This window comes from Cervus elaphus, chromosome 13 (assembly GCF_910594005.1).
Source record: "Cervus elaphus chromosome 13, mCerEla1.1, whole genome shotgun sequence".
Lineage (NCBI taxonomy): Eukaryota > Metazoa > Chordata > Mammalia > Artiodactyla > Cervidae > Cervus > Cervus elaphus.
In genome coordinates, this window is record NC_057827.1 from 44,683,787 (window position 1) to 44,825,386 (window position 141,600).

General features: G+C 37.5%; 1 protein-coding gene across 10 annotated transcripts; it reads right to left on the reverse strand.

The window, feature by feature from the left end:
* Window positions 1-21,724: 21,724 nt before the first annotated feature.
* On the reverse strand, window positions 21,725-117,983 carry HEATR5A (HEAT repeat containing 5A). 10 transcript variants are annotated; one of them, XM_043921425.1, is made up of 38 exons: window positions 117,918-117,983; window positions 114,695-114,761; window positions 102,582-102,767; window positions 101,082-101,293; window positions 100,064-100,172; window positions 96,605-96,754; window positions 95,736-95,910; window positions 91,320-91,480; window positions 89,446-89,701; window positions 88,664-88,819; window positions 87,015-87,265; window positions 85,938-86,049; window positions 82,326-82,478; window positions 81,258-81,357; window positions 72,913-73,022; window positions 70,316-70,479; window positions 69,928-70,103; window positions 64,299-64,404; window positions 63,509-63,699; window positions 61,514-61,670; window positions 59,136-59,325; window positions 58,151-58,320; window positions 55,482-55,508; window positions 53,101-53,239; window positions 48,808-48,987; window positions 47,002-47,241; window positions 44,306-44,487; window positions 42,946-43,014; window positions 41,213-41,392; window positions 39,267-39,492; window positions 36,684-36,932; window positions 35,496-35,623; window positions 33,668-33,815; window positions 32,550-32,822; window positions 30,649-30,873; window positions 25,957-26,111; window positions 24,671-24,884; window positions 22,874-24,385 (listed from the first exon to the last, which is right to left on the reverse strand). In XM_043921425.1, exons 3-38 carry the CDS (start codon window positions 102,705-102,707, stop codon window positions 24,078-24,080), a joined length of 6,168 nt encoding a protein of 2,055 aa, XP_043777360.1. In that variant the 5' UTR covers window positions 102,708-102,767; window positions 114,695-114,761; window positions 117,918-117,983; the 3' UTR covers window positions 22,874-24,077. The 10 variants fall into 10 exon arrangements, with proteins under 10 accessions (XP_043777367.1, XP_043777360.1, XP_043777365.1 ...); XM_043921430.1 differs by lacking the exon at window positions 117,918-117,983 and adding an exon at window positions 117,790-117,858 and having other exon boundaries at window positions 91,320-91,477; XM_043921429.1 differs by lacking the exon at window positions 117,918-117,983 and adding an exon at window positions 117,790-117,858 and having other exon boundaries at window positions 25,957-26,108.
* Window positions 117,984-141,600: the final 23,617 nt, after the last annotated feature.

Below are 141,600 nucleotides of genomic sequence, written 5' to 3' on the forward strand. Positions count from 1 at the left end.
GCATTTTCTCCATTTTGTTTTCAAGGTTTTTGATCATCTTTACAATCATTATTCTGAATTCTTTCTCATGTAGTTTGCCTATTTCCTCTTCATTTATTTGGACTTATGTGTTTCTAGTTTGTTCCTTCATTTGGTTAGTATTTCTTTGCCTTTTCATTATTTTTTTTCTAAACTTATTGTGTTTAAAGTCTCCTTTTCCCTGGCTTCAAAGAAAGTTAAATTCTTTTTTCCTTTTGTTTTCTGTCCTCCTAAGGTTGGTCCAGTGGTTTGTGTAAGTTTCCTACAGGGTGAGATTTGGGTTGAGTTTTTGTTTGTTTGTTTTACCTCTGATGGACAAGGCTGAGTGAGGTGGTAATCCTGTCTGCTGATGACTAGACTAGATTTGTATTTTTGTTTTGTTTGTTGTTTAGATGAAGCTTCCTGCACAGGGTTCTACTGGTGGTTGGGTGATGCTGGGTCTGTATTCAAGTGGTTTCGTTTGTGCGAGTTCTCACTTTTTGATACTCCCTAGGGTGAGTTCTCTGGTATTCTAGGGACTTAGAGTCAGTGCTTCCACGGCAAATGCTCAGGGCTTGATCTCTGGTCAGGTACGAAGATTCCACAAGTGGTTTGTATGGCATTAAGTGAGATTAAAACAAATATCCAAAAATGAGAAACCAAAGGTGAACCCTGGATAAATAGTAGTTACAAAATCAGGCAAATAATAATTAAAATGATGGAATATACACATATACATATACACCCATGAGCAAAGTCGAAACAGTCCAACAAAAATAAAGTACAATAGACTGATCCTGTGAACAAAGGAAATAAAAAATTATATTTACCATTTAAGAACAAAACTAACTAAAGCACAAACTGGAAAACAAAACTAAAGCAAAGTGCCAAATGGGGAATAAAGTGATGAAAACAAAACTAGCAAATATGTTGAGAGGAAAAGAAGGAAAAGAAAGAACAGATACGTGAAGTTAAATAGAGGTAGATGAAGAAGATTTATATACATTTAAGATTAACTGTGAGGAGAAAAGAACAGTAGGAAAGGCAAACAAAGGAATAAGTGTAGAAAAAATATAATAGGTTTAAAAAAGTTAAAAGTTAAAATTATTAAAAAGAGTAAAGAAAAGAAACAGAAGAAGAAAGGAAAAAGGGGGAAAAAAGGAAAACTCACAGAACCGCAAAAGCCCAATGTACAGGCAGAGGATTATAACAACAATAAAAAGTGTGACTGAATATATACATATACATATACACCCATAAGCAAAATCAAAACAGTCCAACAAAAATAAAGTACAATAGATTGACATGGCCAACAAAGGAAACCAAAAATGTATCTACTGGAGAAAAACTAACTAAAGCACAAACTGGAAAACAAAACAAAAGCAAGGTGCCAATTGGGGAATAAACCAATGAAGAGAAAACTAACAAATATGTTGAGTGGAAAGGAAAGAAAGCAAGGATATGCAAAGTTAAATAGAGATAGATAAAGAAGATTTATATATATTAAAGTTTAACTGCAAGGGGGAAAGGACAGTAGGAAAAGCAAGCAAAGGAATAAATGTAGAAAAATAATAATAGGTTTAAAAAATTAAAATTTAAAAAGGTTAAGAAAAAAGGAAAACTCCACAGAATTGTAAAAGCCCAATGTAGAGGCAGAGGTTTATAACAACAATAAAAAATGTGACTGAGGGAACAAAAAAAAGCTCAAAACCTTAATTGGATTTGATAGTGCCAAGAAAATTGACAGCTACAACAGAGAGGGGGATAAAATGAAGAAAAAAAAAATCCAAAAGCATCTACAGAACAAGTCAAAAAATGAGAATAATAAATGTTTTTCTTGAGTCACTGCTGTCAGAGTCCTTTCCCTCTCTGGGAGTCACAGTCCACCTCACCTCCCTAGGATGCCCTCCAACACCGTGCTGATCTCTGGGTCTGTTGTGGGGGCAGCTCAGATTCTAATCTGCTCGTACTCCTGTGTGTTCTTGCCTCCAATGTCCACAGCTACTAGAACTAGTGCGTTTTCTTTTGTGGGAGCTCTCAGTGACCTTTTATATATTCCATGGACACAGAGTCTGCCTAGTTGATCGTGTAGTTTTAATCTGCAGCTTGTACAGCTGGTGGGAAGGTTTTGGGTCTTCTTCCTTAGCCACACAGGCCCTGGGTTTCAGTTGTGGTTTTATTTCCACCTCTACGTGTGGATCATTCCTTGGGGTTTGCTCCTGAGGCTGCCCTGGAGGACTTGGGCTTGCCCCTGTGAGGGCCAGGTGTGGAGGTGGTGCAGCTGCCTGGGTCACAGGGGTTCTGGCAGCACCAGGTACTCAGGGGGGTTGGTGGCTAGGGCAGCGGGAAATACAATGCTCTAGAAGGGGATGGCAGTGAGTATTGGCCAGTATTCTTGCCTGGAGAACCCTCTTCCCTGACAGAGAAGCCTGGCAGGCACAGTCTACAGGGTCGCAAAGAGTTGGACACGACCAAAGCGACCCTGCATGCATAGGCGCAAGACTCTTTTTGCCTGTGGCAGCTCTGCCCCAGGGAGAGTTGAGCGTGAAGGTGGCGCAGCTGCTTGGCTTGTGGGGACCCTGGCGGCGCCAAGTGCGCCTCCGCCGTAGGAGTCATGGCCCTATCAGTCTTTTCTTGAGCCTCTTGCAGCGGGCGATCAGAAGGCCTCTCTGACCAGTCTTTCTCTGTAACTCCACTCGTTCAGGCACTTAGCGGGTTCCCTTGCCGGGGTCCTTCTCTGTTGTTTGGCGTGTCAGGTGCATGGAGGGGCACCCTGACTGGGGTCCTACTCTGTCGTTCGTGGCATCAGTCACTTAAAGGAGCACCCTGGGTGGGGTCCTACTGTGCAGTTCAGCGTGTCAGGGGTTTGATGGGCCAGCCTCTCTACTGTTCAGTCAACAGCAGCCCTCGCTGTGGGATTGCTCCACAGTCCCTAAACTCCAGCTTCCAACTGCTGCGCCTTCCAGAGGACCAGTGTTTCTGTCCGGGGTATGTATGGCTGTGGCAAGCATGTCTGATTCTCATTCCATTTAGGCTGCCACAGATCAGCTGTTTCGCGCTCAGCCTTAAATATTTCTCCGCTGTGTCAGACAGTTGCCCCAGTGTGGGGCTCAGACCCCTGCTTCAGTTCCCCTACCCACAGAGGGCAAGTCCAGTCCTACTAACACTCCTGTTTTTCCCCCTAGTTCCTTGATCTTACCGAGTTTTGCATGGTTTTGTATATTCTTTTCTGCTGGTCAGGTACTCCTGGCAACTCTCAGCTCCTGTTCTGCATGCACTTCTGTGTCTGAAGGTGAATTCCTGATGGATGTGTGGAGAGAGATGTGCTCCATGTTCCCCTACTCCTCCATCCTCTTGTTCGCCTTCCTCAGAGCCTTCTTTGAGCCTGGAGCTCATCACCGTGGCGCAGGGAGCTCCGCAGATAGCTGTGTGATTCTGTCTCTTCCTCTAGTGGGGCTTTGCCCGCCACCCTCCAGGATTCAGAGCAGGGCACGAGCTAGCTGCCTCTGCAGGCAGCTCTCCTTCCTTATGCCAGCCGCCCTGCCCGAGCTCTGAGTGTGTGACTTCCTCACCCTGGGCTGTCAGTCACTCCTCTCTCCGGTAGCCTGGCAGCTACTGGATCTGAGCCTGTGTTCATTGGCAATTGGAGGACAGGGCACAAACGTCTTCCCTGGATGGTAGCACTTAAATCAACAGAGTTCCCCGGGACCAGTAAACACACTTAAATAACACAAATAAATGTCACTGTAAAAGTAACCAATGATAAAACATCGTGATGGGATCGAAGAAGCTGATGCCTTGGAAATGAGAAGATATGGTTACAATGACTCAACAAAACAGAGAAACCTCCCCAGTAGTCCCCAGTCCTTTGATCTCTCAGTCTCTTAGTGGCTAGCTAGAAAGTGGATGGAGTAATTAGAAGATGCTAGAGTCACCTTGGGACCTACCTGCCGTCCTTCCTCTAAGGAATAGAAGCCCAGAAGGATCTCACTTGGTTACCCCATGGGAAGGGTGTTGAAAACAGCTAAACATCTAAACTGAAGAGCGTGTAAGGCAGTGTGTGTATGGTGATTTATAACAGCTTCATGGGCACATTCTCATTTCTAGACATGAGGGTTACACCAATTTACTGACACACAGAAGTTCTTGGAAGGTCTTAACGCACTAATGTTTCTTGTTGGACTGTTTAGTAGCCAGAATTACTAATGGGGCTCAGAAGCTGCCTGCAAAAGGCAGAATTTTGTTCAACACAGAACCAATTCTGAGATTCTTGATTTTTAGCATTAAGGAAGGCTAATTATGTTTCCAGAGTTGTGCCTAAGGTAGCATCCTAAATGTACTAATATTTTTTTATTCGTCAGTATTTTAAATGATAAACTGTGTTCGTGTAAATAGTGGTATAACGTGATTTCCTGGTACTTGTCCTTAATCACCATTAATAGTTTCTTATATATCCTTCTAGAAATTTTCCATGCTAATAAAAGCACACAAACATACACATACATGCTTCAACAAAGAACTTGTATATAAACACACATATATGATCTACTAATAGAACCATAAATAAGAGCATAATATACATTCTGCTCTGCAGCTTTTTTTTTTTAACAATTGTCTGTTGGACATTTTCACACACCAGTACAACTGATTTGCTCCATGAAAAAAATTAGTTTCATATTACTCCAATATTTATTTATTTATATTATGCTTTAATCAGAGTCTTACCAATGGACATTTATGTTACTAATATGTATTTTTAAAAATAGAAAAAAAAAATAAGTATTACTTTAAAAAAAATAGATATTAGAAACTTCCTGGAGGTCAAGTGGTTAGCACTTCGCACTTTCTCTGCTCAGGGTGTGGGTTCAGTTCCTGGTCAGGGAACTAAGATCCTGCAAGCTGTGTGGTGTGGCAAAAAAAAAAAAAAGAGTAAAAAAGTAGATATTACATAATTGGCCTCTAATATGTTGTACTAGTTTACTCTTCTACCAATGACCTATGTGTGTGCCTATTTCTCTGCATGTCTGTTGCTGAGGATCATCAAAACTTTTCTAAATAGATTTAAATTTTTCTCTCGGTCTTTTGCAGTAGAAACGTATATACAGTGGAAATACATGAAGTCAGCACATTTACCAGAGTAAACAAGTTGTAGAGTCCTAGGTCAGTGTAAGAGTAAGGTAGTGGGGATTTGCTGATTTGTTTCTCTGGTTTATTTAAGATCTGGGGCTTTGAAAGCATTTTCTCATACGGTGCTACAAATGGTGAGTGGCTTCACAGGTGAGACAGGGATGTTACACTATAGGCAGTACTAGGCCTCTAATTCAAGCTTCCAGGGTACTTATAGTGACGTCTTCAAAATATAAAGCTGTACTGGTAATTGGAGACTCTGAATCACTGTTTAACCGTGTTTTGCTTTGTTTAAAATACGCCTAGACATTCACTTTGGGCAGACAGAAACACCTTCCCCTCTGCTGTAGTGATGTAGGGCACACCCGTCTCACCTCTCTTACTTTCTCACACTGGGAGACAAGTCTTCCCCAGAGTTTTGAGTTTCGATACTCCCCTTGACTGAAGGTACAGCAGGCCGAGAAACACAGACTGTTCAATGGGAGAAGGGCAAGAGGAGTGGAGGAGGTAGGTACAAATGCCCCTTGGCTATGGAGAAAAGGCAAAGGGTTTCAGTTCCTCTGTTGGAGGCAAAGGTGGCACAGAGCCCCAGGAACAGGCTTAAAATAGTGATCCTGGCAGAGCACACCAGACTTCTGAGATTGATCAGAATGACTTCCAGCTTGTGAGGTCGCCAGTATGTTTTTTTTTCAGTCAGGAACTGGAATAGCAAGGAAAGGAAAGGCATTTTTCCAGTTTCTTGATATACTTCTTATGAACCAGTGTTTCTTCAGACTGCTTGGGTAGGAAGCAGAATTCTCTCCTATGTTAAGGGGAAGGAACCTTTTTCCTGGAAATACCTCTGCCATATTTCACCAGAAATAACCTCTGCCGTATTTCACCAGAAATACCTCATAGCCTCATTGGTTATATTTCATAAGGCTCTGATGTAGTTCTGTGTTCTCAGAAGGAAGGGAGAAGGAAACACAAGTCCACTCAGTGTTCTGGATTCCTGGGTGCAGAAAACAAAGTATGTATACTCTCATCTCAATACACCCCACAGTATTTATTTCTGGCACTGAGAAGCAGCATTCAGTGAGCCCAGAAGCACGTGGATTTTATACAGTTTTTAAAGAATCCTTATCTTAAACTGTCTATGAACTTTTAAAATGTTTTATCTTTTTATTTATTTTTGGCTGCACTGGGTCTTGGTTGCTGCATGCGGACTTTGTTTAGTTGCAGCAAGTGGAAGCCTTTCTCTAGTTGTAGTCCATGGGCATCTGATTGTCGTGGTTTCCCTTGTTGCACAGCACGGGCTCTAAAAAGATCTGAATTATTATAAACAATTCTTCAAATAAATTATTTGTATGTTTTTACCAATTGTTTTTAATATTTACTTAGAAAAAATTCCTAAGGGTAGGATTGTACCCAAAGGTAAGGAGTCCTAATATTAGGCTTGTGACCAATTAGTGGCAAAAATGCCTGGGTTCAAAGAATGGAAAAAAGGCATTGCTCATTATAATCATCAAAAAACATTTAGTGAGCAGCAGATATATGACCATATTGGTCATTAAGACATGACTGTTGGCCTTATAACGAGGTCAAAACTTTTCTCTTCATGTGATTTTCAAATAAAATGTACCAAGATATAATCTACCAAGAATTCAGCGTGAAGATGCTGTGATGAAAGACATAGAATGTTAATTCAAGAAGGGACTATAGTAATTTTATGGTATAAATAAATGAAAATAGGCAATATAATTCAAAAGCTTTTCTAGGTTTGTAATCATAGAAGTTTGAACAAATAGATAAATGAACCTGGTGCTGCAGCTACTAAGTCACTTCAGTCGTGTCTGACTCTTTGCGACCTGATGGACTGTGGCCCACCAGTCTCCTCTGCCCATGGGATTCTCCAGGCAAGAATACTGCAGTAGTTGTCATTTCCTTCTCCAAAATAAACCTAAGTACTTAAAAAAATTTTTTTTGTCTTCTGCAAAAACAGAAAAACAGATTTATACAACACAAAACAGTCCCTCCAGCCTAAGTTGGCTGATCAAGTTGATGACCACATCTGCCTCTAAACTGGAATTTGGTTGCCGACCCAGTAGTCCATCTAGAGGTGTCTCTGTGGGCTTCTTTCTGGTGAGTCTTGCTGGTTGGTTGTTCTCAGGACATTTTGGCTAGCCTGCCAGTCTCAGGATAGCTGTGGTGCTGGGAGGCACATGTGATCTCAAAGGTTAATCATGGTAATCATGGCGATATTGGCTACACTGTTGGTAAGGTACACATTGAAGTGTCTCTGGGCCAACTGTCCCTTCCTTGAGTAGTCTTGCAACTTGAGAGACTGCATGCCTCTCATGACATTATCAGAGAGAAGAAATTTTCCTCTACCCTTCTAGTTTTTTCTGGCTGTCTAAAAATTGACATGAGATGGATTAATGGAAGAAAACCAAACAAAAGTTTAATCACGTGTATACCTGGAGGGGATCCAGGTAACTGAGTAACTTGCTGTGCGTGTGTCTGTTCAATTGTGTCCCACTCTTTGCATCCCCATGGACTGTATAGCCCACCAGGCTGCCCAGTCCAGGGAATTTTCATGACCCAAGGATCAAACCTGCATCTCTTGCGTCTTCTGCTTTGGCAGGCAAATTCATTACCACTGCGCCACCTGGGAAGCCCTGAGTAACTTGCTAAAATGGCTGAAACCTTTACCTTAAATATCATCTTTAGCTAAAGATAAAAGAGGATATTTGGAGTAGTGGTTTGGGACTTTCAAAGGGTAAGAAGGCAAAGCACATGGAGATGGAAGAGCAAATGTTTGGTAGATAAATGTTTGCTGGGCCATGCAGAGACAGTGGGACACAGAGAGGACTTAACAGACTTTGTTAGGCTTCTCCCTGTCTAACCACACCTAATTTATACTATCATTATCTATGATAACAGCCCCTGTTAGAAGAGATCCTCTGCCTACATTCTTTTAGTCAGTTGGGGGAAGGTCAAAGTTTCTGAGTGTTTTGGGCCTTGATTGTTTTCGGCTCAGAATAATGTGCCTGCCAGAAGGACATTTTCAGGTGGCAAATTTTACTCCATTACAACATGAAAGTTGGGCTTCTTGTTTGCCACCTAGAGTTCTTTGACCTGTTGACATCCTTCTTGGCCATCATCTTTCTTGGCAATCCAGTTTTTCTTGGGCGTCAACATCATCTGGACCTAGGACTGGAAAGTCAGGATAAGCTATTAAATATACTGCTTTATAATAAAAATTCAGACTGTCTGCATCTTAGGACCAGAAGAAACTACTGAGGGACAATCTATTCCCTTTGTGTTCTGCGTATGTGGCTATTCTGAGGGACACTTACATGGACATTTAATTTCTCAGAAAGGTTGAGTTGCTTGGGAGGGAGAAGTCCTTTCTCCTTTATAGCACTAAAGAAGAATGCTGAGATCCTGCAAAACTCAGTGTGACCAAAGTAATAATAATGATAACAATAATGTATTTTAAAGCTTTATTTCATATATACTTATCCCTAAAAAGGGCTTCCCTGGTGGCTCAGATGATAAAGAATCTGCCTGCAATGCTGGAGACCAAGGTTTGATCCCTGGGTTGGGAAGGTCCCTGGAGAAGGGAATGGCAACCCACTCCAGGATTCTTGCCTGGAGAATCCCATGGACAGAGGAGCCTGGTGGGCTATAGTCCATGGGGCTGTGAAGAGTTGGACATGACTGAGCAACTAACACTTTGACTTTATCCCTAAAAATGAAAAGGGCAGAAAGTGCAGATTCTCACTAATTGCTGCAACTTCCAAAGGTGGTGGTGGGATTTTTTAGTCTGCCAGATAAATCAGAACTTTATAGCAAGGCTTTCAGACAAACAGTCTAGATCACTAACCTGTTTAAAAAAAAAAAAGCACAAAATGCTTAATTTTCCTGGAAACTTTGGAAACATGATGAAGAATGTGACTCCATTTGAAAGGCAAAATATAGATCCACCTCAATGCATTTTATGTTCTTTGGGACTAGAACCTGGAGTTCTAAGTTTCTTGGTTGCAACAGGAATATCACATCCTGTAGTCTCGAATATTTGGGCCCAGAACATGTGGTCTAATGCCGTTTCTCTAGTCAGGATAGACCTCCACCCCACCCCTAGTCAGTACTTCACATCCATGTGCGCGGGTGTCGCTAAGTTACTTCAGTCGGGTCTGACTCTGTATGTCGCTATGGACTGTAGCCCACCAGGCTCCTCTGTCCGTGGGATTCTCCAGGAAAGAATGCTGGAGTGGGTTGCCATGCCCTCCTCCAGGGGATCTTCCCGACCCAGGGATAGAACCTGCATCTCTTATGTCTCTTGAATTGGCAGGTGGATTCTTTACCACTAGCATCACCTGGGAAGCCCCCCTTCTTGTCCACATTAGGCTACGTCATGCCCAGACCACCATTATACTGTATTCTGTTTAGGAGAGCTGCATGTAGCCAAGAATCTAGCTTTTTATTCTTTACAGAATGGTGCCTTAGATCTGTATGAGATTTGGAGGGAAATAAAATAGCAAATGACTTTCATTCTTAACCCCAAATGAGTGACTTACGGAAAAAACATTCCTGCTTTCAGAGGACCAAGATGAGGTGGCAAACAGAACCCTAGATGATCAAGTTTTAGAGATCAGTTTAATATATATAACTTTACTATTAAAAATACCATAAAGTCACTGATATAAACAGAATTTTCTCCTGAACTCTCCACACCTCCAACTCCTCATCTTATAGGAAAAAGCCATCAGGAAGAATTTATGCACCTTCTAAGCTGAGTGTCCCCAGCACACAGTGGGCACCCAGGGGATGTCTGCTAGGAGTCAGTCCAACACTGACATCTGGTTCGATGAGTTTGATAATTCTGATACATGCTTAGGCTGAATCAGGCTGTGATTCAATCTATTTGTTGTCATCTGATCTTCTGTCAGAAATTCCTTCCCAGGTAGGATTTACAGAAGTTACAACCCCTCCTCTTGATCTCTCTCAGCTCCATAGGTGAGAGATTAACAAACTCAGGAGGAAGTAGACAGGACAGGTGGCCCAGTCTTGCTAATTAAGGGAACTTTGGTCACCTGCCAGGGTGGACAAAGCAAACCAGCACACATTTTTCCATTTCTTCACAGTCTATTAGGTAACATATAATAAATATGCCTCAAGTGAAAGAATTTAAAGTCTCAAGCCTAGGGAATTCCCTGGTGGTCCAGTGGTTAAAACTCTGTGCTTTCACTGCCGAGGGCACAGGTTTTCTGTCTCTGGTTGGGGAACTAAGATCCACAGGCCACATGGCCTGGCTAAAATAAAATAAAGTCACATGCCTGGAGTCGTCTTATTTAGCCATTCTCTCCCATGTTGACCTTATGTCACCAAAAATGTCTTCTATGGATATCCATTTCATTAGATCCCTTTACTGCTGTCTCAGTTATGTGTAAACACATATTTTCATTTGCATCATAGTCAGTCTCCAGACAGTTAACTCTTGAAATTATGGCTAAAAGTTTTCTTTGTTAATTGCTTTTAATTATACTACAATAGAGCTAACAGGGGAGAGAAGCAAATTTGCTTAGGGGAAATACTATAATACTATTTGGCACACACTTATTAAACCAGTTTAACTTGATTTTGCTGTATGTTTTTAAAGATTTTTTTATTTATTTTAAAAAACATTTATTTATTATTTATTTTTGGCTGCATCTGGTCTTTGTTGCTGCTCACGAGCTTTCTCTAATTGCAGGCTTCTTACTGCGGTGGCTTCTCTTGTTACGGAGCGCAGGCTCCAAAGGGCTGGCTCAGTAGTTGTGGCACATGGGCTTAGTTGCTCCGAGGCATATGGGATCTTCCCAGACCAGAGATCTGTGTCACCTCCATGGGTAGCGGTTTCTTAACCACTGGGCCTCTAGAGAAGTCCGTAACTTTACCGTATTTTTGATTGGCCAAGGGTGGGTAAGAGACTTTACATAACTGCTCTCTTCATTTCTTGAATTAGAGAAAGTCCTTGATTTTTTTCTTAGCTCCTTAAATAGCCTGTGTTAATCTAGCTCTTTTGACTTTCTCCATGTACATTCATTCTGTCTCCACTCAATAATTATTTGGGGCTTGTGTTTTGGATCCAGGTATTTAAGAAGAATGACTGAGAAGGAAATTAGGCCAGATTTATCCCACAAGGTGAGGTTGAAATAGGAGTTGATCTTAAGCATAAAGCCAAAATGAAATCAAGCACATAAAAATATGCAAGGTGATTCTGAAGTTTGCTTCTAAATTAAATATAAATCTGTAGCAAGCTACATCATTTTTCCGAGTGAGCTCAGGGCCAGCTGGCAACCTCTATAGTTGTTTGCAATGTAGTAAATCTACTTAAGGCCTTGAGTTCATCTGTCTTCCTAGTCAAGTTAGCCTGGCATCCCCCACCCCATCCTGAGTGCCACACAGCATGTGGAATGTGGGGTCTTCATTTCCTGACCAAGGATGGTAGAACTTGTGCCCCCTGCATTGAAAGCGTGGAGTCTTGCCCACTGGACTACCAGGGAAGTCCTGAGGATCCTTTTCTTGAAACTCATGAAAATAGGACAACAGATTCTGTTATCAGCCTCAGCAGTGGCAGTCATTCACTCTGTTTTTTTTGTTTTTGCATTAAAAATTTTTTTAAACCTTTATTAGGAAGTTGATTTCATATTCTCTCCTGCTGGAGTAAGCTTGTATATCTAAGGATGCTAAAAGCCTTACTGCCAAGCCAGTCTTGAATATAGTCTAAACTGGGAAAGGAGCCTTCTTTGGGGTGGTGGCCAAGAAGCTCGTCAGTTGTAGATGTAGCTTAAAAGGCCATTGGCTCACTTACAAGAATGCTGGCAGCCTCAACATTTACTGCAAATTCTTCTCACTAGTTCATTGTTTTTGAATTTCTTTCCCACTGGGAAACCCAAGAATGTCTCTTGCCTTAGTGTACCATTCTCAGCTGATCTCTTCCCCTGAGATGTTAGGAATGGTGCACTGCAACATCCCTGGGTGAGTCACAACCCAAGAGGCAGGAAGCCATGCAGGTTCTTCTCAATGTAGCCACTACCCTGTCTCTGTGTGACTCAGTCTGCACTCATAAAAGGTCATAAACAACATGCCTTGAGAAGCATCTGATGCTTAGAAGTATCAGAACCGGAAAGGATCTCAAATAGCCTGTGCAAGAGGGGAACTAACTGTCCTGGCTCACTCAGTACTGACAAGTTTCCTGGGACACAGCTTTCAGTGCTGGCCCTGGGAATCCTAGACCAACTGGGATTGTTGGTCACACTATGCTGAGTTACTTAGCAGAGAAGGAACTGAAGCCAGGAGGCTGACTTGCCCACACTAACAAAATTAGTCATAGGCAGATCTGGAATTAGAATCCATATCTATTGGTGCTTGAGTTCAGTACTCTTTCTGCCCTGGTCCTTCCTTATATTTCCACAGGGCCTTGCACACTATAGGTGCTTAAGTGTCTGTTGTGATTGGTTTTTGAGTTCAAGGGAACTGCTTTTCACAGATATGATCATTCCTAATTAGCCGTGATCTCACTCAAGGTCATCATGAATCAGTAGTCTCTACTTCTTGAGTCTGAACAGAATAGACTGAGTGAAGGGGAGGGAAGTTTAGTGAACAGTGACAGAAGTGGTTAAGAAAATAGAAGGATTGTGCAAAGACGGAAAGACCTGTGTGTACAGGTTGGCTGAGCAACACTGTAGCAGGGGACACATAGAAATACAATATGGGTGTAAACACCGATGAGAAGGGTGCATTATTTCCCTGTCCTCAGAATGTGGCAATAACCATGTGATGAAAATAGTATCACCTGCTGTTCATGTTATATGTTTTCCAAGGAATTCAAAAGGAACCAACTCCAGCAGTATTTGTCCTTCTAGGTCTGAGATCTACCCTATTTTTCTTACCAGTTTTCTCCCCTGGATACTTAATATTCAGATGTTAATAATTAGCATGAATTACGAGGGATCCTTAAGTCTGTTTTACCCAGATCTTAGTGATCTCTCATCTAAACACCGCCGTGTATGCCATTCTGTGCTCTAGTCTTTTCAGCTGCAAAAGGCGCTGGTGTTATCTGTAGGAGGGAACAGAAAAAGCATTAGGAATGTGCCTAGCTGATGACTCAGACTAGAGAAATGACTGCTAGAAACAGGGGTCCAGGAACATTGTTTATTGTGGCTCTTCAGGCATTCATTCTGTAGGGTAGTGCTTGGCACTTGATTTCTTTTATCTGGAATGGAGCCCAAGGAAATAATACATGAAAAGGGAGCAGCATAAACAAAATGGAAGTGACTAAGGTGTTTTGAGACTTATTAAGGTGGGTGTTACTCTCAAAATGGAAGCCAGGTACCTACTTTTCTATTTCACCACACCATTTTCCTGTTGGTGGCCAGAGACAGAGTTACCTGTTCTGACTAATCCCTAAAAGCACAGGTAAACAGAGGCAGAGCTGACCTACTTTGTTAATACCTGTATAGTGTTAATCATAAATTTCTTGTAGGCAGAGGTCAAGCAGCCTCACAGTCATTCTGCTTTAGGCTGAAAACCACACTGGGAGCGGGCCTTAGATAGGGTAGTGCTTCTCAGAAAATGAGAAGCATGAAAAAGCAAGAAGAAAGATGAAAAACAAGTGTTGGGATTATTGGACCATACCTTGGACATTCTGAATCAGATTTTCTGTTTTCATTTTAAATAAACTTGAAAATTTAGAACAATTTTAAAGTTTATAGAAAAGTTGGGAAGATAGTAAAGAGTTGCCATATATCACACATCCAGTTTTGCCTGCCATTAATATGTTATTATATATTAGTATGGTACATTTCAGCTAGTGAACCAAACTGATGCTTTATTATTAACTAAAGTTCATACTGCATTCAGATTTCCTTCGTTTTTTAAAAAAAATTTAATTAATTTTTGGCTGTGCTGGGTCTTTGTTGCTGTGTGCAGGGTCTTCATTGCTGTGTGCAGACTCTCTCTAGGAATAGTGCACGGGCTGCTTTTATTGCAAAGCATGGGCTTTAAGCTTGGAACCTTCAGTAAGTGCAGCACATGGGCTTAATAGTTGCGGCTTGCGGGCTCTAGATCTCGGGCTCAGTTACCCCACAGCATGTGGAATCTTCTAGGGCCAGGGATCGATCCTGTGTCTCCTGCATTGGCAAGTGGACTTCCAACCACTGGATGACCAGGGAAGTCCAGATTTCCTTAGTTTTTAACTAATGTCCCATTTCTGTTCTAGGATCCCATCCAGAATTTGTTACATTTTTGTCATCATCCTTAGGCTCTTTCTGGTTCTGATAGTTTTTCAGACTTTCCTTGTTTTGGAAAACTCTGATGGCTTTGGAAAGTACTGGCCAGGTGTTTCATAGAATACTCTTCCATATGGTTTTGTCTGATGTTTTTCTCATAATTAGACTGGGGTTATGGGTTTTTAGAAAGAAGACCACAAAGGTAAAGTGCCATTCTCGTCACATAATGTCAGGAGTGTGTGTGCTTAGTCGCTCAGTCCTGTCTGACTCTTTGCAATCCCGTGGACTGCAGCCCGCCAGACTCCTCTGTCCCTCGGATTCTCCAGACAAGAATACTGAAGTGGGTTGCCATGCCCTCCTCCAGGGGATCTTCCCAACCCAAGGATTGACCCCAGGTCTGCAGCATTTCAGGTGGAATCTTAACTGTCTGAGCCACCAGGGAAGCCCAAGGATACTGAAGTGGGGAGCCTGTCCCTTCTCTAGGGGATCTTCCTGACCCAGGAATCAAACCAGGGTCTCCTGCATTGCAGGCGGATTCTTTACCAGCTGAGCTACCAGGGAAGCCCAGTGTCAAGGGTACTTATTATCAACATGACTTTTCATTGTTGATGTTAATTTTGATCACCTGACTGAGGTAATATTTTAAGGCTTCTCCAGTGTAAAATTTATTCTTTTTTCCTTCCCCTCTTTTTTAAAGGAAATTACTACCTGCAGCCCACACTTAAGGGGTAAGGAGTTAGGCTTCACATAAATTATTTGGAATTCTTTTGCATGAAAGATTTGTCTATTTTCCACCATTCATTTATTCATTCAATAATCTATATTATCATAGACTCATGGACATTTATTTTATATTATTACATGTCCCCATTGTGTTTTGATCATTTGCTTTTAGCATGTTATTACTTTCTGACATGTGGGGGTAGGGGCACTCATTTTTTTCAATATGCTTTCCTTATGTTTCCAGGCACACTATGTGTAAGCAGATATTGACAGGGAAGAATTTCTTTCTTATGTTTGTGAGATCTTTTGAGTCACATGGGGCCTAGCTAAAAAAAAGAGTCTTGGGCCCTTTCTCTGAAGATTCTGATTTAGTGGTTCTAGGGTGAGCTCCAAATAACTGGATTTTATAAGTTTTCCTCCAATGATTTATAGGATCAAGCATGTTTGGTAAGCATAGCCTTAAGGAAATTTTAATTAAGACTTTTGAATAAGGCTTAATTTACATAACAGCTACAATCATGGCATTGAAAGAATAAATGCTTTACAGTTGGGAGTTTCAAGTGTTTTCAGATGCACGCTGTCATTTGTTTCTCATTGAAATATGAAGGAAGAAGAACATTTTGTAAATGAGAGTGAAAGCCCAGATGGTAAGGTGGCTTTCCTAAGATGACATAGTTGCATACACCATACATACACCATACCATAGTCAGTAGGCAGAAAAGAAAAGCAACAATAGAATGTGTTGTATTTTGAGAACTGAAATAACATTACTAAGTAAAATAACTAAAAACATAGTTATTAGCCTTTTGGTTTTTTGAATAGTAAAGATTTGTTTGTAGTGTCTTTTCCTTCCATCACAGTAAACTGTGTTCACTTTGTATACTGAGCAACTACTCTCTGCTGAGATAGCCTGGTCTCTCAACTTCTCTGTAACTAACTCCTTCTTTGAAACTTTGAGATATAAATCTGTTATTTTTCTAGGGCTGCCATCTCAAAGTACCAGATTCTTATTTTAAACAGAAACTTACGCTCTCAAAATTCTGAAAGCTAAAAGCCAAAATCAAGGTGTTGACTGGTCATTTTCCCTCCAAAGCCCCTGGGGAAGGAGGATGTTGCTTCTCTAGCTTCCGGCAGGGCCAGGCATTTCTCCGTGGTGGCAGTGTAGCTCCAGTCTCTGCCTCCACCTTCACATGTGCATCTTCCCTCTGTGTCTGTGTGTCTTCCAGTGGCATTCTCCTCTTCTTACAAGGACACTAGTCAGATTGGATTAAGGTCCCACCCTATTGCAATATGACCTCATTGTAACTATTTACATTTGCAATGACCCTGTTTTTCAATAAGGTCACATTCTGAGGTAATAGGGCTTAAGACTACATCTATTTGGGAGACATAATTCAGTCCATAACAAATTCACATACCACAGAATTCATCCTTTTAAAGTGTACCGTGGTTTTTACTATATTCATTTGGTTGTACAACCAACACCACTGTCTAATTCCAGAACCTTTTCCACATTCCAAAAAGAAACCCCATACCCGTTAGCAGTTACCTTCCCCTCTAGCCTCCCTTCACTGACAGCCAGTTATCTACTATCTGTTTTTATGGATTTGCCTATTCGTAACAGTTCATGTCAATGGACATTTCATAAAATGGAATCATATGGCAAGAGGCCTTTTATGTCTAGCTTTTCTTGCTTAGCATACTGTCTTTAAGTTTCATCCATTTTGTAGCATGTATCAGTACTTCATTCCTTTTATGGCTGAATAATTTTCTATTGAATGGATATCCCACTTTTGTTTATATATTCATCAGTTGGTGGACACCTGGGTTGTTCCCACTTTTTGGTTACTGTCATTAATTGTGCTGTGAATATTCGTGTACAGGGTTTTTTTTTTTTTAGTATTTATTTGGCCATACTGGGTCTTTGTTGTAGCATGCATACTCTTAGTTGCAGCATGTGGGATCTAGTTCCCTAAAAGGGATTGATACCCAGGGCCCATGCATTGGGAGGGTGGAGTCTTAGCCACTGGACCACCAGGAAGTCCCCATGTACAAGTTTTTGCATGAATGGACTTGCTGGGTCATATCATTAATTATGTTTAACATTTTGAGAAACTACCAGTTTTCCAAAGCAGCTGCACTAATTCTCACAAGCAATGTAAGAAGGTTCCGATTTCTACACATCCTCCCCAGCACTTGTTATTGTCTTTTTGATCACACTCATCCTAGTGGAAATGAGGTGGTATCTTATCGTGGTTTTGCATCTCTCTCTCTCTCTCTCTCTCTCTCTCCACACACACACACACACAAACACACACACAATATAAATTTAGATATGATTTGCGAAATTTTTCCTCCCACTCTGTGGGTTGTCTTTTCGTTTTCTTGATGGTGTCCTTTGAAACATAAAAGTTCGTAATTTTTATGAAGTCCCACTTACCTGCCTTTTCCTTTGTCAGTTTGCTTTAGGTGTAATATATAAGAAACAGCTGAAAAGGAGGTACTTTAAAATGGTTAGAGAAAAGATGATTTTGAAACTCACATCATGAAACGTGCTAGACGGGTTTTCAAGGACAAGCATGGAAACCCCAACCATTTAAACTAGAATGAACTGTTTTAAATGGTTTACTTGTATTTGCCCAGTGAAAGTGAAAGTGAAATTGCTCAGTCGTGTCTGACTCTTTGTGACCCCATGGACTATAGCCTACCAGACTCCTCTGTCTACGGGATTCTCCAGGCAAGAATACTGAAGTGGGTTGCCATTTCTTTCTCCAGGGGTCATCCCGACCCAGGGTTTAAACCGAGGTCTCCCGCCTTGCAGGCAGACGCTTACCCTCTGAGCCACCAGGAAAGCCCCGCATATTTGCCCAGAGACAGACCTTTTAGGTGATTTCTAGAAGTTCCAGTACTATGTTAAGAACATAAATAACCAAAGAAACACTTTAATATTGTAGAAAGTTCTACAAAAATTTTTATACAACATTGAGAAATCAGAATGGTCACCTTATTACTGAAAAGAGAATGCATTTGCGATGAAAACCTATAGCAAATGGCAGAGTCACAATACAGCTGACTGGGGAAAAGGAAGTACATGTTCTAACCACATCTCATCTGATATTGACTCATGATAGTCTGTTGACCACTGAAATAAAAGTATTTCCATAATTTAGCAAATCTATTTTTACGAAGCCTTTGTGTTTAAATGAAGGCCTAGATGATGTGTTTCTAGTATCTGACACTATTAGGGAGGAAGGGGTAGGAGACAAGTTACTCTGGCAACTCAGGAAGCAGCAGGTACTCCTCCGGCATTTGATTATAAACTACAAGGCCCAGAGCTGGGTTTAAGATCAGAAACAAGTAACCAGCAGAGAAATACCAGGGCTTCCACCTCATTGTTCAACGGAGAACCTGTTTTAGTTGTAGATGCACTTTTCTTTTTCCCCCTTGAGGACATTTGTACTAACTTCAATAACAACACTAACAAAACTGCTTTTGCTGTGTCACTAGCATGCTTTAAATTACTTTAAAAAATAACTCACTTGTTTTGTTCTTTCTTGGAATATTTTATTTTATAAAGCAGTCCACTCTTGCTGATACGTGTTTATATGCATATATACATATATACACACACATACATATATTTGCTTATAAAGTTTTTTCCATCTAGATTGTTTTTCAGAGAAGTGATTAAATTTTGATCCTAATATTTAAGCAAAACAGTGTCAACATTAGTTTTTCATTGGTAGCAATGACCTCTTATTTTAACAATAGTTAAGACTCCTTTAAAAAAAAATAAGTATTTTCTGAAATACTTTGTCAAAGGGTATTATGTGGACATGTACTGAGAATGGTTATCACCTAATCAAGAATTTTCTCCAAGTACCCAGTGGAATCATCATTTTATAATGCCCCAAGTAGACCAGTGCTGGAGTCCTAACCAAACAGGCAGTTAAAGCAAGCTAGCTTCTTTGAATTTATAGACCCTGCAGTTGTATTTGTGGTCTGTACTGGATATATTCCATCTCTGTATCATAATGCAGAATTCCGTTTCCTCAAAGCTAAAAGCCCAGGCATCAGTTTATCAGACTGATAAACAGAAAAGTCAACATAGGCGCAATTCATGAACCAGCGGATGAATGTTGGTTAACCAGCAGTTAAATAACCGTATTTCTGATAAATTGAGGTCTTGCAAGGGCTAACAAGTTATTTGTAAAGAGCAAAGTACATTCAGTTGATGGAGAAAATGCAATACATGTAATTATCTTGACTCTACAATTATGTTAACTCAATGGGACTCTTGAAAGATACATATGGGCAGACTGAAGCTTCAAGATTGTTAGCATGATGCAGCCATTAAATGCCCAGAAATGATTCAACATTTTAACTTGATAGTGTTTGGGTAGTATCGACTTTATTTCATAGGTTGTCAGTTTTTTATTAACATCATAGTTTATTAGCTTGAGGGTTTAATTTCTTCCCTCAACATGCAAACTAATATTGTAATAAAAAGGGAATTTTTCTCTTCAATATTAATGTTACAGAGTTCTCATAGCACTATGCTAATATCTCTTTTATAGCACTTATTTGTATGTTTTAAAGTGCCTTAATGATCCCTTTAGGTTGTTGGTGGAGTTTTCTTTTATAGAAGTAGAAATTTTGCTTTAGGTGCTCCATTAATAAAAATATGGTATCTCCAAGGTTTCTTTTTAAGAATTTCCATGATAAGCTTATAAACATTGGATTAAATAGAATGAGACTATTTGTTTTTCAGTTGCTAAGTCATGTCTGACTCTTTGTAACCCTACGGATTGCAACATGCCAGGTTCTTCAGCCCTCCACTATCCCCTGGAGTTTGCTCAAATTCATGTCCATTAAGTTGGTGATGATATCTAAGCATCTGATCCTCTGCTGCCCCTATCTCCTCCTGCCATCAATCTGGGTCCTGCCAGCATCAGGATCTCTTCCACTGAGTCAGCTATTCCCATCGGGTGGCCAAAGTATTGCAGTTTCAGCTTCAGCATCAATCCTTCCACTGAATATTTAGGGTTGATTTCCTTTAGGATTGACTGGCTTGATCTCCTTACAGTCAAAGGGACTCCCAAGAGTCTTCTCCAGGACAATTCAAAAGTATCAGTTCTTTAGCGCTCAGCCTTCTCTGTGGTCCAACTCTCCTATCCATACATGACTACTGGAAAAACCATAGCTTTGACTAAACGGACCTTTGTTGGCCAAGTGATGTCTGTGCTTTTTAACATGCTGTCTGAGTTTGTCGTAGTTTTTCTTCCAAGTAGCATCTTTTAATTTCATGGCTGCAGTCACCATCTGCAGTGATGCTGAGGCCAAGAAAATAAAATCTGTCACTGCTTCCGTTTTTTTCCCTTCTATTCCTGATGCACGATCTCAAGTTTTTTAATGCTGAATTTCAAGCTAGCTTTAAAGAGGAGACTCTTTGACCTTCATCAAGAGGCTCTTTATCTTCCTCTTCACTTTCTGCCCTTAGATTAGTATCATCTGTATATCTGAGGTTGTTGACATTTCTCCTGGCAATCTTGATTCCCGCTTGTGATTCATCCAGCCCTGCATTTCACGTGATGTACTCTGCATAAAAGTTAAATAAGCAGGGTGACAATATACAGTCTTATTGTACTCCTTTCCTAATTTTGAACCAGTCAGTCTTTCCATGTTGGGTTCTAACTGTTGCTTCTTGAAACAAAAGTTTCAAAAAAAAAAAAAAAGAAACAAAAGTTTCAAACCCACATACAGGCTTCTCCGGAGACAAGTAAGGTAGTCTGGTACTTCCATCTCTTTAAGAATTTTCCAGTTTGTTGTGATTCACAAAGTCAAAGGCTTTAGTGAAGAAGTCAGTGTTCTTCTGGAACTCCCCTTCTCCATGATCCAATGAATGTTGGCAGTTTGGATCTCTGGTTCCTCTGCCTCTTCAAAACCTAGTCTATACATCTGGAAGTTCTCAGTTCACATGTGCTGAAGTCTAGCTTTAAGGATTTTGAGCATAACCTTGCTAGCGTGTGAAATGAGCACAGTTGTATGGTAGTTTGAACATTCTTTGGCATTGCCCTTCTTTGGGATTGGAATTAAAAGTGACCTTTTCCAGTCCTGTGGCCACTGTTGAGTTTTCCATATTTGCTGACATATTGCGTGCAGCACTTTAACAGCATCGTATTTTAGGATTTGAAGTGGCTCAACTGGAATTCTGTCGCCTCCACTAGCTTTGTTCATAGTAATATTTCCTAAGGTCCATTTGACTTCACACTTCAGGATGTCTGGCTCTAGGTGAGTGACCACACCATCATGGTTATCCAGGTTGTTAAGACCTTTTATGCATAGTTCTTTCTGCCCTTAGAAAAACATAAAGCTCAAGGCAAATATATCACTTCGTTTCAATCCAAGTCAGTTATCAATAGATTTAATTTGTAAAGAATTATTAAGGGGCAACTGCTTTATCACAGTTGGAGACTTATTAAAATAAAACAGATGTAAAGAATTTTTTATGTGTTTCTCAATTTTAAGTATTCACCTTTGAACAAGTCAGAACTTATATCAGTATCTAATTGTATAATCATTATTCCCATGGAAATTGTAGAGGTCACAAACTTCTCCCAATTTTTCCTGTTGTTTTAGCCATTAAACTTTTGGTGGAAATTTGGAGAAATATTCAATGAAAATATCTTCAACAAAGAGTGAAGAAAACTCTGGAGGGAATGTGGAACACTGAAAGGTGGGTTCAAACCTCAGCCATTAAGCCTCTTACCTTCTTTATCAGTAAAGATATCTGTAACTAATTCAGCATTGTATTAAAGAGGGAATTCCCTGCAGTCCAGTGGCTAGGATTGCTTCCACTGCTGGGGGCCTAGGTTCAATCCATGGTCAGGGAACCAAGATCCTACAAGCTGCAGGGTAAGGCAAAAAAAACAACCCCCTAAACAACCCAATATTGTATTAAACAAGATGATAGATTACAAAGAAAAAGGTTATAGAATAGTGCCCAACTCAAAGTTCTTAATTCTATGGCATTGGACATGATATTTTTTCCTAACTACTGATACTCATATAGCACCTTTAATCCAGATAATTCAGGATGCCAGGTCACTAAATGATGAGCAGAAACCTTAATGTTTACCAACATACTAAATGAAACAAAAGAATATAAAACAAACAAACAAAATTTTATCCTGAGAATATCCCATTCTAGCATTTGCCTTGCAAAGGGATACATTTCTGAGTTCAAATTCATCCTACATCAGTGCAGTTCAACATTTTTTAAGTGTCTAGTTGATGTCACACAGGCAGTTATAGAAGACAAAATTTCTCACTTTCAGGAGGCACAGTCTAAAAGGGAAATATTAAAATGTAATGTGATGTTCGGTGCATGGAAAAATATATAATATCTGTAGGAACACAGATGAAGGAGTTACAGTTGCTTGGTCTGAGGGGAGGGTAAGAAGCCTTAAGGAGTTATCTAGGGAAAGTGACATTTAAACCAGATCTAAAAGGAGTGGAAGTCAGCCAGATAGAACAGGCGGAGAAGGGCATTCACATGAAGGGAACAGCAAGTATACAAATTCAAAGAGACAATTAGGAAGACAAAGAATGCAAACCACTGCAAAGAATGTGCGCAAAACAGGACTCTTCAAAGAAAATAGGCTAAGTTTTAGAGAAAATATTATTTGCTCCACAGAAATGATTTTCTGGGCTCTTTAAGACTAACCAGCCATCTTTTGTGGGTAAAATAATTTCACATACAAGAATGATAAAGAAAATTAGCTTTATTTATGTAAATTAGAAAAATTGATAGTAGTGTTAGAATTTGTCAAATGTTTTCATTCTGAACAATTTACAAGTGTATTTATATACAAACATAATAAAATAGAGTACATCACATTGTTTTTGCTTGACTCCACGTGTCTCTCTATTCTGAACATGCCCCTCTCACTTTGGGTTTTAATTTTTAATGGGGAAGTGCTTTGTTTTGACACAGTGTTTAATTCACACAGTATAACACTGAAGTGGAAGGAGAGTCAATGATCATCAACAATTAAAAAATACTTTTCAACCAAAATGACTTTATCATCAGATTTTTCTGTATTAAAATATGTTTCATGTTAAAAAAACATACTTTTATTCATTGATGATCTAAATTTGTACTAAATTTAACATTTATAGAAACCCATAGTTAATTAAAATATAGATATGAATTATATTAAACTCATTGGTATGAATGTTTGCCACAAATGAAAATGAAGAAAATTGTTAGGAACAGAGGTAAAAGAAAATCCATGGGAGAAATAGAAATGCCCTGGTTATATTTTAAATGATTAAAATGTCAATTTTCCAAACTCAATACAAATAAAACCAGTAGATCATAAAATGTCATGATATTTATAGATACCAAATCTTAAGTTACACTGTAGGACTGTAATTAATTTGTACTATTATATATATATTAGATACTTCTAAACCAAGTTTCCTAAATAGCTTTCCAGTCACTTACATTGTTTGAGAACTCCAAGAAAGTTTAATACAATTATTGAATAAGGCAGGATTTTAAATTAGCAATTGATACAATGTAAATGCAGATAATTTATTTAGAGTCAAATCTATATCTGTCAATGTATTAAGTATATCATATGTATATGGACTGTTAGAAGAAATAAATTTTGTTTTTAAAGCAGTGGTTGGTTTTCTGGGTTTAATTCTTTAGCATTTTACTGATATTCCTGGCAAGAATTCTGACTGAGCTCTGTGGTTTTATTACATGAAAGAAAAAAAAACAAAACACACACACCACAAAAAGTAAGTTGGCTGTGACTTTCCAAAGTAAGCTATTTAAATTAAAATAAATAGCCAGACCTCAAGTGCACTTGTGTCTAAAATGTCACTTTTGCCCCCAAAGTGAAGGAAATGATCAAGTATTGTGTTAAGGTGCTTACTAGTTTAAAAAAAAGAAAAGAAAAATCACAGGAAGTTGGTCTTTAACTGGATGCTTGAACTCTTCCCAGAGTTATTAGTATGTTTAGATGTTGGTGTCTTGACTTTGACAGTTTCTTGATTGCCCTTTATAGCAGCTTCAAGGCGGGCTTTCAAGGCTGGAGAAGAAGCCATTACACTTTTAAAGACGGATGAGTACTGAGGGCCAATCTGCATGAGATTTTGCAAAGCAAAGTCATGGAGATTTCTCATTATGGAAGTTGCTGATCCCAGGGCATTCTCATCCAAAAGGAAGGAAATGAGGATGGGCAGAAGACAGGCCACAAGCTGAGAGCCTGGAAAGTAAACAAACTATGTAAGCCCTGGTTTCAGGGGTGTAAATGTTCCATACACACTTGATAGGAACCTATTTCGCCAACCTGAAGGGAAGCAGTTCTTCCGATCTCTTCTCCCAAATTGATACTAAGTAATATCAATACTTGGGGTTAACATCAACATCTGCCTTTCCGCAAGTGTGAAAATACAATATTAAGTGACTAATGGGATGTTTTATACTTTAAAGAACATTCAAGTTCTGACTTTGGACTAACTGTTGGTATGCATTCAGTGCTAGCACTTACGGTGCTGTTCCTCAGCAACGGCCACCAGTGCTTCCAGGACCTTTATGCCTTCTTGAAAGATCTGAAGCTCAGTAGTTTCTTCAGGTTTTCTCCTATCTATTTCCTGCAACTTTTCCACAATAGAGGATACTAAAGAGTAAATGTATGGATAGGAAACAGCTGGATTTGGATACTGAAAAATGGAAAGGAGGAGCTGATAGGTCTTGATTTGTACCTAGTCAGATAAAAGACAAAAAAAAGTATAAACCATAAATACAAATTTACATTAAAATGTAAGTTTTAATTAAAGTTTTAAAAGTTTAAAAATGTAAAGGAAAAAATTTTCCCACCGACCCCCCGTGCCCAAACTTAAAACTTATTTCTATTTTATCTTCAATTCTGGAAGTCCAAACACTAAATTCAAGCGTGCCTGCTAACAGTGGCTGTGACAGCTTGGAGTGGGAATAAAGTGGTTAATTTTTCTTTTTTTGACAGGTTTCTATTTTCCCCCTTTATGTGTCTTTCTGTAATACATATATATAAAAGAAAAGAACTTTGAAAAATATCTTGGAGATTTTGGAAAACGTTTTAGATGAAGAATCACATATATTTGATTCAATGAAGGTGTCAGGGAACTGTGTCTAGACTGTATTAATGATGTGTCACCACATATCACAGGCACGACTTTGAAACTGCTACATAAAGCTACTGTTAGGACAGAAGAATAAAAGATGACTACATCAGATATACAAATAATCATTGTGATGATATTTGAATAATTGTTTTTTTTCTGAGAGAAAACCTGGTTCCTGAATTTTAGAGTTTATCTATTTGTGATCATGTGCTACAAACTTATTCTGTAGCACCTAAAAACTTAGGAAATTAATCAAGCAAATAAAAGTATCAGAAAGGAATGGGATTAATTTGTATGTGCTGTTTTTGAAATCGGTCTCATTATTTTAGTCATATACTGAAGGCATGTGTTACAGTCTTCCTTTCCTTTCCCTTCTGAAAGGAAACCCACTGAAGTTCTAGGAATGTATCAATTTTAAGATGCCCCTATTTCAAATTTAGTTGGTGGTATTTTTAATATTTTCTTTATCTTTCTCTAACTAACTACATTCTATCCTCAGGGCCAAAAAACAAGACCATTATTATTTGACTTTAACCTAAGAATACAAATTAATCCAAACCCAAAAATAAAAGCTTTAGTCTGGTACTTTTTGTTGGAACCAACAAAATCACAAAAGTTTTTAGAAGCCTAAACGTATTCCTATTATAAACATCTGTCTTCTAAAGACACTTACCATAGGATCTTTTATCTCAAGAGTGGCCTTAAATTTCTCAATACAGCGCTTCTGAAGGCATGGGATCGTAGTTACTTCTGGACTTGTAGACAAAATAAATACTGTGATAGCGGTAAGCAGACTGACTTCATCAAGTTCTTGGTGTGTTCCATCTACTAAGGAGAAGTAATCAATGAAAAACAGATCCTGACACTGTCATATTTACTGTCTTATATATCTGTGAAACTTTCTCCAGTTTGGTAGTAACAATTTTGGGGGGCACCAAAGGGTTACAGACAATAAATAGTGACTTACTAAGAATCCTGGCAAATGATATAGCTTCAAAATGCACATTTTAAGTAATTCTAGAGTCAAAAATTACCAAAGTAATTATAATCTTCCCAAGTAAAGAGATCAGTAAATACATATATATATATATTTATTAGATATATGCATTTATTAGTTGTGTGACCTTGGATATTTAACCCGTCTTCAGTTTTCTCATCTGGAAAATGAGAGTAATAGTACTTAAGTTTGTAAGTTAAATGAGTTAATCCTCATATAGCATTCAGAATAGCATGTTGTACATAAATGCTCAAAATAAATTAACTATTATTTTCATCAGAGAGAAATACAGAGGTGCTTGGAAATGGTCTTTTCTTTGCTAAGTTTAAACTATTCATATTTTGATAATACATGTGTCAAGTGAAAATAACTTAGCATTTTGTTACATATACTATTTCGTAAGAGTACAGAAAAATGTGAAAATCTGTGTATGTCACAATCATTTAAAGGAATTTTCTACTAGATGTAATTTACCTTCATTTTCCAAAGTCATACTCTCATTAAATAATTTTAATAAACCTGCTGTGGAAAATCAATGTTATTTGAAAAGGCATGGAAAATGCAATTCATTAAATTGTGTAAGAATGGATTGCTACTTAGGAAGAAATTACATATACATATTCTTTGGTAACATTCACTCATCAAATATTGAAGAAACTTTTTATGTGCCAGCACTCTTTCTGGCCCTAGGAATGCAGTTTACAGAGAAGATGTACTACGTGCCAGGAAGTAAATAAAGAATTTAATTTCAACTAGTCACAAGGTCTATGGCAACCAGGAGTTGCTACATTGGGCAGTCAGAAGAAGGTTGGAGGAGATTAATACTTGAGTTGACACTTGCAACACGGTACTAATGAAGGCAAAATATTATAGATGAGAAGGAGATATATTTATAAGAATAATTTGGATAATTTTAAGGTAAAATAGGTGCAAGGCCAACATTTAAAATTATGAAAGCATTATTATAAGCACTTTATATTTAATCCTCACAGTAACATCATGAGGAAGGTATTCCTCATTTCCCCCATTTTATGGACAAGAAACTGAGGAATAGAAATTCAGTAATTTGCCAAAATCACACAGTTATTATTAAGGTGTTGAGTTTGATTCCAGAGAATATACTGTTACTTATAATGCCATAGTGTTTCCCATACAGCCAACTTATTTAGTCATTTACAGTGACTTGAAACTACAAGAGCTAGTCTATGTTGTATAAAAATGTCTTTTTATTCTCCGTAAATAATGCTCTCCTGGGTTCCTCTTCCCATTTCTTCTAAAATTTCCTTATTCTGCCACTCATGCCCCAATTCCCTTATGTGCTTAGTCTCTAGGTCATGTCCGACTCTTTGTGACCCCATGGAGGGTAGCCCGCCAGGCTCTTCTGTCCATGGGGATTCTCCAGGCAAGAATACTGGAGTGGGTTTCCACGCCCTTCTCCAGGGGGTCTTCCCAATTCAAGGATTGAACCCAGGTCTTCTGCATTGCAGGCAGATTCTTTTATCATCTGAGCCACCAGGGAAGCCCAAGAATACTGGAGTGGGTAGCCTATCCCTTCTCCAGGGGATCTTCCCAACGTAGGAATAGAAGTGGGGTCTCATGCATTGCAGGCAGATTCTTAGCAGCTGAGCTACCAGGAAAGCCCAATGTTCCTCTTAATTCTCTTTTACCTACAATAAGATGCAAGTTTCCCTTAACATTAGCTCTATGTGATAAGGAATTGAGGCCTCCTGCTAACAGCCAGTGAGAGACTGAGGCCTCTTACCAACAGCCACAAGCCAGAAATGGGTTCTTTAGCTGTGACCCTGGCCATCATCTTAACAGTAACTTCATGAGACACCCTGAGACAGAACCACCCAGCTACACAGCTCCTCAGTTCCTAACCCTCCAACACTGTCAGATAACAAATGTTTGTTCTTTGAAGCACTAAGTTTTGGAGCAATCTGTTATGTTGTAAATGTTTTCCCTAGCACGATCAGCCCCTTCCTTATTTCTTCTCACTAACGAGTCCAAATCCTCCATGTCCTAACCTCATTCCCTGACAGACGACAGAAAACCATCTGTGTGCCTGTGCGTGAGATGAAAGAGGCAAGCTCAACCTAACAACCTACTCTTATTACTTTCCATCCTTACCTCCTGGTCTTCATATTGGCAGAGATTCATCCTTCTAAATGTGCTGTGAATTTTTGTTTCCTTTCTGCCTAGAAAAGGATGCTGCTTTCTTCCCTAATAGTTCCAACTACAACACTATCTCCACCTTTTCTCCCCATTAGCAGGACCCTCATCTGAAAAAAAAAACCAAACAAAAAACTTCCTTGACCCTGTATCCTCCTTCGCTTTCTTCCAGTCAAGAGAAGCCTGAACTTGATCCTTCCACTTCTTCTCATTTGTGCCTAAACACTGTAAGCATGATCTCCAGAGTGTAATTTACACTGCTGCCTAGTCTCTAGTCATTAAAACTCTTTTCTTTGGCTTCTGTTACTGCATTATATTCAGAATCTCCTCCCATCTTGTTGCATAAACCCAAGTTAGGTGATTTCAACCATCCCATAGGTGGCACTGACAACTCCCGAATACATGCAGTCTAAAACCATCTCTAGCCAGACTTTCTTGAATCCCTGAGCACTTCATAGTTTGTTCCACTTGATTATCCTGTAGGCATTTCAAAATCAATTCACTCTCTTCCCCTGAAAACCCTCCCTTTGGTATTTCTGTTAAGAGCACCATGAATGCTCAGATCACCTTACCCTTTCAATTCCTATACCAAACTACCAGTAAATTCTATCACTTTGCTCCTATTTTAAGAAGAAACATGCCTATTAAAGGCAGTCCAAATCATTAATCATGCCAAACCTTCCATCATCTGACCGTCACTATGTACTATCCAACTTCATCTCTACTCATTACCGTTCACTACCTTCTTACTCTTTCCCCTCAAACCCACATTCACTCATTGCACTATTGCTGTCCCCAAATATACCATACTACTTAAGTTTCCTGGTCTTGTATCAAAATGTGTGAGAATACATTTCTATGATGTCTGTCTGGAGAATGGAGAATACTTTCTTATCCTTTAAGAAACTCTTTCCAGAAATCTCTTCTGGTAGTTAGAGGGGTACCACTGAGCTCCCCTCCATAGGGGGAGGTCCTGCCCAGCTGTGAGGAGCATGGTCAACTCCCTCAGGCTGACCTCAGCCCCAGAGCTGCCTTGACTGACAGCACAGTCTTCAGGGGGCAGCCACATCTGAGCTGAAGTGCAAACACCGTTTTCCTTTGAAAGGCACTGACTGGCAATAGTCAGAGGACCCCCGCAGGTGTGCTGAGTTCTGTTGGACACTTGTACTGCAGTTTGACTTCTTTTGCCTAACACTGCTTTCCCCACTGCCTTCAAAGATTTTTGCTCGCCAAACTGCATCTCAGCATGCGCTTCCACAGAACCCTATACCGCAACACTGCCTGGTTCACTCAAACAGAACCATTCTAATTTTTTGCCAGTTGTCTCTATTCCATTATACTAGAAATGCAGTGATAAGTAAGTTATTACTGTTGCCTTCAGGAGTTTCTATGGTATTAATCACACCCAATGGCAATTTGTAGGCACTAGACTTCCCTAGACTCCCAACTCTGGGCACAAAGTGTGTGGTCAATTAATTGCTGCATTCAACTGAAATCTTTTTACCACATGAAACAGAATATGGGGAACTGTGACACTGATAAACAGAACCAAGAAGGCAGGGTTAATTATAGTATGTGTAAACACTTTTTACAATCCCAATGACAATGTTGAAAATGAAACCTATATAACAATAACAGAGAAAAACTAATTTGAATGGATATTGAACATAATACTGGCTATCATTTACTGATATACACCAAGTAAAAAGTGAAATAATTTTCATATATGATGTTACTGATCTAACAGTTTCCTGTAACACAATCTCCTTATTTTGTTAATGAGAAAACTAACTCAGAGAATTAAATAGCTTGTCTAGTCACTCAGCACTGGTGCTGGAGTGAGGATATAAACCAGATTAGTCTTGAATTATAATGTATATCTTATCCAGTTTTCAGTATACTGTGTGTATTAAAAAATTCTGACATGGATGACACCATATTTTTAAATTAACATATTATTACATTTGAAGGTCTCTCACTGTCAACACACAGGCTTCTAGCCATTTTTTTGCATTAATGTTAAAGATACTAAAATGAGACCATAGATATGATACATTCCCTCTAAATATGTAGTGAACACGGTCTCCTCTAGGCAAGACTGCCAAACACAATCAAGTAAACAGCTTATTCTCAAAAAACCGTCCGTCTTGCTTTTTAAAACAAACTGCACAACTGCTTCCAAAAAGCCTGACTTACCTGGATCCCAGCAGTCAAGAATCGTAGTTAAGGCACTACGGAGAAGGTCCGTCCAAGCAGAATGGCTCTTTTCTGCTCGGGCCATGGGAGAAGCCAATATTCCCTTCAGAGCCTGTAGGGAAGCTGCAACCGTTGAAGACAGCTGGCCTCCAGGTAACTTCACAGCAGTTTCCCTGAGGACTCCAATTGTGAGGTACAGTATAGTAGGAAGGATTGAGATGCTTCCTATAAGACATTTTGAAAAACACTATTTCAGTCTATATATAGTTCCTCAAAAGAAATTACCAAATGAGTAAGGTTATGTCAAAGATTTCTAGCTTTTAAGATTATTTTTCTTTAACAGTTTTAATAACCTTAAGATTTTAAAGGTTGGATTAAATTTAGGTTCTAATTGGAAATGTTATTTAAATTATATCACAGTATCATTATCTTGTGCTGTGTGATTTTATTTGGTAGCTGACAAACACTGAATTTACTTTTTTTAGTGTGGTAAAATATTTTTAACAAAAATTTACCACTTTAACCTTTTTTTTTTTAATTTGGCTGTGCTGGGTGTTATTTGTGGCATGTGGGATCTAGTTCCTTGACCAGGGACCGAGCCCAGGCCGCCTACATTGGGAGCATGGAGTCTTAGCCACTGGACCACCAGGAAAGTCCCACTTTGACCATTTTTAAGTGACATTAAGTACATTCACTACCACCATGCATTTGGGGGATTTATTTTATATTAAGCCTTGCAATTTGCAGTGAGTCAGTACAAAAAATTAAAGTTTCCATGGCCACCAAGTAGTTAAAAAGTCACTTTGTTTAAAAGGAAAGGGAAGAGACTAAAGTTAAAACGGTCAATTAAGTTTTCCCAGGGGCTATCCACAAAACTCATGTAGTGTATTTTTGCCCTTAATCCTTTGCTAGTCACTTTTTCTGCACTCTTGGTATAAGGCAGGTGTGAGAATAAGGAATACAAGGTTTTAAGTCAAATTGAAGCTTGAAGTTATATTAAAAACAAGACAGCATATAAGTCTGTCAAGTCACATTTAAGCAGAAATATGCTTACCAATTAAGTATTAAGTACTGAGTCCTTATTATGTGCTAGAGTACTAGAGGGTAAACATTTTGCTGGAAGTAAGACATACATCTCTGTGTGTGTGTATATATATATATATATATATTTATCTTCTCTATATAATAGGTTACATATAATGCCTCTATTTAAAAAAAAAAACAAACTATGTATATACACATGGAAGCTACACACACAGAAAAACAAAACTCAGTATTAGCCAGAGTTTTTAGGGAAGCCTTCACAGATGAAGTAGGGCTGGAGTTGAATTTCAAAGGAAGGCAGAATTTTAAAAAGAAGAGAAGGGGCGGTGTCATTTCAGATCAAGTAACACCACTGGCAATAGCACAGAACAGGGCTAAGCATGGAACCTCCTAGGTTTATGGTTCACACAGAAGGTATCAAGAGGCAGCTGTACTCGGCAGAGCCCTATGGAGAGCCTTAGACACTATATTAAAAGTATGGACTTGATTCCAAACAGAACTGGATATGATGAGAAGCTTCTATCAAAACTGAGGCAGAGAAAGTCCATTAGATACTGTATACCAAAAAATGCCCCAGAGAGTAATTGCCATCAACTCGTTTAAAATATTTCTTAAAAAAAAACAAAACATTCAAGAGTGTTATTTTTTTAGAGTACATGCTGTCCCTATATTTACTTTCATCCTTTTAGTAAAATAAATTACTATAACATTAATTGTAAAGGATTAAAGACAATACCCAAATCTTTGGGTCACCATTTGTTTAATGAAAAAAAGATTAGCAACCATTATCTCCACTATCTATCAAAACCATTTCTCTCCTTTCGGGTCAAGTAAAGCCATCACATACCACAACATACCTTCAGGAGAGCACACTGCAGGAAGTTCAGAGAGGATAACTAACGCAGCTGAAACCAACCTACTTCCATCTTCTGACAGCATCTGTGGCTTTGTTGCTTTCACTCCTGGGCTACCTGTCAATTTAGGATTTAGCCCTGGGAGCTGCCTAACTAGAATGCACACACACAACTCCAGTGTTGCAAAGACCAAAGACTTCCCAGGCACAAGTCCTCCTGTGTCCTTTCCCTCTCCAAATTCTGGCAAGGTTTCCTTTTCAGCAGCCCCATCATCGACTAGAAGACAAAAAGAACAGTGTTGAATAAATACTTTACGTTTGCTTTGCTTCTGTTGTAGGTAACACATTTAAATGGGTCAAGCCTTGGGTCTTAAAGAATGAAAGAGAAAGCAGTTATGGAGGTAAAAGGAGTTGTCTTTATTTGGACTTCTTGTTGTAGTGGATCAAAAGAAATCCTTGGTGACCTTCTCAGCCTTGCAATATTGTCTGGTTAACTCCTTGCAGTTAAGATGTGAACCTGATAGCTAGAGCTCCAGCACTGACTTCACCACCTTAAGTAATTGTTGGGCAGAAAGATAGGGACTGAGGTCTCTGATGTCTTTATGAAACTGCCATCTCAGCCCAGAACTGCCAACCTCTGGAATTCTCGTAGATGAGAGAATAAGTCCTTGTGTTTTAAATCTACTGTTGTACTGGGTTTTGTTATATGTAGTCAAACGTAATCTTAAATGATACACTCACAAATGTCAAATCAGACTTAAAAATGAGCGATTTAATCACTTTATAAAACTAAGTCATTAAAAAATTGTCAGTAATTCTTTCCCTGTACACTCGTAAACACTGTTAAGTACTCAATCCATATAAGGGATTTTTTTTTTCCTTCCAGGGCTGTTAAAATTCTAATTTTCCCAAGGAAAAATACTTTAGCTACTGACAGTACCCAAGGTAACATGCAGAGACGACTGAGAGAATCTGAAGCCATACCTAGAGATGTTTCATTTGTACTATACACAACAGATTCTCAGGATGACATAGATACATAAGCAATACTTTAAAAAGCTTTTTTTTAAAAAAAGGAAATGATGCTATGTGATTAATTCAGCATTGTGGTTTAATGTTCACCTTCTGCACTTCGTCTTTTCTCCTTCACATGTTCTTGAGCCGCACAGATAATCTGCCTGACCACTTCAAGAGAAGCCAGTTGAATGGAAGGTGATTCTCGAGTTAAAATTACTCGATGTAGTACATTCAACAACTCAATACCCAAGTCCTGTGACAGAAAACAGGTGAGAACATTTTGAAAATTATATACTTGAAAAAAAATAGTGTTAGGGCAATAATGTTATGTAACACTTGCTCCACTTTAAACCATCTCCAGGTTGGTTTCTGTCCAATCTTGTAGGAGATGGCACTATGACAATAGATCATTTTCACACAGGTCCTAAACTGAGATAACAAACAAGGAAATTCCTAAAACAAGATAAAAAAACATGGCTCAAAGTATACAAGGACTGCCAGATTCAAGATAAAAAATTCCCAGAGATATATTAAAGTTTTCTAATACTTACGAATGGTGGCAAAAATGACATTAACAGTGTGTAAGTTATTAAGCATAGGATGAATATCACTCAAAAGAAAATACACTAGAAGAATACTACTTAACGTTCCCCCTGTTCTATTGGTCACTCTGGTGACTTTCTTTCATCTTTGAAAATAAGTGCGAAATAGTCATTATAATACTTGTTTTAACATACAGAATTAACAAGCACAAAAAGCTCAAAACTTATCCACGTGCAATTCAAGTTAGGCAGGAGCCTGAGTCATACTTTAAACCTAATAAACAATAGTGGTAATAAATAACAGTCTATACAGAGAGGAAATTATACCATTTATTTTTCTTAACATCCAAAAGGCAATTTAATATACAATTCAATATACTGGTAATACCGGCTTCCCTGGGGGCTCAGTGGTAAAGAACCTGCCTGCCAGTACAGGAGTTTTAGGTTCAATGCCTGGGTCAGGAAGATCCCCTAGAGAAGGAAATGGCAACCCACTCCAGTATTCTTGTCTGGGAAATTGCATGAACAGGGGACTGTGGTAGACTACAACTCTTGGGGTCACAAAGAGCCAGACACAACTTAGCGAGTAAGTATTCACGCATATGGTAATGCATGATGCTAAGGGTGCCTGCCCAATGCATTGTTGCTCTTGGGAAAGCAGTTAAAGGAAGTGCTGTACATTGTACAGTGATCCTTCAAATCATGGTCACAATTAGATCTGGTATTACTGTCTGACTCTAGTACACCTAGAGGCTAGTCAGTTGTCGAGGTGGGAGGGGGGATCGGGATGGGGAATACGTGTAAATCTATGGCTGATTCATATCAGTGTATGACAAAACCCACTGAAATGTTGTGAAGTAATTAGCCTCCAACTAATAAAAAAATAAATAAATAAATAAATAAATTAGAATAAAGACAAACATAAAAAAAAGAAAAAGACCTTGATGGAGAAATCAGCCGAGAGGAACACTACACAACTGACAGTTAACAACATGAACCAAGAGGATTCTCTCTTGGGGAAGTGGGGAATAAGATACAGAGGTATATGAGAAGCAGAGTGCAGTGAAGCGGCAAGAAACAAGGACAGTACAAGACAGAAGCTTCCCGTCACTGCAGAAAGTTCGCCTGAAGAGTTGCTACACGGCGTGCTGGGCTGGTGGCAGCAAGAGTAAGTGTGGCCGGGGCAGAGACGGAAGGCGGCAGGCAGCGGCATGACGGCCCCCGAGTCAGCACGGCTGCTGGTGGCGCTTCAGTTCGGAGGCCTAGCTATGTAGTGTTTAGTTTCCTTTTTACTTCTCCGCGTTCACCCGCTGTTCACTATAGTAACCTGAACACGTTTCTGCTGCTGTGCCTTGGAATCTACAGAAGCCTGACAAGCAACAAGAAATCACCTGATCACTGCCAATTTTAGATCTCGGCCAAGGAACATCTAGAAGGGCCTGTAACGCATGTAAACAGGCAGTAATGCTTTCCATGGTTGCATCTGAACGCAAGGAACACAGAAACTTCACACTGATTCCTGTAGAAAGTAGAGAAAGAGAAAAAGGCTTCTTTAGATTCTTGGTTTCTGACGTTAAGAGGATTTTCTATTTTGATAAGATATACAAATAAACTTAGCAAAGAAGCAATGCAAATAAATCACCATGAATTTAAGACTAAACAATTAAGTGGTAAGGCAGTCTCTTTAACGGTTTTTATCAACATGTACACAAATAATAATCTCAACTAGGCTTGCACACTACTGCAAAAATTGTAATAAAATTGTGCCAGAACTTAACATGTAGAGTTTCATAATTTTATTCTGACTAAAATTTATTGAGTGATTACCATGTATCAGGCATTGTACTTTAACTATATCATTTCACTCTTACAGTATCTCAGAAAGTAGGTACTATTATTACCACTCCTTTTGAGCACATAAAGCTTAAATAGTTTGCTAAATGTCTGTTAAAATGAGGCACACCAAGAATTTGAACTAAGGTAATTAAACTGCACAGCTTATGCCCTGACAGTCTTTATTACATAAAAGTTTGTTTTTAAAAAGTTCTCAAGGCAAATAGAAACAAAACTTCAATATACCCAAGGATATAGCAAATCGGATCATGTTTGGCTTCAGAAGGAATAACAGAAGCTCGATGAACCAGGAACCTTATTAGTTAATTACTGACCTTTATAACCGTCACATTTCAGTTAGTAACTTATTTATAGGTAATGATCTAAAAGGTTGTTTCCTCAGAACAAGGTTAAGTGTGAAAAACATTTAATCTAGAAACTCACTGTATCTAGAAAGATACCTCATTTTAAAAATGAAGTTCTAAGAAAGCCAAAAAGTGGGTGAAACTTCATAAATTTAAAAATCTCCTTTATCTTTGACCTTCAATACTCATGCAGGTCTGTATGTGAATATACTTTCTTGAACCTTGTAATCCTTGAGAATGGGGAGGGAGGGGTGGATGACTCAGTATACTGTTGTTACCTAATAAAGAATGAAGTTAACAGCCACAAAAGCTGACACGTAAGAAACACAATCCAAGAAAAGCTCCGTATGGCTGGCAGAGGGTAAAAGGGGTTTTACTGACCTAAAATGAGATGGAATCTCTCAGTGTAGACATCCTCAGGGGACTTTACCCTAGGTCCAGAGGATGAGCCCTGGCACATGGAAGTTGGTGTCACGGGCCTTGAGAGATTAGGGGCTCCCTCATCTGGGTCAGCGACAACAAAGCCTGTGCCTGTAAGCCACAGTGCTGTGGCATGCAAGATGAGCGCCCAGGAGTTGTAATAATGTAGCTTTGCATTTTCACTAGTCTCTGCTGTGTAGAAAGCACCACCTACAAAAAAGGGAAGGCACACAGTTTCAGGAGGAATAAATGAAGAGATTTGTTCACAATCCATTTTCCCTTTTATCTGTTACAAGAGATAGACTGTTTCCAACCTGTACCCTGTACTTCAAGGCAACTACTTGTTGACTTTTATCACCACAGTTTAGTTTTGCCCATTTCTGGACTTCACAGAAATGGGAAAATACACAGTATGCAACTGTTTGTGACTGAGTTTTTGCTTAACAGTGTTTTTAGAGATGGATCATCCATGCTGCTATATTATCAATATTTTGTTATCTATGACTTTATTTCTCCTGAGCATACAACTGTTGGTCACAGTGCTGACGTATCCTTAAAACTTCGTAAGAAATTTGTAGGCTAACTCTTTTTCTTTTTAATTATAAAATATTTTAAAACAAATATGTGATGTGTGTGTGTGTGTTTAGAATGCAAAAGGTTCATACAATCTGAAGAGAAACCACAGTATGTGTGCATGCATGCTCAGTCACTCAGTTGTGTCCGACTCTTTGTGACCCCATGAACTGTAGCCCGCCAGGCTCCTCTGTCCACGGAATTCTTCAGGTAAGAATGAATACTGGATTGGTTTGCCATCTCCTCCTCCAAGGGATCTTCCTGACCCAGGAATCGAACCCTTGTCTCCTGCACTGGCAGGGGGATTCTTTACCACTTAGCCACCTGGGAAGCCCGGAGTATGTATATGCATGTATAAAACAAATGCTGATACTCATCCACCTCTAAGATTAACATTTTGCCATTCTTAAATCTATTTCTTAAAAAACAAACAAAACCACTAAAACTCTATATACCACTAATTCTTGCCCCTCCTTCTATAACCACTTTCCTCAAGTCTCTGTGAGTCAGTCTCAGGTCTTAAACTTTCACACTAGACATTTGTATTCATAAATAATAGATGCTGTTATTTAGTGTGAGTTTACTTAAAAGGCCTCATACTGTGTGTATCCTTTTCAAACTTGCTTTCCCCCTTAACATTATGTTTTAGAGATTTACATATGTTGATTCATGTGTCATTCATTTTTGCTAATAAATTTTTTCAGTAAATTAACGTATTTCCATTTTTAATGCTATTAAAAGGTACAAAGTCCAATAAATACTCTGCATATCTTTGTGTATAATTGCAATTAAAATTCTAATAGAACTTGACAGGCTGGCCCTAAAATTCATAGCAAGGAGTAAAAAAAATAATAGCTGTTTTGGAATAACATGAAGATTAAAAGCAGCTGCCAGATATCCAATCCACAAAGTGTGATGTTAATAACTGAGTATAAAATCAGATTCCCCAAAATTATTTATTGGGGCAACATATGTATAAAAAAGAGTGGATATATGTATATGTATAACTGATTCATTGTGTTATACAACAGAAACTAACATAACATTGTAAAGCAACTATACTCCAATAAAAACAAACAAAATTAGACCCTTATCTTCATTCTACACACAAAAAATGAATTCCAGCAGGTCTAAAATCTACAATGTAAAACGCAAAAGTGTAAAGCTTATATATCTTTGTGATCTTAATTTAAAAAAAGTATCAGTTTTTCGGGATGGGGAACACATGTAAATCCATGGCTGATTCATGTCAATGCATGGCAAAAACCACTACAATATTGTAAAGTAATTAGCCTCCAACTAATAAAAATAAATGAAAAAAAAAAATAAATAACTTGAAAAAAAAAAAGTATCAGGCATTACAGAGGAAACATAAACCATAAAAACTGATGACATTAATTTTAAAAAGGTACAAGAGCCAAGCCAGAGGCTGAGAGAGGACAGCTTCCAGATACGGAACCATAAAGGAAGAGTATTAAACATATGTAAGGATTAACAAGTCAGTAAGAAAATGACAAATATGAAGTAGAAAATGGGCAAAGATGATGACTGGGTGATTTATGGAAAAAGAAACAGCCCATAAACTGATGAAAAAGATTTTCAATCAAGGAAATAAACCCATGAAATTCTTTAAACTCCTCACATTGGGAAAAACAATTAAGTATAGTAACATATAATGGAGGGAAAATGCAGATAAACAGAGGCACGTTGTCGGTCATATACACTGCTGTAATCACGGTGGAGAACGATTTGGCTGTTATTCTTGTGAGTTAAGAAGAGCATGCCTCCTGACTGAACGAGTCAACTGCAGGGTCTCTACCCTGAAGCAACTCTCGCATGACCATTCTATGAATGAAAATTATTCTTGAAAAAAATGTTTCAAATAAACATTACCTGCTAGTGGAGAAATTTTGAAAATACATGTTATTGACTGTCATTCTAGGAATTACAGTAAATATTTCACCCCCTTACCTTCAACAGGAAGCTGAGAGGCAAATTCTGAAGGCAAAGTTAGGAGAGCAAAATCCTGAAGTGCAGCTAGCCACAGCCTACTCAATGTACCGAGGTCTGCGTGGACTAAGTCAAGTAGCCCGTCTGGTGAAATCGACCCGTTTCCAACGCTCTCTTCTGAACAGGCAGGAGGAGTCTTCAAAGGTTGTCTGTGGTTTTTATGTCTTTCTACAGCAATTATGTAGACCTGTATAAAGGTTACTTTATAAATAGGAAAATCTTAGACCCACAGGTGCTACAGTATTATTATCTTGCAGACTTACCTTGAACCTGCCTCCTGGACTTTAAATGCACATGATACCAAGAGGGTACACATGTACAACCACATACAAAACTGGGGTAGAAAGATCCAAAAGCGTTATCTTCACCGCGATATGTTAGGGATAGTAAACATCTGACAAGTATGCTGCCACATTGCGGTTTACAACCATGACGGCTGCAACTAGATGACCCTGACACCCTTTTTCACTAAGCCTGGCTATGGCCTTGTGATCCATTCCAATATATGGCTACAGGCAGCCATCTCTGAATTCAAATAAGCTGAAATACTGAATATTTTCTTTCAATGTTACCACTAAATGACTTACAAAACATTTACCTATAGACTGTAGGTAAGGACTACAGAATATTAAAGTATTCAACATAGTACAAAATGTGTACTATCTATTTATCCATAGCTCTGAAATCCAAAAGCTCTGAAAAACGTAATTTTGTGGGCAACAATCTGGTGACAAAACACAAAAAAATTTATGGGAGGCTATTTATACAGTGTGACTATTCAAACATTTTCAGATACATTATAAATTGTTTGATTATAGATTTTATGGTATTATCCCAAACATCCTGGACGGATACAGGAAATATGCATCCAAAATTTAAATCCCAATTTATCTGGCTCTAAGGATTTCAAATAATTATGGACCTCAATTACATGGAGCTTGTTGGCTAGTCATTATTTCCACTAAGGAGAGAATAGGAGAAAGTAATGGCTTAAGCAAGAGTATAGAGATTCAAATGATTATTAAAAAAATGATAAAACAGTAAATTTATAAAACAGGTTACAGAAAATACAGAATATCTGTTTGTTCTACTAAAAGCATATGTTTAAATCATTGAGAGTTGATTGTTAAAGATCATTAAATCTAACTTATTAAGTCTAGGCAGAACTACTTTCTGACTGAAATTTGTCAATACTAAATAATGACAAAAACAGAAACTCAACAATCTTCTGGTTTTAATTAGCCTTACTGAAGAAAACCCTTTCTCACATATTGCCTGCAACACTCAGTTGCAATCTGAGACTATATATATTTCACTAAAGTGATATATGAACCAGGACTGGCCAAATCTGATAACTGTTGAAGCTGGATAATGGGCTTATATGAGTTCATTACAGTATTCTATTTACTTCTGTATATATGTAACCGTTTCTATCATAAATTTTAAAAATTATATGGCTTTCTTCCTGATTAGAAAAGTAAATGAAGAAAAGCTAAGTACTTCCCTCTAAGATTTTTTTAACCCTAGGAAATAAAATGACTTAATATTCAAGAGTCATTTTATGAAAGAAAGAGCTCTAAGAAATATTAAAGCATGTGTTACAGTTGATAGAATATATGAGCAAACCCACATTTCCAATAATTCAGGTTTCAATAAAAGTTGATTTCCATTGGCTATGATAAAGTCTTTTATGACTGCCCCCTGCTTGAAATAGCAGATAAGACAACAGGAGAGTACTTTAGAATCCTTGGCCAAAATATCAATTAGTATATAAATATATCTCATGTTGAAAGTCTTCTGTTAACCTTAAACACAGACTTGTGTTTTAAATAGCTAATTTCAGTTTATGGCCTAAGATATTTATTAACAACTTCCAAAATTCTAGTCATAAATTGAGACGTACTAACCTCTGCCCAGGCTTTTAGCACAGCTAAGATCTCCATGGTAGAAGCACTTTCATTATATAAGTGACTAAGAGCTTCTTTTCCAACCTGAATTTTTGTTAATGATGCAACAAGCAACTGATGAACTCTTCGGATGTCGTTAAGGTCACTTACAACTCCACTTGCTATCCAGGCACTGCAAACCTAGTTTTTTAAGAAAATCAAAGATTACATTTAAAAACTATAAACACCCCCTTTGGGAGTTCAGCAGAGTTCACTCATATCTCAGGAATCTGGTCACTTAAATCATCTTGCTATAAAGAAACCCAGTGGGAGGCTGCTGATAATGATAGTCAAAGCCAGCATTTCAAAAGAGAATGAGACAGGACGCTCAGGGCCAGTGCGCTGGGATAATCCTGAGGGATGCGATGGGGAGGGAGGTGAGAGGGGGGTTTAGGATGGGGAACACATGTACACCCACGGCTGATTCATGTCAATGTATGGCAAAAACCACTAAAATATTGTAAAGTAATTAGCTTCCAATTAAAATAAATTTTAAAAAAATCAAAAAGAATGAAATCATAAGGTTGAAGAAAGAAAGCTATGCTAATAAGTAAATAAAGAGTTTTAGATGTTATTAACATAGAGAAAATAAGCCATGAAAGGCACTACTTGCATAACTGTTTGGATTGACATTTGAATTATATCTCCAATCTTAATTATTTCATCTTATTATTTTAAAATCAGGGATTAATTGCGCCTCAATGAAGATTTTTATTCTTTTGAAGATATCTTTAACTTTTAAAACAAAACATCATTAATAATCCTCCAATGCAAAAAATTTACTCAGTTACCAGGGGCCATCTATAAAGGTTTTCCTGATTGTCACGATATTTCATGAAAATTTATTTTTCCTTTACCATCTACTTATTTAGTTCACATTTCCTTTCACAAAAGATTTCAAGTGACTTATAGCAAGAACACATATAATAAAATGAAAAATTAGACTCAGTACAACAGTTAACAAAAGTCTATGAATATTGAAGGTACTCAAACATTTCCTAAATACAACTGAATTTGAAAAGTTGAAAGAAATGAGTAAAATCAGTTTTTTTTCCATTTTTTAAAAATAAATAATTTAATTCACACCAGTTCTACTTTTATTTCAGACCATTCAGGGCTGGATATTGAATGCCTGACAACACCATCAAGAAAAGCAACTATTTAAAACAGTATACCATATGGCTCTTAGATATCTGAAAAGATGCTCAACCTCACTTGGCACACAAATCTAAACTATCCCAAGATACCCTTTTTACTCCATCACAAAAATCTAAGTTTGACAACCGACACAGCCGCTGAGAAAACAGGCACGTGCGTACAGTGCTGGCAGGGGTTTGAGGTGGTTAACTCTTGTAATTACTCTTTAACCCGACAATTCAGTTTGGGGGAATTTAGCTCCAATACATGCTTGGATCCAGCAAATTGACCCACACAGAAGGAGGGTCATTAACTGCAGCACTATTTCTAAAAGCAAAAGACAAAAAACAGCCCCTGTATTTCCATCACCAGAGAACTGGTGACATACCCAGATACTGGACTACCATGCAGTTACAAGAAAGAGAAAGGTCTGTATATTTAAAGGGTGAAGAAAAGGGGCAGCTGAGATTAATGGGTGAGTGGACAACTGTAACACAGAACCTTGGTATTAAATACTATCTGGAGAGCTGCTTCCTAAAGGAGGGTTTACTATTTACCTGACATGCTTTGGCAGTGACGTCAGGTGGTGTCTCTGAGGTGAAGGCTGGTCTAAGTGCCGCTCCTACCTGGCAAGAAACGATATGCTCATTCAAGCATCAATAAGTAAGATAGCACAAACTCTTTTCTCTTTTTAATGTTATCTTAAAATTATCTCTTTATAATAGGTATTATAAACACTTTTTGGTTTTGCCTGCCCAGGATGTCTTTCCCAGTTTTTGGTTAAGAGCATCTCAATTCTCCTTTGGGGAACTTTCTTTCTCACCAACTCTTAGCCTATGTGGTTGCTATGGAGCTAACAGCACTGTCTGGCTCCAGGGACCCGCACTGGTATAATGTGTGGTATAATAAAAAGAATGGTATAATGAAAGCTCTCCTGTAGATGTTTGCTGGAAGTACTCAGAAAGAAGCGCTGTCTTTAAAAAGACTCTAGATGCTAAGAGAGCTGTTTTGATACCACTTGGAGAGGGCAAATTTGAAAAAGAGCCAGTGCAGGAGAAAGCAGAGCCAACTAAGATTCCCCAAAACAATCTTCCTTTTCTGCTTAAGTGAGTGGTACTTTTATTTCTATCATTTGTAATTTTAAGAAGAATAAAAATATAACAGAGCTCCAGAATATTTAGACTAATATGTAGTTGTATGTAACTCCCATCCCTTCCTTTTCTCTTTCCCTAAACATACACTGACATTACCTGTTGGGAAGATGTGATGGAGCCTGCTACCAACTGGCGAACTGCTCTGGATTCCCTAATTGCCAGTCAACAGAAGCTGCCTCTGCATCATGACAGCTATCCTTGCATGACTGCCGAAGGACTACATGTGATGTGTGTGATGTAACGTGATGGTTTTGTTATCTTCCTTGTTCCTCCTGGGTTGCTCAATGCACCAGTCAAACAAACACCAGTTAAAAAGATTACAGAACCAGTAGAAGAGTCTTAAATTCTCTTCTAAGATCAGGGGAAATAAAGGCGGTTATATCTAGACTAGGAGTAGGAATACTAACCTGAAGATGAAACATGCATGTAGCCTAAATGGAATGTTAATAATATTAATGGAAAAAAAAATATTAATAATTTGGTGTTATCTTAAGCTTATTTGGATATTCTGTAAAGAATTTCATTATCAAAGCCCTTTATTCCCCATAAATTACCAAGAAGGTTATAATTACGTGACTTAAGCATTATAAAAAAACCTTGCTTCTACTTGAAGATTTCTTCTTCAAACATATACTAATTAGACTGGTGATATATTAACAGAGATACACACACATTTATGTATCAAGAGGTGACAGGCCAATTAGTTTCACAGACTTCTAACCTGGGTGTTTAATAATAAGATTCTCTAATAGAAAGTGCTTACATTGGCTTGATACTGTTCCAGAATCACATGACCCGGAAACTCTGGTTCTGGAATTGTTGCAAATCGCCGAATAACCACTAACAGTGTTTCAAGGCCAGAAAGACGGAGCTGGTCGCTGTGATCTGTGGCAGCCATAAAAGCCATGCGAATTAAGTCAGCCAGATGCAGCACCAGAAAGTCACCTGAGGGTTAAAAGGGAATCTTAGTAAGAAAAGGAATACGCTGGAACTAAGACAGATGTTAAGTGCTAATTCTTCCTCCTCTTAATTTCATAGGCTAGACTTTTCAAGTACTTTTACAGTTTTACTGTTTGCTACAGACCTTAAAGCTAGATTTACGCACCAGGGCAAATACTCAGACACAAACCACTATCCCAAATCAAAGACTAATACAGCTTTGAAAAAAACAAAGACAGAATCAGCATCTTTTAAAAGAATGCTAATAGTATTTTCAATAAAAATTTTTTTCAGACTTTCTGATAAAAGTGCATTAGAAGGTATTTAGGAAACTTTGGGTTTTGATGAATTACGCAGTAGTTTAATCATTCTCTTCATGTCAAGTTGAAGCTAAAAGATTAATATTCCTTTAAAAAAATTTTATGTGGTTCTTTATATGGACTATGGGCTTCCCTGGTGGCTCAGATGGTCAAGAATCTGCCTGCAATGCAGGTTTGATCCCTGGGTCAGGAAGATCCTCTGAAGAAGGGAATGGCAGCCCACTCCAGTATTCTTGCCTGGGAAATCCCAAGGACAGAGGAGCCTGGTGGGCTGCAGTCCACGGGGTCACAAAGAATCGGACACGACTGAACGACTAGCGCTTTGACTTTCGTATGGACTACATTACCTTACTTTTGTATCTGCTGCCACACACACAAAAGATGGGAGCATAAAAAAAAATATTTCTAGCTATAAAATTATAAGTGATAATTCCTTTCATGCCTACAACATATTACTTGGTATAATAATTCTACCCGGGAGAGACATAAAACAATCATTTAACAGTGTTCCAACAATAAAATGTTTACAGGTGCAACAAACCTTTACCTAAAAAAACATTTGAGACTAATTCAAAGAAGTATACTAGTTATAGGTCATACTGAACAAACCAGCTCATCTTAATAAGTGCTAATTACAATTTTAATCAAGAGCATAGGAGTCAGTAAGCACACTAATTTTATACCTATCAGTATTAGTACTCATCACAAATAAAAGACTCAATTTCCAAAACATACTAAGAGCTCATTACAACTCAAGGACAAAAAGACAAACAACACCATCAAAGAACGGGCAGAAGACCTAAACAGACACCTCCAAACTATATATACATACAACCAAGAGGCACAGGAACAGATGCTCAACACTGCTAATTCTTAGAGAAACACAAACCTACAATGAGGTACCACTTCATACCAGTCAGAATGGCCTACAAATATTAACACAAATGTTGGAGAGGGTGTGGAGAAAAGGAATGTACCATGTTGGCAAGAATATAAACTGGTACAGCCACTAGGTAAAACAATATAGAGGTTCCTTAAAAAACTAAAGAGCTGCCATATGATCAAGCAATCCTATTCCTAAGCATATATCTAGAGAAAACCATAAACTGAAGATACACGCACCCGTTTTCATAGCACTATTTACAACAGCCAAGACATGGAAACAAGTGAAATGTCCACTGACAGATAATGGATAAAGATGTGGTATATACACCCAGAAGAATATTATTCAACCATCAAAAAGAATGAAATAATGCCATTTGCAGCATCATGGAATCTAAAATACGATACAAATCAACCTATCTACACAACAAAAACAGACTCACTGACATAGAGCGCAGACTTGGTTGTCAAGGGGACTGGAAGTAGGGGAGAGAAGAAATAGGAGTCTGAGATTAACAGAGGCAAACTATTATACATGGGATGGATAAACACCAAGGTCCTACTGGACAGCACAGGGAACTATACTGAATACTCTGTGGTAAACCATAATGGAAAAGAATATGAAAAAGTATATAAATATATAAATGTGTGTATAACTGGGTCACTGTACTGTACAGAAGAAATTAACACAACACTGTAAATCCACTATACTTCAATAAAATGAAGCAAATGAAAGACAACTAAGAGACTCAATACATGCCTGCTTGAAAAGTAAAATAGAAATACCTAATTCATAGTCTCAGACGGGGAATAACAACATCTTGCCTTGTGATTCTTTTGTCAGGTAAAGAATATTTACAAGGCATTGAGATATGAGCATTGTGTCTGAATATATGTGTTTAAGTGAATTAAACAATAATCAATATGTATTTAGGTAAAAATAATAAAACAGAACAATAAAAGGTCAAACAAGTCTCACAAGTAGGTTTACTTTACATTGAGGTAGATTCAAGATGTTTTCAAGGTAACATCCATGGAACCAAAATAATCTGTGAGCAAAATAGCTATATTTTGCTATACTTAATAGTTCTAATAAAATAAAATTTAAGAAAATAAAATTTGGGAATGCACATACTCCTTTCCACGAATGTGACCATTCTCTATCAACTTAATGTGTCACATTATACCCACAAAACAAAAGTGAATGCTGATTTAAGAAGTTCAGTCATTAAGAATGTATCTGAACGTTAGGAATGTACTACAGGCACACAGCACCTCTGTGTGTATCACGTGGTCTTCTCGCTGTTACACCACTTACTTCTGGAATCCTTCTTTTTCAGGTCCTGTGCTAAAGCAACGTCAAAATGTGCGCTGTGTGCATTTTCACACTGGGTGATTATCCTACAGACGCATTCAGCAGCGAAGACTCTTGTGGCCCATCGGGGATTGGTGAAAGGGTGAGGCCTGCCGTCACTTCTGCTGGTCAGAACTGAAGCGTCATCCCCTCTATCTCCTTCCTCTTCTTGCATTGTATCCACACACGTTACAGCTGCAAAATCTTTTATCAAGGGAGAATACACATGGCTTCAATTGGAAGATACACTTACAAAGGGTACACTTATAAATGATGGAAGATACACTTATAAATGACCTTAAGCACAGATAATTACTGTTCATCAATCATACATCTTTTAACAATGTAAAATAATCATGTCTGATGACTACTGACAACAGTGGTTACCTCGAGAAACGCTAAAAAAACTATCCTTAAAAAATGACGAAGCCGTTAAAGTATATTTAAAGTGAAAAACTGCACATGATACTAGAATAATTATCAATCTGCTGTATGTAGATGGATATACTTAAGGAAGCACAGAATTCTGTGGTAGGGAGTATGGTGGACAGAACTAGATATGTTGTTTTAACACTGGGCCCTTCAATGAATTTAAGAAGGTTCCTGAACCCACAAAAATGTCCAAAAAATACCTTCCTCAGGATAGACCCATTGGTGTATTTACAAACTCAAATTATCCAGATGACTAGAGCCAGTAAGGAAGGAATAATTTTCCTTTAATATTATACTAATTTCTAACTTATTAGCTATTTTACTCAACTTAAAATGTAACTTATGACATAAACCAACTTGTTTTTCTTAAATTGTCTTTTATGTCAACATTTTTTGAGTGTGATACAACAGATAGCAAAGATGTTATAAATAAAGTTAAGGCAAACCCGTCTTAAAACATCAGTGGAGACTGAAGACATCAATAGAGACCGAAATGTATGTTTTTCTAATAAGAAAGGATAGAAGTAAACTACAAAGGATAAAAAGAATAAACAATGAAGTAAACTGAGTATTAAGTTTACAGAGTGACTATAAAATTTTAAAGCAGATAGGTTACCTATCTATGCATTTGCAGTTTTTCTTTTAAAGAAGTCCTTTTAAGTTCTTAAGTAGTGGGGACAGAAGAAAACATCAAGAAAGGAAAACATGTACAACATAATGGTGGAAAGAGCAAGTGTAAATAACTGAAAAATAGGAATATCAAGAACAGAGGTAGAGAAGAATACAAAAAAAAAAAAAAAAGCAAACCAGAAATTTTATAGTACCTTTCTTCCTTTGAGACCAGAACTACATTAAATTATAAGGCTTAAGTAACTTGAGAGCTACTGAAATACAATGAAAAGTTACATCTTAAAGTCACGCAGGCTAAGGTTTGAGTATGTGTGTGTCTTTGGGAAAATTACTTATCCTTTCCAAGTTTTGTTTTCTCTTGTGTAAAATGGAATACTACTGCCTACTCATAAGATGGTTAAAAGAGTAAATGATACATAATATGTATAGTACTTGGAAGAGAAATGGTTTCTAGCTTCTTTCTTTCTCACTCACTATCTCTCTTAGTCCAAAGGTACAAATTTTAAAGACTCTAACACAATTATAAGAGGAAAAAAAGTAAGCTTTAAGTGCTGGACTTAAACACTAGCATTAGAATCTTCATTAAAGAAAAGCAACAGTTTTACCCCAAATATCCAAATTAATAAATTAGCACTAGCAGACAATTTTATATAATGCTTTTACTTTCAGTTGTATTATGTTGGTTGGTAATCAATCACCAGTACTTACCAGCTGATGCAGCGAGTACATCTTTACAAAGCTTTAACCAAAAGGAAAGTTTATCCACTGCCATAGATGTTAGCATGTGATTTAAAGTCTCTTTGATATCATGGCATAATTTCCGATCTGTTTCTTTGTCAAGTAAGGTCAGTAAGGCCCCTTCAAGGCCCACTTCTCTGATGTTAGCATCTGACAAGAAGAAAATCGATGATCTAAGTAATACAGAAAACAAAACTGCCATATGAGAAGCACACACATTCAGTGGTTATTAAAAATATTACATGCAAATATATTCTAAAGAACCGGTCCACATATGGCACCCTCAGTCTACCGAGGTCTATTTTAGTTCACAACTAAAGTTTGGTTATTATTCACAACACTGCAAAGTTATTTTTTATGCAATGTCATTACAAGATAAATCTCTGAGTTTACTAATGTGTTTTCGTTAAATCAGGTAAACATTTTAACCCAATTAGCATGCAATACTTCTAAAAATTTATACAGTGTTTCTTGGAATGATTATTTTATCTTCTCTTTAAAGTAAATTCAAATAAATAATCATAATTAAGCATTACTTATTCTGGTATAAAGGCTTTAAATTTACTAACATGAGAGTAAAACTCCAAAAACAACTATTATATGGATAAGGGTGTTTAACTACTACAACTAAGCTACAGTGGATCTAAGAATACTATTGAATTAGTATAAATTACTACACAATATTCTCACTGCAAAGTAATACATCATCTCAAAAAAGAAATATAAGCCTTGATCTAGTATCTATTTCCCCTAATTCTGGAAATATAAAAAGAACAAGTACATTTTCTTGGGAGGATTTAACTCATTTGGCAATTATGAAAGCATTTAGTTTCTAAAGATTATGCTACTATTAGACTATTTAAAAGAAGAGTTATCTTTTAAAGATCAGAAGGAGGTGGTAGGAAAGTTTCTGATTAGGGGTCTAAAAGTTAGAACAGCCCAATGTAATGTGTGAGTCATGACTGGATCTTAAATTTGGGGGTGGGGGTGGGCATGAGGGGGAGGAAGGAATTTATAAATGACATCTTTTTTCTTAATACAACAGGAAATTTACGTGAGGACTGCACATTCTATGAAACTACTAAATGTTGATTTTACTAGGTTTGGGGTAACATGCGGTCAAGTAGGAGCATGTCCTTCTTGAAAGATGCAAGTAAGTATTTAGGAGTAAAGGGTCCATGATGCCTGCAACCTGCTTTCAGATGGTTTGGCAAGAGGTTTATGTGTTATTTTGAGAGATACACAAAGTAAGTGTTACCAAGATACCATGCAGGTAAATCTATGTGTTCACTTGCATATTTCTTCCTACTTTTCCATGATTTGAAAAATTTAAAAATTTTAACAAGGAATTATATAATGAATTCTTTACTATCTTACCCACATAGCATATTCAATAATTATGTACCAGCATATTAACATAATAAATCATAAAGCAACAAATATAGATAGTTCCAGCAGTGAATATAATTTAAAGGTCATTTTGGGGAGAACACCATACATAGTTAGATTACAATTTCTCTGGTTAAGTGATCACAGAATAATCTGCAAACAAGTTCTTCAACCTATTTGATGACTAGTATACAAGTTCAGCAATGGTGATACAGTAAGTCAGAGCCAAGGTTTTAATATAATAATAAAACTAAGTTAAGAGTTATCAAACGGTGGCTGAGAGGTTAAAGTGCCTGCCTGCAATGCGGGAGACCTGGGTTCGTTCCCTGGGTCGGGAAGATTCCCTGGAGAAGGAAATGGCAACCCACTCCAGTATTCTTGCCTGGAGAATCCCATGGACGGAGGAGCCTGGTGGGCTACAGTTAAAGAGCATGGAATAACAGTAAAACACATTATGGATCTGAGAGCTTTAGATACTGGAAAGCTTTGTGAAGTCTGAGACTTTCTCAAAATGTGATAGCACTTTCAGTTCAGTTCAGTTCAGTGGCTCAGTCGTGTCCAACTCTTTGCGACCCCATGAATTGCAGCACGCCAGGCCTCCCTCTCCATCACCAACTCCTGGAGTTTACTGAAACTCATGTCCATTGAGTCTGTGATGCCATCCAACCATCTCATCCTCTGTTGTCCCCTTCTCCTCCTGCCTTCAATCTTTCCCAACATCAGGGTCTTTTCAAATGAGTCAACTCTTTGCATCAGGTGGCCAAAATATTGGAGTTTCAGCTTCAACATCAGTCCTTCCAATGAACACCCAGGACTGATTTCCTTTACGATGGACTGGTTGGATCTCCTTGCAGTCCAAGGGACTCTCAAGAGTCTTCTCCAACACCACAGTTCAAAAGCATCAATTCTTCTGTGCTCAGCTTTCTTCATAGTCCAACTCTCACATCCATACATGACTAGTGGAAAAACCATCACCTTGATTAGACCAGACCTTTGTTGACAAAGTAATGTCTCTGTTTTTTAATATGCTGTCTAAGTTGGTCATAACTTCCCTTCCAAGGAGTAAGTGTCTTTTAATTTTATGGCTACAGTACCATCTGCAGTGATTTTGGAGCCCCCCAAAAATAAAGTCAGCCACTGTTTCCACTGTTTCCCCATCTATTTGCCATGAAGTGATGGGACCAGATGCCATGATCTTAGATTTCTGAATGTTGAGCTTTAAGCCAACTTTTTTACTCTCCTCTTTCACTTTCATCAAGAGGCTGTTTAGTTCTTCTTCACTTTCTGCCATAAGGATGGTGTCATCTGCATATCTGAGGTTATTTCTCCTGGCAATCTTGATTCCAGCTTGTGCTTCCTCCAGCCCAGCGTTTCTCATGATGTACTCTGCATATAAGTTAAATAAGCAGGGTGACAATATACAGCCTTGATGTACTCCTTTTCCTATTTGGAACCAGTCTGTTATTCCATGTCCAGTTCTAACTGTTGCTTCCTGACCTGCATACAGGTTTCTCAGGAGGTAGGTCTGTGCCTGCCTGTACCACCTGGTCTGGTATTCCCATCTCTTGAAGAATTTTCCACAGTTTATTGTGATTCACACAGTCAAAGGCTTTGGCATAGTCAATAAAGCAGAAATAGATGTTTTTCTGGAACTCTCTTGCTTTTTCGATGATCCAGTGGATGTTGGCAATTTGATCTCTGGTTCCTCTGCCTTTTCTAAAACCAGCTTGAACATCTGGAAGTTCACAGTTCAAGTACTGTTGAAGCCTGGCTTGGAGAATTTTGAGCATTACTTTGCTAGCGTGTGAGATGAGTGCAATTGTGCGGTAGCTTGAGCATTTTTTGGCACTGCTTTTCCTTGGGATTGGAATGAAAACTGACCTTTTCCAGTCCTTTGGCCACTGCTGATTTTCCAAATTTGCTGACATATCGAGTGTAGCACTTTCACAGCATCATCTTTTAGGATTTGAAATAGCTCAACTGGAATTCCATCACCTCCACTAGCTTTGTTCGTAGTGATACTTCCTAAGACCCACTTGACTTCACATTCCAGGATGTCTGGCTGTAGGTGAGTGATCACACCACTGTGATTACCTGGGTCGTGAAGATCTTTTTTGTATAGTTCTTCTGTGTATTCTTGCCATCTCTTCTTAATATCTTCTGCTTATGTTAGGTTCATACCATTTCTGTCCTTTATTGAGCACTTTGGAAACTATATAGTTTAGACGTGTAAGACATTATCATTTCTATTTTTATACTCTGAATTTATATGCATGTTTGTGTTAGTTATATGATTTTCAAATGAAGAGATACACTTAAAACCTTACTGGCCAAGAAATCCTTTAATTCAGCTCTACAACATAGAAGGGACAAAGAAATCCTTTAATTTGAAGCAGATTCATCTATGAGAAATTTTATTAAATTAGATTTGAGGGGAAGAAAGGCACATATGATAAATGACTTCAGGCCTAAATGCAATTTCAATCCATTGTAAAAAAAACTCATTCAAAACCAATAGCTCTCAAACGTCAGTACCTATTACCATTACTGGAGAAAAATAAATAACAGATCACTGGGCTCTACTCCCCCATTTCTGGCTTAGACTTGGGATGGGGCCCAAGAACTTGCATTTCTAACAAATTCCCAGCAGAGCTGGATGTTGCTGCTGTGGGAAGCCTGTTTGAAAACCACTGCTTTAAACCAGTAAAATCACTGGTTGGAATGATAATAACTGTTTAGCAACCATCACTGGTAGCAGGTTTAAGACATTATATACTAACTTTTAAATTTCCCTTTAAAAACTCATGTTTATACAGAAGCTTTAGGATTAAAATAATCATCTGAGCTGGAGATAATATTGATAAAGAGAATTACCCAGAGTCAGTTCCTCTCCGCTGTTCTTAGCAAGCATAACAGCGTGCTCTGAAACTTCAGCCGCTTCTCTCTGAACAAGCTGACGTAAACAAGCCAGTACTGCTCGTCTCAGTAACAAATAGGGACTACAAAGATTCACCTGAAAAATACCATTTGGGAAGTAAAGGAACCGAAATTCTTGGTGACATTCAAAAAGTCTAACAGATTACTCACTGAACCCCTCCTTATTTATTAGATATACAGAGATTTCTTCAACTCTCTTAGCACGTATTTTTTACTAAATAACTTAGAAATAGCTTAAGGAGTAATACATGTACTTATTATGCATTATTCATAAACAAACCCAAGCAAAAGTCTCTTGACATTGTTAGAATACCTAAAATGTATATGAGTAAAACAGTTTTGAGAGACAAAGGGATACCACTGAGAAAGAATTTATTTGCAGCTTGTGTATACAAGTGCTCATGGAACCATATACTATTATGTTTTATGTGGAACTATATACTATTACGTGCTCATGGAACTATATACTATTACGTTTTATGAATCTCCAAGTATAAGTTTGTATAAATCTGTATGAGCACTGTAGCATAGTGATTAAAATGGAGGCTCTAGAGTCAGTCTGTCTCAGTTTGAGTCCTATATCCATGCCTTACTAGCTATGTAACCATGGGCAAGTTATTTAAATTCTCTGTGCCTTAGCTTCCTCATTTGTTTTATGAAAATAGCACTAGCCCTATCTCCCAGGGCTGCTGTAAAGTCAACACAAAGAAACATGCAAAGGTGCTTAGCACAGTACCTGGCAAATAGGAAGCATGCTCAATAAACGTTAGCTAGTATTAATGCAGCCTGTATCAATCATAGTTTATGCAGATGCCATAAAGAGTAAGTAAACGCATTTTCAAATAAAGGCAGAAAGAGTCTTAACTCAGAAAACATATTCACTAAAAGTGCTCTCTAGAGACAGCAAATTTTTATAGATAGCAAATTTTTTCATGCATATCTACTTATATGTGGATATACATATATGTACACAGATATCTAAATATCTTCATGATAGAGAACATTTCTCCTCAAATGACAGACTCAATACATATTCTTTTTACTGAGAAATATTTAAACAATGTAAATCTCAATAAGCTGCATCTACCGAGGGTAAATGATAATATGAATCGTGACATACCTTAAATGAGTAATGAAAACAAGTCAAAGGTAATTTCATAAGTAGAATAAAGCCTAGAGATTTTCAAATTTATTTCATTCCAACTATGAAAATAAAGACCAGTTTGGTGTGGCTTATGACAATAAATGTCTTCAATAGTAATTTTCCAAGCAGCATTTGAGAAATAATGGCATAATTCTTATAAGTGCCTTTAGATATGGTTTATGTGGGAAAGACAGGAGTGAAGTAGGTGAGTTTGCTGAAAAGAGAAGAGGCAAACTTCTGAGAAAGAGTAGGTAGTGGCAGGTGGTTTCTGACACATGACCTATGCAAAGAGAGCTAAATCCTTAATTTTATCATGAGCTAAAAGACAAGGTTTGTAAATATATCATCAGTGAAATATATGGATGAGATCTGCTTTATAAATATGTTCTATTATACCCTCAAGTACATGTCACGAACAGTGGGAAGACAGGAATGTCATTCACAAAGTGTCAAGGTTATGTCATTCTAGTCATGTTTAAGAACTCTGCTGTTAGAAACTGGTACACAGGATAACAGAGAAGTTAAAATGTAAAAAGATTAAGTTTATTCATGCCCAAGATTACAGCTGTATTTAACAATAGCAGAGAAGCACTCTAAAGACAATTTTAAAGAAAAGTCAATGAATCTACCAGCTATATTAACTGGAGCACATACAAGCATATAGTACAAGGCAGGTGCAGCGTTTATTCAGGCTGGTCATACAATCTTTTAGCAAAAGCATGCTCAAAAGTATTCTTTATCGGTAGAAAAAATATTAAAGACTGTCACACAAAACAAAATGGGACGCTTAATATCTCCATGTCGTTCTCCAGCATTTATATTGGGAAGAGCAACAGAGTAGATTAAGGCAAACAATCAAGCAGGCAAAATACAGAAATTAAAATCAAACTATAAGTACAATTCTGAAATGAATATATTAAATCAAAATGATGCAAAATTAAGTGCGAAGAGTGAGTGCACCAGCTGGAGAAGGTTAGGGAAGATTTGTTTACATTGGTATTAAATAAACACCATGTAACATGCTACACACACTGGACTTTGCATTAACGGTTAGCTTAAACAGAGAGATGCAGAGGAAAACAAGAACATCTATAACCAAACAGGTGGGGGGTTGCACAAAGAAATAGCACTGCAAACCTCAAATAAAGTTAGGAATCGAGGGTCAGGGACCTACCAACACAGAATTATCCAACAAGATCTCCTGCACAAAAACAAATGACAGACTGGTCATGACAAAAAATCAAAAGATAAACACTAGGATGACTCTGACAACAGTCAGCTAAGCATTAAAATATACAGTTGATAGAGCTATCATTCAAATTGGCTTAGCTTCAGCTTTAAAAATATGCCATAAATACTTCATTTTCTAACTTAAAACATGAGTTGAGCTAAGATTTTAAAAACAGTCAACTCAAGATATAAAGATATACAAAAATACAGTAATTTTAAAATGCACATTTGTGTAATTAGGTTTTCCTTTGGAATCTTTCATCAAGCCTTAGTAACAAAACCAGATCAAGTAGACATAAGTGTGAAAGGAGTGATCTGGATTACCTTCACATGAACAGGTGTCCCATAAGAGACAAAGTTAATCGTTTACCTCATCACAAGTTAATCATAGATTTTTTTACTCTTAGAAGCCAAGTTTTAAAACTGTGAGTAGTCAGAATTGCAAGTGTAGCTAAGGCCAAGTTCAGAATGGAAGTTAAATAGCATGCAGTTAGAAGAAAATCCTTTATAGTAAGATTCTTTCCTAATGATTAAATGTATTCTGAATATTCAGAGAGTTTCAGTTAATATGAAAACACATCATGCTAAATAATTAATTTCTATGAAGAAAAGAAAACCTGAACATAAAGTTGTTAATAGGAAAGCAGAAGCCATTTTCTTATTATAGGGCATACTTTAAAATATAATAAATTTAGGATAAAAGCTTTACTAACCAAAATTTTAAGTTACAAAATTAACACACTATAGTGACAGCAATTTTTTAATTTAATTTCTATATTAAAAAAATCATTTTATAGTTTAAGTATTATGAGTAACATGAATAAGATTTGTAATTGTTACTTCTGATTTTCTCAGTGGCTCTAAATGTACCTAAAAGAAAAAATCTGAGAACAGTCTCTATTCTTTGCATATAACCTCCTCAGTCTGGGAAAACAAAAGAGTAATGAATGCGATCAGCATTAATTCATCAGGAATTAGTAGCTGTGCTCTTTATTTCTCAATGCTAAGTCACGTCAGTCGTGTCCGACTCTGTGCGACCCCACAGACAGCAGCCCACCAGGCTCCCCCGTCCCTGGGATTCTCCAGGCAAGAATACTGGAGTGGGTTGCCATTTCCTTCTCCATTATTTCTCAATAAACTCTACTTAATGAATGAATTCATGTATTAAAGAAGAAATCTTAAATGATTATTAATGGAAGTTTTCTACTATGATTCAAGAAGAAAAAAATGGTAGTACTGATATATTTAAATGGAGAGCAGAAAGTTAGGTCAACTTGCAGAGGAGTGGGTTATCTTTCAATAATTAGTACTGGCAATGGTTCTTCAAATATAAAGAGCAATATTCCTGGGAAAAGTTGCTGAATGATAAAGGTAAAATTCTTTTCCAGGAGGTGCTATATTCTCTAATACATGTTTAATGCAGACAGAAACCAAAGTTTCTATCAGGAAAGTTAGTCATCTCTCCTTAAGAGACTTAGATAATTATGACTATGAAAATCAATATGAAGATAAATAAAATTCTATATCTAAGTTATATGTTAATAAAATAAAAACAACTACAATTTACTGAGTGGTTATTAAGTGCCGAGGACACATGCCTTTACAGGTGGCATCTTGTGTAATCCTTGTGTTTTACAGACAGGATAGATGAGGCTGGGGGAGGTTATAGGACATCCCTAAGGCCATAGAGCTAGGAGGGGGCAGAGTTAAGAGGTATCCATAACTACCAAGTCAACATGAAATAACGAAAAGAGGACTGGAGAAGGAGTTCAGAAAACTGGTTTTAGACTTAAGGCTACTAATACCTAGATAATACCTTGGTCAAAATATTTCATTTTTTGCTCTTTATATTTTTATTGAGAAGGTTGATTTTAATAATGTTTGAGGTTCTTTCAAGGTCTGAAATGCTGCATATTTTGTCTCAATTTTGAAAATGAAAGGTCTTGTCCACAGTGATGATTCCCAACTATCATGTTACTAAGGGGAGGGTGCTGTGAACATCACAGGGGCAGAAAAAGTTGGAAATCAATGGTCTTAAGTTTTAACTCCAACTGTAACTTTTTCAGGCAAGTCCAGCTAGAAACTGGTGATGCTCACAGTAAATATTAAAACCACTGATGATCATGAACCACCTAATCAGAACTTTTTACTGATCACCTTCACCTTCTATGTTCATTAGACTCAATGTTAGAACCCAGATTAAAGCATATGCTGCTAGAATATTCAGGAAAAATATTTAATCTGGGATTAAAACAACTTCATATGTAATAATTTGGAAAAGAGTAAAAAGAAGAAGTAGGGAAAAAACTGCTATTATCATATAAATATTTCCACGTCCCACAGCATTTAGACAGTACCTGGGATGTTAGCACTCAGTATATCTTTACTGATTAATGAATCAATATTCCAAATACTAAGTTTAACATTAACGGAAGGAAAAGTGAATAAATATATGAGCAGTTTAAGATATGATTATATGAAGTTACCCCGCACCCTCCCAAAATAAGACTAAAATTGAGGGAAAATAGCTATTGTATATGGTCTAGAGATTAACTGAAATAAATTTAAATTTCCAATAAAAGAAACTAAGGACATATGCAATTTTATACTCACACAGAGACAGCTGACCAGGCTAGACAAGTTGACATGTCGTGGAGCAAACATATGAAGCTGCTGAAGGCAAGAGATGGCCTGAGCTTGGACAAGGCAGTCTGGGTTATCTTGCATCACTGCACAACCCAACAGACAGGAACTTCTTAGGGTAGAAACAGAAGTGCTGTTACCTAAGAGGAAAGCAGAAAGCTTTTAATTGGCCTATAAAATCACTACCCTTGAAACACATATTACTGGGCTTAAAATTTCTTTTATCTCCTCTAATTTTAAACTTGAGGTTGTGTGAAGTAAATTTCTTCTACAGAAGGAGAGATAATCCAGGTTATAAATTTTTAGATAATGTTAGTTATTTTTAGTCTGAAAGGTTTATGGCAACACAAATAATTAGGCAGAGAAGAACCTAAGACTGCAGTTTACATCAAATTTTCATGGAAAGTAGAGTTAGAAATTGCTAATAATAACCCTGCTTGTATTAGCTGAAGCTTGCTTTTATATATTAAAATCATGTATTTTGCATTTGAATAGATCAGAATAACTGAGTTTGTCATTTAACTTGTTAAGGGAAGTATTTTTAAGACATTACCTTTCTAAATATGGTCCTCATCTTTTCAAAATAAGAGAAATCAGACTGATTGGCATTTATTTTAACAAAATATACTGAGCACTTACTATGTGTCAATTACAGGGGTTTTGCAACTCTTACTTGATAGAAGAGGAAACTAAAGCTTAGAGACATAAGAATTTTCCCAAAATCATCCAATTAACTAATGGTTAGTGAAGCTTAAATTTCTATTTTTTTTTCTATTATGTCATCACTCAGAAGTCAGTCTTCCCAAGATTATTCTCAATATTCTGCCCATATTTTTGAAAAGAACATTCTGCTAAACTTCACTTTATTGAGAAGTGTTTGAGTCAATGAGAGGAACTGTTTTCATTTTTATGCATATATTTTAATGTAAAATATCACAAAAGCATCCATGCATACCTTGTAGCTCTGGACCCAATGTAGTAATAAGGGCATTCAAACAGCGACCTAGGCTTTGGTGAACTTCAGCATGAGTCGGAGGCACATTTAACAGCAACATTATAATAAGAGAAAGGGTTGGTTCTGCATGTGTATGATAGAGTGGGCCGGCAGAGTCAATTATCAGTGAGAGAGAATGCAGTGCCCAGGTCTGCAAAGACAGAGAAAAACAGTTAAAAATGTTATAGCAGCATTAAGAAACACAAAACACTACGAACTGTTCTTTTATTGAAATGAGTGATAAAGTAGTATCACATCAAGTGTGTGTTATTACTAACTTTGAGAGAGAAACAAGGAACTTCAGGACTTGAAGAAAAAAAATTAAATACCAGTAAAAAAACAACTGAGAGACAAATGTCCGATTCAGAATGGCATACATAGGGGCTTCCCAGATGGCGCCAGTGGTAAAGAATCTGACTGCCAATGCAGGAGACATAAGAGATGAGGGTTCGATCCCTGGGTCAGGAAGATCCCCTGAAGGAGGGCATGGCAACCCACTTCAGTATTCATGTCTGGAGAATCCCATGGACAGAGGAACCTGGAGGGCTACAGTCAATAGCGTCGCAAAGAGTTGGACACAACTGAAGTGACTTAGCTAGCATGCACACATATGGATATATCTCAGAACTGAGAATTCCAGGATCGTGTTTGGTTCTTTAGCTAACGGCTTGAACTAAATCTAGTGTGTTGGAAACTGTTTACTACTTAATCTATACAGAGAATGAAAATTCAAATTTTCAAAAGATTCAACAATATCTCAACTACATGAAATAATACAAATCTCTCGGAACACAATATTGAAGAAAGCCAAACATAAAAAAGTATGTACTGTATGGTTCCATTGACATAAAGTATAAAAGCAGACAAAACTAATAATCATTGATAATCAGTGAAGTTGGATGGCGAGTTTAATAGGTTCCTTACAGCATGTTCTCTCCTTTTATGTATGCTTGAACTTCCTATAACAAGAATTATCTAAAACATTCTCCCTTTAGGAAATCAACTAAGAAAGTTTTACGCCTGTTATCAACAAATATGTAAGAAAAACTTATAGTATTTTTAAATGGTACAAAGATGAGCTCCCACTAGGTGAGAAATGGCAGCAATCAAGAAGAGTCAGACTGATGACACTGGATGCCACAGAAAGAAAAATCTAAATTAATCAACAAAAGAGACTCAATAGAAAAGGAGTCTGTTCAGAACAGGCTTTTTGAAGGGGGAGAGGAGAAATGTAATAAATAGAAGCAAAAAGTACTGTATTAAAGGCATGAAGAAAGGATGGAATACCTTATAAATCAATTCAAATAACAGATGATGTGAAGAATACTCTTAGTAATATGGTAATTCAAAGAATGACACCCATGTTAGATACTGAAGTAAACTGGATCTTATAATACTAAAAAATGTGGATTATAAGATAGGAGTAGAAAGAGAGAAGAGCAATAGGAAAAACCCGAGTGCAGATATGAGAATGCCATGTGGGAGGAAAGCAGGAAGATCATCTTAGGAGAAGATCAGTACTTTAGGTTAATAAACCAAGAAAGCTTCTGGGTCAGCTGATGGGACTTCAATGAGGAGTTGATTGAAGAAGCAATAAGCAGTATCCCCAGCTTTTTGGTTGGGAAGTGGCAAGATGAAAATTTTCCAGGCAAACACTTCTGGCTTCATATCTAGGTAGAATTGTAAAGAAACTAAAAATAAAGTGACCAGGTAGGAGGCTACTATAGTAATTAGGGTCACACATGGGGGACAGAGATATAATAAGGGGACCAGAAGAGCAAGAAGCACAACAATCATTCAAGATGTGATTAAGATCTCAGGAGAATGATGACTGGCAGAAATTAATAAGTTATGTATAATAATATGGTAAAGTGGTTAAGAACATGAGTTTAAAGTCTATGACTTATGTTCTTCACCTGACTCCATGATATATTAGTGGTTCTAAGTGTGAGCAAGTTATTTAGGTTCCATAAGCCTCAGTTTTCTTTCTATATAATGGGAATATACATCCTAGATAACTATGAAGATTAAATACATTAACATGTTTAGAAAAATGTAATACAATGCCTGGTGCCTGTTAAGTTCCACAAAATAGTAGATGTTATTTTAAGATAGAAGGCAGATCCATTTTCAGAAAATGATATTGAATTTGACTTTAGATACTGAGTATGAAGTAAAGATAGTGATATGTGAATTTTAAAAATCCACTGAGGTTAACAATGGTTTTGATTTTATTATGGAGCAAGAATTATTATACAAATTAGTAATGGTCAATACAACATAATATGCAGTATCTACAAATCAGGAATTTCAAGGAAGGTATCACATGGGGTACTTACCTGCACATCAGGTGAGGTGCTGTCCTGAGACAAAGTATAAAGGATTCCAACACAAGAATTCAAATGTTGAGAACTTATTCCTCCTAAGTACCTATGTAGGGATCCCAAAGCCAATGAGTGTCCTGTTCTGGTAACCGCATCCCTTGCTGATTTCAGTCTGTGATTATGGAAACAAAAATAAATGATAATTACTGAAATAAATCAATGCATGCACAGTCATTTAGGGAAACCTTTTATATGAAGAGCTACAAAATTCAGAAATATATTTACAGTTAACTGATACAAAAAATTCTGAAATAACTTGAAAGGTATCTTGAAAAGAGAACTATTTTAAATAAAAATGTCTTCACATATGTGCTGCAAATACTGAGGCCCACACACCCTAGAACCCATGCTCTGCAACAAGAGAAGCCACTGCAATGAGAAAACCACACATCACATCTTACAGAGTAGCCCCCGCTCGCCACAGCTAGAGAAAGCCCACACACAGCAACGAAGATCCAGCACAACCAAGAAAAAATAAATTAAAAAAATTTTAGATGTCCTCACATTATTAGTAATTTAAATATAAACAATTTCAATGTCTTTCAGAAATACACACTAAATTTATATGGCATGCATTATTACCTTATCATTAAGTTATCTTTTAAAAACTCTCATTGCGGCGATACTAATTCCATATAGAGTTCCAGCTCAAGAACTTTGATTTAAAAATTAAATTTAGTAAGAGAACTCATTATTCATCAGGAGTTTTCATTGTATTCTAGTTTACACACTTTATATTTGGTCCTTTAATCCTCTCAGGAATCGTGAGATTCGTACTATTATCAATTCCTTTTTACTAATGAGGAAATCAAAATGACTGAGTCATTTTGGCCAAAGAACTCTTATAAAGTAACCAACTATTAAATGGAAGGGCTGGGATTTGAACCAAGTTAGCAATCTGACAAGAGATGTAGAGTTCATAACCAAATCAAGACATATTCAGGAGACTAGAAGGTCAAAGTGCCTTCTGCATTACTACCACGTCTACTAACTTTATATACACATATAACTAATATAACCATGAGCATTTGCAGTTGTTTTATTTTTTCATACTACTTTCATATTTATTTTCTCATTCACCTTAACATTCTTAGCAGGCAGGGCATCATTAATAAACTTCTATTTGAAAGAGAGAAAAACTGGTTAAGACGATTAAGCAACCAGCTCATGGTTACAAAGCTGATAGGAATGAACATATAGTTTATGTTTCCTGATCTGCAGCCTTTTTTCTTTTCAGTAGATTGTTTTACTACCTATCACCAATATTTTATATGATGAAACTCCCTAAGTTTCTTACTCCCAGAGTCTACTGGTGGCCTATTACATCACTCATATAGACAGTGATCTTTCTCATATAAAAACAAAAACCAAAGTAAAAATATTAATAATAGTTTTATGTTCCAAGACAAGCAGTCCAAGGCAGTGGGGGTGGGGGCGGGTTCCACTTTAACCCTAACCCTAATCCTAGTTGATGCTTTTGAAATGTGGTGTTGGAGAAGATTCTTGAGTCCCTTGGACTGCAAGGAGGTCAAAGCAGTCAATCCTAAAGGAAATCAACCCTGAATACTCATTGGAAGAACTGATGCTGAAGCTGAAGCTTCAATACTTTGCCCACCTGATGTGAAGAGTTGAATCATTAGAAAAGACCCAAACGCTGGGAAAAATTGAAGGCAAGAGAAGGGGATGACATAGGACGAGATGGATGGATGGCATCTCTGACTCTATGGACAACAGTCTGAGCAAGCTCGGGGATATACTGAAGGACAGGGAAGTCTGGTGTGCTGCAGTCCATGGAGTCACAAAGAGTCGGACATGACTGAGCGACTGAACAACAACAAAATACACCTTTCTCAGTTTTTTAAAGTTATAATCAGAAGTTTCATAAGTTCCAACCAGCTATACACAGTTTTGACACATATCTCATGAATACTAAGTAAGAAATTCACTTACTTGTCAAAGCTAACTTGAGCTAGTGCAGCAGTAAAAACTCCATCTTCAACTACTTGGGCTAATCTAGCCCATGCCTCTGCAGCTGCACATCTCAAGAGGGGGTTGGGACTTTCTAAGGCTCCCATCACCAGTGCAAGGACAGGTCTTCTCACTTCTTCTGGACCCAAATGTCCCTTAGAGCCAGCCACATACTGAAATATGTAAAAAACAATCCAAACTTACAAAGGTAGTAAATTCTCTTATCCAGTTTGGAATGTATATCCTGGTTAACAAAATATGTTCATAGTCGGTGACTACTACTTAAAAAAAAAAAATCAAAACACCAGAAATACACACTGAACATACAAATATAATTTAATTTTTCTCACAAAGTACTTTAGAATTTTAAGCCTCCAGGGAAACAATATGGTGAGCAATTATCACTATTACATTTGTGTTCAAAGAACATTAATAGGGATTTCCATAAAATAAATGACCAATGAAGCCTATTTAGAAACAATAAGTCACAAATGCGACAATGAGCCAGATTTGGTCCATAGGCCATAATCTGCCAATCTCAGGTCTGCGATATTAGGCTTGGTAGGTTTAAGCATGTTTCCAAAATAGTATTATAGGTTTGACTTCTGACCAACAAGTTTTATATGGAGAAAAAGTAAAAGGGGAATTACACATCCTGAAACATCAAGAAAAATTTAAAAACACCTTCCCTCAACCTACTTAGCTGGCCACATATTACGGGAAAAAAAGAAAATCAAGTAAATGGGAATTAAAAAAAAAAAAACAGAATTACCTTCAAGAAACTAGAAACTGCAGAAACGACATGTAGCTGAACTACTTGTTGACGGGCTCCTTTTGTATGCTTTATACTGTCCAAAAGCTGTTCCAGCACAAGAGGCCTAAAATCAGAAACAAGATTTAAAGATAAATTAAGCCAAAGGGCAGTATTAAGTATCCACTACTAATTTTTTTGGTTGCATTTTATTGGAGCTACTAAAATGAGATAGACTGTTGTCAAGTACACGGAAGCCTTTTGGGAAATGAAAATATATTATAACCAATGCAAAAGTATTTTGACTATGTGCCATTGCACTGAGGGAGGTACATATTTTGTAAAAAATAAATAACATGTATCACTTAATGTAGATTTACCTGGGCAAATTTGGCTATTTCAGCAACTATTTTCTAAAAAAGGGTATTTTAAAAGTTACCTGCATCAACATTTTTGTTCTTAGTAACAGGACTTATTGGATTCAAATACATTGCTTCATTTTAAAGGCATCATGGAGTTCAGTTAATGAGAAGAAGCACAACCTTTTGAACCCCAACTATACCTTAAACATGTACGTGGGGATCATACTATATATAACATAGTCTTTACACTTGCTTTTCTCATTAACATTACCACTTTATCACTTTTCAAATCATGTGTATTCTTAGATAATTTTCAGGAAGCCAAATTTTACTATACACATTCTACAGTTTATTCAACCATTCTACTAGTGCAGAGTAATATTCTTATTTTCACAATTCTACAGTTCCACCTATAATGAATGTGCGTATCACTTTTGGTCTGGGGTTGAATGTGCTCGTTAGGTTTTAATGTATTAAAAAACAATGTGAGTTGTTTTCATGTTCTCATAACACAGGAGTTTTTAAATCCATTTGATTAGATTAAAGATATGTTAACCATGAAATAAATCATCCCCTTTTCTCCCCACCAATTATTCTGTTTATAAACATTGCTTCAGAGCTCTGAATTTCCTTTCTCTCCTTCTCTCCCTTTAAATCAGGAAGTAAAATAATATTTAAGCTTATTTTTTTAGTCGTGAACATCTCTATGGCAGTCAGAGACCTTATATTCTAGCTTCATCTCTCCAGGGTCTGGGTTTGGCGTGTAGTCGGCAGTCAGATGTGCTCACTGAACAATCATAAAGGACGGGTGCACCCAGTGAGTGAAACAGGCATGACTGGCTGAAGATGGCATGTGGGTATACTTTTACTCAACTCTACTGTGCTTCCAAGAATATTTCTAAAGCCCTTAACTAAATCTCTATCATTCTGTTGAGCCCAAAAGGCCCAAACACAGTTCTGCTCCAAAGGATAATTCTGTTATCAAAACAGAATAGATATGGAACTTACGTTTTTTTAAATAAACCCAGTTGTGGAAGAAGTTAGAAAAAAAGGAAGGTACGTGAGGTTACATTATATGACTTTAGGAAAACAATATACATATAATCAATTCAGAGAATAAACATAGTGAATCACTAAAAATTTAGGGAAAATCATAATAACTCTTAAGTAGTCTATTTATTTGAATATTTATTTCCTATTTTAAGGTTAATTCAGTCCATCACAATAAATAAAAACCAGAAAAGCACAGGAAAGAAAAATAAAATTCACCCCAAATCCCACCATTTAGAAAGCCTTATTTTGACGTCTTTGGTCTAGTCTCTCCAGATATATGGATCATTTTTTAAAAATTGGTTTCACAGTGTACATACTTTGTTAATAACTTTTTTATTTCCCTAAACATTAATCCCAACTTATTAACTATTATACTGAAATAATTTTTTCTCTTTTTTTATCTTGACCTGACCTCCTGTGATTTTGTTTCTAATTCAAGTGTAACTGATGTACAATATTGTGTAAGTCACAAGTATGTGATATAGTGATTCACAATGTTTGAAGATTATATTCCATTTATAGTTATTTTAAAACAACTATATTCCCTACATTGTACAGTGTATTCTTGAAGCTTATTTCATACATGACAGTTTGTGCCCCTCAGTTTTGTACCCCACGTTGCTCTCCCCCGCCCCCTCCCCACTCCCCACTGGTAACTACTAGTTTTGTTCTCTGCATCTGTGCGTCTGCTTCTCTTTCATTGTATTAACTAGTTTGTTGTATTTTTCCAATTCCACACATACTGAAATAATTTTAAATTGCTATTAGAATTAATTAACTAATTCTCTAGTTTGGAATATTTAGGCCATTTCTAGTTTTTATTATAAATAACACAATAAATGTATCATATAAAAATTTTGTTTTCCAAGACCGTATTTAAGTCACTTTGCTTCAAGAAAATATTTATAACCAAATTGCCCTGCAGGAAGAAAAATTAAGGGTAACTATATGGTCAGGCTTATGAATTTAAAACCTAAAACATCATTATTGGACCATATCATAGTCACCTATTATAATGAAACTGTGTCATGTTGAAAGTACTAAAAATTACTTAAGATTAGAGCTTGAGAATTTTGTTATACTGTAATAAAATCTGACCTGTACTATTTTCTTGCCCACATTCACAGGCCAAAGACCCTAAATGAGACTACCAGAGCCCAAACTTTTTTCTCCATCCTTTATTCCCATATTCTGACACAGATCACAAGAAAACATTCTGACTTTTCAGGAAGATGGAGATGATCACTTTTTAGTAAAACTGAATTTGTATTCCTAAGTAGTATCAATTATATAATTATTAGTTCATATTAATATAATTAATAAAATTAGCTGGTGCTGAAGCTGAAGCTCCAATATTTTGGTCACCTGATATGAAGAACTGACTCATTTGAAAAGACCCTGATGCTGGGAAAGATTGAAGGCAGGAAGAGAAGGGGATGACAGAGGATGAGATGGTTGGATGGCATCACCGATTCAACGGACATGAGTCTGAGCAAGCTCCAGGAGTTGGTGGTGGACAGGGAAGCCTGGCGTGCTGCAGTCCGTGGGGTTACAAAGAGCTGGACACGACTGAGAGACTGAACTGAACTGATTAGTTCAGAACAAAGTTAGATAATAAAACTTTTGAGACTGGATGAAATGAAAATATACAAGTAATTAAGTAAACAGGAAAGACATAAATATTGACAATGCTGATTTACCTTTCTTATACATATCAGAGAGAGGGTGTATAATGGGGAAAATTTTTACTACTGAGAGCTATAACTATGCTTTTCCTCTCTCTCCATCAATTTACACTCTATGTTACTTCATAGCATTTTTAGCACTGTTCTCTGCATGCCAGGATCACCTAAGGTGTTTAAAAAATTTTAATGTTCAATGTAGTATGCATACCATTACTATTAAATCAGAACCTACATTTTAAAAAGTTTTAAAAAATTATTCAAATGACTGCAATGTACAGTCAAGGTACTTAATTCAGATGAATTAAGTAATTCATTCTTTGTAATTAGGTGCAAAATATATTGGGAAGTAACCATAAATAACACATGTATAAGAACAGTAAAAATTTCTTCTCTGTATAAAATATCTTGATATTGAAGCGCTTTAAACATTTTAGTGCTTTAAAATTATCAATGCAAAGTTTTCTTACTTTTAGAATCCTACAGTCAAAATAATCAATGATTTAAAGATAATTTAATTTCTAAGTGCATAAATAAAGTAGTAAAAACCCATTTCTAATTTTAGGATAACCTCATGTTATGAGTTTCTTTTAAACTGTTTAAACACAAAGATAACCACAAAAACAACAAAACACTTGAAAACATTCACCTGATGAATACAGGTACTTTAAGACCTTTCTTTTCTAGAGATGCAAATCTATGGGCCAGAGAAGGGTCTGCCTTGTAAACAAGTAACATCTCTGGGATAACAGGAAACTAGAAGCTCAACTTTGCTACCTCTGTTTCTCTGTGGTGCTCTAAGGGCATCCACTGGAGATTGCTAATAGTTGCTGAATGTAGGATCCTGCCAGACCATGTCCTTTAAAACCCTCAAAACTACCGCCTACTATTTTTTATTCCGTTAGACTTCAAAAAGAATATGCTTTGCTTTACCAGGTTCAACATATTCATTGAGACAAGCAAAACCTCTCCTCCCCTGAATATTCATTCTATATGTTATTTTTATCCAGGTGGGATAAAAAGAAATGTGGCACATTTTAAAGTTCATTAAACTGTAAAAAACAGAAATAAGAAACCATTTCCTTGAAACTGTAACTGGGCAATAAATCTGGGTAAAATCAAAAAGAAAATCACCTTCTCTAGGAGAGCAATAAAACCAATTTTTTAAAAGGAAAGCTTGTAAGAAGTATGCTTTTTTCCCCCACTTTTTATCTGAGACCTATCAAAGAGCTTAACAGTGTCTTTCAAGAACATGCTTAATTTAAATCTTTTGCCCACAAGGCTGCAGTTACTGCTGTATTAATCCAAATTAAGTATTTTAAATTAATTGTATGCACTGTATAACAATACAGTCACAGACTAGTTCAGATCTTCTCTCCATCAGTAATTCTTTAAAAATTCCAGACCACTGTGATTTTCCTCTCACCTTTAAGTGCTACAGCATTCATTTATAATTTAGTCACATATTGTTTTAAGTATAACCATAACTTTATAGTTATAGTATACAGTGAACTATAGGCTACAAATTTCAAATCATCTTTTGAAATTAATCTCAAAATATGCATATACCATATGATATTGAATAAGTACTATTATCAGTTAAAATAGAACAACATGAAGTTATTAAAAATCAACATAAATGTTATTTGTTTTCTATCCACTGAAAGTAGACTATCCAAAAGCCTGTTTCAGAAATGTGTTGCTGACAAGACTCAAATATTTCTGCGATTCTTCATCAAAGAGATCAAGGTAAATTCCTTACCTAATTGGTATTCTCTGGAAGACATAACCGATAAAATTATATAAAAGCTATGATCTAGCATTGTTGCTGGTCAAGCATAAAAGAAACAAAGAGAATGAACATGAATGAATGAGGATAGTTAATATTTTGCAAATTGTTAACCAGCACAGTCTATGGGAGAGATTCAGTTCCCATTCAGTATCTCAGATAAAAACAGAATTTCCTGGATACTAGACATGAGTAGTGGTTTTTGATCCTCAAGAAAGATATTACCCTATTACCTTCAATGAGAAATCATTAGCAGTCTTTATAATTTTTAAAAACCAAAGTTCATTTCAAGAGAAGTGAATCCACCAAATTGAAGACTAATCTATTTTAATCTAATTTTTGAAATCCACTAAACTGAGGACTAAGCCTGGAACCTACAGTATGAGATCTTGTCTATTCAGACAACCAGTGCTTCCTTTTGCAACACTGGTTCATAAATCACTGTTTTTGTGTCACTGAGTTTTATATTCGTATTTTCAGCTAGATGAGAAGTTAATACGGGAAAAGCATTGCATCTACGATAGTGCCTAGCAGTTTTCAGTTTAATCTAATCACTGACTTTGTTACTTCTCATTAAATATTTAGCCAACTGAATAATTAAACAAGAGCCTTTAATCTCACCTTCACCTGTCATCTGTAAGAAGTCTTTTATATTAATGAGAACTCTGACAGCCTCCTTTTTACCACTCTATTATGCATTCACTGAACAAATTACCAAACCTGAAACATATTTCAGTATGAGTGAACCTCTGAAGATGGTTTACCTTTGGGCTTCTCCCACATGAGCACATACAACTCCAAACAGCTTGACTGCAGAGCTAGTAACTGACAGCGTTGGAGGTAAGGGCTTAGGCACCGAATCTCCCTCTACATCTTTTTCGTAAATAGAGTAAGGGTCATACTCGAGACTTCCACAAGCAATACCACTACCAAGCAGGAGCTAAAAGAAAAAAAAATTGCATATAAGGTTTTAATAAATGACTATTCAGGATTTCCTTGCAGTCCAGTGGTTGGCACTCTGTGCCCTGGTTAGGTAAGTAGGATCCCACTTGCCGTGCAGTGCGGCCAATTAAAAAAAAACACAACAAAAACCAAATTAAACCACTGTTCATAAGTTGAATCAATCCAAGAGTTACTGAAAAATGACCATACCTGTTCTTCAATAAATCTATGGTCAGTCTCTTGTAGCAAAGGACTTAATATCAGAAGATCATCTTGATGACAGAGGGGTGGGAGTAAAAATGTGGATGCTGCCACCTGTATATCGGGGGCAGTCAGGTCAGCAGCCAGCTCCTTGAGGATTGCACTGAGGTTTCCTATCAAGTCACAGAAAAAGAGCAATTAGCAATTTAGCAATAGCAGTTAACAGGTCTGAGAATGGGGTTTAAAGAGCCCAGGTTGAACTTTAATCTACATTATCAGCTAACTTTAATCTATCACAGCCTATTTAATCTGTTCTCCTCCCTGAGAAATGCCCTACCGATGAAAAGTTCAACTATGTGTTGCTGATCACAAGGATAAGAACAGACATCTCATGTGTGTATGTATACTTTATACACTAAATAAATACTACTACCATCACTTAAAATAAAATGACATGGACCATAAAAACAGAAAGAAAAAAGGAACAAAGGCAGACAACGCAGGCATAACATTAGCAGAATGGCACCCTAACTCCCCACCACCCCAGCAAATGAATGCCACTCATCCTAACCAGCGAGATTAATCTCGGTTCACCTATACTCTCAATTGACTATCTCATCACCCTCCACACTATTTTGGAGCAATCCCTGGAAAGCATATCACTTGCATCTATAAATATTTCATTGTGTATCATTAGAGTTGAGGATGTTTTAAACAATTTCACCATCACAATTTGATGTTTTAATAATTACTAAACAGGGATTTCCCTGTTGACAATCCTCCCTTTAAGAAGATATAAGACACAAGACACACACACGTTAACTAAAAAACGAAGGTAGGAAATACTAAATTTCATAGAGGATGAAGAAAGAGCATAGCTATGTTTAGAGAAAGGAGAGATTATAAACAGGAATTGGGGACAGTGGACAAGGATCAATAAAAGTTTAATGAAGCAAGTAAGAGTTGCTTAAAGGAATGTCTGTTAGTTTAGTTACCAGTATGTGCAAGACAATAATTCTGTTGGTTGCATAACATGCAAGCTATGTTGGTACTACAGCTAAATGTGAAAACAGTGGTGTATCTCCATTTCTCATTTAAAGTAACTGCTGGCCGTCCAACTGTCCCTGAACAAAGTTTTTAAAGATGATTCAGTTTAAAAATGCAAATATGCTTCTCTTGTAGAAATACATTACTTTCTGATGCTAATGAGGAGCAATTTTCAGTGTGGAGAAAATTAAAATACTTAAATGGAGATCCATAATGAAACTAAGGAAATAAAAATTAGGAACCCAAGTTTTGTTCCATAAACTTAAGAAAATTAAGCAACTATTGTGACAAAATTCTGCTTTTGTTGGACAACCATGGTGAAAAGTTTATATAAATTCTTTTCTTTTTCCGGTCATGCCAAGTGGTTTGTGGGATCTCAGTTCCCTGGCCAGGGATAGAAACCGGGCTGCAGAGAAAGCCTGAAATCCTAACTACTAGGCCGCCAGGGAACTCCCCAAAAGGAATAGATGTGAAGTAATATTAACTTAATATGGTTAGTTGACAATTTAAAAATTAAAAAAAAAGTGCTCCCATTAGAGACCATTTCCAACTTTCACCTCTTGAAACAAGCATCTTAAATTATTCAGTAGTAGTAGCAATATATTATCTTAAAACTGCATTTGAAATTTACAAGAAAGGATATAGAACTAATTGCAAAATAAGGGCAAGCTTTTTTTTTTTTTTACCAAATTCAGTATTCAAGTATTCTGAAGTCATCTTGAACCCAATAAAAGCAAAACCTACATTATAAACTTTATAAAATAAATTATACCTTGGTATACCACTCAAGATTAAAGTGCTATCTGGACAGAGGTAAGAATGGAATGATGGAAGGTAACTGTGTACAGTAGATATGCAGTCCAGAAGGAAAATAGGAATGGTCAAATTTCTAATTGACCTGCATTATATATTCTGTAGAAAACCCTGGAGTAGAATCAAGACTAATCTTTGTGACTCATTCTCTCTCACACATTGAAACTAGGGACATTTTTCTCAGAAGAGAGAAGATAGCAAGGCATGAAACAGTCTTCTTTTTTAATGTATTTTATTTACTATAAATTGATGATTTCAAATTGTGGTGCTGGAGAAGACCTTTCAGAGTCCCTTGAACTACAAGGAGATCAAACCAATCAATCCTAAAGAAAATCAACCTTGAATATTCATTGGAAGAACTGATGCTGAAGCTCCAATACTTTGGCCACCTGATGCAAACAGCTGACTCACTGGAAAAGACCCTAATGCTGGGAAAGACTGAGGGCAGGAGAAGAAGTGGGCGGTAGAGGATGAGATGGTTAGATAGCATCACTGACTCAATGAACATGAACTTGAGCAAACTTTGAGAGGTAGTGAAGGACAGGGAAGCCTGGTGTGCTGCAGTCCATGGGATCCCAAAGAGTCAGACACAACTTAGCGACTGAACAACAACCATGTTTACTATAAAATGGTAAACACATGGGTTAAGACTGAACTCCCAAAACCTCCTGAACACAAAGCACAAAGTAACTGCCATATAATCCATTTGTTCAGGCACTGCATTAACCACAAATAGTAAAACTTACCTTCATAGGTTTCAGGAGATAATAAAATCAACAATTCATAAAGCCTTTGTCTATAAACTACTGACGGTGTTTTCAAAGGACTTCCATATGTTTTTAGTATTGAAGAGAGCCTTAAAGTAAAAGAAAAAGTGTATGTCAAGTGTGTAAGTTATATAACAATGTATAAATATTCAACATATTGACATATAAAAATAAAATAGGTATTATATATAAGTGATCACTAATGCTTTTATTTACTAAAATTATTTAAAAAATTTTTTACTGTGGACCATTTTTAAAGTCTTTATTGAATCTATTACAATACTGTTTCTGTTTTATCTTTTGCTTTTTGGCTGCAAGGCATGTAGGATTTTAGCTCCCTGACCAAGGATCAAACCCATACCCCCTGCACTGGAATGTAAGCACCTAAGCCGTGAACCACCTCAGAAGTCCCTACTTATTTATTTTCTTATAATGTGTGGTTTGAAGTTAAAAGAGCAATGACAACTGTCAGATATGAAAACCATTTAGCTATCTTTCTATCATACTTCATAAAACAATATATTCTGCTAAGACATCTAAGGTTGTTCCTATTTTGTCTATTAGCTGAAACTCTTACTAAACCCCCAAATTTACAACATTGCATTTGTGAAAACTAAATTCTATTATGCAGAAAAGGAACAGGCCAAAGAAACAGGAGGCCCAAAGATCTAGAAAAAAATCCAAGTGTTTTATGTTAGAAAACTTCATCTGGAATGCACTCACCAAATAACAATGAATCATAAAAAAAAATACACAGAATCATAAAACAAATTCACTTTTGATAAAGCACAAGCAGAGCCAATGTTTCCCCAAAAGTTCCAGTCATAAAATCTCTTATCACCTCCTCTTGTCACTCTCTTTCATTCACTTTCATGTACTCCTTTTTTAATCTTCTATTCATTCTCACTACTGGTATTAACATCATTTTATTGATGTTCACTCATCTAACAAATATTTATTAAAGGATTACTACTCTTTGCCTTGTGATCAAGTGGAGTGAAGCTTTCATCTCCTGCAGCAATACAGAAATTCAATGGAATTACTTTTGCTGTGCCACTGGAATAAATTTCCTATTCTGTTATGGCATGTGGTTTCCAGGTATTCTAAGAAATCCTGGTAACGCTTATTCATGTGTGTTTGCTAGAAAAATACTGCATGATATTTCTTGTTTCTAAAAAAGAATTATATATATTTTTTTCTTTTTTGAGAGACAAAGACTATGATTGGTAGTCTTTTTTTTAATAAAAGAATATTTATTTACTTATTGGCTGTGCAGGGTCTTCACTGATGCTTGGGCTTTTCTCTACTTGCAGGACGTGGGCTTCTCACTGTGGTGGCTTCTCTTGTTGCAAAGCATGGGCTCTAGGGTGTGTGGTATTCAGCAGTTTTAGTTGCCAAGCTCTAGGGCACAGGCTCAATAATTGTGGCACATGGGCTTAGTAACTCTGCAGCATGTGGGGATCTTCCCAATCAGGGATGGAACCCAAGTCCCCTGCATTGGCAGGGGGACTCTTTACAACTGAGCCATGAGGGAAGTGCAAATAATTATTTTTGACTTGTCATTTTATTAAAAAAAAAAGTTGATTCTGTTCATTCTCTCTCACCTTAGTAAACAACATTTATAAAACCTGGGTAGAATTTTTTAGTTATGGAAGTTAAAAACAAATCCACTGTATTTTTGTATTGCTCTAAAACAAGATGGGGGGATTACAGTTGATTACATGAAAAATATTTAAATTGTACTGGCAAGACGTTAAGAAATTACAATTCTTAAAAATCCTGCAGCATTCAGTTGGTTTAAATACAATAGAATTTAGTTCAGAGGGTTGTTTGCATGCGTGTCCATTTACAGAAAATAAGATGAATACAACAAAGTAAGAATTTATTGCTAAGGGTTTTTACTGCTATAAGTAGGGCAGATTAGACTCTCTAAAGGGCCTTCCTCTATAAACACACTTTAGATTTTGGATAAAAGATAATTTGCATTGCTAGACTTGAAGAAAGACTTCCAAGGCCAACCCCAGACTACCCCCCAAAATAAATGAACATAAAATGCTTGAAATAAAAAATGAGCTAAAATCAGAGTGGGAACACCAATATCAACACAAGAACCTACAATTGAGCTTGTGCCCATGCACTGTAGGGCTGATAAATGAGATATCTTAAAGATAGTTTATCCCAAAGAAATCCCAAAGAAGGCCAATGCCAAAAAACGCTCAAACTACTACACAATTGCACTCATCTCACACGCTTGTAAAGTAATGCTCAAAATTCTCCAAGCCAGGCTTCAACAATACATGAACCACAAACTTCCAGATGTTCAAGCTGGTTTTAGAAAAGGCAGAGGAACCAGAAATCAAATTGCCAACATCCGCTGGATCATCGAAAAAGCAAGAGAGTTCCAGAAAAACATCTATTTCTGCTTTATTGACTATGCCAAAGCCTTTGACAGTGTGACTCACAATAAACTGTGGAGAATTCTTAAAGAGATGGGAATACCAGACCACCTGACCTGCCTCTTGAGAAATCTGTGCGCAGGTCAGGAAGCAACATTTAGAACTGGACATGGAACAACAGACTGGTTCCAAATAGGAAAAGGAGTACTTCAAGGCCGTATATTGTCACCCTGCTTATTTAACTTTTATGCAGAGTATATCATGAGAAACACTGGGCTGGATGAAGCACAAGTTGGAATCAAGACTGCCGAGAGAAATATCATTAACCTCAGATATGCAGATGACACCACCCTTATGGCAGAAAGTGAACAAGAACCTGATGAAAGTGAAAGAGGAGAGTAAAAAAGTTGGCTTAAAGCTCAACATTCAGAAAACTAAGATCATGGCATCTGGTACCATCACTTCATAGCAAATAGATGGGGAAACAGTGGAAACAGTAGCTGACTTTATTTTTGGGGGGCTCCAGAATCACTGCAGATGGTGACTGCAGCCATGAAATTAAAAAACACTTGCTCTTTGGAAGGAAAGTTATGACCAACTTAGCATATTAAAAAGCAGAGACATGCCTTTGCCAACAAAGGTCTGTCTAGTCAAGGCTATGGTTTTTTCAGTACTCATGTATGGATGTGAGAGTTGGACTATAAAGAAAGCTGAGCACCAAAAAATTGATGCTTTTGAACTGTGGTGTTGGAGAAGACTCTTGAGAGTCCCTTGGACAGCAGGGAGATGCAACCAGTCCATCCTAAAGGAGATCAGTCCTGAGTGTTCACTGGAAGAACTGATAGTGAAACTGAAACGTCAATACTTTGAACACCTGATGCGAAGAGCTGACTCATTTAAAAAGACCCTGATTCTGAGAAAGACTGAAGGGAGGAGGAGAAGGGGATGACAAAGGATAAGATGGTTGGATGGCATCACTGACTCAATGGACATGAGTCTGGGTAAACTCCGGGAGTTGGTGATAGACAGGGAGGCCTAGCATGCTGCGATCCATGGCGTTGCAAAGAGTCGGACACGACTGAGCGACTGAACTGAACTGAACTAAAGACAGTTTAAATGGTCCCAGGTCCTGGCAGAGGCAAAGGTATACTGAATTAAATACAGCTGAAGGCAGAATTAGTGAACTGGAAGAGGTTGTGGAAGAAATCACACAGAAAGCAGCAGAAAGAAAAAAATATTAGATAAAGACTAATAGACATGGTTTCCCAGATAGTGCTAATGGTAAAGAATCTGCCTCCCAAATCAGGAGGTATGAGAGACACAGATTCAATCCCTGGGTTGGAAGATTCCTTGGAGGAGAGCATGGCAACCCACCCCAGTATTCTCGCCTGCAGAATCCCAGGGACAGAGGAGCCTGGTGTGCTATAGTCCAGTGGGTTGCAAAGAGTCAAATGTGACTTAGCAACTTAGTGCAGCACACACAAGAGACATGGAAGACAAAACAAAAAGACCGAAAATTTGTCTAACCAAAGCCCCAGAAGGAAAGTTTAACAAGGATGGAAAACAGGCAATATTTGAAGAAATAACAGCCAATTTTCCAGGACAACTGAAATATATGAATCCAACAAAATATACACCACATTGGATAAAGAAATGTACAGATCTTATTCACTAAGAACAATGTAATTATGTTAACAATCTAACAAAACTATAATCTAGAAACAGCTCCATACATTTAGAAATTTTAAAACATATTTTTAAACAACTCCAAAGAAATTATAATGAAATTGAAAAATACATAAAACTGGAAAAAAATGGAAATAATATATGTTAATACTTTTAGGATTGAGCAACTGGATCCTTACAGGGAAATTTATGACCTTAGCTTATATTAAACGAATTATAAGAAATTCAACAAGTTAAGCTTTCAAATTAAGGTGTTAGAAAAAGAAAAAGAATTTAAAGAAACAGGAGTACTGACAAGTGATAACTAATGAAACAGGAAACAAGTTCAACATAAGCAAAGTTACTTTTTGTATAAATGAATCAAAAAAAAACCTCTCATGAGATGGGTCAGGAAAAACAGAAGAGAAGGCATAATGGAAACTTATCAGAAACTGATGAAGGGACATGACAGTTAACAGACATTAAAGAAATAAAAGAATACTAAGAATAACTTCATGCCAAAAAATTTGAAGAGTAAGATGCAATGGGAAAATTCCTGGAAAAATCTAACAAACAAGCAAAACAAAACCCCAAGCCAGATCTCAAATAGTTAAAGCAACTAAGGAAATGAACTATGTAGTTTAAAAAAATTCCTACAAATCAAACATCAGGTCCAGACTGTTTTACAAATGGTTTCATGTGACACATAATTTCAATCTTCTAAAAGCTCCTTGTTATAAAACATTCCCCTACTTCATTCCATCAGGCTGCTGCTGCTGCTGCTGCTTTCGCTTCAGTCGTGTCTGACTCTGTGCGACCCCATAGACGTCAGCCCAACAGGCTCCTCTGTCCCTGGGATTCTCCAGGCAAGAATACTGGAGTGGGCTGCCATTTCCTTCTCCAATGCATGAAAGTGAAGTGAAAGTGAAGTTGCTCAGTTGTGTGACTCTTCGAGACCCCATGGACTGTAGCCCACCAGGTTCCTCCCTCCATGGAATTTTCCAGGCAAGAGTACCTAGCTAGCATAACATTAATGAAAACCTGAGGGGTGCAGCACAAGAAATAAAAGTATAGGGCAGTCTCACTGATTAAATATATGTGAAGAATCCCAGACATAAGCAAACCAAATCCGTAAGTTTACAAAAATGGATAACTATTTCCACGCTCAGATTATCTCAAGAATGCAACCTAGTGAAAAATTAGTCAGTAAAATTCATTACATTAAAATTATCAGATTAAACCACTTTATAAAAATCAGAACCGGACTTTCCTGGTGGTCCAGTGGTTAAGAGAATCTGGCTGCCAAAGCTCATGACACGAGTTTGATCCCTGGTCCAGGCTGATTACAAATCCCACAGGGCAATTAAGCCAACATATCATAAACACTGAAGCCCATGCTCCGCAACAAGAGAAGACACCAAAATGAGAAGCTCATGTACCGCAATTAGAGAGTAGACTCCTACTTGCTATAACTAGAGAACGTTCGCACGCAGCAACAAAGACCCAGTGAAGCCACAAATAAATAAATGAAATTTAAAAAAAAAATCAAAACCCAATGAAGCCCACTGGCTGCAACTACTGAGCCTGCGTGAGCTCTAGAGCCTGTGAGCCACAAGTACTGAGCCTGTGTACCCTACAGCCTGTGCTTCAGAGTAGCCCCTGCTCACCACAACTAGAGAAAGCCAGTGTGCAGCAATAGAGACTCAATGCAATAAAAAAGAAATTAAATAATAAAATAAAAGGCCTGTCACAAACATTATTCTTATTTGTGAAACATAAGCAGCATTCCCTTTAATAAGCCACTTCTATTCAGTTTTAAATTGTAGTCAAGTCATCTGGTTAGCACATAGGGGAGAGAGAGAACACAAATGAATATATGAATAAATACCATAAAGGGAGAAATCCTAAAGAATCTACAAATGCTTGATATAGGAAAATTAAGCAAGGTAGCTGGATATAAGGTCAATTATATTTTTTAATACACTAGCAATAAAGAGATTATACAGACACACACATTTTCACTCCCACATACTTATTTAATAAATGCAAAGAAAAATAGGAAGTAACTAGCTAGGAATAAATTTTTTTAAAGACATTAAGACTTTCACACAGTAAAATTTTACTTTGTAACAACCTCAACAATAGTAGAGGTATTATATTTATGCATATTATAAAAAGGTCAGCTATCTTCAAGTTTATCTATAGACTCAATTTAACTCCAATTAAAATTTCAACAGGAGATAATCAAAACTGCAAAAAGGCCAAATTGTGCCTAAAGATGAAAAAGGTCAAAAAGTTTGCCCAGCAGACACTAAAACTTATTATTATTATAAAGACAATGTAGTATGGGCACGGAAATGGGCAAACACATCAATGGAATATGGTAAGAAAATACAGAAACAGACTGTGCTCTGGCATTTACCAGAGAGAGGAAGCATGGATTTCTTTATTATGGGACAATATGTTATCCATATTAAAAAAGAATGAAATTGGAACCCTATGTCATCCAAACACAAAAATAAATTCCAGATGGATTAAACACAAATGTGAAAGACAAAAACCTTAAACATTTTAGAGAGGGGGAAAAAAAAAAGCATCTTTAACACCATGCAGGAATATTTTATAAATCAAAAGATAGGAAGTACTAACCAAGAAGTAAAAGACTGATAAATCTGACATTTAAATTAAGAATGTTTGCGGGGCGCAGGTTCGATCCCTGGTCAGGGAACTTAAGATTCCACAAGCCATGTGGCGCAGCCAAGAAAAAAAAAAGAATGTCTGTTAATCAAATCACTATTTTACCTAAAAATAGGTAAATATATGCATGATAAGGATTTCATAGACATAGTGAGGAACAATAAACATATAGTATGACAAAGCATCAGGAATCAGATACATATAAGATCATAACGAGATACCAATTTACACCTGCTGGATTAAACAAGAGTTGTTATCTGAGTTAAGTGTTGGTGAAGAAGTAGATTGAAGGGTACTCCCATTTACTATGGATATACATATGAAAAAATTTTGGAAAATAGTTTGGTTATTTCATTGAACAGAAGGGTAAGTTGCTGTATATTCAATTAAATATTAAACAGCAACCAAAAAGAACATACTTGCATGTAGAGGAAGTTTAGAAATATCATGTTGAGTAAAACAAGTTAAGCCTCAGAAACAATATACCATCTGTCTAGTCAAAATCAAGCAAAACTAAACAAGGAACTGTTTAGGGAAACATGTATATGTGATATACTTTTGAAAACTGCAAGAAAATGACAACTCTAAAATTCAAGATGGTGATCACCTCAAAAGTAGGGCAGAAAGAATGGTATTAAAGAGGAGCACACAGATAAAACTTCAAAAGTTATCAGTGTTCTAGTCCAGGGCCTAGCTAATTTGGGCCCACTTCCCCTTATTATTAATAAAGTTTTACTAGAACACAGCTGCATTCATTCATTCACAGATTAGCTATGATTGCTTTTTTTTTTATGATTGCTTTTAAGCTACAACAACAGAACTGAGCAGGAGCAACACAGACTGTCTGAACTGAAAAGCCTAAAATATTTACTCTCTAGTCCGTTACTGCAAACATTCATTAACCTCTGTGCCAGCGTGCTGAACTCACGGGGGTTCACTTTTACTGTTATGCTTCACAAGCCATTGTCTGAACTGTGTTTTTATTTTATAATTTTCTTCAGCTTTTTACTTTAAAATAATTATAGTTTCATAGGAAGTTGCACATGTATTTTTCCATATACATAAAACGTTGTATTATTAAACACTTTTTGGAAAGTCTTTCCCTAAACTGTACATTACATTTCATTAATTGGGAAATTATCAGTGACCATGACATAAATTGTATTTAAAAAAATATAAATTAAACATGAAAAATATGAACAACAAAAAACGGAAACTGTTAACAAGCATCTGGTTCTTAAGAACACAGAACAGCACTAACAAACCAGTAAAACGCATACCTGAAAAGGTTAACAGGCTTAATATTTACTTTCTTGGTTAAATCTGACTGTATGGAAGATACATTATCCACCAAGTAACTTTCCTTCCCTTTTAATATGTATTTTTCAAGATCCTACCCTAAAAAAAAAAAAATCATGTAACTGTTTGCCTTCCTCTACAAATGGAAAATCATTCACCAACTACAGAAATTTGGCCTCATTAATGTACTTCATAAAGTATTACATAACCAGCGGGTAACTGATTCCTATTAAAAATCTGTATCAAATCTAAATAGCGGATCCTTACTGAGTTAGCAAATCCACAGCGCAAGGAAGTGGTGGAACAAGATGCTGAATTACTTCCTCAGTAAGGAGATCACCACAGTGGGCAACAAAGCTCTTGATAGCTGAAAAACAGAACAGACCTTTACTTAGTAGAATGTAATGAAGCATGAAAAAAGCATTCAATTTTGGTACAGCATTCACATTTTTTTAAGAATAAAGAAATGTGTGAAAACCAAAAAAATTTTTGAAACTCTAGTGAAAAAAGGAAACTAGTGTTTTCTACTTCCAGTGAAAATGAAAAAACAAACAAAAAAACAAATCAAACTTCCTAGGATTACTGAGACCGAAAACCAAATCAACAAAATGTTGCTTTCTTGGGGTTTTACTCAGCCCTTAAACTCAGAAGTAGACCTTCAAGTCTACCAATTCTATACTAGTTCTGAGGAACCCAGTTGACTTTTAAGTCAGCATGTTAGGTTTTACAGATGTTACCTGAAAAACATATAAGTTTTCATAAGGAGTTATCACATATATAGAATAAAGCAAATATTTACAATTTAGACTAGTTTAAAGGAAGCACTGATTTTGGTTTTGTTTATTCATGCCATTTTTACTCTTAAAAAAGATGTTTTTTAAGAAAATGTGCTTCAGAAAAAGAGTCTGTGCTTCCATGTCTTCTCCTTAGCTCAAATTTTCAATGTGGATACTATTTTTAATGGTCTATGTATTGTAGAAGGGTACAACTTTCATATATAAATAAAAAGCTAAATAGAAACCATACTTAGTCAATATTAATTAACTTCAACCCCAGTTTTTCTGAAACGAGAAATGAATGCCCACTTAACACAAAGAAATTTTGACATTTCTCAAGTAGATCATATTATAATAAAATATCCCAAGGAGAAGAATGCTTAAATTTGGTTTTTTACATCATACTTCTGTTATAATAATTGCCAACAAATCAATTATTTCAATAATAAAAACCACCAGAAGCAGATTCTCCCCCTCAAGTTAAAACATACAAGTATATGTGAAGTTAAAAGACGGAAAAAGCCAGAGGAAAGGGAGAGAAAGACTAAACTCAACCTACCACAGAGAGCACCAGCGCGTCCTTCCAAGGTTACCTGCCACGTAAAGGAGTCTCCTCGGCTCTTTTCTGATTCTAGATCTTCAGGGGACACCGGGAAGACACACTTCCACAAGAGCAGTACTCGAGCAAGGTGATGACCGACAAATGCAGGACCTGTAATTTATTCAACTTGTCACTTGTACAAGAACCCGAACTGGTTACTCTTTAAGACCCTTCCCTCTTACAAGAAACATATTTTAATCCACTTCTGCTGGATTACTTCGTCCCTCTGGTTCCAACGAATGTACCACTGGATCAGTGACTTATCTGAAGGCACTGGAGTACAGAGATGAAAAACAAGGAACTGACAGCAAAGTCTGGGCTCTGGAGTCTGCTCTTCGACTACTGCTGTGACCTCTTTAAACCTCAATTTCTTTGCACTGTAAAATGAAGCTAGAACAACCTACACTGTTTATCTCCAAAGATTTGAGCCTAAAAAACTAATGTACCTGCATAAATGCAAAGTACTATTGTTTTGGTAACAGATAACACCGTATCCTGAGAGTAATTCTTTTAAAAAAATATTTATTTATTTGGCTGCGTTAGGTCTTAGTTGTGGCATGTGGGATCCAAATCCCTGACGAAGGATCAATCCCAGGGTCACCTGCACTAGGAGCCCAGAGTCTTAGCACTGGATCATCAGGGAAGTACCCTAATTCTAACTTTTGATAGCAACTTGCTCCAGGTCAAAAATCAGACATGATTAAATCCAAAGGGAATTTTTTTTTTAAAGATTTCAGAGCAACATTTATAAACTGAATACAGCAAAAATAAGCCATATTCACTCCTTGCTCATTACTTTCTTTGATGAAGTAGTACTAAAAACATCCTAGGACTGGGATAAAATAAGGAAACTGGAATAAGGCAATTAGGAATAAGTGACTTTAAAAGGTTTCTGTGAGTGTGCACACAGGCACACTCATATTCAGTGGGCTGTGGAAATAGAGGAAATTCTGAATGCAAAATGTAGTCAGACACCAAAAAACAAAGCAGGTATGCTGTCACTGGGAATATCCACAGTTAAAAAAACGTTTCACAGTATTTGCCTTTAAGATCTCACTAACTCAACAGTGAACAAAGTAGCATCACTTTTCAGAGAGGTATGAGGATAATTTATTTCAGAAGTGTATGTAAAGCAAGTTAATAAACGTTGAGTTTGCAGTACTTACAAAGTTAAACCAGAGTGAGTTTATTCACACCAAGAATAACACTGGATCTAACAAAAACCAAACACATGTGTAGACGCCTGCAACTGAATCAAAGGAACTAATATGGCATCAGAGAAACTGAAAAGTGTAGCAAAAAGGGGTTAAAAATGTTCACATTTGAGAAATGGATTTAAATGTGGTCTACCTGAGTTTATGTTAGTTCAGAATAGTGAATATATTAAAAATGACAATGAAAACTATAGTGAATGGTGAAGGAAATGCTGAAAATGCAAAAGAGGTGTTAAAACTGCCAGGCAAAAAATTAATAAAGCACTCAGACTGTCACCTAAATTCCACTCCACCAAATATAATCAGAGCTCCTTGGAGAAACCACTGGCTGTAAGCTGAGGCAGAAATTATGATGTAAAAGCTGAGACATCCTAGCATGCCAAAAATAAAGATGTTATCAAAAAGAACACTAGCTTCATGTTAAAAGGACATAGGGGACCTTCCCAGGTGGTACAGTGGCTAAGAATCCACCTGCAAATTCAGGGCACATGGGTTCGATCCCTGGTCGGGGAAGACTGCACATGTCATAGAAGAACTACTGGGCCCATGCACCACAGCTACTGGAGCCCGCATGCTCTAAGGTCTGTTACCCACGACTACCGAGCTCATGTGCCGCAGCTCCTGAAGCCCACGCACCTAGAACCTGTGCTCTGCAATAAGAGACGCCCCCGTGATGAGAAGCCCATGTACCACAACTAGAGAGTAGCCCCCACCTGCTGCAAGTAGAGAAAGCCCTCGCGCAGCATCAAAGACCCAGTGCAACCAAAAATAAAAAAAAAACAAAAACAAAAACAAAGGACATAGGAACCAACTAGTAGGGGCTCCCAACAACTAAAGGTAAGACAATCTGAGGATCAAAGGAAAAATGACTGCAAGGGACTGAAACACATAAATATATGAAAGTCTCTGAGTTCATAATGATACCTAAAAGCAAAATCTCACTCATCTTTGAAATCAGGATAGTAACACATTCTAAAAACAGATAATAAAGTGAAAGAATTATGTATTTTTTTAAAAAGCCCAAGAAAACAATTAAAAAAACATCAATTTTCCTATCCTTTTGGTATGTTGAATATGAATATGAACAAAACAGGATGCACTAATCCCTTATACAAAAGCTCTCTACAAGAGAGTCTTTTTCCAATGGGATTACCCTATTTTGAAAACTGTCATTCATTAAAACATTATATTTATTAAGTAGTTTATTTTCTCCTTTAATTAACCAAGAATAAAAGTTTTTTACAAAAGTAAATAAAAGCTTGACCACATTATTCCCATCACATTGTGAAACCATTGTCTATGCCAGGGGCCAACAAGCACTTCTATTAAGGCCCAGAGAGTAAACATTTTTGGCTTTGAAAGTCATACCATCTCTGCCGCAGTTACTCAATTCTGCCACTGCAGGGCCTGAACATTAGAAACAATATGTAAACTAACGATGGTGGTTGTATTTAACAAAAAGTTTATTTATGCATACTGAAAATGGACTTTCATATATTTCTCATGTATCACAAAACACTCTTTTTGTTTTTATACTATGAAAAACATAAAAACCATTCTTAGCTAATGGGCTGTATGAAATAGGTGGCAAGCCAGATTTGGCCCATAGGCTGAACTCTGAGGTAGTCCAGTAAGTCTTTTTAATCACCTCAAAAACACTACTTAAAGTGGCTCTTCATTTATGATTGCTTATTTTAATTAAGTACCTTTTAGATCAAATTACTTAAGCAGTGTCAAATGGTCAAATCCATCAAGTTTTATATCCTAAAAATAAACCAAACAACTATAAAAAGAAAATTAGAGTATAGCTTTAATAAAGTCATAAAACTGAGTTTTAAAGTTATTGGATGTAAATATAATAGTCATGATCATAAAATAATTATTAATTTTTTAATAAATACAATTTAAACGTGCCCTATCCTCATCAATGTAATCACCTTATTAGTGTCACTGATTCTCAGAACAATTACAGAACTGGATTCATGGGCTATCATATGTTCTCTTGCCTATCTTTATATTGTGGAAAAATTTATTTCGTGAAGATAGAGATGAATGATTTTGGGAAAAACCAGAGTTAAGTGTGAAAGCTGATCAAATTGGCTTATCCTACCTAAGGCTCATAAACTGGTCTTAAAGAGAATTTCAAATAAGGACATCTGAAAACATTCTGAGAATTAGATAAAATAAATATATGGTTTCTTAAGGTGTCTGCTAGGAGAAAAATGTTTATATGAATATTTAAATTCTGGTATATATCCAACTTTAAGTTAGTCTTATCAAATCATACATTAGACTATTTATATTCAGAAAACACCAAGTAGCTTGTAGTTCTGTAAGCCCCCCACAAAACTGTTACCTAAGGTCATCAGCGCAGCAATCAACAGCCATCCGGCCTGTGTGCGCTGAGCGGAAAGGCGGCTGTTTTGAGCAGCAGAACACAGCAAATCTTCTGCTAATGCCATGATAATCTATTGATATATAGAAGAACAAGGTAAAAACAAGTGTATCAGTTTATAGGTAACTTGACAAATGAAAGCAGCTAATAATAACTCCTGAAAAATTAATTCTTACACATAATAAAAGTACATGATAAAAGATAATCATTTACATACACTATACCATAGGACAATGTCATAAAGGAAACGAAGAAAAGGTAAGGTTCCCAGGATAAACACTGGTATATTAGACTGTACACAGCAACCCTGTAATTCTTTGTAGAGCTTACATGAAAACATTGTACAACTGTTCAAGCTGTCTAAAATTGGAATTGGCTTTTAAAGAAAATTTGATTATAGGAAAGTCATTTTAAAATTTTGCACACTACTGTAGCTGATAAGTCTTTCCAGAGGTAGCATGCTATATAACCATAGTTAAAAGTATTCAATAATTTCACAATGAAGCAGTTTCACAGTCAAGTGGGATTAATTTAAAGTGTTATATTTTTAAAAGTCTAAGAAATAGACAGTGTTTTAAAACAAAAGAAGGGAGAAACAGGCTATTTCACATTTATGGATAATGTATGCTTATAGAGTACATATGGGCTTCCCTGGTGGCCGAGATGGTAAAGAATCTGCCTGCAATGCGGGAGACCCGGGTTCGATCCCTTTGTCAGGAAGATACCCTGGAGAAGGGAATGGCAGAGCTGAATATATGACCAAAAAAAAAGAAAAAAGCCTTCAGGAACAAAGTATCTTACTGGAGGTATTTCTGACAAAAGGCACTAAACCCAACTCCTGTTTAAGTGTGGATATGGTATTTTTAACCATCCCTTCATTTTCCACAGTTATTACATTAATAACACTAAGTAGCAGTATAGCTGAGAGCTCAGAAGCCTGTCTTGAATGGTTCTTACTGGGTGACACACAAGAAGACAATGATGGTTTTTGGAAATGCCTGAAACGTCACTATCATATGTGAAGAATGAAATCATTACCTTGCCCTTTCCATGAGGAATTCCTAAAGGACAATGTTTCACTGCTCCAAGCAGAGCTGCCACAGCAAAACTAAAGCCAGTCACTGCTTCAGGTGAAGACTTAAGCACAGCAAGCCTTTCGAGGCAACGATCTAAGAGTGGCGTCAAGTAGGAAGGTAGTGCCACGGCAATGCAGTGTAGACACCACGCGGCTGCGAGTCGAACGGAAATGCTAGGGTGAAGAGTAACTGAGATGACATTGTCAAGGATGCCTGCAAGGACAGAATAAATAAACAATGACTCAGCTACAGAAATAAAGTTGTCATAGAACAGCCAAAAGAGTATGCGGCCACATAGATTTAAAATACATTATCTTTATCAAAAGCCAGTCAGAATTTTAAAAATTAAGTGATACATAATTATAATGTTTTGCACCCAAGAATTACTTCTACTAATACACTGCATGAAAATTGGGTTACATTAAGTCAGTAAACAAAGGAAATTTTTATTTCCCAAATAAATCAATGTTCTGCTTACTTGATCTGAGATCATTAATTTGGTACTAGAAATTAGTAACAAAAACACGTTGAGAAGAAATGTCACATCTTAGGTCAGCCTCCTTTTCTTTTAAGTCCTTTCTGGCATATTTATCTATGTAATTAGTATTCTCCCTATCCACCACATTGCTCTTACCTGAGAACAAAATGGTGAACAAAATCAAGGTTTCACTAGGTCCCAGAAGGCTACTAAGCCACCATGAAGACAGTGAAATGCAAATGCCACCAGTAAGGAGAAAAGTCTGTACTGCTACAATTCAACATACACCTTCATCATAACATGCAACAGTTCGTGTCCACTGCTACCTAACCAATATATGCCCTAAAATAAACTGCATACAAACCAAATATAATGTAAACTCTAGCTAGCAGGAATTGTGTATCACAAAGGACAAAAGCCATTAAAGATGATTTTAAATAGTAATTAGATAACAGAAGCCTATCACAAAAGGCCACATGCTATATGATTCTATTTATATTAAATCTTGTCCAGAATACACAAATCCATAGAGACAGAAAATAGATTAGTGGTTATCAGGGCTGTAGGAAAGGAAATGCGAAATGACTGCTAATGGGTGTAGGACTCCTTGGGATAATGAAAATATTCTGAAATTAGACAGTGGTGGTGTTTGTACCACTTTGTGAATACACCAAAACCACTGAACTGTGTACTTTAAGCTGGTGAATTTTACGGTATGTGAATTATCTCTCAATAATTTTCAAAGAGAAAGAAGAGAGAATGCTTAGAAGAACTTTGAGGAGGTAAATTACATGTACCATATAGAAACTAATACTTTCACTGCAGATGAAAGATATAAGTTCAGGATTACTTCTCCATTATTCCATGTTATCTTAAATATCTCCAGAAAGGGGGTTCTCTAGGTCTCCAGAAAGAAGAGACCTAGAAAACAATCTTTAGCTACAAAAGCGAAAAGAAATTAAAAAATCAAATATATACATATTTTATATAATCTTGATTATCTATATTTCATAAAATGACCCTAATAAATCCATAATAAATGAGCGATATGAAGGAGCTTTTCTTTCTTGGAGAAAAGTTGTCTAAAAGGAAAAGTGAAAACGAAGTATTCAGACTAGTCACAAACAAGATACCTGCACTTGAATCCTGTAACAAAGGCGCAGCCGTGGTGCCGAGACTGTGTATGAGATTTCCAAGTTCTTGTAAAGCACACACCAGTATATGCTGGCTGGCGGCTACATCAGCAGAGCCGAGCCGGGTTTCCAAATTACCATCACTCATTACAGCATCTGATGGAAGTAGGACAATTAACTAGGCATTTTATTTATTTAAGTTATCTATACAACTGTTTTATTAAAATGTATTATAGGCGAAAGGTATTAGGAGTAGAAACATATGAAGGTAAAAAATACCTCCACTTGATATATATGAAATCCTTGAGGCAGTAACTAAAATGCTAAAATGGGGACTTGCATCTACAGAGGAAGAACTGAACTAACATAACCAATTTAGTTCAAGCAAACTGATTATAGATGCCTTATCACTCTTTTAGCAAGTGGCCCTGAAAGGGAGAAGGCCCTGAAAGAGAGTGGACTTCAGACAGTACAAGAACTGAGATGAAACTACCTGTTTTAAAGAGAATGTATCTTAACTTGTATAGAAAGACTATGAATTCTAAGGAACTATTATCCACCATCCTCTAAGATCAGGACATCTATATAATAGATGTATTATATATATCTGTATTAGATAATTTATGTCTCATCTATCATAGACTGCTCTACTCTGAAAAAACTGACCTGTATTATAAAAGTGGCTTCTTTTGTATTAATATAATTATATACCAGTCCAGCTTTTCCAAAGGGACATTTTCTTTAGCAGTGTTTTAAAACAGACTGTCTTAGGAGATCCATACCCATAACTTTCTTTAACTTCCAGATAGCCTGGCAAATATCCTTAGCAGCAGCAATTTGAGCCTTTTCTCCAAGAAGGCCTCCAACAGTAGCTCGAAGGATAAATGAAACACAACGACGACTGCAGACAGCATCAATTTGAGTCTGGGTGGCCTTAGGGTGTGACTGTGAAACCAGGCTTAGGATATGAGAAAGAAAGGCAGCAAAATTTTTCTCTAGCCATGTTCCTCCTAGCGTTGAAATAAACACCACGTAAGCCTAAAAAATAGAAATGAGTTTTATCTTAAAAATGAAATCACTTCAATTCTGTATTAACGTCATGTCTTCCATGAAATATGCAGAATTTATTAACATTTTTTAGCTTTTCCTCATTTATGTTGCCACTTTAACTATATAAATATTGTACAGTTTTTTGTTTGTTAAGCCAAAATTGAAGTACCTAGTCTTTCAACTGAGATTTCATTTATGCTGCCTGTGTTTTATTTTGGTCAGACTGCAAGGTTTCAGGACAGCCAGTAGAGCTAGCTAATCAGTAAAATGTGCCTTTGACTTTTCCAAACAAAGCATTCAAGCTCTTTAACATTCTGAAGAAGAAAATCCAAATCAAACAAACACAATGTAAGAATTAACTATGGTCTAATACCATAACTCCAAGGGAATTCAGTTCTAGAAATCGGTAAAGAAAGTTTATAGTGATGAATCACTATTCTTTATTTTCATGAATGCTAATGGTTTGCCTTACTCTAGAGATACAGAGAGTAGTTATTTCATGCAATCTGTTTTTTAAAAACAGTTTATAGTTATGCTGGGACAGCTTTTATTTTCATGAACTCTAATATCATACAGTATAAAACAATGAGGATTATATGTGAATTAAAAAAAATATATATGTGTGTGTTTACTTTGAACCAAAATGACATTTAGAAAATAAGATAATTCAAAGAAAGAATGCAAAGACCTCTATACTCTCTTATTCAAAGACCCTTTTCCCAAAGTCTAGCTTTTTTTTTTTTTTTAATTAGTTGGAGGCTAATTACTTCACAACATTTCAGTGGGTTTTGTCATACATTGATATGAATCAGCCATAGATTTACACGTATTCCCCATCCCGATCCCCCCTCCCACCTCCCTCTCCACCCGATTCCTCTGGGTCTTCTCAGTGCACCAGGCCCGAGCACTTGTCTCATGCATCCCACCTGGGCTGGTGATCTGTTTCACCTTAGATAGTATACATGCTGTTCTTTTGAAACATCCCACCCTCACCTTCTCCCACAGAGTCCAAAAGTCTGTTCTGTATTTCTGTGCCTCTTTTTCTGTTTTGCACATAGGGTTATCGTTACCATCTTTCTAAATTCCATATAAGGTCTAGCTTTTTATGTTTTGTTTAGGATCAAGAATTTAAGCACTTAAGGAGATTATAATTCTAAAATCTTTATTTAGAAGTAGAAACCATGTAAGATAGAAATATAATATTGCCCACGCTGAATATTATGTACCTAACAGCCTAAATCTGAACTGTATAAGCACACAAAAACACAATGAAAAACATGTGAAAACACAAGACACAGAGAAGCCCAAGGCCTGGAAACAAACGAAAAAATGTTTATGTTTCAAAGGAAATAAATAAACAAGTCTCCCATTATTACAAACTGAAAATACACTGTTAAGAGCGTATTTAGCTGGCTTTGCATAAACAGGCTTCTCTTACTTGTAATCTAGCTTTTTCATAAAGTGTTTTGGCCTCACCACATCTATTTATAAACATGAGAGCATAGGTGATGCCCTGGCACAGCAGCACTTCTGCCTGGAGTCAGACACTAAAACGTCCATCAGGGCAGCTAAGAATTACATTTAGACACTGGTTTGTGATTCTAACCTGAGTAACTCCAACTCGAACATCCCTACTGACTGAACTGGTTCCTTTCAGCATATCTCCACTGGCTCGAAGAAATCCTGAACTCCCACGTAGGAACCCTGTTCCTAGTAATTCCAGAACTTCCTCCAGTGATACTCTGCGAGTGCTCTGACGTGAGGCTGCTATAACAAAGAACAAAACAAAACATGTAATTTTGTTTTACAGACTAAATGTTAATGCATAATCTTGAACAGCATGTTAACAGAAAGAAAAATAAACTAAAAATCCAAACAAAAGGCAGAATTTACAGGACATTACACACAGTAACACATAAAGTCACAAAGTGTTCAGAGGCCAAATCATAATGGACTCTGATGTATCATGTCAATGACATCTTAAAGTCTATGCCACTTTGAGATTTTGACCTACTGCTCTCTTGCCCTCAAGTTAAAAGGCTAACAGTCTTCTAAAACAAGGGGAAACATAAATAAACTGCCCTAGTTCTCCAAGAGTGAAAATGCTATAGACTTCCCCGTAGTCCAGTGGCTAAGACTCTATGCTCCCAGTGCAGGCGGTCCAAGTTCAATCCCTGGTTAGGGAACTAGATCCCACATGCCGCAACTAAGACCTGGCGCGGTCAAATAAATAAATAAATAGAAAACGCTATATAACACTTTGAAAATTCTTTTGAAATACGAAAAAGGCCAAAAATCATAATTTTATCTTTCTAAATGCTCTACAACTCTTAATGAAACTTAAAGTAACCACCACATCATGTTTTTTAAAAATTCTCAACTGCAAGTACAACTTTTGTTACATCCTCAGTCTCTAAAGAAATCAAAGCTAATATTTACTAAAACTGCTCAGTCAGTCCTTAGGCTACAGTAATTAACAGGTTAGTTAGGCAGAATGTTTTAAGTTTGTCTGCAGTTTGACATAGTTGAGTTTCTCCCTGTATCTCCTTTTAAAAAGGAAAAAGAAAAAAAAGAAAAAAAAATTTTTCACCCTTTCATTCTTCTGAAAAAATGATGGTCACAAGCTCTGATCCTCATTACCAACATAAGTCATAGGCAGTGGCAAAATAAACTTATGTTAATCCAAGTCAAGATGAACACAAAATAAATTCCTCAGCCTAAAGATGAAACAGATGAAAATCTATACTAGTACATGGAAAGAAACATTAGTGAACAGCACAAAATCCATGCCCTCACAGATCGTAAGTTCTAGAAAGGAGAGACAAGAATAAACATAACAAATGACGAACTGTCTATTAATAGTATGTCAGAGAGTGATTAAAAGCAACGCAAAAAAATAAAGCAGGTATCTTTTACGTGCAGTAAGTTCTCTGGTAGGAGACGGGCCAGGGTGTGAGGATGGTACAAGAGCAGAAGATATAGGACCTTGTTGATCATTATAATAATGATGTGAGTAAAGTAAGGTGCCAGCGGAGACCCTCAAGCAAAGCAGTAAAGGCATCTGTCACTTTGCTTCTGTGCTGAGAGAAGACTATAGAGGGGCAAACGTGGAAGCAGAAAAAACCAAAACATTAGGAGGATTTAGTAATACAACCAACAGGTGATGGTAGCTTACAACAGGCTAGATCAAGGTAGTTACAACAGGAGTCTTGGTATACATACTTATATAGTTTTAAATTTTATTAAAATAAATTTCAAAATCACAAAAAAGCTGCAAGAAGAGTAAAATAAATTCTCATGTACCCTTCTCCTAGCTTCCATATCTTCCTTATCACTTTCTCATTTTTGAAGCCTACATATATGGCTAGTTACAGTTACAAAAAAGCTCTCAATTGCATAAGTAATGCTGTAAGATTTCTCGATACATAGTATCAGAAAGAATGTCAGGCTTGATGTCAGTCTATCCCTGTGTTGGTGGTATTATCTTTGAATACATGAATCAGGTGTCTGTCAATCTTGTCGAATGTAAAATACCATTTTCCCCTTTATTATCACTATGCTACCTGTGTAGTGATACTTTCAGTTCAGTTCAGTTCAGTCACTCAGTCGTGTCCAATTCTTTGCGACCCCATGAATTGCAGCAGGCCAGGCCTCCCTGTCCATCACCAACTCCCTGAGTTTACTCAAACTCATGTCCGTCAAGTCGGTGATGCCATCCAGCCATCTCATTCTCTGTCGTCCCCTTCTCCTCCTGCCCAGCATCAGGGTCTTTTCCAATGAGTCAACTCTTCACATGAGGTGGCTAAAGTATTACTTTAAGATAGTATAAATAAACTCTAACCCATTTCGGAATGCACTGAACACTCTTATCTCCATAAACTATTACTATAATGACTACAAAAGGTCATTATCTAACATTCATTACTTCTAAATTTTTTGGTTGGCATTCCACTGCAAAAAAAAGACCTTTCCCTTCTCCTTTATTAACTTATTTTCATTACAGACTCATGGATTCCTTTTTTATTTAACATGTTATAGTCTATTTCTATCATTATTAATTCTAATATTGTCTTGGATTTGACCAGCAGAAGTGTCTTCAGAAAGCTAGCCATTGGAGGTCCCTTATTTTTTTGGCACAACAAGATATCCCAGGCTCATTCTCAGACTGTCGCTGCCCCAACCATATGAGCCACTTCCCAATGGAGCCCCAACTCTAGATAGTTTTAATACTGATAGGTAGATTAGCTATTGAGTGTGAGAGAGAAGATTCAAGGTGACTTTCCAAATTGCTGCTTGAACACCTGCAGGGATGAAGCTGTCATCAACTTAGATTAGCAAGACTGCTAACTGCAAGGAGAGCAAGTATGTATGTGTATGTATGGGGGAGGGGAGATCAAACATTCACTTGAGACAAGTCAAAACATCAAATAGACATCCAAATAGAGATGACAAACAGGCAGGTAGGTATAAGAGTGTGGGCTAAAGACATAAATCCAGGAACCCCTGATGCACAGATGGTATTTAAGCTAAGAGACTGGATGGGATCACTAGAGTGAGACCACATAAAGAGGAGAAGATCAAGGACTAGGTAATGGGTGTCTTCTTTGAGAAGACAAGGAATCATTAGAGACTGAAAAGGAATTTCTACAGAGGAGGAAAGAAAACCAAGGCAGTGTGAGGTCCTAAAAGGCAAGTGAAAAGAGGATGAGGAGGAAGATTAACTGAGTTAAATGTTGCTGAAAGCTGACTGCTGCTGTGAAGTAAGACAGCAGAGAACCGCTCACTGGCTTAGCGTGACTAAATAGTAGAACGGAAGCGGCAAAGGTTAGGGGCTTTTAAACTGTTCTGTTCAATAATACCTCTTACATGCTGAGAATAGTTCATGGCCTGGTATAAATCCTCAGTAAATACTTGTTTATTTATTGAATAAAGGATGAACACGGAGGTCATTGATGACCTTAACAAAAAATAAGTTTTTGAGAGACAACTGGAGAAAAATCTTAACCGAAGTGGGTTTCAAAGAAGAGAGAAACTAAAACCTGAGTATCAAGAACCCCTCTGAGGAACCCTGCTGCGAAGGCAAGAGAAATGGGGCTCCAGCTGCCTGGGAAGACACAAGAAAAAAAAAATTTCCTTTAAAGATGAGAGGGGGGAGAAGAGCGTGTTTTATAGGGAATGAACCAACAGAAAGGGGAAAGTTGATGGAGGAGAGGGGAGACTTCTTACAGCTATGTCCTCAAGCAGGTGAGAGGATGAGCTCTAACACATATTGAACATAAGGTTTTAATAGAAGATAATTCATCTTGATAACAGGGGGAAAGTCTTGATAACAGTGGAGCATATGCTGATAGATGCTGGAAGGTGGTAGACTTAGTAGGGGGAGCCTATGGAAGATAGGCCATCAAATGAAAGTAATAAAGGAGAACATGAAGGTATAAAATAGTTAGGAAAGTGGGACAATGAATGGACAAGGGAAATAAAAGTATGACTTAAGGTATGAACCTTAAGTTCTCAAGAAGTAATCTTTAAAAGATTCCATAAATCCCTGGCAACTTATCTAAACTGTCCAAATATAGCAAATTTTAAGTACCTGTTGTTTGGAATTATTTACATCATTGCTCCCTTATACCAATCTAGAAGATGGCAAGCCAAATGTATGTAATCAGATGCACGCTGTTTAAAAAAAAAAAAATTCTCAAGAATCAGGTCTTATTTCTTACTGGGTAACACTCCACAAGTAACTTACTCGAAAAAAAAAAAAAAAAAAGGCCATGGTGTAGAGGAAGACAATGATTGAATGAAGCACATTTATTTAAGAGTTATTTTAAGTTTTTCCTCAAACTTTCACTGAATCATTTTAATATGAACTCTGAGGACTTTGAATGTTTCCAAACTAAAATCTGTATGATATTTTGCCTCTTTTCAGAAGTAATAATGTGTAGCAGTAATGCTACGTATGTTTGTTTAAACCAACAGGGGAAAAGTTATGGAAGACATTATGAAAACAATTATATAAATTTACCTGCTCCTGGGTGTTTAGAAATTATGGCTTTAGCCAACACCGTGCCTAGTAGTTTTGAAACTGAAATCCGCACATCATAATTGGAGCCTTCAAAGGATTTAAAACATAGTGTGGCCACACTGTCCAGGTCTGTACTCCACATAAAGACAGCCTCATTCTGAAGTTCAAGGAGACACTATCCAATTGGAAAAAAAGAAATTAATGAAAAACAAAATATAAAAAAAAAAAAAAAAAGAAAAACAAAATATAAATGTCAGGTTCATATATACCTAAGTTGAAGAATCTATCAAGAGCTAACAAAAAGAATACACAAATCCAAAGTCTCTAAATAATAACTTCAGGGACAAGACAATACTTACTAAAAAGCCATAAAAATTACGCTATATAAAGCAATATGTCCACAAAGACTCATTTCTAATTCAGTGGGGTATGAAAAATGTCTTTAGAAGCTATCTGTTGGCTATGAGCAATTGTGAGACTAATTCCAACATAAACACTAACTATCTAACCCACCAGGTTAAGACAGCATGATAAAAACAAAGGTCACTTTCAAACAACACAAACCTTACAGGTAAATTTTACACACCCATAGAGAGGAGGGACAGTGGCATGGAAGGAATACTTAGGAGTCTGACAACTTGACCTCCCCACTTCTGACAATGTGCTGCTAACTACTTTTAGAACCCTGGGAAATTCACATAACCCTTGCAGCCTCGGTTTCCTCATATGTTAAAATGAGGCAGTCCCACCTCAATACCAAGGTAGCAGCTCTAAGATCATGTAGCTGTTACTAGTGTTTTCACTGGGATTAACTGATTAAGTTGTCTTTATACTAATTTTTACAAATTCTGCATATTAGACTGTTTTACCTTTGCAGCAGCACAACGAACAGCCATGGATCTATCTGTTAAGCAGGATCTAGCAGCTTTATAAACATCCCTGTGGCAAGGGGTAGCAGCAGCTCCCAGTCCATTCAGTATGTTTTGCAGACTCAGCATAATCTCATAACGACCTTGTGACTACCCAAGAGGAAAAAATTTAAGGATCAGGAATAAAAATTCACTATGAAAAAGAGCACTGAGCATTGAAATTTATCTCACATATTAGAGAAATAGTAGGATTTTAATACAAACTAATCAACCTATTCTGACATTCAAAAACATAAAAAATTTCTATTTTACACAGTGTTTACTTTTTATGCTTCCTTTGGAAAAAAAAAGCTTATGTATTTGGGTGCATCAGGTCTTTGTTATGGCATGCAGATCTTTCACTGTGGTTTGAGGATGCTCTAACTGTGGCACAGGTTCAGTAGTTGAGGCATAAGGGCTTAACCACTCTGCGGTATATGGGATGTTAGTTCCCTAACCAGGGATTGGACCTGAGTCCCCTGCCTAGCAGATTCTTAACCAATGGATCACCAGGGAAGTCCCAGTGTTCACTATTTTAAAGTGCTATTAGTATATATTATACTTCAGTACAATACAAATTTCATAGGGTTGACATGCAGATTAAATGAAATTGTATGGGAGTACCAGGCATAAAGCTTGCATGTTGTTAGGCAATCAATAAATGGTTGTTATAAATGAGGTAACATGGTACGAGTGCATGGTCTGCCACCTACTAGCTACATGTCTTTGGGCAAATCTGTTTATCTGTTAAATGGTTGTTGTAAGGATCCAATGAATTACTGCATGTCATCACTGCAGATGGTGACTGCAGCCATGAAATTAAAAGACTTTTACTCCTTGGAAGAAAAGATAACCAACCTAGACAGCATATTAAAAAGTAAAGACATTACATTGCCAACAAGGTCCATCTAGTCAAAGCTATGGTTTTTCCAATAGTCATGTATGAATGTGAGAGGTGGACTATAAAGAAAGCTGAGCGCCGAAGAATTGATGCTTCTGGAGAAGACTCTTGAGAGTCCCTTGGACTGCAAGGAGATCCAACCAGTCCATCCTAAAGGAAATCAGTCCTGAATATTCATTGGAAGGACTGATGCTGAAGCTGAAACTCCAATCCTTTGGCCACCCGATGCGAAGAACAGACTCATCTGAAAAGACACTGATGCTGGTAAAGACTGAAGGCAGGGGGAGAAGGGGACGACAGAAAATGAGATGGTTGGATGGCATCACCAACTCAATGGACATGAGTTTGAGTAAACCCCAGGAGTTGGTGATGGACAGGGAGGCCTGGGGTACTGCAGTCCATGGAGTCGCAAAGAGTTGGACACAACTGAGTGACTGGACTGAACTGAACTACTTAGAACAGTGTCTGACACACAGTAAATGCTCAGAATTGGCTCAGATGGTAAAGTGTCTGCCTACAATTCGGGAGACCTGGCTTCAGTCCCTGGGTTGGGAAGATCTTCTGGAGAAGGAAATGGCAACCCACTCTAAAGTATTCTTGCCTGGAAAATCCCATGGACAGAGAAGCCTGGTAGGCTACACTCTCCACAGCGTTGCAAAGAGTTGGACACGACTGAGCGACTTCACTTTCACTTATTGGCCTGAGTATTTTAACTCAGAAGTTTAAAGTCTGGATTTAGATTTTAAAAGATCTGGGTATGAATCCTGGCTCTGAACCTTAGCAACGATGTGCCTTTAAGCTGTTCTTACTTATTTCTTCAACTATAAAATGAGGATAAGGAACTTCCCTGGTGGTCCAGTGGTTAAGACTCTGGGCTTCCACCTTAGGGGCACTGGTTCAATCCCTGGCCCGGGAACTAAGATCCCACATGCTACATACCATGGCCAAAAATAAATAAATAAAAATAAAACGAGGATAAGATGAATCCCATAGAGCCAATAAATAAGCCCCTGTGGGGAAATCATTTACCATAGTGCCTAGCACACAGTAAACACTCAAGAAATAGTACCTGTTTGTATATCTCAGGAAGTTAAGGCTACTATAGGTAAGCTAACATCAATATCATTTTCATAGTAATGTTATTAATTTTTATTCAAAGGGGCATAATAGTGAGTAATTAAAGGTGGACATAACAAAATGAGTCCTAATGGGAAACTTAACTTTTTTTTTCAAACACCACCAGTTTCAAATACTGTCTATCACTATGAGTGTGTATCAAAGGTGGAAATCCCTTTTGATATTTCCAAAACATTGTGGTACTGATGAATCAACTAAATCATAAAGGTTATAAAGTGGAGGAGCAATAAAAGACTTAGCAAGAACTTAAAATTTTCTGACACTTATAGAGTAATTCTCTGTTAACCATGACCCCTAAAAAGTATAGCTTTATCAATGGAGCTAAGAGAAAAAAAAAGTTTAAAGTGGACACACTTCAGTAAAAAAAAGTTTTTACAGACACATCCTTTTAAATAAAACCATGTTTATGGATGTTAATATCTCTTCCTTAATCATCTTTTTCAATCTTTGTGAAAGCTACTACTGCTGAGAAGTAATCTGCTGAGTTGATTTTCTCACCAGTTTTATATTATGGATTTCACTTCTCTGTAAAGTTCTAGGATCAGTTACATTCTTCTTGAAATTTGGCATATTTTATACTTGAATTTTCCCATGTTTTATCCTGATATAGTTAAAGAAAGGTGTGTGACAGGCCTGCATTTTTACAAATTTTCTAGACTTCTTCAAAGTAATGTAAGAATAAGAACTAGTGTGATTTTTTCAATATTTAAAGGTGCTGAGTTATCCTTAAATATGAGGGACCACAGATTTAAAATTTTTGATATACAAACTTACAAATGCTTTTTGTATGAATCTCAAAATGTGAATGGTAAAACTTTAGTTGGCAAAAAATTACAGTATATCTTAGAAGTCTGATAAACACAAAGGGTGTTTCACAATGGTAAATGATACCAACAAATCAGTGAGGCCAAGGCTGAGAATATATTCACCCCTGGTGATTAAAAGGTCATCTGGGTCCTAGTCAAGCTTATGTCCTTCACACTCTTTCCTACTCTGATTTTATTCCTTACTCCCTGCTGATGCTGGTAGAATACTAATCCATCCATCAGGTGGACGGTAGTTACCCATTATGTATCTGGACCCTTGGTGGCAAGTGCTTGCTCTGGTACTAGTAAGTAGCATGAGCTGGAAAAGGTGAAACAGAAAGAAGGAGCAAGGACAGGTCTGCAAGAGAAACACCTTAGTTTGTGTCCACTGGAATTTATCTGAATACACAAAATTTTACTGCATTATTGTTTTTCTAATAAAGATTTAATATACAAAGTACATAGGTGCACTACCTAAAATATGTCATTTATGGATATATTTACATATATACTATGTATGCTTATCATAGGTAAGGCTCTTTTATTAGCTCAAGAAACTATAAAATCTGTATTTACCTCTGCACTCTTCATAGCTTTGAGAATATTCCCCACTGTATCAGTAAAGGTGTTACCTAATATTCTACCCAACTTCTTGTACAAGGAACCCAAACACACCACAGCAGCGCTGAAATGACATTTCAATTAGAAATCAGTCAAGAAAAGGATCTTAGGACATGCAACGATGACTACTTAATTTTATTTTTAAAAGATAAATTTCCCAGAATCTACTCCACTGTTAAGTCATGAGGAATTTCATTGGAGTATCAAATGACTACGTTTTCAATATAAGAATGTTAAAGATGTATCTTCAACTAATCTAAATCTCAGCCCAAAGACTCCATTCCCCCAAAATTTTTAATAGAACTGAGCTTCATATGTTAGATAATCAAAGACAGTCTTAAAAGAAAAAGAACAGTGTTTGCATTAAGTCTCAAAATTTTATGGAAAAGCATATTCTATCATAAGCTAAAAATTAAATCAATAAAAAAATTTCTATAAAATTAGTACTGTGGAGCCATACATCGTAAATAGCCTTCTCTAAACAACGGGTGATAAAATGAACTGAGTCCTACGGAGAAAGAAACTTAGTTGTTCTTTTAGGATCTTAGAAAAGTGTTTTTCTATAAATTTACTATTAATCTTCACTACTAAGAACTAATAAACTAAAAGAACAACCAAAACATGAAGAATTTAACATAGCTGTTCCTTAAACACTCAACTGCTAAAATATTAATCAGACGGTTTTGATTCCCAAATCTAGGCTTCAAATGTCTAAAGTTTTTAAAAGAACTATTTCTCAATGGGAAAATATTAGATCTTTTCAAAAGCTACATATTTTTAAGAAAATGAGGAAAACAATTTGTATTCATTTTCATAATAATTATCAAGTAGTTTAGTTCTTTTAAAAAAATTATTTTACTAAAAAGAGTTGATTTACAAGGTTGTGCTAATTTCTACTATATAGCAAAGTTTGAGTTCTTTGTAAAAATGATACAACAAAGATCTCTTATACACAGTTTCAATATTAACTTACAGTTTAGTGGGAAGATAACTTGGAGAATCATCTTTGCTTCGAATAAGATCATTACATTTATCGATTGTCTCATAAACAGAGAACGTGTCTCCAATACTATAAAGAAGGGCTAGATTCTTAGCAAGGAGTTTACGAGTAGGAGGCCCTGGGGAGCTGTTGAGCAAAGACAGGAGCTGTTCCACAAGAGTCTTCTGTTTCTCCCTTACATCACTCTGCAAATGAAGTGAACAAAGAAGATTCTCATCAATGCAATTACATGCACTCCTCTTATATGATTCTGCTTTCATGTAATTAAGAACTAACCAAAAGCCTCTAGAAAAATGAAAATTTATTTTAACTAAATATTACAAATAAGTTGGTGGCAGAGTTATTACACCTCACAAGCAAGCAGTTTGCTGCATTGCTGGTATCTCCAGAGAATAAATTCTGGACCACAATATACTGGAGTCTGTGAACAAAGACAAGGGTTCCATTTTTTTTCCTTCTTCTTAGGTTTGAAGCGTAGAACAAATTTATATCTTAACTAGCGCTTCTTAGTTCTTAAGTCCCTGCCTGATATATATCTGCATCAGTGAACAACCTATCACCAGAGCTGACCTTTTAACAGTTACCTGTTTTACTTAGATCTTTTTCTAAGTTTAGTGCAATTTTCTTTCTGCAAGCTTATGCATGTAAATGCATGCTGTAACTCCATTTTACTTATCTACTCTCTAAAAAAGGAGAACAGAATATTATCACAGTAGTAATGGTATTCAGATGCTTCCTGAGGCTTCAAATTTCACAATAAAATACTTGTTAATTTAGGCTACGGATCTTTGCCATTTATAAATTCTAAACGTCTCCATGAGTAGTGTCTTTGCAACACTTTTGCATTATGTAAGGTATTGTTATTCTGTGGAATACCTTTATTTTTAGGAGATATATAGGAAAGTATTTAGAAATAAAGCAGCAACTCACATGGCTCTGTAAATCAATTAAACTTGGCAAAATGTCAACAGTTGTTGAATGTAGGTAAAGGATAAGAATGATTAGCTTTCTTCTTTGTAGTACCTATTTTATAAACTTTAAGAGAGAATATGTTTACTCGAAGACTCCTCAGCTCATATTCCCCTTCAAGAGTTCACATCTTTTTTTTTTAAAAGACGAAACTTTAAATAACTAAAACTCCCATAACATTATTTAGTGCGATACTGTTCCAGGATGTCATGCATATGGAGGGACAAAGGTAAGAAGATAACAATGATGAAATTTAACACACTGTGCTCTGTAGTTAGTTTTTAACATATCTGAAAGTAATATTATAAATATTGGTTAATTTCTTTCTGTTCTTTTGAGCAGAAGAAACCTACTAGTTCATTGTAAAATCTTATTAAGGTCTAACCCTCGAAAGCTAATTTAGGTTATGTTGGACAGAACAAGAAAAGTACACCAAAGGAATTAAACATTATCTGGCACTTAAAAAAAAAAACCTTGTAAAACAGTTTTTGTGATTTTACTCACCCTGCTGGTTGCAATCAAGAGCTTCTCCAAATATCTCAACCAATCAAAAATAAACTCTGCCTTCTGAACTTCACCCAGTTGATTGTATGCGTCTTCATTCAGCAATAAGCTATGAGCTAATTCCATTCCTTGCAGAAAAGTCTCCTAGCTGGTCACGATTCTTCTCATTAAACTTTAGTCATATACCTATAATAAAGGAAAATAATATTTTAAAAGAAGAATGAAAAGGAATGCAATCACAATACTGGAAATCTTCCACAGAAAAGCATGAAGCATAAACGGAGACATCTTTCCTAAGGTGAAACTGGAAAATTCCCAATAGTAAACTTATTGATACAAAACCCCTTTTTCAGAGAGTAGATAGGCAGAACAGAGTAGGATCATTGTTATTCATATGTCAAAACTTGCCAAACAGGAGACATTTCATTAAAATTTTGAAAATTTTACAGTTAAGACTACTCAAGTGTGAAAACTTTCAGTTTTCTTTGTAACATAAGCAGTTTTTTACTAAAATGAGTTGTGAGTACATATTAACAATTACCAAATACCTAGACTTCCTATTATACTTTACAGTAAAGCTTGAGGTCTCCCAGGGCCTTTGCCTCCACACATAACCTGTCACTTACATGGAGATCCAAGAGAAGGAAATGGCAACCCACTCCAGTATTCTTGCCTGGAAAATCCCATGGACAGAGGAGCCTGGCAGGCTACAGTTCACAGGGTCTCAGAGTCGGACATGACTGATCAACTGAGCATCAAGACTTGAGCGAAGGGACTTATTCCCATTAGCATATGTTTCTCCAATCTAATAAAGACACTGCCCAAGGCTAGGAGTTTTTAGGAAAAAACCCATCTAAACCACTACAGATAGTCTCCTTATCTCTGTGAACCTTGTTGTGAAAGCAAACTCATGTTTTTAAAGGCACTTGGACGGATGCCATCCAAGGACTGTAGAACATTATCTGCTATGACCCAGATCCAATGCAGCCTTCACTTCTCTTGTAACAAATAATCAATAGAAGAGGTTTTGTTTTTAGATTCATGAGCATCTCCTGGGTACACTCTAGTACCTTTCTAGAATATATACAACATATAAGCATGTGGGTAAAATACATACACACTCACTCATATGCAAATTTACAAGATGGCATTTCTGATTATGGATTTTTTTTATTTCTAGGTGCATGCTCAAGTATATGGCAGTAAAACAGTATGATGTCTGCAACTCATTTTCAAATGGTTAAGTACATCAATCAATTAGCCATAAAATATGGCAAAATGTTAACAGACGAATACTGTAGGTAGTATGTATGTGAGCGATCATTTTACTATTCTTCAATTTTTCTGTATTTTTTAAAACATTGCAATAAAAAAGTTGGAAAAATTATTTAAGAAGAGAAAAATTTTAAAAACATAAGCTGGCTTAAAAACAAATCACACTACTACTCCCAGGAGTAACAGCTATCATCAAGAACATTAAACAACAGAGAAGGTATTATATACATATAAGGTGGGTATATCTATCCCATATTGAAGTATAAAAAATAACTTTAATATATTATAAATAAATCTGTTACGCTAAACAGAAACATGTCATTCGAAATGCACAGAAATACAAACAGAATGCCACAGGTAATTAAACTAAACCATATAAAATACATAGCTCATATTCCCCCTAAATAAACCTCAATCTTTTGCAGAGAAGCCATAAGATGTGGACTTCCCAGGTGGCACACAGGTAGACATAAGAGACATGTGTTCAATCTCTGGGTTGGGAAGATCCCCTGGAGAAGGGCACGGCAATTCACTCCAGTATTCTTGCCTGGAGAATCCCATGGACAGAGAAGCCTGGTGCGTTACAGTCCACAGGGTCACAAAAAGAGTCGGACAGGACTGAAGCCACTTAGCAAGCACGAACGTGTAGTAAGTAGAATTAGAAAATCAGATGGGAGACATGAGGAAGGCTTGTCTTTCTTTTTTCTCCTGGAGAGTTTATGGGTATGAAATTACCTAGACTATAACACCATAATAATTGTCATATAACTGAAAAGAGCCTCTTTAAAACACAGTAGTTGCAAATTGATGAACTGTTGGCCAAATTTCGCCTGCCAATATACGTACTGGGGAAAAAACTGGTTACTAACATGTAAACACAAGATTTTACACAAAAATCTGGGTCCATATCCCATACAGCAATGAATGACTGAATCTAAGGGGAGCAGGGACTCTCAGGCAAGTACACTTGCCACCTGGACTGCCTTATTCATTTACATTATTTGCCAACTTCCATGGGTATTCAAGTTTTCAGCTCCTACTCTTTCTTTACCTTACTTTCGCCCTCTGGCTTGGGCAAGAAACCCTCCTTTTCTTTTTTCAATTATCAAAGTGAACTGATCAAAATATGCACAATAAAGGTAATAAACACTACAGAAATAATTTCCAGAAGAAATCTAAGTATACCAAAGGAGAAAAGCAAGTTTGTACTCAATATCTGCTATTATGTGAGGAAAAAAAAAATAACCTGAGTATCACAGAGAAAATTTCTTGTAACCACCAGGGCAAGTCAAAACCCTATCTTAAGAATCAAATTACCCTTTTTAGAGGTCATTAGGACTGCTGAAGAGACATTTTTTTTCCTTAGGCAGAAGCAATATTGTGGTGTAAAATGATCTATCAAGAAGCAAAATAGCTAATACAATGCAGTAATAAACAATTCAGTAAAGAGCTTGAGATCATAAGCAGGGCATAAAGTTTATCCCCCATGCCCTCAATACATTCCTCATTATAAATTACTCTTAAAATTAGACAATTCACACTGGTAATCCCATATCCAAAACTCCAAGTCTACAACGGCCTCTGATCTCCACATATGTATTATCAATGACATAAGTAAATGCACTTCGCAAACAACAGATGTTCCTGCTCTAACCCTCAGTGTAACTTAAGGATGATGAGTACAAATACAGCCAATCTACTGTATGTTTTAATTCAACTACAGCCCTATGGCTATACATACTGGGAGAATGCTTGCCTAATTTTTCTCTTATTTTCCATTTTTATGCTTCTTGGGGGAGGTTACAGAGTGATTAATTTATTAAAAGTGAACACATATAACAAGGTATTTTTCAAGGTACAGTTATGCTACTTGAAAAAAAGACTTCATCAAACCACTGTATAACTATAATGCCAACCATTATTTTTGACAGATGCTAATTATTACTGATCACTAATTATAGTCCAAGCACAGCTCTAAGAGCTTTAAATATTCTTAAATAAGTTGCAGAACTGTCCATGAGTAGTTATTTTTATTAGAATCATTTCAAGATGAGGAAACTGAGGCACAGAGAAGCTGAGTCACTTTCCTAAGGTCACACAGAAAATGGTCATACACTAAAGTGATGTAAGTCGAGATATATGCACTTTAACCACTACATATTATGCTGCCACCCTTTTATCCAATCAAGCCTATCAAATACCTTGAAGCCAGGCATTTTATTCATTCATTCATTTTTATTAAATATAGTTGATGTACAATATTATGTTAGTTTCAAGTGTACTACATAATGATTTGACATTTACTAACGTTTGAAATGATCACCATATCTACAAAGGACTTTTGGGGAACATGATATTTTGGGGAACATTACTATTTTGAGAACATATGCCATTTGGGGGAACATATATGCTCAAGTTTATGCAGGGGGGAAAATCTTCTTCATATTTTTGGTCATTTTATTTTTTTTTTTCATTTTAGTTTTTTAAAATAATTTATTATATCATTTTGAAGAATGTAAAGAGAAAAAAAAATCACAAATGAAGAGACCCCCTCAAACACAAATAAGACAGGTTTGTCAAATTGGTTACTTCTTTCTTTCCTGAGCAATAAAAAGATCAATTTACAAAATGAACAAGCCATTCAGTAGTAAATGGAACTGAATCTAGAATGTATCAAGCAGTTAAAGTTTCAGAGTGTCTCAAATTTAAATTACTTTTCTTTGCCTCTCAAGTCTTTAAAAGACACCACAGCAGCTTCACCTCGGCCTGCAGCTTTCAGTTGCTCAGTTTTGTTTAAAGAGCCTAAAGTAAAAAACAAAAACAAAAACAAAAAACCTCTCAAGAGTCTCCCATATTTCAGGGTACACACATAAATCTTAAAATCTATACCTTTCAAAACAAACAAACAAAAAAACCAAAACAGTAATTAGCTTTGCTGGGGAGGGAGGAAACTTTCCTCTACCCTTCTAGGTTTTTCTGAATTCTGGTCTAGGAATTAAATTGACATGGGACAGATAAACAGGAGAAAAAATTCAATTCCAGACATAAGGAACCCACCACACAAGAGGATCAAAGACCCCAGACACATGAAGTGTTGAGACACAGAAAGGTAAAATGAGGTATTATGCCACTCTTCGCTGAGGGAGCCTTGAGGCTTCAAGGACAGAACAGTCACAGGATGACTAAGCGGAGTAGATGTTCGGTAAATAGATGCTTGCTCTGACAGAGATGGGCTACTTAGAAAAAATTTACCCCCAATAACAACTTCTGAAACAAGTCCCCAGTTTAAATTATGCTAAGTAGTTAAGGGAGGACAATATTTTCTCTTGAACCCATGGGTTCAAAAGATGCCTCATGCAAAAGTGACACCTTCTGGGCAGCTCGATCTGAATCCCACAGATTTAATTAATCTAAAAGAAGATGGATCAGTTTTTACTGACCTAATACTCCCTATGACCTGTGATTCAGGCTTTGCACAATTATAGGTTACAAAATAGGAACTCACAAATTACACAGAGCGTTAGGTCATAATTAAGACGTTGCCTAAGGAAGGCTGCTCCTGGTAGAAAGCAAATCAGGTCTTTTTGTCACAGTACTTTAAATATCGCTAAGCACAGTCTTCACTGGTTGTAGAGCAAATCAAATATTAAAGCAGATCACTTTTGATTCCAGAGTTAATAGTTTCATCTTGATGATTTGAAAATCCTATCTGCATCCTATTTTTTAAACCTGAAGCACCTTGCTTCCTCCTACAGTAAACTATTTCAAAATTTACCTTTATAAAAAAAATCCTTCAGGAAGTCTTTCATGATTAATTCCCCTATTAATACTGTCTTCGCTTGGTACAGGATTTCTTTTATTATAAATATGCTTCATAAAGTGTTGGGCTTCTCTAGCCATCATTTAAATTGTGAGATGCTCCTAGCTATTTTTCTGATTCAAAACGTTAGCAATGATTATTAAAGCAGTAGCACTGTGGGTAATGCTATTTTCTCTAGTCTCCAAATTTTTTTATGATTTTAAAACTTTTAAAATGAAACCCTTAAAAACCAATAAATAAGCTGAACTTCCATCGATTCCTTACTTTTATAATTCACAATACCATTTGTTAGCATCATCTTGGTAACACAAGTGGGAAGGACATACCTATTACCTGCTGCAGTTCATGGCAATGCCTTTCACTTTCCCACTAATTCCCAAATCACAAACTGATGACAGTAGCTATTCTTTTTCTTTTCAAATTTTATTAATTTTTAAAATTTACTTATTTTTAATTGGAGGATAATTGCTTTGCAATATTGTGTTGGTTTCTGCCATATATCAACATGAAATCAGCCACATGTCCCAAACCTCTTGAACCTCCTTCCCACCTCCCACTCCATCCTGTCGCTCCAGGTTGTCACAGAGCACCAGATTTGAGCTCCCTGCATCACACAGCAGATTTCCACTGGCTGTCTTAATTTTACACATGGTAAGGTATATGTTTCAATGCTCCTCTCTCCTTTTGTCCCACTGTCTCCTTCCTGCTGTGTCCACAAGGCTGCTCTCTGTCTGCATCGCCACTGCTGCCCTGCAGAAAAGCAGCTATTATTCACTGAGCCAGGAACTTTTTAGGTGCTTAATTTATATCATCTCTAATCATCACAGGAAAGAAAGCAAGTATTACTGGTCCCCATTTTACAGAAGAAAAATCTTTGATGCCAGTAAACAGGAGAGATGAGAACAAACCCATGTCTCTTTGGCAACAAAGCTCATTCTCTTTCCTCAGTGCTAGGAAACCTTTCCACCGGAAAAAAAGAGAAAACAGCATTTTTGACATTAAGATGTAAGGGACAAAAAGTGCAGAACAAACAGAGCATGGCGGTGGAGGTGGGGGGCCTTACTTTATGTCTGGGCTCACTCACTACCGATTTCCCCAAGTATGTGTGCATGCTCAGCGTCCACCTCTTTGTGACCCCATGGACTGTGGCCCGCCAGGCTCTTCTGTCCAGGCGATTCTCCAGGCAAGAACACTGGAGTGGGTTGCTATGCCCTCCTCCAGGGGATCTTCCCAACCCAGGGATTGAACTTGTGTCCCTTGCAGGTCCTGCATTGGCAGGTGGATTCTTTACCAGTAGCGTCACCTGGGAAGCCCCAATATTTCGCCCTACACCTTTCGGTAAATCACAAAATCAGTTTTACCTGCCAACTCCTTCAGGGACAAGGGTCAAAACAATTAAAAAGGCAGTGTTGGGAAAACAGCAAAAGGAAGAACACAGATGAGGTAGGTAAACTGTTAGAAAAGCTGAGCATGTCAAAATAGTAGACCTATACAAATAGACTAGTGGTTCTCACCTCTGGTTGCTTTTAAAAAACACAAAGTTTTTTGAGCCTAAACCAACTTAACAGAATCTCTGGAGGCTGAGGTGCTATGATAATGGAAGTTTTCACTTAATCCTCACACGGTGAGGTGACTAGGTGACTAGGCTGCAGCCCCACCCACTCCCTCAGAATCATCCCTCTGCTGGCTAGTCACCCCTATTGTCCAAACGGAAAATCACGCCCAGGTTTTGGACCAAGAGCTTATGAGAAGCCCACACCCTGCTTCCTTGTGTCTTTGACTTCACTTTGTCTTCCTTGTAAAAGGCTGTTTTTCTTTAACTAAAAATAACCAAATGCTTAAAAAAAAGAAAACTAGCACCATTCATCTACAAATACTGAAACTAGATAATATAGATATTTTAATAGCTGATAAGTGTCCCCTACTCTCCTATAATTCATTTATTACATTGGGTAAGAAAGATTTAACTTATTATTTTTAGATAAACCCAAAGAAACTGAAATTGCTTTAGAAAATAGCAGGAAAATGACAATGAAATTCAAATCTATGATATTACTTGACATGAACTTAGACTTTCTAATTCTCTGTAATAACTCTAAAATGAACCAGTTGTCATTAGTCAAATATTAAAATGCTAAGTATACAATATTAAGCTCAGTAAGAATTTAGTTTAGCTGAGTGATTCAATATATGTACATTAAATCTAAATATTATAAATGCAAAAATTTCACAGCCAAAACTGAGATTTTAGAAAAGTTGATAGGTTTATAGTGACAGTACAAATAGGTTCAACTCTTTTGGAAAATATAAAGAAGCCATAAAAACATCAAAACCACTTGACAAAAGCATCAGTTTTTGAAAATGTGCCAGAGAAAGGAAAATGAAAATATCAGAAGCGTAAGCACTGATAAGAGCATTATGAGAGGTGAAAACTGAAAACTTGCAAGTCCATCCTTAGAGAAATGATTTTGACATTTTCAGACACTATCAGGCTCTCATTAAAAACTGTAATTATAGAAACTACAAGTGCATAAATTTTAACAGGTTAACCCATTGAGAGCATCCCCACAGGTAAAGCAGTGTTTCCTACAGAGTGTTGTGAGAACAGTAGTGAAAAAGAATGAGGAAATGAGGATTTGTGTTGTGTGTGACGGAACAGAATGCAAATCTTTTTGGGAAACACCAAGCTGGCAGTCTTCCTTCCTACAGAGGGTCTCCACACATGTGATATATGTAATGTACATTATAGACTGCCAGAAGGGTGTGTGTGTGTATAGCACTTGATGTTTCTCAGCATCTTTTAAGTACTGACCTTTGCCCCACTTCTACCTTTTTTTATTCCCCCTGCTGGGAATCCTGAGAACTCAGTGTTCTATAGAGCACAATCTGTAAATACTAATCACTAGAGACCACTATATTCAAAAAAATTAATTCCCTTTTAGTTATACTATGATAGGATTTTTATAACAAGACAAGAAGAATACGTAATGTCACACTTCTTAAAAGTAGCCATTTCTGGTTAATATTTTGGATCAAATCATCTAACATTCAGAATTCTAAATATAAACAATCTTTTCTTTTCTATTCCTGGAAGAAGAGTAAAGAAAAAGGAATCATTTTAATTAACCAAATGATTTATCAGTTCACATAAAAATCTGTGTTATTCATAACTTTCAACCAAGTTTCACACCACACCCCTTCTGAGCTAAAAATGCCTTGTTGCACCATAAATTTTAATATTTGATTTTTGGAATTCTGAATACAATTCCCAGAAAATCAATTTAATTCATGTTTCTTAAGTCATATGACAACATGACCCAGGCACACAGCACTAATAACCTGTTTTACAATATAATGAAAATACATTCAGTGTACCAAGATTCAAAGAATACTTCCTGCAAATGTGGTAGAAATGGTGAGAAACCTGCTTCTCACCACTGAGTAATACAAATCAGCTGGAAAGGCAGATACACTCAACTCCAAGAACTGATTAAGGAGCACATCCTATAAGACAGAGAAGCTAGAATGGAGCAGGAAAGAAACAGGAGTAATACAGAAATGGATAAAGTGAGGTAAGAAAGGGCCAGAAGTAGGGATGCAATTTCCTTTGCCTTCCTCCCGTTTTCTTCTCAAGTGCTGCAGATTACGACTAAGGATGAGAAGAACAGCAGAAGCAGGATTCAGCGAAGGAGACTGCCAATGGGGGCCTCTGGTGTAGCCTAGCTCTGGCAATTCTCCCTCCAGATTACAAAAGAGAAAACCTTAGAGGGTAAAAGAAGTATGGTGGGCAGTGGGCAGGGGACTCAGCAGCAGAACCAACTCTAACAAGGCAATGATAGGAAAAGAGACTTAACATTTCTTCAGGATTTCCTTACTAGAACCTTTTAACTCACTGTCTCATTTAATCTCCCTACTACTGTGGTAGTTGAGTCACTAAATCGTGTCTGACTCTTACGACTCCATGGACTGTAGCCCACCAGGCTCCTCTGTCCATGGGGTTCTCCAGCCAAGAATACTGGAGTGAGTTGCCATTTCCTTCTCCAGGGCATCTTCCTGACTCAGGGATTGGACCCGGGTACCCTGCATTGCAGGCAATTTCTTTACCAACTGAGCTACCAGGGAAACCCCTCCCTAATACTAAAACTCAGATATTATCATCCTCATTTTACAGATGAGGATAATGAGTTAAGAAATTTGTCTAAGATTTAAGTGAAGAAAGAAGTGGAAGAAAGAAGGTAACGCCTACACCTGTCTAGTTTCAATGTCCAGGCTCCTTCAACTACTTCATGCATTCTTTTCATACAGTTTCTAATCACTGACAGTAACTACCATGCCCACTGAAATATCTAATCTTTACAACTTTGCTTTTTCTTATCAGTTCACTCTCCTCTTAGGTCTCCAGTACTTCGAGGCTTTTTGATAAAATGTGAGTTGTACTAGAGACATCGACTTCCAGAGGGCCCTTCCCACCAAGATAGCAAATCCCTAAGTAACCAACACTAACACCATTAGTCTTCCCTGGGGGCTCAGTCGGTAAAGAATCTGCCTGCACTACCCACTCCAGTATCTTGCCTGGAGAATTCCATGGACAGAGGAGCCCAGTGGGCTCCTCCATGGGATCACAGAGAGTCTGACACAACTGAGCGACTAACAGTGTTAGCTTAGTCCTTGGCTATTCTTGACAATTTTTATCACTCTTCATTCCACAAACCAACTCTTCCACCTCTCCCTGGGAAGAAAGATTTCACTCTGGACACTTCGGAGTACCAGCCGGCAGGTTTTAAAAGAGAAATTTTACTCTAATATCTCCCACCACACTCATATGAAAGTCACTATGGAAGCAATCTTACTATTTGGTACCTAGCAGAGAATTCAGTAACAAGAAGTAAAAAAACAAACAAAAAAAAAAAGTTAAAAAAAAAGATACACAGCAATTAACTGTTTCAAAGATCATCAACTTTACTGACATTAAGTTTCTTGTCTCTTGGGGCCTGTTTACTCTTAGTTTAGTCTAGACATGACTAATAATCCAGCTATCTGGATTCTAGTTGGAGTGGGGTAGAGTCCCATATTAAAAGTGAAGGAGCAAACTAACTGAGAACATGAAGAAGTTGGAGCAGGCAGCTAACAGGAATGGAAGAGACCAAAATACCATTTAACATAGATACTTTAAAAAGCAGGCAAATTGCAAATTGGTATTTTGGTCTTTTCCATTCCTGTTAGCTGCCCGCTCCAATTTCTTCATGCTCTCAGTCAGTTTGCTCCTTCACTAGTTCAAGAGTAAAGTGCATAAGATGCCATTATTCCTCCAGCTCGGCAGAGGACAGGAATCCTTGCTCAATTTTCCAAAATATCACTGTATTTGTGCTCAAGTAATCTGCTACCTAGGACTTTCTAGTTTAGTCATTAGACCCCACCTGCTTTAGAATCCCCTCCTTTTCCCCCTTCTAACTGTTCATTTCATGGCTTCTATCCAGGTGAGCACTCAGAGTCACCCTTATTCCCACTATGGTCTGACATCTTGGCTTTTCTTCACGGTTCCCACTTCTAATTTACAACATATCTTATGAAGTGCCTGGCCCAGAGTTTAGCCACAGTTCTGACCTTCCTGGAGCCCTACCTGAGGGTGTTTTGTTTTGTTTTGTTTTAGCAGACTCCCTGCCAGATGCCTAACTGGGCTCTTAACTTCGCAAGTGTAGCTCCCTGGGACAACTCCATTATTCTCTTGTTTTCCGGCTGTCATCATCACATCCACCCAAGTAATACAGTGAACACACCATCTATTACCTCTAACCCCCAGCTGGTCTGGGGCAGCACTCCACAATCAAACTCACTGATATTTCTGCAGCAAAATATAAACATATTCACATAAAGGTAGGATAAAGAAAGACTATAAACAGCTTCCTATCAGATCAGGTCATGTTCTGCTGCCAAATGAGTTAAGAAAAGTGCCTTTTGGACTCTGTAATTATGCTTAAGGGATTTTGTACCTGTATACGCTTCTCTTTTCTGTTTTTGCTTTTCAGATTTCCTCCCAAAATATCTTAAAAAAAATTTGTGCTTTTCAATGGGTAATTTCAACTTCCTAATAATTTTACTTACATAAAAATGTATTGAATAAGTGAGGTAATGTTTTGACTAAATAGTTACTACACAAAAACATGCATAAATTCAACATACAGAAATCTACAAGTGCAACAGAAAAGAATATAATAGACAGATGTTGTAATATAACCATAGAGAAGCATAAACTAAGAAAGAAGTACATATATAAAACATTTTAGAGAAGTTAAAACCATGGTCTCAAAATTGGCAAAAGTATATACTCTGGTTTAAACACTTAAATATCACCTCATACAACTTTACCTTCTTTCCTGTCACATAATTAATTCTAATTTCTTATGCAGCATAAACATAACATTATGCTTTAACATGACTACATTATGTTTCTTTTCTAAAAATATTTACTTTTTAAGTTGTTACTATTAAAAAAAAGAAGTTCAAACATGATTCAGAACAATATGCTCCAATTTCAATCTTGTGTATCTGTTTCAAGGGTTCCAATTCCCATTTGGGTCTTACTATAGATATACCTTTGACTTCATGCTCAGTTACACTGTGAATAATTTTCTGTCTAGTCTTTTAATCAATGTCACTAGATTCATGGTAAAAAAAAAAAGTGTTTAAGTAAAAATAACTGTTACTTGTGAAAAACAGAAATGATACGTTAAAAAGAGCTTACTAAATTTAAAAAAAAAAAAAAAAAGTCCACACCAGATCCAAATTAAAACTAGGAGTTATAAAGTTGTTAGAAAACACACAAAAATCCTTCCCTTTCTCTAGCCTTCCAAAAGGTGAGAAATGCTGAAATTAAAACTTACTAGATAATTATGACTGAAAAGCCATGACCTTTTCCCATCATTACACATCTAGGACCCAGAAGCATTTATAGGATGCAGTAGTTCACCCGACACAACAAAAAAAGTAAGAAAAAGAAGAAAACCTGAACTTAACCTACTTCCTCTCACAAAAGGTACCGTGACTGATAGTTTGTGGAGTTCTAGTCCAGGGTCAGGAATTCTTTCCTGTAAAAGACCAGAGAGTAAATACTTTAGGCTGTATGGACCACACAGTCTCTATCACAACACTCATAAACAATACATAAACAGCTATAAATAGATAAAAGAGTGTAGTTATGTTCCAGTACAACTTTATGACAACTGGCAGCAGGCTGGATCTGACCCACAGCCTGCCAATTACTGACCCCTAGTGTTAATTCCAACGAATTTAATACTGCAACTAGACAAAAGATTCAATTAAATGATACAAACAAGTCTCTACTAATTCCTCAGGCTTCAGTTAATTCATTTCTTAAAAGAAATTTAATAACAGTTTCACACTCTCCTTAAAATGCAGAAATGCTTTTACCTGAGAGGACTAAGGTCCCACTAAGGGGCCGTTCAAACCCATTAACTATACTGTGGATAGTTAATGAAAGAAGATTCAACGAAGTCTTTTTTAAAAAAAAGTCTGTCTTTAAACTGGTTAATCAGGATTTAGAATAAATGAATCTTAGAGTATGAAGAGACCGAAACACCTAAAGACATGGAGAGTTTAATCTTTTATTTTACTCAAAAGATAACTGAGGTCAGTGGCCGGGAGGCCGCGGCGTCCCATCCGAGGCTTAGGGGCTGCAGCGGCTGGCAGTGCCTCCGCGCCCTCGCCCCTCCCTTCGGTGAGTTAAGGATCCGGGGCGAGGCTGGCAGCAGAGGGGCGGCGAGGCCGGGACGCATATGAGCAAGGGAACACCAGCACTCTCCGTGAGCCCAGACCCCTGGTTGCCTTGAGACTGCCCTACTTCTGAGCCCTCACCCTTTCCAGCCCAAGCTCCGCGCCCCACTCGACCCTAGCCTTCGGCCCGCACCGCCGCTGCTGGCCTGTCCCCTCCATTTGCCACTCGTGACCTGACCCTAGCGCTTACCACCCCACCCCACCACCACCGGTCTTGCGTAAATGCAGCCTCATCCTTGACCTCACTGTAGCCCAGTTCCAACCCCTACCTTGACCACATGCCTCTGCTTCCCCCCAGCACATATCATCTTCACCTCTCAACCCCTTTGGCGATCCTCATGCCGCACACTGGACTCTTTTCTGGTTCGGTTAGCCCTTTTCATGATCAGCCTTCTTATCTGAATCTTCCACACCCTCTGCTCAGCTCCCCAAGGTATGCCCATCCTGAATACCCCATCTCTGTCCAACTCTCATTTAAGACCCACCACCAAAGTAGACGCCCTGTTGAGCACACGTTTTTCTTTTTGATAACTCTGATCTTAGCCCTTTCTCAAGTCTTACACGCCTCTTGTTTTCAGACTCAACCCCTCACTTCCTAGCCCACCATAGACTTCCTATCCATCTCCAACCATCAGAGGACACTCCTGTCCCTAAGTCTTTGCTAAACTGCCCCTGACTCTTGGTGCCCAGTTCTTAGCATCCTCACCCAATCTTATTAAAAATGAGGTCTCCTGCCCTCTCACCTCTGCTATCCCCAGCTCAATTCTACACCTGTTTTTCCCTTAACCCAGTCCCCACTCAGTCTGAGAATCAGTGCAGAGTCCCCCTGCCAACCTCACCAGCTGCCCCTCAACAGCCAAAAAAAAAAAAAAAAACAAAAGATAACTGAGAAAAGTTCATGAAAATTATAAACTGTCTGAGTCCTCTTTTTGAGATAAAGCTGAAGAAAGGAAGGTATGTTCATTGCCTAAAAACAAAAATTCTTACATTTTTTTCTTAGAGAATGTATTATTTGCGCAGTTTTTCAAAATTTTAAAGTAGTTTGGCTATGTATTTTCTGTTACTAAAATCAGATATAAAGATAGAAAAAAAAAGAAGAGAAAAGTAAGCTAAGATCCATAAACAGTAGTGGAGGCGCTTAAGCTAAAATTCAGATCTGTCGTCAATTCAGGAGTCTTGTAGTACTAAAGGTTTCTACATAAATAACTACTTTTTCCAACTGTCCCTATTCTTATGTTTATAAACCCTGCCTGCTACCCATTTCAATAAAGGGGCAAAAAAATCCATAGTGTTTAAAATGTAAGAAAACCATCGGCTTCAATACTGATTTAAAATCATTTCTCAAAGACATACTTTCTAAAACGTTTGCGAAACAGGACAATTCTCCTTTCCCCATCCGCCTAATGCCCAGCTCCAAGGACACTTCTGCTTTCTTTCCACTTTAATCTCTCCGTAGTATTTTCTCTGACAAAGTTCTGAACCATACTTACGGGTCCCCTTTTCCCCTCCCTTTAACGTCTTTTCTACGCTCTAAGTTCCTTAAGAGCGCTCAGCCTGAACATAAAAGGCGCTGAATATCTGCTGAATAAATGACTGCACGGAAAATGAATGTAAAATTATGACCTTTCAAAAAAGAGCTCAAATCATCTGACAGACACTATTCGACTTGACAGTTATGAAAATCATCTTGCCAGAGGTATGCATTACTGTGACTAGTATCATAAAGCGCTTCTTAAAGTTTCCAAAGACTTTACAATCCCTTGCAATGACGTTGTGCTGACCGAGAGTAGGGTAAGAAATGTTTCCTTGTACTAAGCAAAAGCTAGCCCGGCAAAGGCTCGCTTTCCTTGCGAGGAAGGACTATCCAGTATCCAGTCTCCACTGCTTCAGGAAACCCGCCTCCACGGTTGCTCGCGGGCGTCCGGAGAACCTCGCCCGAAGCCCGGGTTGGGGCCCCGCTCCCAGCCAACCCCCGACGCTGTGGGCGCCGCTAGGGCGGATCCGGGGAGCGGCGCGCCGACTAGGCGGGCTCCGACCTTCCGACCTTCTCCGCACGCTCGGGGGCTCCAGCCCGCGCGGCCAGAGTCCACGCCTACCTGTTGTGCTCCGGTGAAACACACTTTCCCAGAGCCCAGGAGGAAAGACCGGCTGCACTGGCCATTCGGCCGTCTCCGCGCCCCTGTACATCCCCTCCTCCGCAGGCTCCGGCCCCTTCGGCCAGGACATCTAATCCTTCGACCGGTTCCTGCTCCCGGGGTCCTAACTTCCTCCACCTCTTAGCTGCCGCGACCACCCCGCGGACCCCCAAGCAGCTCAACTCACGGTGCAGGCCCCCGGTGTGTGTTTCTTCCCCGCCGGCAGGCAGCCCGGACACCGCCCCCTCGAGCCCGGAGCCGCCTTCACTCCTGGGATTCCCGACTGCTCGCCCCCGGCGTCCTCCCACCACTCACCGCCCGTCCCAGCCCAGCCACGCTGTCTGCTCCACAGTGCGGCAGGGTAGCGCCGGGACTCGCCGGCGGCGGCGACTGCGGGAGGGGCTCGCGCGGGGCGGGAGGGGCTCGCGCGGGGCGGGGCCGGAAAGCTCGGAGCCTGGAGTGCGGCGGGAGCCAGCGATTGGGAGCGCGCCCCGCACCGCATCGCCGATCCGAGGCCCCGCCAGCCGGCCGCCGAGCTATCGAGCGCCCACTCTGGCAGGCGTGAGTGCTCCACCGCCGAAAGAGCGATGGAGACTGCGGCTTAAGTTGAGGCCAGGGCAGCAGCTTTGCAGTCCGGAGAGCTTGGTCACACCCATTTTTGTTTGTTTCTAATGCCAGCCAGAATCCTCTGGAACAGCCTTCAGGCATCTGAAGTTTAAAACACGACTAGAGCCTGGAGAAGTTCAGGCAGGCAATGTAGGTGGGTGGGTGTAGACATGGAAGGGACCCTAGAGAGCTTTGTAGTCCTACAGCCCAAAACTCTGGGGCCTGGCTCAAAGTCACACACCACAGTCATGGGCGAAATTGTGATTAACAACCTCTTGGCCCCCAAGTCAATTGAGTCTCTCTAGCATACTCAGCATTTTAAATCTGATTTTGCAATTTTTATTCTGAAATAAGCACAAAGTGTTGCTAGTATAGAGAACATTTTTTCTTCCCGAACCATTTGAGATCTCAGTTACTGAGAGGGTGCCACACTGTCCCTAAATACTTTGAAGTTGCTCAGTCGTGTCCGACTTTTTGCGACCACATGGGCTGTAGCCTACTAGGCTCCTCTGTCCATGGGATTTCCCAGGCAAGAGTACTGGAGTGGGTTGCCATTTCCTTCTCCAGAGGATCTTCCCCACCCAGGGATCGAACTCAGTCTCCCACATTGTAGGCAGAAGCTTTACCGTCTGAGCCACCAGGGAAGGTTAAATATTTTATATGTCTTCCTAATAAGCACATGGCTGCTGGCTAAGTCGCTTCATTAGTAACCAGCTCTTTGCGACCCTATGGACTGTAGCCCACCAGGCTCCTCTATCCATGGGATTCTCCAGGCAAGAAGTGGGCTGCCATTTCCTCCTCCAAGGGATCTTCCCAAGCCAGGGACCTAACCAGCATTTCTCCGACATTGGAAGGTGGGCTCTTTATCACTAGGGCTGCCTGGGAGCTTCAGCTTCAGCATCAGTCCTTCCAATGACAATCCTAGTCAGTCAGTTCAGTCGCTCAGTCATGTCCGACTCTTTGTGACCCCATGGACCCACCACACCAGGCCTCCCTGTCCATCACTAACTCCCTGAGTTTACTCAAACCCATGTCCATAGAGTCAGTGATGCCATCCAACCATCTCATCCTCTGTCAGCCCCTTCTCCTCCTGCCCCCAATCCCTCCCAGCATCAGGGTCTTCTCCAGGGGGGCAGCTCTTCGCATCAGGTGGCCAAAGTACTGGAGTTTCAGCTTCAGCATCAGTCCTTCCAATGAACACCCAGGACTGATCTCCTTCAGGATGGACTGGTTGGATCTCCTTGCAGTCCAAGGGACTCTCAAGAGTCTTCTCCAACACCGTAGTTCAAAAGCATCAATTTTTCGGCGCTCAGCTTTCTTCGCAGTCCAACTCTCACATCCATACATGACCACTGGAAAAACCATAGCCTTGACCAGATGGATGGGGCAGCAGTGAGAAGATACCCCTCGTCCAAGGTAAGGAGCAGCGGCTGCACTTTGCTGGAGCAGCAGTGAAGAGATATCCCATGTCCAAGGTAAGAGAAACCCAAGTAAGACGTTAGGTGTTGCGAGAGGGCATCAGAGGGCAGACACACTAAAACCATAATCACAGAAAACTAGCCAATCTGATCACAGGACCAGTCTTGTCTAACTCAATGAAACTAAGTCATGCCGTGTGGGGCCACCCAAGACAGTCGGGTCATGGTGGAGGGGTCTGACAGAATATGGTCCACTGGAGAAGGGAATGGCAAACCACTTCAGTATTCTTGCCTTGAAAACCCCATGAACAGTATGAAAAGACAATCCTAGACAGCATGTTAAAAAGCAGAGACATCATTTTGCTGAGAAAGACCCATATAGTCAAAGCTATGGTCTTTCCAGTAGTCATGTAGGGATGTGAGAGTTGAACCATTAAGAAAGCTGAGCGCTAAACTGATGCTTCAAACTGTGGTGCTGGAGAAGACCCTTGAGAGCCTTGGACTGCAAGGAGATCAAACTAGTCCATCCTAAAGAAAACAACCCTGAACATTCATTGGAAGGACTGATGCTGAAGCTGAAACTCCAATACTTTGGCCACCTGATGTGAAGAACTGACTGATTGGAAAAGACCCTGATGCTGGGAAAGACTTCAGGCAGAAGGAGAAGCGGGCAACAGAGAATAAGATGTATATTGGCATCACCGACTCAAAGGATATGAGTTTGAGCAAGCTCCGGGAGTTGGTGAAGTACAGGAAGCCTGGCGTGCTGCAGTCCATGGGGTCACAAAGAGTCAGGCATGACTTAGTGACTAAACAACAACAATAAGACTTCTCCAGTAGTTACTTTTCTCCTCTTTGTAATGAGTAAGTTATTTTGTGGGGTTAATTCTTTGAAACTATCTTTTTTCTCATCAAATTTTCAATTAATTTATTTCTATTAGTATAAATTCAGAGTTTCCTATTTGATTAAATGGGTGATAATCTGTTTTTATCATTGTTTACTTTGGTGTTCAAAGTGTCCCAAGGTTGGTCAGTGGGATTTACCCATTCAAGCTGGCTCCTATGTCTTTGTATGTCTCAAATCCTTTCACAATGTATTGTTGTAAAACAATTTTTAAATACAGAAAATTTGAAGGAGTTTTATATAACATTTATCCCAGCATCCATATTCTTCATTAACATTTTACTATTCTGTGCCCTTTGACACACCTTCATCATACTTCGTGCACTCCCTTACTTCCTGGCACAAGATAAGCCTCATCTTACCCCAGCACTGGCTGCCATTGATCTGGGAGCCCAGGGTTCCTTTTAGTGGAGAAAGGTATTTAGAAACACTAGGCATGCTCACTATTACTGGGGTATCACCACTCAGGCTGTCTTAGGGTTTACAGCTAGGGAATATTTGTACCTTAACACACACATACAGTACATCTGTGTCTGTGTACTCACATATACATTTACAGCTGTATTTATTTATTTAACAACATATATTGAAAAACTGTATTTCACAGTAATACCTCCAATCTAGCATCACATAGTTTATTCTATTCATAGTTTATCCTCCCTTCCACATTTGTAACTCTTTTCTACTACAGAGCAGATTCTGGATCCTATTTTTCAGATATTTATTGTTTGAACACCTCTCCTATATTTAAGCAATCACCATTGCTGCTATCTCTCCCTTTGGAGGATGCTGCCCTTACCCCACTAAGGTGTGAAACCCCCAAATTAGCCACCACAAGCCCCTCTTTCTCTTTCCTTATCCCTTCTCCCAGACCCTGTCCTCATCCCAGTCGTCAAGCCCTCCCCACCCTGTTCAGACTCCATCCCTCACCAAGCATCCCTCCAGGCAGCCTCCTTTTCCCACTTGATACACACTGGGTACTGTAAACTATGCTGAGAAAGGTACAAAGATATTTTAGATCCTGAAGGAGAGAGCAAGTACTGTGAAGTTCACTTGGGAGGCTCAAAGAAAGATCACATTTAGGGACTTCTCTGGCAGTCCAGTGGTTGGGACTCTGTGCTTCTAATGCTTGGGTTTGGGTTCAATCCCTGTTCGAGAAACTAAGATCCCACATGCTGCACAGCTAAAAATAAAATAAGCAAAAATATATCAAGTGCTTGGCACATAGTATGTGTTCATTAAATGGCAGCTATTTATCTTCCTCTCTGAAGTGTACTGAGGATTCAAAATATAATAGAAATAACTGGCATGTTGCCCATTGTCAAATGGTAGCCAGCATTTTGGGGCACTTACCTTACCTCTCTACTCCCAACTTACTCCAAAAAAAAAAAAGAAAGAAAGATGGCATTTAAAATGGACTTTGAGAATGCATAAGAATGGATGAATAGAATATGCTCTGTTAGATATAGAAATAATCCTGGAAAACAGTTTGAGCACAAAATCATTTATTCTTGGGTCAAAGCAGAGAAAGTGATTCATTTTGACTGAGTATTTGGTACAAGAATCACAACACTAGAATTTTAGAGCTGGAAGGGATACATAACAGTATCATTGAGTCCAACCACTAATTTTACCAAAGATTCAAAGATGGCTCCAAACTTTGAGCCCAAGTGACTAAGAAAATTAGGAGGAAATAATAAGTTTAATTATTAATATGCCACATTTGAGGTGACAGTAGAGCATCCACACTGAAATGGAGGAAGGACTACAGCATAGAAGAGGGGTCAGAATGAGAGCTCTAGATTCAGAACTTTTCTACATGGAGCAGACAGCTAATACAATGAAAGAGAAGAAGACAATAACAAGAATTCTGACAGAATTCTGAAAAATGAGTTTAGTTTTAACCAAATGGAAATGTTTCACCTCTCAACTAAATACTATTATACTTTGTTCAATCTCAAGCTGAGATTTTAAGTCACAATAAAGATGGAGCTTGTATCATATAGCTTTGGAATCTGGTAACGTGTTCATAGCCTAATTCTACCACTCAGTAGGCTTGACCTAGGGAAAACTGCTTCATATCTCAGTTTCCTCCCTTTCATTTGAGAGCAACATCTTCCTCTCTGAGGTGTACTGAGGATTCAAAATATAATAGAAATAACTGGCATGTTGCCCATTGTCAAATGATGGCCAGCATTTTGGGGCACTTACCTTACCTCTCTACTCCCAACTTACTCCAGCTGGTCAACTTACTTGGTGTCCCTGTTGGGCACACGGAAGGCATTCATCAGTTATCTGCTGAAGGAAGACAGACTTTTAGATACTTTCTCTTTGCTTTATGAAGTGAAGTTGCTCAGTCATGTGTGACTCTTTGCAGTCCCATGGACTGTAGCTTACCAGGCTCCTCCATCCATGGAATTTTCCAGGCAAGAGTACTGGAGTGGGTTGCCATTTCCTTCTCCAGAGGATCTTTCCAACCCGGCGATGGAACCTGGGTCTCTTACATTGCAGGCAGATGCTTTACCCTCTGAGCCACCAGGGAAGCCCCTTTACTTTATACTTATTCTAAAATGCATTATACTACATCTTCTTGCTTTCTGTAAAGGAATAATTTTCCCCACAATAAAGGAAGCATTCTTAGAAGTAGAATTGTTGGTGATTAATGGTGCATGTAAAAATGATGAAGTAAACCAGTAGTTACCCATTTGACTGGCTATGTGATATCTTGCTTTAATTTATTCTTCAAACCCATCTGTATGGTTCTAACCACTATACATTTGGGAAACTGGAAATGATAGCTTCCCTTTAAGATTGCTTCTACCCCTTAGAGTATAAAATTCAATGATAGTAGAACAGTATTGCCCAAACAATGGGACTCTTGTGTACCCATGAACTCTACAGTCCTGCTCTAGATTGTACTCCTCAAGATGTTAGCAGTTGTTCCTTTAAAAAGGCATTCTTAAATAAATTTGAGAAAACCTGTATGTTAACATTTTATAGATGTTTCTTAGAGAGTCATTAGGCATATTAGTAGGCTGCATTTCAAGCAATGTTTCCCACTCTTATTTGGCAATGGAATATAATGTGTTTTTTTTTTTAAAGGAATGCACACTAACATCTCTTAGAACTAGTGTTCCTGGGAGCAGAGTTTCCTCAATATTTATGAAGCCGTCAAGGAGACTGGAGTATACATGTGGCAAGCTCATGTCACAAAACTCATGGGTTGGGCACAGCTTCCACTCTGTCAATTTCAGTGTGATCTGAAGCCTTAAATGACACTGATACCTCCCACTCCAACAAAAGATCTGCTGGCCTTTTGTGATACAGCTTTCTACTTTTTGGTCTATCAAGCATTATTTGTCAGTGTACTGCTGAGCATGCTGTAATCTGTGACTGCTTTTAGCACTAGGTTTCTATTAAGAACTTTTGGCTACGGACAGGATTTTCTTCAGTAGGGAATCTACTACTATAAATATTCAGCCAAGAAGTACTTACAACATAGTATAGACCTTGATCCATGAGGGTAAGTAGGTAATAGTAGACCATCTAACCTGAAAAGTGAAAATGAAAGAGTTAGTTGCTCAGTCATGTCCTACTCTTTGCAACCCCATGGACTGTAGCTCGCCAGACTCCTCTGACTATGAAATTCTCCAAGCAATACTGGAGTGGGTTGCCATTCCCTTTGCCAGGGAATCTTCCCTACCCAGGGATCAAACCCGGGTCTCCAGTATTGCTGACAGATTCTCTGCCATCTGAGCCACCAGGGATTCAGGGTAACCTGGAAAGAAGCAGTTAAATTCAGAGTTGTTATTTCTGAGCAGGAATACGAAGCAAAGGTAAATCTGCAACTACATAGCTGTCACATAAGAATCAACTGCAAATTATGTTCATACTTGACTAGGACCCTTAATATCCTTTTCAACTTCTCATTCTCTGATCAGATTAAGAAATAGTGTTTTACATGTGCATAAACTTTATGGTTTTGTCCTAAAGTTGCCAGCATATATTTTACAAGCAAGTCAGTTAACGTCTTTGGGTCTCAATTTTGTCCTCTGGGACACAAGCATGTTGTACTACAGGATCTCTAAGCTCTCCAATTTAAAAATTCAAATATTCTATTGTTATTCTTACAAAAATCCCTTCACAGTAATTAGAAATAGAAACCAAATCCCTGGATAGCTAAATGATTTGTCTATGTTTGGAACAAGATTCCAGAAGTAAGATTTTAAAACCAGGTCTTCTGAATCCTTGTCTGTTACCTTGTCCACTGTATTTAATATAGTACCACATATATTAAAAACTGTATAAGATATGTTAAACACCTTTACAGGTCTTTCTTTTATGTAGTCATATATTTATTTTAAAATTTTATTATCAGCATCACCTTGAAAATATAACTATTTTTTTTAATTCAAAGAAACAAAGATAGGATATGTACATATCCTGCTACCTCCATGAAATAGTACACCTGCTACCTCCATGAAATTATTTTCATTTATTTGCTTTTCTTTTAACTGTTACTGTCATATGTCAAAGCAAAGTCATATGCATACGACATTTTAAATTTGTATTCATAGTAATTTTCATACCATTGGCCATATAAACATCAGCTTCTGTGTATGAGACTGTTATCAGTCGATCACATGGCCTTGAGGGGGAAAACTGCTATCTCCTATTTATCTCCTCATAGGGAGGCATAACTGGCAAGGAGTGAAGACCTGAAATGGTTCTGTAGTTTGCTGTGATACCCTTTTCCTTCATATCTGCCTTTAAAATCTCATGGTTAGGCACTTCCCTGGTGGTTCAGTGGTTAGGACTCCGCACTTCCACGGCTGAGGGTGCAGATTCCATTCTTGGTCAGAGAACTGAGATCCCATAGGCCTCATGGTTATGAATGAATAAATAAATAAAATCACAGGGCTAGGAGTCATTCCTCTGGCTTTCATTAGAAAGACAAGGAAAGAGGCTTTAGGAAGTCCATGTTGAATGCTGTATCCTGAGATGGGAGAGAAAATCCTGGAGATCTCTTCCAGCTACTTCTTTCATAGAGTTTTCACCTTGGAAGATAGGGAGGTTGTGACCCTGAAGAAATACACAGCAGGACCAGAAGGTTTCAGTGGAAAGAGAGAGGACTGAGCAGCAACACACTCACTGTGGCCAGGGAGAGAAGGCTCTGGATGATGGGATCCAGAGCTGATTCCAGGAAGCAGGAAGGAGGTGTCTGTGGGGAATCAATAAAAGTGGGGCTGAGAGGAACGAGAAGACTCCTTGGTCAGCCTGTCAATTTTTCCCTGCCAGAAAGTTCCTGATGGGAACCACAGGAAACACTATCATAAGCCAAATTAATCATGGAATATATCAAGGTGAAGGAGCAAAATTTAATGACATTAGCGGCTCAGTTCTAAACATGAGCCAAAGCCCAAGGGAACAGGATAGGTCAAGCCAGAGGTAGGACTGAAGAAGAATATTACACAAATCCTCAATTTCAGCTGCAAGCTCTCTAGGCAGGTACACTGTTTACCTGCAGACAGGCAACTTAAGAGAAGAATTTAGTGCTTTAATTTAGGAATGTTTCATCCTTTATAAGTAGCATATAAGGCATCCCACCAGAACTTTATTCACCAATTGCAGACATTTGAATTTAAAAACTTATGATGGATGATCATCCACTTAAAAATTAAATGTATTGGAATATTAATCACACAAGATAATGTAATATTATAATTCAAATAATTTGTTGTAAAATTCATAATCAAAGATTATTTGTCTACCTCAAGAAATTGAATTTACTCAGTAAAAGGGCAAAACTCTAACTGGTTGATAATAGTATTCTTGCTGAATTATAATTCATGGGAAAAACTATATATAATATTATAAAATATTAAAATTCTTATCAGTTACTGCATTTATGAAGATAGATCTATTATTAACTCCTTTGGGACACATTATTGCTGAAGGTATTCTAATAAAAATTAGTTTATATGTCAAACTTGTTTAGCTTTAGTCTTAGAATTAAGAACCTTATCTAGATGCAAATATTTAACTGACTTGCATGAACAATAGTTAGAAATTAAATTAACCATATAATATAGTTAAGATAATCAGTGGAGCCAGAGTCATAGATCAGAAAGAAAAGAGAAATGTTAATAATATGGAATAGAATTACATACTCTCGAACTCGATTTGCTAACCTACAGGCATTCACAGACCAGAGCACAAATCCATTTATATGCCATACTTGCTCATCTTAATAATATTTTATTGACTTACACATTTTCTCCTTTTGTCTGCTTCCTCTCCCTTACACCCCTTGAGATCAAAATTTAAAAAAAATCTTTTTCTTAAGTATTATGATAAAATATTGTTTTTAAAAAGTAAAATATAAAATCCCTTTATCACTTAACTGCACTAAAATATGGGTGTGTTTATAAACAAAGACTATAAGAGAATACATAAAAGTGAAGTAGTGGTATTTGAGCAATGAACTTACAGGTTTTTTAATCTTTTAATTATTTGTAATTGTTTATATTATTTTTACAAAAAAAAAAAAAGGACTTTTTAAAGTTTTCTCTTTGCAATTTCCAGGGGTAATTTTCCCCCCTTTGGAAAGATGCTTGACACATGGTAGGTGCTCAATGTATTGAATTTGATGACTAAGTATACAAAATGGTGACTGTGACTAGCAGATTTTCTTTAGAGATGCCAAATGATGACACTGGCTATGGTGAGGTAAGGATAAAATAAGTGAGTATTTACTCATCCCAGGGGCTTCTAATTACCTATCCCTGAGACTGTTATTAGTAGAGTGTCCATATACCTTATTGTCTACTGGGACACTTTGAGAGGGAAAAGGGATATATTTATAAATATGGCAGGTTCTTAGATATGACACCTAAAGCACAAGCAACCAAAGAAATAAACTGGACCTCATAAAAATTTAAATGTTTTCTTATCCAAGGACATCTTGAAATCAAGGATAAGATTTCCTTATCAGGAAAATAAAGAGATATCTCATAAAATAAGAGGAAATATTTGTAATCATTTACTGGTAAGGGTCAAGTATCCAGAATATATAAAGAGCTCTTATAATCAACAATAAAAAGACAAATAACCTAGTTAAAAATAGGTAAATAATTTGAACAGACATCTCTCCAAAAAAGATATACAAAAAGGAGCTTGAGCACATGAAAATATGTTTAACATTGGTCATGAGGGAAATGCAAATCAGAACTATGACATACCACTTCACAGGTACTAGGAGGGCTATAATTCTTTTAAAAATGGAAAATAACACGTGTTGGTCATAAAGTGGAAAAACTGGAACCTCCATACACTACCAGTAGGAATTTAAAATAGTACACCTGCTTCGGAAAACAGTTTGTCAAGTTTTTCAAAGAATTAAACATAGAGTCACCACATGATTCAGCAATTCCACTCCTAGGTATACATTCAAAACAGTTGAAACATACATTCACACAAAAAAACTTTACTCCAGTGTTTATAGCAGCATTATTCATAATTCATAATAGCCAAAAAGAGGAAACAATGCAAATGTCTACCAGCTAGATAGATGTATCAACAAAAATATATCTCCATACAATGGAATGTTATTTAGTCAGAAAAAGGAATGAAGTTTTGATACTAAGTTTCACATGCTATGACATGGATGAACCTTGAAAACATTATGCTGAATGAAAGAAGCCATATGCGAAAGGTCAAATATGGCATGATGCCAGTTACGGCTACTGTCCCAGTTACGACTACTGGCCAGAATAGGCAAATCCATAGAAATCAAAGATGTGAGGAGGAGTGAGGAAAATGTTCTGGAATTAGATAGCAGTGACGTACAACCTTATTGCAATATTGTATGATATAACAATACTGCACCACCTGTGAACACACTAAACATCAGTGAATTAGACACTTTAAGTGGCAAATTTTATGACATGTGAACTCTATGTCAACAAATAAACAATATAAGCAAACAAATGAGAAATCTGGGCCAATAGGAGAATTGGGACTGAATTATGGTCACTGTAAATCAGGCACTCAATGTATTTTCTATCTTGAAAGATAAATATGTGGAGAAAGATGGGAATGAAGAAGGAAAGTAGATGCTTTTTTCCCAAGACAAAACGTTTAAGTCTGAATTCTAAAACTTTAAAGCAGAGTCTATACTAATATGAGATATTACTTTCAGATCATCTTCATTTTGCTTCATCTCTCCTACACAATATGAAGCCAAAATTTAGTGTTTTCATTTTATATATGTCACCATCTTTTATATCTTCCAAACAATATTTAGACATAATTAGTGTTTCAGTCGTATTAACATCTCTCTCAGCTTCTTTTGCTTCATCTCCCACAAATAGTAGTCAGTCAAAATTTAGCATCATAATTCCATTCATATTTCTTCTCTTACCTCCCTGCAACTCTTGAGTACCTCTCAGCATCCTATCTACCTTATGTAAGTCTCTAGTCACTTCTTTTTTCTGCTCTATCCCATACAACTTAGCTTGCTCTTTCCCCTACTAATCTCACTTTATCTTCTAAAATACCATCCTGTTGCAAATAAACTTTCCTCTATTTTTAACTTTTCCCTAACAATATTTAAAAAAAAAAAACTTTTTTTTTTTTTTTTGCTATAATGGAAACCTGACTTCCTTCTGACCATGAACTTTCCTGTGAGTGATTATTATTTCAAGACCAGGAGATGGAATTGACATTTCCCTGGCTCTCTCATGATTTTCAAACTATAATTCTTCTTTGTGCCTCCTCTGACATCCTCTTGTTACATCACTCTCTTCCCATCCACATCTCTGCCTTTGGCTGATCTTCACATCACATTTTCACAGTGATTAAAGATTTGGGCTCAGGGTCATGGGTATTTTTTGCTGTCCTGAGTCTTATCATTCTGGGTTACCTTTATTATCCAAATGGGGGACTGGCTTTTAAATTCCTTGACGTCTTCCACTGCAGCTACACATTCCCATGGCCACATTCTAGATTTTATCACTCATAATAGCTCGACCTCAGAGATCTCATACAAGACCCCTCTCTCACCTTTCCACAGCTGCCACTCTCTTTTATAATTCTCCTTCTAAATTCTTAGAAGCATGTCTTCTCAACCACTTCCTTCATCTAATCTGTTAAATTTTCGTTGATTTTGCTTTTTCCACTTTCGGTTTATGAGGTCAGTTGTTCCAACCACTTTTTTACTAGCATTCCCAATTTCTTCCACTCCATGACCTTAATACCTCCTCTGCCAATCCCTGAATGTGAATCAACCCAACCATCTGCTTTTTCCCATCTGCTCTTGGACTGCCAAGAAAATTGTGTAACTGTGCTTTCTAATTTGTTGCATTATTTATGATTTTGAGCCTCAGCTAGTTGGCTCACATACCCATTTCCTGAAGTGGCTACGTCAAACATTCACTGTTACCCTCCAGCCACTAAGTCACACCATCTTCCTCTCTCCCAGATGACCATGTCTCATGTTTTACAGCTAAAGTAGAGGTCATGGTATCTAAATTCCATGAGAGCTCTCCTTTTCATCCCATACTCAGCAATCTTCTTTTCTTAGCTCAAAGATACCCAAAGTTCTCCAGTATTCTAAAAGAATTTCTCTACCAATCCTTTCGATATGATATTTTGTTCCATAATTTTGCTCCATAAATCTCTCTCCTTAATTTCTCTACTTCCTCTTCCTTAAAAACATGCTAACTTTTTGCATCTTACAAGAAAAAAAAAAATCCTTAATACTGCCTTCCCACAAAACTACCCTCTTCAATTTCCTTCATACTCAACTTTCTGAGAGTCATCTACATTTACTATATTTTCTTAGTCCCATTCAATCTTCAAGATATTTGGTTTACATAATTCAAAGGAATGTGTTCTTGGTAAGTTTCATAGTGACCTCCCAGTTGTCAATTCTAAGTGGCTCATAAAAAAATTCTACCTTATTTGACTTCTTTACTGGATTGGCTATTGTTCACTATGATCTACTTAAAGAGAAATGATCTCTTCTCTTGGATTCTGTGTCTGTTAGAATGTTTCTGCTGCTTCTCGTCTCACTCTTTGTTAGCTAGCCTCCTGACGGCATCTCTTAGTCTGCCTGTTTCTTAAATAATCAGACTCTTACTGTTTGCTTCTTTCTCCATACTGCACTGCATGCTGTGCTTAGTCGTGTCCGACTCTGCAACCCTGTGGACCATAGCCCACCAGGGTCCTCTGTCCATGGGATTTTCCAGGCAAGAATACTGGAGTGGGTTGTCATTTCTTCTTTCAGGGGAACTTCCCAACCCAGCGAGCAAACCTGCATCTCCTGCATTGGCAGGCAGATTCTTTATCACCGAGCCACCTGGGAAACCTATATGTGTGTGTGTGTGTATATATATTTATATATGGCTGCATCAGGTCTTAGTTCTGGCACGCAGTATTTTCACTGCATCATGTGGGATCTTTTGTTGCAGCACACATATTCTCTAGTTGTGGCATGGGGGCTCCAAGGGTGCACAGGCTTCCTTAAGGTTTATCTCTTGACATCTTTTCTACACACTGTCTTAGAAAATATCATCCACTTTGGTGACTTTTTAAAAAAGTGTGAAGTTCCATAGTTTAAGTATACCCACATTGTTGTATCTCTAGAACCTTTTCATCTTGTACAACTGAAATTCTATCCTATTAAACAACTCTCCTTATGCAACAACTTATCCTCCCCCCAGCCCCTGGCAACCACTATCCTACTTTCTGTTTCTATGACTCTTACTACTTTAGATACCTCATATGAGTGGAATCATACAGTAGTTTTCTTTCTGTGACTGGCTTGTTTCATTTAGCATCATGTCTTCAAGGTTTATCCGTTTTGCAGCATGTAACAGAATTTCCTTCCTTTTTAATGCTGAATAGTATTTCACTGTGTGTGTATACCACATTTTGTTTATTCATCCAGTCTTCAAACAATGTATGGGCTGCTTCCATCTCTGGCTACTGTGAATAATACTGCTATAAATAATGGTGTGCAAATGTCTCTTTGAGACCTTGCTTTCATTTCTTTTGGATGTAAATTTAGAAGAGGGATTGCTAGATCATATGGTAGTAGTATTTTTAATTTTTGAGGAACCATCGCTAGTAACTTCAGTGACTTTAACTACCATGTATGTGTAGCTAACTTCCAAATCTACATTCATGCCCCAATCCCTCTGTCTCCTGAAATACATAAAGACAGGAACTTATAAAGGAGGGAAACATGATTACCTTTTTATCCACTATGTACAACTGCTTCTAAACAAATTCTCGTTTAAAAAACTATGCCTTTTGAATGCTGAGTGTGTCTAACAAAGAAATTTTAGGAGGGCTAACAGTTCAGTGTTTTTTTCTGATTATTATGTAATTCACGATGAATTACTATTGTAAGCTTAATGTTAGGCATCTTGCAATGTACTTATCTGCTTCTCATAATGCTTACTACTGTTTTGCACTTACTAGGTAGCATCTGGTTCATTACCTAATCTAAAATAGTAACCAAACTGAGAGTAGCAGTGGCCCAGTACCAAAATACTTGGGTAATTTCTTTCCCCTATTTGTAAATGAAAAGACAGGATGAAATATAGAAATTTCTATATCATTACTCCCACACATATTTTTAGGAAAAACACAAATATGTGAGTTATATACTGGATAAACTTTATTCTGAGCATATGACTTCAGTAAATAAGAATCGATCAATAAAATATTTTGAAAAGTTTAGCACACAACAAATTTACAATGCTACCAAAAAGGAAAAGAGTTTAAAAAAAAATTTTTTTTGGAGGGTACAGGCACTCATCATTATCATTTATGAGATGATAGCAAGAACACTGAACGACATTTAAAATAATATTCTGAAATCCCCTTGAAATGAAAATTAGGCCCAGATTTATAATAGGGGAAAATAAAAGCTTCCCAACACCAAGGTGTTCGAGGCCAGATAATTTAATCATTGCTTAAGACAATAAGCCACTTTTCTGTTTCACTGGTAAATACAGTTTTAAAACTTGCAATAATTTCTGCCAACTCAGAGCCCTGAGAAAATAAGTCACTTTTTTATAGGAAGAAGAAGAAAAGGATATTGTCAACAATGTAAAAGGAATGCAGAGTAGCAACAGCTCAAAATGGACTGGCAGACCATGAACACTGGAATCTCCACGGAAACAGAGAGCTATGAGACGCCTGAAGCCCAGCTTTCAAAACCAAATGAAAACTCATGAGATGCAAGAAGGATTTACTTATTTTGATGAGTAACACACATGCTAGCTGAATTAAAAGAAACAATTACAGCTTAAATGAACACAAACTGAAACTTTTTTTTTCAGTTTATCTGATTAAAATTTAACTAACTGCTGATTTATAACACTCAGTTTACAGAGTTCCACAAAATGGTAGAGCTGAATGGAATTTCAGAATTTGTCAAGTATAATTCCCTCCCTTATGAGTCCTGAAGGGAGTGAGTTACCTTAGGCTGGTGTAACACATGAGTCCGTGGAAAAGCCGAGACGCCAACAGAAGCCTCCCGGGTCTTGGTTCAGACATATCACCACAAAGGCTATACCATTAGTTCTCAGATGCTAGTTTGTCTAAGAGTCACAGGTAGGGAAAAGTGATTTAAGATGCAGTTTCCAGGCGTTTGTTCAGAAATTGACTCAGTAAGTCCAAGGTGAGATACAGGAATCTGCATTTTTAACAAGTTTTCCTAGTAATTCTGACTAGGGAGATACTCAGACTGTACTTTGGTAAACTACTAGTTATTCAGTGGCTCAGACTCTTTGCGACCCCATGTACTGCAGCACACCAGGCTTCCCTGTCCTTCACCATTTCCTGGATTTTGCTCAAACTCATGTCCATTGAGTCTGTGATACCACCCAACCAACCCATCCTCTGTTGCCCCGTTCTCAGAAAAACAACTAGAAAACTTGGCAAATCATGGGTCATTTAGAAATAGACTCTTCTCTTCTCTCAGGTGCAGACTTTCAGGGACAGTTAATTAACCTAACTGGAAAGGGGGAAAAGTTATTTCTCCTAGGGTCACCATTTGGGACATTTCTTTAAAGACAGAGAGGCACAGAGTGTAGAGGCTTTTCTATAATGTAAGTATAATGAATCTCGGTTTATCAGTGAAATGCAGCAGGCTCACATGCAACCGGGGCCTCTGAGAGGAGAAGCTAAACAGTAGAGGCTCAAGGGGAGAAAAGAAGGGGAATAAATTAAAACCCTTGTGTGTGCTTAGCTGCTCAGTCATGTCCAACTCTCTGGGACCCCGTGGTCTGTAGCCTGCCAGGCTCCTGTCCTTGGGGATTCTCCAAGCAAGAATACTAGAGCGGGTTGCCATGCCCTCCTCCACAGGATCTTCCCAATCCAGGGATCGAACCCAGGCCTCTCGCATTGCAGGCAGATTCTCTACCATCTAAGCCACCAGCAAAACCCTTTGCAAACAAAATAACCTCATTCTTGGAATGGACAGATGGATACATAGGCAGTAAAGCAAATATAGAAAGATGGCTATTGCAGAATCTAGGTGGTGGGTATGGGGGTGTTAACTATGTAATAATTTCAAGTTTTCTGTATGTTTGCACCAACTTCCCCAACTCTTGAAACCTGAACTCCAAGAAACTAGTGTTTCCACTTCTCCAACTTTTTCTACCTATTTGTCTAACCTTTCTTTCCTTTGTCAATTTTCCTCTTCCTTCTGTTACTATAAATTTGTTTGGAACTCAAATCCTTTGTTGTTCTCTGCATCATCTCTCATAGATCTCATCGTCAAAATTATACTAAAATGCCAGCGGTCCCTTAAACTAGATGAAATCTCTCCCATCTCCAAATTTCCATGGTACCATTTTAACCTCTTTTCTGGCACCTCTAGTTTTCTCGGTGTTTCGGTTAACTTTCCTAACACACCCGTTCTGTTGTAACATACGTAAGGAAACTGCCTTCTCCTTTTTAGCGTGCCTCTTATACTTACCCAGAGAGGCACTCAGTAATATTGGATGATTAAATCTTGTCTATTTATAGGGTCTCAATGATCACTTTTATAAACAAGATTTTACCAAATCTGGTAGATGGTACTACTTTGAAAGTGAAAACTTTAAAAGGTTTGTCACTCAGGGCAGACGGAGTCCAGATTTAAGAGTCTTATTTATAAAAGTGACCATTGAAGCCCTATAAATAGACAAGATTTAATCATCCAATATTACTGAGTGCCTCTGTATCATCTTTGCCCTGAGTGACAAATCTAGTAGACATTTTTACTTTAGGTGCCTGAAACTCAATGTATTAAAATCTGAATTCATCTTCCTCAGTAACCCATACATGAAATCTTAAGAGTGATTTCTGATTCCTTTTAGCTCCCTCACAACTAATCAGATGTCCTGAAGTGTATTTTTTTTCCAAAACACCTTTCAGTATCACCAATTTTGTTTATTTCCATGTTCATAGGCACTACCATGTTATAAGTGAAGCCAAATCCCTTTATGTCAGCACTTCTCAAAAAAACTAAAATTAAAAACCTGTCTTCCTGTCACAAAATTTCCTTCTCCTTGCAATCCTTATGTTCCCCACCCGTGCCTGCTATGTGCTTAGTCATCTCTGATTCTTTGTGACCCCATGGACTGTAGCCCACCAGGCTCCTCTGCCCATGGAATTTTCCAGGCAAGAATACTCAAGTGGGTTGCCATTTCCTACTCCAGGGAAGCTTCCCCACCCAGGGATCCAACCCGGGTCTCCTGTGTCTCCTGCAATAGCAGGTGGATTCTTTACCACTGAGCCACCTGGGAAGCCTATATACCACTGTCAGGACTATTCTCTTAAAAAGTGACTTGGGATTTCCCTGGTGGTCCAGTGGTTAAGACTCTGTGCTTCCACTGCAATGGGTGTGCGTTTGATCACTGGTCCGGGAACTAAGATCCCAAAAGCCACATGAAGTGGCAAAACAACTGTCTTAATTATGTCACTCTTTAAAAAGCCTTCAGTGACACCTTATTATCCCCACCCCGTGTGCCTATCCTGGAGAAGAGAAAGGCTACCCACTCCAGTATTCTGGCCTGGAGAATTCCATGGACAGTATACTCTACGGGGTCGCGAAGAGTCAGACATGACTGAATGACTTTCACTTCACTTGTGCCTATAAAAATTTTACCCATTCTACAAGGGGTGGCTCAGGTTGCCATGCCTGTTTTAACACAGGGATTCACCACTCTAGCTGGAAATATCTTCTCCCTCTGCTGCTATTCTATAGCTCAGAGATAGCACTGTCCACATATGACTGGTCACACAGTATATTTCTGTGTCTATCATGTCCACTACTAGATGGTAAATTCCTTGGGGTTAAGGGTCATATCTTGAACCATCTGTATTTCACATAACTCTCAGATACACTGCTGACCTGCACATTCTAAGGATTATAACTTTCTAATGGAGAGTAGCTATCTACGAAAATGTTAAGATTTCCAACACCTGGCTTGAAAAAGGTGAAGTATGTATAGGATGAAAAGAAATAAAAGTCATGAGGACTATATGAATGTAATCAAGATACAAAATAATTTAGGCACTGAGAAAATGCAACTGTGATGATCATATCTACTCATTAAAGAGACTTACCTTGGGGTTGCAAAGTAAAAGAATGCCTAGAGTAGAAAGTGTGTCTCAGTTTATCTATGTTAGTACAAAGCTAAGTAAACAATATCTCAAAGTTGGAGCCAAGGATGGCATTTTTACTAGTATAGTTAGACCTGCCCTAAAAAGACTCCATATCTCCCCCTCAAAAAAAAAAGTCCACAACTACTTTCCCAACCCCAATTGTTTATAACAGTATTATTAGCTAATGGTTCTCAGATACTCTTAAAGAGGGTGTGGTACATTCTCTACATAAATTCTTCTTTTCACATTCAGAAAAAAAAAAGCTGATGTAATAGGTCAAATTGTATTAAGTTTCTTAAGAGAAAAATGCTAGATAACTCAGGATAAAGAATTCATTCATATGGAAAAGTCCAGTAAAAAGAAGCAGGATCATATTTATCATGAAGTTGCCTACTATTTGTGATGCATTCCACAGAATTGCTTTATTTTGTAATTAAATATGGGCTTCCCTTGTGGCTCAGCTGGTAAAGAATCTGCCTGCAATGTAGGAGACTTGGGTTCAATCCCTGGGTTGGGAAGATCCCTTGGAGAAGGGAAAGGTTACCCAGTCCAGTATTCTGGCCTAGAGAATTCCATGGACTGTATAGTTCATGGGGTTGCAGAGTCGGACACAACTGAGCAACTTTCATTTCACTTTGTAATTAAATATAGAAGGGTCTTAAAGCTTGTATCAAAATTAGTATTAATACAAAAAGACATTTATATTTGATTCATAAAAGGTTTACTTTAAAAAGGACTCAAAATATTTTCTTAAAAATTGGCACTTCCTTGGTGGCCCAGTGGTGAAGCCGCCACCTACCAAGGAAGAGGACACAAGTTCAATCCCTGATCCAGGAGCTAAGGCCCCACATGCCACAGGGCAAGGAAGCTGAAACTCTAATTGACTTTATTGAGAAATACATGAATCAGGCAGCATCCTATTGAGCAACTAGAGGGGTGCTAGGAAGGGTTGTAAAAAATGGAAGCATTTTATAGGAAGAAGGGTGGGGCAAGGTAGTTCTTAGCAAAAGAAAAGAAAGAACTACTTTTAGGCTAAAACATCTTTAGGGGGAAGGGTTGAAGGGTTTTATTACATAGATGGCTTCCTCTTCTTGAGGATAGAGAGCACCCATATGGCAGATGGTGTGTGCCTAGCTGCTCAGTCATGTCTGACTCTTTGTGACTCCATGGACTGTAGCCCGCCAGAGTCCTCTGTCCATGGGATTCTCCAGGCAAGAATACTCGAGTGGGTAGCCATTCCCTTTTCCAGGGGATCTTCCCAACCCAGGGATTGAACCCAGGTCTCCCACATTGCAGGTAGATTCTTTATTATCTGAGCCACCAGGGAAGCCCATGGCAGATTATCACATTGGTATTGACCAGAAAACTCTAGACTGATTGATTAAGACTACATTTCTGAGAGAACTCTCCTACACTGTTGGTGGGAATGTAAGTTGGTTCAGCCACTGTGAAAAATGGTAAGAAGGTTCCTCAGAAAACTAGAGTAGAATTACTGTATGATCCAGCAATTCCATTCCTGGGCATATATCCAGACAAAACTCTAATCCAAAAAGATTCATGCAATCCTATGTTCATAGAAACACAGTTCACAATAGTCAAGACATGGAAACAACTTAAATGTCCATCGAAAGATGAATGGAAAAAGATGTGGTACATTCATACAATGGAATACTGTGTGTGTTGCATGTTAAGTCACTTCAGTCATGTCCGACTCTTTGCAACCCTATGGACTGCAGCCTGCCAGGCTCCTCTGTCCAAGGGATTTTCCAGGCAAGAATACTGGAGTGGCTTGCCATGCCCTCCTCCAGAGGATCTTCCCAACCCAGTGATCAAACTCACATCACTTTACATCTCCTGCATTGGCAGATGGGTTCTTCACCACTAGCTCCAAAATGGAATACTACTTAGGAATTAAAAAAAAAAAAAGAAAGAATGCCATTTGCAGCAATATATATGCAACCAGAGATTAGCAAGTCAGACAGAGAAAGATAAATACAGTATGATATCACTTACATATGGAATCTAAATATATGACACAAATGAACCTATCTACAAAACAGGAACAGTCTTGTGGACACAGAAAACAGTCCTGTAGTTGCCAAGGGGGAGGGGGTTGGGGGAAGGTAGAGAGAGAGATTGGGGTTAGCAGATATGGGCTATTATATACAGAATGGATAAACAGCAAGGTCCTACTGTATAGCACAGAGAATTATATTCCATATCCTATGATAAATCATAATGGAAAAGAATATAAATATGTATATATAATTTGTATAATTGAATCACTTTGCTATACAGCAGAAATAAACTGCTACAATTGTGAAACAATTTCACAACCTTGTAAGTCAACTATTCTTCATTTTTCTTTTTTTTATAAAAAGACCACATCTCTGGTGAAGGTTGAAACTGAAATTAGGTTAGATCTTAAATCTAGGTTTGGTATCATGGGCTTTAGCACAAGTGACACCATTTTGGGCATGTGGTTTTTCTCTTTAACACCCTGATATAATAAAGCAACAAAATAGAAATAGCAATGCCTACATTTTTGTTGAATCTCAAAAATCTGTTTTAGTTTGTCTTTTTAACTTTTCTGGTATTATCTATTGTATTAAAGAAAGGGGGTGGTGGTATTAAATTTGGTTCCTGCACATTCCAACCTCTTTATTCCTTAATGACAAAGAAATCTGTAGGAAATACTGGTAAAACTGAACCAAAATCAAGAGTATTCTAGCCTCTGACATGCCTCCAATTAATTCAGGTAACACTGTGAATTACTGTGCGTGGACAACACAGTGCTATGGAAGAACTGTGGGAGATTTAAAGAAAAACTGTGTGTGCGCTCATGTATATCACCTCTGTCCAATATTATTTATACTCTTGTAGTTAGGACATATAAACATAAAAAAAGGTGAACTACTCAGTCTCCTAATACATATAACAAGTGTCAAGAGTGGAACCACCATAATGCCTGGGGAGGTAAAGGCAGGAGAAATGACAGAAGAGACCAACTTGAGCCAGATATTGAATGATGAATTTAGAGGAGAGCAGAAGGCAAATAGCATGACCCAAGAAGGGTATAAAAAGAGCTATACTGGAGGATTTCTATTGGGGAGGAGAGGGAGAAAGGGTTAAGAAGTCAAGCTGAAGCCAGATTATAAAACTGTAATACCAGCTTTAGAGGTCTGGGCTTCATTCAAGTAACAGTGGTTCTGAGATTCCAGTATATACAATAATCACCCAGAGCAGACTGGTGACTAGACAGATATTAACTCCTGAGATTCTAATTCAACAGATTTGGGATGGTCCCAGAAAACTGCATTTGGTAAAATGTTAGATTCCCCAGGTGATTCCTGTTCAGGTGGTCCAGTGGCAAACCTTGTAACACTCTACCTGAAGAAAGAAAGATTAAGAATCCTTTTCTATCCTACTAACTTGCAAATTTTACATCCATTTTCCATAAGTTTGAAAACACCTAACTGCTAGGCCCAGAAGTTTTTTCTATAGCTTAATCTGATATTTCTCCAGTATTTGGCACTGACCCTGCCACTGTTTACATGTTGAAAACTATCTTGTGTTAATAATACTAATGTATTATTAGTTCTGGTTCTCTCTGTCTCTTTGATCTCTATACCATTCTCTGGCCTCTCATATGTTGCCTTCATTTTGTTTTCTCAGGATTCTGACTTTGGTCCTCTACATTTTTCCCTTCATGAGTTCATTCACTCCTAGTGAGTAAGGAGAACCGTCATGCCAACTTCAGAAGTTTAGACTTTGTCCTGTAGACCAAAAAAAAAAAAAAGTTATAAAGGTTTCTGAACAGTGGAATGTTATACAGAAAGGAATTTTCTGGAATCATTACCTTGGAAATCATCTGCAAAAAGGGATTAGAGGTAGGAGAAATAGGATGGAGTGAGAATAATTAGGAGACTATCAAAATTAACAGACATTTAGAGTCATCACCAAAGTGTGGCTTCAGAATGAAAATGTTAAGTTTTCTAACAGATCTTCCCTTTCAGAAAGTAGTCTCATTTCAATAAATTAATAGGTAAAGTACTTCTAGAAATACTGGTTTCATTATCATGTGAGTTTTAAGAAATAACTATAATTTAACAAATCAGATCCTTTGCAATGTTAACCACAGATAATAAAAATTTGACATGTCATCATTCTAACACCAATGTGAGTTTTTATCCTCCGAAACAAGTGGCATAGGATTCTACATATTTGATCCTTACATTTGATAAGTTTAGGTCTTCCATTGTGTGTGTTAGTCACTCAGTCATGCCCAACTCTTTGCAACCCCATGGACTATAGCCCAGCAGGTTCCTCTGTCCATGGAATTCTCCAGGCCAGAATACTGCAGTGGTTAGCCATTCCCTTCTCTAGGGGATCTTTTCCACCCAGGGATTGAACCTGGGTCTCCTGCATTGCAGGTAGATTCTTTACTTTTTGAGCCACCAGGGAAGCCCAGGTCTTCCATTATGGAGTCAATAAATCACTAATACATACATTATTCACAAATTTCATGTCTTCTTTTGACATGAAGTAATGAAAAAATTAAGTATTAAGTAAATTAATTATTTACTTAAGTATTAAGTTATTAAGTAAATTAAGTATTTAATTAAGTATTAAGTAAAAGTATTTGCCTTACCTAGTATGAGTATATTCAAGATAAATTCATACTCATTGGTAGTCTATGCCTTATACACAGTATTTTATATAACTGAATATGTGAAGTTTTCAAAATGGACAGATAAAATAGTATTTAGAAATGATATTCTACGTGAAGTAATTCAGGCAAAGATAAATATCATATGATATCACTTACATATGTTATCTTAAAAATGACACAAATGAACTTATTCACAAAATATTAACAGACTGAGACACAGACAACAAACTTATGGTTACCAAAAGGGAAAGGGGAAGGAAGGACAAATTAGGAGTTTGGAATTAATAGATATATACTATTATATATATATATAATAGACAAAAAACAAGGTCCTACTGCATAGCACAGGGCACTATACTCAATATTTTATAATAACTTATAAAGGGAAAAGAATCTGAAAAAATATATATATATACATATACAGACTGAATCACTTTGCTGTATACTTGAAACTAACACACACTGTAAATAACTATATAGCTCAGTTAAAAGAAAAGATACTCTAAACATTCTAGAATCTTCGAAAAAGAGACACAAGACACCTAAATTAGGTGTAACCCTCCAGCCACCTTATTCAGTAAGTAAAACAATTTATTGGCTGTTCTTTCTCAAGTGATCCACACTGGGAGATGCTAAACCTTTATAAAGATCAATTTTAACTCTCACTACAAGAAAAGTCAGGGAGATGGAAATTATTGCTCCCTAATGTATGATCTTGGGAAAGTTATT

Bases quoted from the DNA above. Each gene is read 5' to 3' on its own strand.
- HEATR5A (XM_043921425.1), bottom strand. From the start codon at position 102,707: ATGGAATTAGCTCATAGCTTATTGCTGAATGAAGACGCATACAATCAA. The intron at 61,671-63,508 runs GTAAGTGAATTT...CCATAATCACAG, and splicing joins GCTCAAGTTAGCTTTGACAA to ACTGAAATCAGCAAGGGATG. The intron at 35,624-36,683 runs GTCAGTAAAACC...TACTTTCTACAG, and splicing joins GAGATTCCATCTCATTTTAG to GAATCAGTGTGAAGTTTCTG.